A 119,800-nucleotide genomic window follows, 5' to 3' on the forward strand; every position below is an offset into this window, starting at 1 on the left:
GGGGGAAGAGAGGATAATTACGTGCGCGTTTGTTCTTCTTTAGAGGAGGAATGGGGAATCCTAAAAAAAATGGAGCTTCAGACTGGTCGCGGACTTTGAGGGATACTATGTGTGCGGGTCGGCTCGCGCGATGTTGGTGTGCTTATCTAATCGCCATGTCCTCTTTTTATTTATGACGGCATATTGTACGAAAGCGGCAGAAAAGTAATCATGGTTCAGAATAAAAAGAGGTCGTCATCAGACTCCGACCCACGCTGCCCTCCAACGCCGGCTGAACCGGCATCGAACTGCATCGCGCTGAACCATCGTAGAAATTAGCGGTCATGATTAGATGCATACATGACCGCATTGGAACAGGCAGCGTAGAGAATGGTCGCTCGTCCTTTACCTGGCTGAATCATAACGTAAGGATATGGATCATATCCAAACGGGAAGTTAAATCCTGCCATATTTTTATTCATGCAACTGGATTATCATTTATATGGGATTCAAATTCAACCAGATTGACCATCTTTCTTTATAAAAAATTGTAATGGCGGTTAACAGGTGAAGAAGAAATTAGCATTATGTCATTTGAGCAATGTGTGATTGATATGAACAAGTATGGTGGCTACTGACATTGACACTATAATTAGGGTCTTGCAAGTGAGTGTTAGGTTTCAATGCACGTTTTAGCATAATTTAGAGCATAAGGGCTGTCCTAAATCTATGCTTCTAGTTGGTTTCATAGCAGCTGTTCAAAAGCAACTTTTTATGTAAAGTAGTTAGTTAGTCATCAGAAAAATTAAAAAAAGAAAAGAAAAGAAAAGAAAAGAATCATCTTAGAGCCCTTAGTTTCTGCTCTTCCTAAAATAGAAGTATTTCTAGTGTGATGGAAGGGGAAAAGAAATCATTTTAAAATAATATAAATATTGGACGGTTATTTAATAATTCAGTTTATAAATGTTTATGAAACCATTCAGAATTTGTCTGTGATTTTGTGCATTATTCAACGATGGGTACCGGTTATTTTAGCAACTTACAAGACGCAAATGGGCACTCCTTAACAGTGCTTATCAATGATATTTTGAGATCGGAAGACGTCGCATGCGATCATTATTCATTGGCCGCATATGAGCCTCATATACTCTACTATACGAAATAATGATTATCTAGGTTCATCATGTCCATATCTACTAATGGCAAGTCTTTAATAAGTATATAATATACGGAAGAAGATTCCATGTTTCTCGACCTTGATGTAATATTGCAGGGCCAGCACGCAGCGGCATAGTACCTTTGCGAAGCACGAGGACGCCGGCCACCCTATCGCGCAAATTTCTAGGCCTCCCCTTTTTAAAAAGATATCCATCTAGGCATCCTTTCTTTGTCACTTTCTGCTTGTTCTTCCTATTAATTTTTTCTTGTTATTCATTTTTTTTCCATAATCACATGCCATCAGTGTGTTTATTAATTTTTTCGTACCCGGTTGCCAAACTCGTTGAGTCTCCTGGTAAGGGCCATGGATGAAGACAAATGTTACTTGTAACATCCAGAGGCTTAAGATAACCTGGATCCTATATTTATTAAGGGGTTTTTTTTGGTATACTAAACAATATCTTCATATTTAAGGAGTAGGAATTTATACTATTGATCATATCACCATCATTTTACTTTTCTTTTTCTTTTAGGAGGGAGATGGGTGAAGGCCCTGGCAAGTTTAACAACAAAAGTCAAAATATTATATTTGATGAACTAATTGTAACTCTTCCTTAAGTTTTTTCTAAGGGTAGTAAAAATTAACCCAACCAGAAAACCTGGCCGATCCAATCCTATTTGATTGAGTTCGGATCAAGGGATTTTTAGTCAGAGTAGGATATGGTTCAAATTTTCTGACTTGGACTTTAAATATATTGGATACATGTCAGAGATATGACTCGATTCAAGTTATAAAAGTAGAGTTCTAATTGGATCAAAATATTTAGGTTATATATTGGGTTATAAAAAACAATTTCCTAAGTGATTAATCTTTTTCTTGATACTAGTTATTTAATTCATTTTGAAAATTGACCCGTAAGAATCGGACTTGATAAGTTACATTAGGTCTGTTAAAGATCAAGTCTTACCAGATGGTGCTACCGGCGATTCAGTGGATGGTTGGCGATGGACAATCCATCGATGTTCTGGAGGATAGGTGGTTGGCGGAGCTACAGCTGTGTAGGATGCCGACGATGGTTGACTCTATGAGACTGGCTGGGCTCAGAGTCCGCGATATGATGGTTCCTGAAGGGGGTCGGTGGGACGAGGTCTTGATTCGCGAGGTTTTTGGAACATAGCTTGCGGAGAGAGTACTTGCCATGCCAATACCACAGGATGGGCAGGACAGGCTAGTTTGGGCGGCGACTGGGTCTGCCAGGGTGAGGTCGGTAGATATCCAGGTTTTGGTGAGAGGTGAGATGGCCAGACATCGTGATGCGAGCTGGATTTGGAGGTTGCGGGCTCACCCACGAGTGGCACTATTCATTTGAAAGGTGGTCTAGGACTGCCTGCCGACGAGGAGCATATTGGCTAGGAGAGGGGTCAGGATCTCTCCGCTCTGTGTGAACTGCCCTGATTCGGTGGAGACTGTCAGTCATGTTTTGTTTGAGTGCCCTCGGGCAGCCCAAATCTGGAGGAGAGCATCATTTCTCCTTTCGGAATCCAATTTTATAGTAGAAGACTTTCTTCAGCAGGTGAGAGCCACTGTGCAATCACCGAGCATTGTTGGGTGGGACATTGCTGTGGTTTACCTAGCTTATCATATTTGGTTGGACAGAAACACCAGAGTCTTTGAGGGTAGAAGAGGCCCCCTGAGGTTTGTTGTTGAGTGGGCTCTCCATCAGGTAGTGAAGGTCATTGAGTCATTTGAATTGGATTCATTGGTGATGGCTAGGGATATCTAGGACCCCCCCCCCCCCCCAGCTACTATAGCGTCCAGATTTGTTCTTGTCTCTTGGGAGCCCTTACCCTTGGCTATCTTAAGATGAATTTCAATGGAAGTATGCCTGCCAATGGAGATTGGGCAGGAGTGACTTTTGTAATCAAAGACCCCAACGCCAGGCTGATTGCTGCAGGAGGATATCTTTCTTTTGAGGCCTCGGTATTCGCGAGGGGGAGGGGGAGGGCTCACGGCTGCATGGACAGGGCTATCCCATGCGAGATACGTGCTGGAGGTGGATGAGATCATTCTGGAGAGGGATTCTGCTGTCTTGATTGATCGCCTTCAGGTGGAGAGGCGGGAGGTGGTGAAACACCCGCTTTTGTGCGACATGTGATGGATGCTATAAAATGCCGGGCTATTTAGGTCAAGCACGTCTTCGGGAGGCGAACCAAGCTGCTGATTGGATTGCCTCCTTCGTTGCTCAGCATTCAAGAGAGTTTCTATGGATCCATCAGACTTTAGTTTCTACTACTTTTACTAGTATTCTTATTAGTGATGTAGCTGACTGTGCTCATGTGAGAGCAGTTTGAGCAGTTGAACCACCAAAAAAAAAATATCAAATCTAATAAAATATATTAGATTAGGATCAAATGGATGATGCAAAATAACCAGTAGATCGGTATGGACCGAGAGGTACTGACCTAATGTTGAATCAACTTGTATGGATCAAGGTTTTGTATGCAAAAATAACCAGCGGATCCGCCCATCTCATTACACCTGTAATTTCTTCATCAGTTCAACCAACCGAAGGTGAGGAGGTTATTAATGCTCCTAGCCAGTAAGATGATTTTGAGGCCGTGTTTGATGGCAGAATAAATTTCAGGAAATAAAGAAAAGGTTATCCAGGTACTATAGAAGGGATAATAGGATTATTCTGTAGGGTACAATCTTTTTCGCATTTGATTGGAGGGATATGTACCAGAGATATAAGTATTGAGATAAGGGCCAGTAACTGAATTATATCATGTGGATAAATCTGACTCCCATTTTTTGTGTATTTAGAAAGTGAATAGAGGCGAGAAAGTAATTGGAGGAGTAATACGGTAACTGGACGAAATAAGTTTCCAACCAAGATGAACCTATCCGAGCAATATGCTAATTACCTGAGTAGGACAGATATCTCCTAAAACAGAACGGAGGCAATAAAAGACTGTTCCAGCAATCTCTACTTGGCAAAATAAGTGGAGGAAATGAGAGGATATCCTCCACTCATTCCGCTACCAAACACTGCATAGTATCCGGTAAACTATAACCAATCCCAGGTAACAATCCATCTACAAGCAAGTAGCAACCCAAGGTATTTTTTTTTATAAAAAAAACTTTGTGGAGGGGAAGAAAAGGTGGAACATGAATATTATATTCCTGGAATACCCTGTCACTGGACACGCTAGGCCGGACAGATGATTTATGATTCTTATAAAGTTTTAAGAACAAAACGGGTTGGAGGACTCGCTCAAAAACAAGCTGCTTGGACAAAAAGCAAGTTGTCGTCCAATAGAATAAAACAGGGCAGACAAGACGAAGAACGTACCTCAGCCTCAGAAGGAGGGTGTTTCTTTCGGAGCAACTTCTCATGCAATTCCGGGGTCAGTCACCAAAAAGCAATCTATTTTGAGGAACAAATGAGCTTTGCCTATCACGAACGCACCAATATATTGCACAGGAACTATTTGATCTGCAGGGTAGAGGGAGTGTTTCAAAAGCGAAGCAAAACCAAGATTTTACGGTCTCTTGCTGCGTATCCCACTTCAAATATGACCAAGCGTTAGCTAAATTGCTTCCAAGAAGTGCAGCAACACTTTCACATGTGACATACAAAAAAATACTAATAAGCAAAAAAAGAAGGTGCATGTTTCAGGGACAACAGCCTGCTTAGATCCCACATTTTTTTTAAAAAAAAATATGCCGACTATCAGTGGCTAGCGCAATCTGAACATGGACAGTGATTTCGAGCCCATGCGTGTGATGTCATGCATTATGCATACCACGCTCAGATAAGCATGGTATACAGGATGCACGCCGTTGACATGAGGACCCGGCATCACAGTGCGAACGCACTATGGAATGCGCTCAACATGAATTCCTCCTCTATAGGATTTGTGGCGTTCAATGTGGTGCTGGGCGAGAAACAGATGAAGCAAAAGAGAAAACTAAGCCCGCCAACTCCGAAGATCTTGACAAGGATCACTTGCATCATTTGAAAATAAAACATAGGAAGCTTATGCAAGAGCAAGATTTATTGTTTTGGTGCCACACTAGCACAATATCAGCACGATACAATACAAATTTTTTTCGACAAACCGAGTATTGGTACGCCACCTATAACAGATACCGGTACCAAACCGGTATGGTACAATATGCCCTGTACCGTCCGATTTGGGCCGGTACAGCAAATCCTGCGCAAGAGTATTCTGAAAGACTTGTTTCTAACCCAACTTTCTACCATAGCTTGTATTGATTTGGTGATCTGTCCAAGCCTATCAGCAAAGCAGCCATGTCAGCCGAGAAGACCTTGAAAACCACATTTGATCTATCCTGCTCCCCATCGACATATAGTGTCTCACCGAGGTCGTGTGCTAAAGAATATCCATTCGTTATCATTTTTGCATAATGATAATTTACTGTGATGCTAGAATATGATATAAAAAGAAAGTAGTGGGTAATACTATCTAGGTAACAGCATGGCTGTTGCTAAATTAAATAATGTGAGAGACCCACAAATTTCCTATAATTTGAACACTTAGATTGACCCGAAAGGCCAAAGTCGTCAGCAGCAGAACATATAGTTGTTGACTCAGTCTTTGTATGAGAGAATGAATCCTACCTCCTACTTAGCAGTGAAACATATAGTTGCAGATCCAGTACTTCTACTGCTTAGGACCAGTTTGGGTACAAAGAATTTATAACTTTAGAATAAAATTTATCATGGGATCCAGATTTTGATCCTACAGGACTCCATATAAAATCTCAGGGAGGTTGAAAATCCTGCAGATATCAAGCTTGTTAGCCCATCTCATATCTTTTAAGGTCCTGCCCAAAGCCCAACACAAATCTCAGCCTTTAGGTTGCAGGAAGGAAAAAAAAAAAGACCCATGGAGCTCTCTCTCTCTCTCTCTCTCTCTCTCTCTCTCTCTCTCTGGATTTGTGCTCCGAGGTGTTTGGTTGATAGAGCCATGCTTGAACAAGCCGTCCAATTCACGAATCTTGCAGGATTTTTAACCTAATCTTATAGGAATATCCAAACATACCCTTATTGGAAGAAAAATCCAAACATACCCTTATTGGAAGAAAAATCCTGTATTACTGATCTTATCCTATATTTGGATCAAGGAAAAATAAAATAAGGAAGGAAGGGGTGAAAGGTCGACTTGTTATGGAAGAACTCAGTAAGTTCGAATCTATAGCAGGAGATGCGGGCCTCGTCGATGACGAAGGTGGAGTCCCTGGCTAGGGCAAGGTGGCAGGGGATGTAGCAGTGACTGAAGAGGGAAATGAGGAGGGAGGCGCAACAAAGGGCAAAGCAAGTGGGATGGAGGGGGTGCTTAAGGTCGGCAAGGCAGGGGCCCTAGGAGCAAGGTCAGAAGGCATGGCAGGCGATCTGAATAGAGATGGCGGTGATGGGGAGGTTGAGGGTAGCACAGAGGCAGAGGTTGGAGCACCAATCTGGGAAGCCATAGTGGTAGAGAGGCCAAAGGAGAGGACGATGTGGAGAACTGATGAGAAGGCAAAGCCAAACTCAATCTCAATGCTGCATACTCGGCATCAAATAAGTCCAAATAGATAAGATGCCTGACGAGCAGAAATGGGAGATGAGGACCTCGGCAAGGTGAGAGAGTGGCTGTTGCAAGCGGAATCGGGGGCGGAGGGGAGTTGGCTTTGGTGTGGTGGGGAGGTGCCCGAGGTTGACAACATGGACCGGGGCAAGCCCGCCATCCACCAGTCCACGTCATCTATGGTGGCCGAAGCTATGGCTATGGGGAGCAGGGAAGGGAAGAGAAAGAGGGTCTTCTTAAATTTTGGGGCTGAGAAGTGAAACCTGATGACCATACAATTAAAAATGTCTTCTTGACCACTTTATTTTTATCCTACAAGATAAGCTTGTTCCTGCAAGTTAGCTATCTATAGGATTAGTCACCCAAACACCTATTTCTAACCTATGCTGAATTTTTATCCCTAGGATTGTTAAATCCTATAGGATTAGCCTAGATCTTGCTCTATCCAAACAAGCCTGTAGTTTCAGCAACTGATTATAAATCATACTACCAGCCTTGTGAGTAATAAACCCCTTTGAGACATTTAGCACATGGACAGCAGGACAAGATTGGTTAGAAGACATGAGGTCCCTATCCTTTTATTTTCTTTCAATTATTTATTCATTTATTAGCTATGGATTAGTTCACAAATTCTCTTTTCTCTCCTGATTTATGGGCCAGACAAAATGATCCAGGATGGCCTATGCCATCAACGGACCAAACCCAAACCTCTGGTTGAACCCGAGTTGAGATTCTCTCTCCTCTCGCTCTTTCTCTCTCTAGACATGCTCATGGATCCTAGTGTAAGCCTTGCTTTTTTTGTTGCTCGGATCCAAGTTGATCCAGTTTGAAGATCCTGAACCGCTCCGGTTTCCAGGCGGTAGATCAGCCCATTACTTCAACCCCAGCTACATCTTTTGAAATTTGGTCACTATTGATCTTCACCTGACCAGTTGAGTTCACATTGTTCAGACCGACCCAAGTAGTAATGCACTGGCACCTGACTGATCTGATTTGGGCATGAGGCTGTATCCCCAATAGTATTTTAATTTTGACTTTGCTTGGCTTTTAGGATATTGATAAAAATTAATTGTATTTTAATGATATTAAAGCAGGCAAACCTGACCTGTCTAATTGGAGTGGAATTTTGAAGTAATAAGAGGTAAATAACCTAATGCTTCAAAGGGTGTTTTCTGAATTTTTAGTAAAATAATAGTTGATTAAATTTAATTATGATATATGTTTTATACTTAGTTAAACAGGTCAGGCATGTTAACGTTATGGTAGTAATTATTGTAAAATATATTATGTATTATATTATAAAATCTGAAAATATGACTGGGCAAATTATGAAAAATTTGTTTTATATGTATGTATTCTCAACACGACTATGATCTGGCCCCGGTAATGAGGATTATTCGTTGGCCTTGTCGACTTGTAATATGAGAAACTAGTTTCGACACGGCACCACCGGTGATTAGAATAATGATATTTGGACACCGTACCACCGGTAGTTAAGAATAGTAGTGTTTGGCACTTTGTACATTCTGACCCATGCCACTGGATTATGTGGTCATAGCCTGATGTTGGATTTCTAGTATCAATTTATAAAAATAATAATAAATTTTAAAAGAGATATATGTATTATTCGAGAATTGATTTATTTTTCAGTCAATATCTTGCTTCTTAGCTAACTATCTGGCATGGGGTCAGGATATTATGTTACTTACTGAGCCAGTGTAGCTCATTATCATACTTTCTTTTTTTCAGATCCAAATGCATAATTGCTTAGAACTTGGAAAAGTGCACTAGATCTTCCAAAGATACTTTTAGTTATTGGAGTTCTAGTCGAACTATTTAGACTAGATAGAATATTTTATTTAATTTAAGTAAATAGTTAGCATATATTGACTTATGTGACCTTGGAACTATTGTAAGAATTATGTGAATAAATTCTTGATTAAATAACTTTTCAAGAATTATTATTGCTTTGATATAATCAATAGCCTTGCATGCGTATATGGTCTGCTATACAGGCATGCAGCGTCTGTTATGCTCTGGGTTCGGAGCGTGACACATACACTGGAGGAACTCAAGGAAACACTAGGGTGCAACACAGCTAATTGGTGAGATCTCAAAAGTGCGGAGCCTTTGCCCAGAAAAATCATAATATTAATAAATGTTATTGTTCCTTTTTTTTTGGATCTTGACAACTTCCATACAGAAAATTCAGATTTCAGGAATATGAATAAATTGTTATAGAACTCAGAAAAAATTATAGATTTTGAGTACAAGAATAATCAAGATCAATGTCAGCCTCTATGAAGACTAGCAAAATCTAACAAGCTTGAAGTCCAAAACGAAACATGCTATACCATTTCAGTTTGAAACTTAAGTTTTTAACACAGATATCACATTGCTGTAGAATGACATTGCAGAATTCATCGGAAGTGTAAAAAAAAGGTTCAATTGCTCTGAAACCAATAAAAGAAAATACTATATAAGTTAGGCAGCTCAAAATAAGAAAAACCATAGAATCAGCTTCTATACTAATATAAAAAGGCATTCTTATGAGCGAAGCAATGGATATCTTATGAAGGTGGGTAAGCTTGTAGTTAACTTGCACTATAGTTTTTTCTTTATATATAAAAAGAACTTGTTTAGGAACATTACCTGATATCCATAGGATGCATGCCGTGGCCAAACAAAATTATATTCTCACAGCCGAATTTGTAATCCCCTGGCAATAGGTATTCAGTTAACAGACCCACTCAAAAAAGCTCAAGAGTACGACATAAAGCTATAGCTTTGTAAAGAATCAGCATGAGTAACTCAGTGAGAAAAATGAACAGCTATACTAAATGGCATTAAGGTATCCAGACAAAGATCAAGTACAAGATGTAGATAATGATGAAATGAACCAGGATTATAGATCAAGCTAAACCAAACCTATAAAGGAGGGATCAAGCCAGTGGATCACAAAATCTCATATGACAAATAAACAATGAAAATATAAATGAGGGAAGAAAAAAGCAACATACAGATCAGCTATACTACATAGCCATAAAAGAGCTAGGGAGCCAGCACTTCAGAGGTTCTTGCCTGATGAGGGTACATTGCACGGTGCTTATGTGGCATATTATAGGCAAAAGCCATTGTGGCATATTATTGGCAAAAGTATTGATAATCAGAACATGGCAAATTCCATCACGGTGCAGATTTCCCCCAAGAACAGGACCTTGCTTCTAGGCTTTTAAATTAGTGACCAATACCAGAGCAAGTTATGACCAATAGCGCTAGGACTTAAGATCGTGTACCTTTGATACCAAAGGCAAATAAGAAACATCCAAGATAAACCAGAATGAAAGGACTGTAAATATAACAAAAGCTAATAAAATCATCAAATTTATTAGCCAAGCTAATAAAATATAGATGCAGGCTTTCGAACCTGTCATACTAAGCAATATAAGCTAACTAAATTTTTAAAATATTCATATTCCAAAACTATAAAACCATAAGCAGAAAAATACAGTTATTGTATATAGAAGCATAAACAAAACCTTATTTTTGAACTTTGCACCATAAAGAAAAGAGCTGCACTAGAAGTCAACAAAATGTAGAGAGATGTTCATATTATGGCACATTCTTGTGATGCACGAAAATAATAGTAGACAAGAATTTAAAGGGAAGAGACATAAATAACGAGGATGTGAGATAAGAAGTTCACAAGAATTGAAAGGGACAAGAAATAACAACTTAAATAGCGAAGATGTGAGATAAGAAACTTCAGATTAGACAGAAAAAAACATGAAAAAAATAGATAAAAGAATACTACAAAGAGGAAAAAAAGAAAATAAATTGAGTTGAGAAACAAAGAAAACATGGTAATAATTTAAGATTCACATAGTTTCAGAGGCAAAGAAACATAACAACAAATCCAAATCAAACAGAAAATACCAGAAACATGTAAATATTGGATACACATCAATATATAAAAAAAAAAAAAAAATCCCAAATGCAGAAAGTAAAATAAAATGATCAAACGAATAAAAGGACCCACAGCTTAATAAAAGTTCACAAGAATTGAAAGGGACAAGAAATAACAACTTAAATAGCGAAGATGTGAGATAAGAAACTTCAAATTAGACAGAAAAATAAATGAAAAAAGCAGATAAAAGAATACTACAAAGAGGAAAAAAAGAAAATAAATTGATTTAAGAAACAAAGAAAACATGGTAATAATTTAAGATTCACATAGTTTCAGAGGCAAAGAAACATAACAACAAATCCAAATCAAATAGAAAATACCAGAAAAATGTAAATATTGGATACACATCAATATATAAATAATAAAAAAATAAAAATCCCAAATGCAGAAAGCAAAATAAAATGATCAAACGAATAGAGAAAGACCAAGGCTAAATTAAGATTCACAATAAAAGATCAATTGACATGAAATAAAATAATACATACAGCTCAAATAATAGAGACCTCGGACATTGAAGTAGAGCACATAACATAGTGAATAAAAAAAAAAAGAAAACCTAATAAAAAAAACAAAAAACGAAAAATAAATTGATATAGAAATAGACAGAATTAACAAGGAAATCAAGAAGCAAGAAATATGACATCGAATCCAACTCATATAATATAGACCTCAGATATTAAAATTGCACCAACAACAAAATATTAAAAGAATACAAAAAACAGAGAAAACATAAAGAAAGAAAATAAAATGATTAAAGAAATAGAGAAAACCCAAGCACAGCTTAAGATTCGCGGCATTTAAAGGTAAGATAGATAATACCAAATCAAATTTCCACAATGACACCATTAGATATTGAGATAAAGCATAATACACCAAATACTTTGGAAAAATAAAGAAGCAGAATACCAAAACAGAAAAAAGTAAAGGGACAAAATAACACTCAATCTGGCCCTACAAAGACCTGCATATAAAATACAAAGAGACAAAATAAAGAACAAATTTTTGGCAAAATAAATTGCTAATAATGAGGGGAAAAGAACAAATTTTGACGAAATAATCACTAAAAATGGGAACAAGAAGAAAGGAGAGAGAGATGCTCGCCTTGAGGAAGAGATTATCCATGTTATAGTTTCTTGAGAGATCACCTCGATTAAAAGAGATTACCATAATGAATAGATGTAATATAGGAGGCCAGGTATTAAAAAAAGGGTGGATACAATGACCAAACAAAAGGAACTTGAAGTTGGCAAAGCAAAAAATGCTAGAATTCAAAAGTAAACCTGAGCACAATACAAAAATGCTCTTCAAAGGAGCTTCAAATCTGCAATAAGTTCAAAACTAAGACACAGCAGGAGAGTAAATGTTAAATTGGTCTAATTAAAAAAAAAAATCCACTTCAAGGGATTTATCAAAAGCTTGTACAAATATAGTACGTCTTGAACCTTTTCCAACTGTTTCGTAAGAATTCCTTTTCCTCCCTGCAATATGCACAAAAATGAAATAATTTGGCATCTGCAATGATATAAAAGGGGGGTTAACTTGAGAAGTTCCTTGATTTTAGAATTACACTGCTTTCATAGATTTGCATCAAGAGATAGTGATGGAAGATGATTCAAAATCTGAATACTTTGTGGCTATTAGTGGTTTAGTGAGGACGCTAAGTCCTTTTTCCCATGCCTTGTACTATAAGTAGGATGGAAAGAATACTTGAAGTTCGCTACCATGCTTTGAAAAGACCAGCACACCAAAAAATTATGAAATAGGCAAAGAGCAACAGAATAGTTTACATGAAAACATAGTTACCTAGGCACTCAACTCAACTAAGACTTGATCCCAAACTAGTTGGGGTTAGCTACAGGAATTCTTTTCCTCCATCCTGCTCAGTTTAGGACCATAGATTACCTAGGCAATACCAACCATTAGAATGCAGTCAAGGCAGATTATCCAATCATTTAAATTATAACATATTCCTGAATGTGCCATTTGCGCTCTCCCACATGGATTTCAGGTCAAACTCCTTAACACAGGCTTTATCTACATGTAGCTAACTAAATTAGTTGTAAGCTATGACTGCAGCACATAGCAGGATGCTGTGGAGAGAGATGAGACTTTACCTTGAGTCACAGCAGGGTATTATTGCTTCATTATACTGCAATTAAGCCACATTATTTTGAGTTCAAGGGAAGATATGTTAATAAAAATATTATAATGATGAATCATTGAAAGCCGTTAGCATCAGCTCTATCTAGAGTGACATAAAGTACAGAACTAATAAGATTTAAAATATGAACATAATTATAGTAGTCCATAAACAAATAACAAGCCAATTTTCATTCTAGGCAAAAAGCAAGATCAAACCAGATCCACAAGCATCACCAGTTAACTCTAAACTAGCATGTGCTGATAAAATGCAAATGTTACATGAGAGAGCAACCATAAATGGGAAAGGCATTCAAATCTTCTGTAATCAGGCATTGATAGTTAACAACAGATCAGATGGTCCTGAAGTGCTGGGCATTATGATTATGATGGTGATGTGCGATTTCAAAATAAATCACCATAAATACACTCTGTGTATATGATTTCACAGATAAGATGAAGTGAATCATAGTACCAAGTACATAAAAACAAATAAACTGAGCTTTGCCATGTTCTCAGATCGACATCAAAAACTTCACATCTCAAGAAATTCATCTGAAGATATTGCTTTCAATAACTGCAAAACAAGAAAAACAGGAATTCAATGCATTAATAAGATATAACATGCATAATCACTAAACTTATGATCAATCTGTTTCAACAAAGGAAAAAGGGAAAACACAACCAATCCCGGAACAGGTCATAGGAGAAGATCACCCCTACAAGAATCAATAGATATGAGGACGAGGTAACAGAGAGAGAGGATCGCATCAGCAACGTACCAAAAAGAACTCTTCAAGGTTTCACTGGAGAGAGAGGCTCCGGGATCTGAGTCCCCCACAGAACAGGAAGGATGTGATCTATGGCCCCTCTTTCCTTGTTCTTGGATTCGTTGAAGCAGACTACTGAGTGATACAGACAAATTAACTACTTCACCTTGTTTTTAGGTACAACGGATCATTGACATCCCAAGAAAATCGTTTAGTTTAACAAAACGATTGCTTCCGGCAACTACAAAACTAGGATCACATACAACGCAACAATAAGTTCTCACTTTGCTGAACCTAACATCGCTCCAGTTCAATCAAAGGAAGAAAAGACAGCCATCTCACTATCTCACAACAGATCATGGGAACAGATCCCCTATTTAAGAATCAATAATTAAATATATATTAGAGCGAGATAGCAAGAGAATCACATTAACAACGTATCGAGCAGAAGTATCTCTTCAAATTATGGCTGGCCAGGATCTAGGTTTTGAGTCCACCATGATCCCCATTTCCCTAGAATGCCCTCCTCTTTCCTTGTTCTTGGGTCGTTCGCAGAGAAACAAAGAAGAGGGGCCTCAAAATTCTTGAAGGAGATTATCGTTTCCGGAGGAGAGAGACCCTCCTCTTTCTTGTTCTTGGATCAGATCCTTGACATAGAAACAAAGAAGAGGGACCTCGAAATTTAGGGTTTCCGGACGGGAGAGATCCTCCTCTTTCCTTGTTCTTCATCCTTCGCAGAGACAAAGAAGAGGGTCCTCAAATTATCTCGAAGAGAGAGAGAACGGAGGAAGGAAAAGAAGCAGAGAGAGGAGGGAGACCGGATCGCGCACTTGAATGGCCTGACCACCGAAAGGTGGGCCCCTGGATGCATGTTTATATCGACAGCAAGGCGGTGGAGCTCTTGCGTATCGAATACGCTGGATATGAGATAGCGTAGAAAATACCGAAGATATGTAGGCGTACAACGGTATAAGAAGGCCTCAAGGCTGTGAAGACCAGATGCACCGTCGGCATGAAATCGGCAACGCAGATATACGATGCTCTTGTTTCCAAAATCATAATAGAATCTAGATTCCTAATTCCTCACTTCATTTGCTTACTACTTGGCACGTGCATAGCAAGTGCTCTTGTCGGATGAAGAACTTGCATATAATCTTAGGCTATGGCCAGTAGGGATAGCAATTTATGACTCGACCTGCGAACGATCCATTTTAAGCATATTTAGGTTTGACATAAACGGATTTAGATCATAAATCAATCAATCTAAACTTGTTTATTAAATAGGTTGTGTTCGAATTTAAACTTTTGGCCCGTTTAACCTATTTTGACACATTTAATAATTGGGTCGGATTATAACAGAACTTGTTTAACATGTTTAAAACCTGTTTAATCTATTTGAAACCTGCTTAACCTGTTTCTAATATGTTTAACCCGACCCGCTTAACCTGTTTAAATCAATTTAATCCGTTTAAAACCCATCTAACCTATTTAACCTGATTAATAAATGAATTATGTGGGTCAGGCCAGGTTACTTGTTCAATAAACAGGTCGGATTTAGATTTGAAATTTTGACTGTTTAATAAATAGGTTGGAGTTTGAGTTGATGAACTTTTTATTCGACTCACATCCAATCCGGCCCGTATCTAATCCAACCCAACTCGATTGCCATCTCTACTAGCTAATGAACCATACAATCCACTCGTAATATGTCTAGGACTCGAACAATTAAAATTATGTTACTATGTCAAAAATTTCACACGCCTCATGCACCTATTCATAGTTTTGCTACAAACCACAACATGTAAAGCCTTACATATCTGTACCCGAAAACAATCCTATAATAATGAGCTGGGTGTACGAAACAGTTTACAATTGTGAACCATGTCCTATTCTAGTGTGAGTGTATAAGGAGGGTCTGGAGGATAGCAGCAATCTCGCCAGAGGTTTGGGGTCGCTCAACGTCCTTTCTACAAGTGCTTAGACAGTGGGTCGTCACCCTGCAGTCTTAGCTGGCAGCCATTGGGGTGACTTACATTGCACATCAGATTTGGCTAGCCAGAATGCCTGAACCTTTGGCAAGAGCTGTCCTTCCCCGGAGTTTGTTATGCGGCGGGCCCAAGAACAGATATAGGAGATCTACCAGGCGGAACTATTGAATGGACCTTTGATAGCTCGAGGCACCTGAGGCTCTGCTTCTGCTCGTATAGCATCTCATACGGTGTATTTCACATAGGAGCTCTCATCTCTAAGTTTCCTCAAGGTCAATTTTGATGGTTACGTGCTGAATGGTGGTAAGAGGGGCGGTGCTGGCTTTGTGATTAGAGGCTTAGATTCTAGGGTAGTTGCGGCTGAAGGTTGCCAAATCTTCAATACCTCGGTTTCGGAGATAGAGCTGAGGGCGACATGGGTTGGGCTTAGTTATGCTCTGCGAGTCCTGAAGTCTAGCATGGTGCTGCTCGAGAGAGACCGACTATGATCATTGGATGGGTTCAGCAGATGGTTGGCCATGCAAACGAGTGTTACCTCCCGGTCCGAGACATTCGAGCTATGATCTGCGGCAGGGTGGCCTTTTAGGCTAAAAAATATCTACAAAGTGGGCAATAGAGCTACGGACTGGGTGGCCTTGTACGTGGCCAACCACTCCGAGGACACCTTTTGGGTTGGAGAGAGTGAGCTGCCTAGTGCGCTTCGAGATACGTTGTATTTTGACTTTTTTGGATGTATTCGTACTAGATCTGTATGATTCATCCATTTTCAGCAATATATATATATATATATATATATATATATATATATATATATATATATATATATATATATCGCTTTTTATGCATGCATCCCAAAAGGTAGCATTTTCTGGTGTATGGTGAAACTTAAAATTATGTCCATAGGTGGCTTTGGAAGGGTAAGCTTTGAATTTCTCCTACATGATCTCTTCAAGAGCTATCTCACTTTCAAAGTACGCAGCGTTAGGTTGAACATGGGTCTTCAACCATAAGTGTGCATTTAGCATGATTGGCATGGCATCAGTTCAAATATTTTCAAGAAACAGTTTTTTAAACTGTATCAGACATCTTCAAGGCGTTTTAAAAAAATCTCTATGTGAAAGAGCATATTGTGGACTATAGGTTAAATCTAGAACCAATCATATTCAAGTCATATTAGATCCAACCAGTGCTATAGATGTTTCCATCATAAATAACAAAATAAAGATATCATAAATGAAAGTTGAATGAGGATAAAAATATTATAGGTGTTTTTGGTTGTCCTTTTTATTAGTCATAACGTCATCAAACACTTAGATTGCTGATATTTGGCTATCCCAAATTCCCAATAATGAATCTAAGTTGTGCGTTATTATTTGCTAATTTATCCAATCTAGATTGGACCGAGCATAAGCCCTAATTAATACAAACCTGGAACTTTTTTTTTTGTTACACAATTTGTAGCTCAACCTCCATGATCATGAATTAAAGTCATGGTTGGTTTGCTTTAACGGACCCATCAAAATTAATGTTTTAGATATGACTTCGATATGCTCTGAACCATCAAAGATGGATATGCCTTGAGATTTACATACTCTTAATGAAGTCTCTAAGTTTACTTATCTCAGTTGACTTTTGTTTGCTGTAAAATCCTATTTAAAATTCAAAGAGCTTTCTTAATGTAAGTATTACGAGCAAGAGGTTCAACTAATATAGGCCTTCTATGACCATGAATTCTGCCCCTATCGAGGGGCAATCCGGTCCCTTAAAAGGTTTTGACATTGCCGTTGTTACTTCATCTGATAATAGTGAATTCAAAATCATTTTGTTTTAATTCTATATGTAAGAAAAATTTAATTGTAATTATAGAATTACTAATGGATCAGGTAATAGTATTACTTTGCTCAAAACATAAGGATAAGATCCTTTTTATAGCTGTTTTGACGTGCAAGTACGGGCTTTGAAATTTGCCTTTGCAAGACGTACTGTACAACGAAACCACCTGAGACTGACCTTAGAAGACAATCTGATTCCGGTGAGGTGGCTCGAGTCAAGACAACAACGAGGAACGCGTCCACACACGTTCCAATCTCTTTCAGGCTCTAGAGGTTTCATTTTCTATAATAAAAAAAATAATGCAGTCCCCGAAGGCCCAAATCCAACGGAACAAAACCAAGCCCCAATAATGAGTCCTCGCCATACACTGTAGCGGATCACCCAAATCCCAGATATCTACCAAGAGACAAGGGCGACCTCTCCGCACTCGTGACGAGAGAAAAAGGGCTCTAATTTCGGGCGACAAATGGAGGGGGACGCACTGCGCCTCATTCCGTCGCCCGATGTGATGACGCCATTAGTCCGTTAAAAAGCGCGCCCACGGAGAGATAAATCGGATTCCCTGCGCTCGCTTCACGGAATGACGCCACGTGCTACCAACCTGGCATCGATGCGCTTCAACGGAGGCGGCCTCCCCGCCCCACGCCTTAGAGCGAGCGAGCGAGCGAGCGAGAGAGCGCGAGAAAAAGGAGGGACGGGCAATGGCGGTCCTCTCCCAATACCAATGGCATAATCCCCAAATATCCCATATTCTTTGATACTCCCGAACTCGCTCTGCCACTCCTATTCTGTCCTCCTCCTCCTCTCCGTCGATCCCTTCTCTGGAAACCGAGAAGAGAAGCACTGGAAGAACAAGAGGAGAAGAAGAAGACGACGACGACGAAAAAGAGGGACATCCGATCCGGAATTCCCTGATACCAGATCTTTGGGTAGAGAGGTAAAAGGATCTTTTAATGGTTTCCAGTTCTATTCTGTCTACGTTTCTTGGATTGAAACCCCATCCATCAGTAGCGTGAAACAAAGAATTTGGATGCCGCCGTTACAAGATCATTGCAAATTTTTGATTTTGTTTTGTTTTTGTTTTTATGGGAACACAATCAGTATGAAAAACGATGAATTACTATTATAGGTAAGCCTGATTAAGATATCGGAAGGCGTGCCTTTTAGTCTCTGTTTCTATTCCGTCTGTCTTTCTTGTTTGAATGGGAACCCCAATCCTCCTTGGTTGAAGAAACCTGACATAATCTTGTTTATTGCCGGATCTTTGTAAAGGTCGGTGCTTTTAATGCTTTCCGGTTTGAACCCCGTCTGGGTTCATCTGGCGGTGCCCTAATAAGTAGGAAAGGCGAAATATTGGAGGATTTTGTTGGGGGCGGCGATGGGGATAGCCTCTTGGCGATCTTTCCTCTGACGGCCCCTCATGTGCAATCAGGGATTGAAGCACCGTCAGTCTGAGATCCCTTTGTCCGCCGCTGCTGCTCATTTCTCTCCGATCCCGGGCGAGATGGAATCTGCCACTGCTACCGCCGCCGTCCCCCTTGATGAGCCCCCACGCGTCAAGTTCCTCTGCAGCTTCGGTGGGAGCATCCTCCCCCGCCCGCTTGACGGGCGGCTCCGCTATGTTGGTGGTGAGACCAGGATCGTGACCGTCCCCCGAGACATCTCCTATGAGGACCTTTTGGCTCGGATGCGGGAGCTCTTCGAGGGGGTCGTGGTCATCAAGTACCAGCAGCCTGATGAGGACCTTGATGCTTTGGTCTCGGTTGTGAACGATGACGATGTGATGAATATGATGGAGGAGTACGACAAGCTCGGTGCCACCGGCGATGGGTTCACTCGGCTCCGGATCTTCCTCTTCTCGCAGCACCCTGATCAAGATGCGGCCTCTATTGTGCATTTCGATGCTGACGAGCGAGAGACGGAGAGGAGGTATGTCGATGCCCTTAACAGCCTTAGTGACACTAAATCTCCGTCGCCACCTGATATCTCCGAGCAGTTCTTTGGGCCCCCGACCATTGAAGGGGGAATTCACAATCAGCTCAGCTTACATCATCTCAAGATTCCTCACCCCTCTCACGGGCAGTGGAATGGCGAAGTGGATGGTCCATGGAGCCCTGCCTACTTCTCCCCAGGGTGCCATGCTGCCCATGACCCTAGGGAATTCCCACCTTCACCCTCGTCTGCAAGATTCCACCTTGGGCCTGGAGAATTTAATGAAAGGGTTTCGGATGAGTTTGTTAGGCAGTCACCCGGACACCAACTCCTTCAGTACGATCACCACTCTCCACACTCAATGGAGAACGTGGTGTGGCTCCCCCCAGGAGCCATCATCCAAGAAAAGGCTGGATTTCCAAGTAATTTAGGCCATTCTCACAATGTTATGGAGGGAAGTAGTATCTGTGAGCATTGCCGCATGGCTTTTCAGAGGAATCAAGGTTCTGTGTTGGATGCTCGGTATCTTGACTCTCGCTGGAAGCATGGGCAGCCTCACGTGGAGCAATCAAACGTGGGGAATGAATATGTTGGTCATTTTTCTAATTCATGTGCTGAGTGCTACCATGGCAGGGAGGCATATATGTTAAACCAAGATGTGAAACTGGACCAAGGTAGATATGTGCAAGAGCAGAATGAGCGCCACCGCCCTTTCTATAACGAGCCTCATGGTCATGACAAGGGTTATGTTTTACACCACCATCAGGTTAATCATCGACTCGAGGATCCGAGAGTGCATCTCTCAGGAACTGGTCGGGTAAGTGAGCACTATGTTGTTGATGGGAATGTCATGAATGTTCCTTTTGCACACGGAAATGTTTATAATGAACATACAGTTCCATCTAACTGCATCAACCATGATGACACCCGTTACCTTCGACCTGGCACCGAACTTGGGAATGAAGTATTTCATGTCCAACAAACAGTTGGAGGTGGTGCTCACACACATATCTCGGGCTTTGAAGATAATGCTGTTCGGTATGGGAATCATCCTTCTCCATATGGTGCAGACAGTCTTTACCAAGTGCCACAAAATTTGGCTCCCATTCAATCTTCAAGGAGAAAAGTACAACCCCCTGTGCGTCCAGGAACATCTTACGAATCACCGGGTTTGATGATGCCAAATGGTGGGATGAATTCGGGTTTCATAAGACGTACACAAGATGGGAGTCCAAGATATCCCTTTGTCGGGGTTGATGATCAAGTTCAGAGTCCTTGGTCTATGCAGAATGATACTAAATCACAGAGAATGTATGGTTTTGATGGATCTGCTGCCCCGGATTACCTTTACTACCATGGTTCTAGGATATCCCTTGCTCCTGATTCTGTTCAAGGTCAACTTGGTACTTTACATGCGGAATCACCTTCAGAAGCAATACCTATTGCACCCACATCTTCATGCCCAGTTAATGGTAAAGTAGTTGCTTCTTCTGCTTCTGACTATCACCATTCCCCTTCAATGGGCTCTGATGTAATTCTAAGAATGCAAGCTGCAGAGGAGAAAAATCAGATTGTAGAAGTGTATGAAACAAAACCTGCAGAGACAACAAAGCAAGCTGGTGCAGAGACAGTAGAAGAACCAGATGAACATATGAATCTGTCACCAAACAATAAACAAAAACTAGAATTTGATTCAAATGAACTGAAGCCTATCGAAGAGGAACACCACACTGCCAGAGTTGGCGATGCTGATGCCTCCAATGAAAATGGAAACATTTCAGAGGAAAGATTAATTTTCTTGCCTGAAATGATGGCTTCTGTAAAGAAGTTATATCTGGAGGGTGTTGTAGAAGTGGCTGCTAAAGCCCATGAAGATGCTGGTGCAAATATTACATCTATTCCTAATAATGATGATTCTTCTTCACATGAATTAGCATCTGGGGTGAGTTAGCTTTTGAACATTTTATGCATTGGTTGCACCTTGAGTGACATTGGCCTAACACTAATCCTTTTTTGATCTGCAGAATTTCAATGCGTGCTTGGAGGCAGAATCAGATGGAGATGGTGAAAATCAGAAAATTTCTAAAATCGAACCTACAACAGCTGAAGCTGAAGCTTTGGCTAGAGGATTACAGGTCTCTTTATGGTTAATATGTTGATGGATGCTAAATATGCCAGATACTTCTTTATATTTTCTGAAATCTGATTACTATGTGTGTAGACAATAAAAAATGATGATTTGGAAGAAATTAGAGAGCTTGGTTCAGGCACATATGGGGCTGTTTACCATGGAAAATGGAAAGGCTCCGATGTTGCTATTAAAAGAATAAAGGCTAGCTGCTTTGCTGGGAGGCCATCTGAGAGAGAACGTTTGGTAGTTTTGCTCCTCTCATCTTTTATATCAAGTGTTATAGCAATTTCAGTACAATTACATGTCTTATGAATGTTTCAATTCTGACCAGATGTTATGTGGCATGGATATACTATTATTATTATTATTATATGAACAACAGAAGCATCTTTCATTTTAACATATTGTTAGAAATCGTGATATAGTCTGGAGATCTTGTTGATTTCTCAGATGTACTTCTATATTCTTTCAAGAAACTTGAATTGTTCTGCTGTTTGTTATGCCAGTAAGGAGGTCAATTTTTTATTCTGTATAAAGTAAATTTTCAACAAACGCTTGCTGGTGTTCCTCTCATAAGTCATAGCAGAGCCTAAAAATACACTAGGAATCTGTAAAGGTCCTTACCGGTTCCTATTTGAGAGAAGGCTTTTACATCCCCTGTGACTTGTTGAATGGTGCTCTATCCAAAACCTGACACTATGTGTACTGTGTATGAAAAGAATTTTCTCAGATTTCTAGTGAGTGGCATTGTATGTAGCAGTTGCTTGTTGAACATAAATTAAAAGTTCTTTGTGAAATTTAAAAACATCACTATTAATGGTAACAATGAGGCAAAGAAATTATATGTTTTAACTATTTTTTGATTATGGAATTAGATTTACTTTGATTTAGATTATTTGAATAGCTAAAAGTGATGCATTTTTAATATTAGACATGTTTGAATTTTATGGACACAAATGAACTAAGAATCTTCAGATATAGGCATGCCATCATGCACAATATAGCTGAAATGCTTGCAACATCATGTTATTACCTCCAGAAAACAACTGAACATTTATGTGACTATGAAGAAAAAATTATGATTATACAAAAGAAATCGTAGCTTTCAGATTTTGGAATTGAATAAACACAACGCAGTTTGTAGTGTCATGAATTTTGTACGATGCAGATGGGTACTAATTGCTATTAGGTTGATAGATATAATTGTGCAGAGGTGTTTAGAAATACTCTTGCAGGTCCCAGAAATGGTAAATATAATACAATATGGTACATATGTGTGGGCATACATTGTTCATATACGTATGCATATGCAAATTCAAGAACATTCAGAGCGTGTGTAATCTGAAACTTCTGTTTTGTGCTGCTTCTACAGATTGCAGATTTCTGGAAGGAGGCTCTGACACTGAGTTCACTGCATCATCCCAATGTTGTTTCTTTTTACGGTGTAGTTCGTGATGGCCCCAATGGAAGTTTGGCAACTGTCACAGAGTTCATGGTAAATGGATCTCTTAAACAATTTCTGCAAAAGAAAGACAGGTATAACTTTTGGATAATCATTGCATAATAATTCAAGGTTCAAGCCTTTTAGGATGTTGTGTATGATCATGAGATTTGGGATTTTGTGTGTTGAGCAACATTCATGGTTTAATAGCTCTAATTTTCGTGTGTGTGTTTTTGAGCAGGACAATTGATCGGCGTAAAAGACTAATTATAGCCATGGACGTTGCATTTGGGATGGAATATTTGCATGGAAAGAATATAGTTCATTTTGATCTGAAGTGCGAGAACTTACTTGTAAACATGAGAGATCCACAACGACCTGTCTGTAAGGTATGATAGTCTCTTTCTTTTGTTACTCTCTAAGAAGTATTTATATGATTATAAAGTCATGCCATACCTATTGGAGCATGTTAAGGAATAAATTTAACTGAAGCTGTGTTCTTTAGATGTGATCCGATGCCTAGGTCTTGATTTTTTTTTATCTTTGCGATATCATATGCCTTATGCCATTTTATTGACTGATGGATTATCTGTAGCCATTTGTAGCCAGCATTCATTTGTATTCAGATGTGTTGGTTCTTGTATTTGTTTGTTAGCTGGATCATAAACTGTATCTAAGATTTTTTAACTCTCTTTTCAGATTGGAGATCTGGGCTTATCAAAGGTCAAGCAACATACCTTAGTGTCAGGGGGGGTTCGCGGAACTTTGCCATGGATGGCACCGGAACTGTTGAGTGGGAAAAGTCATATGGTATCTGAAAAAGTAAGATTATTTTCCCAGAGGCAACACCTCCCATTAGTGGTCCCTGCAACCTTTTTGTCATCTAGGCTTGTTAATTTCTGTTCTTTTATGCTTTTCTGAGCAATATAATTATTTCTTTGCAAAGTATGATACATGTAGTGTTTTCTTATTATATTCTTTTTTGGGGGATTCTGTAGATTGACGTTTATTCATTTGGGATTGTCATGTGGGAGCTGCTTACTGGGGAAGAGCCTTATGCAAATAAGCACTGCGCTTTCATAATTGGTATGTATGTAATGTTGATTTTTGCAATTGCATGGAGTCTTTAATTCAGAATTCTGATCAATCATTAGATTTTTATGATCTTTGTCTTTACAAAACACACTAAAACTGTTAATATACTTATGCTCATATTTATTTCTACAAGATTAGGAATATGAGCATAAGTCTCATATTTATTTCTACAAGATTAGGAATATACAAGATTAAAAATAAATATGCTTCTACATAGAAGCATAAGTATCCTTAGCTAATCAATTTTTATATTCCTACTAATCAAAACTTGTAGGAGGAATATAAAAATTGATTAGTAGTATTCCTGTGAGAGGGGAGCACATGTTGCTGAGATGTACCTATCAAGGAGTCGTCAACTATACTGTATTGGTTTCAAAGTGAATAGAGCAAGTAAATGTGTCCTAAGACTGCTTCTATTTAGCAAGTAGGGCAAGAATTAGTGGCCATTTTGAGTTGAAAGAAGTGTCAAAGGGTTCTTTAGGTTTTTTCTCAGATCAAAAGGGCCACTAATGCCTGTTCTTTATAGTTGAGGTGGGTGGGGATGATGGAGAAAATTAAGATGAGCTGTAAGTGTTGCTCGTATAGAAATCATCAAACAAGTGCAAGGTGGAGGAGCTGAAATAAGAAGACAAGAAGGTGGGTTAAAAGATCTTTGTAGAGTAAATGGAGCTGAAATAAGAAGACAAGAAGGTGGTTATGAGTTCTTTGGCACAACTCACCATAAGAAAACTATTTGAAATGGCAATTGTTGGTGATACTAGGAGATCCAAACAGGGAATTGCAATTCCTATGATGCCTCTTACTGAGGTTCACGTCTGGGGTTTCTAGCAACTCTTTTGGCTGCCATCAGTGGTCAGCCCCCTGGTTTCTGAAAATAATCTAAGTATATAATTGCAATTATGTCAAGGCTTGCACTTCGACAATGTTATCAACTCCGGCGAGGCTGATGACCTTAGTCAAACCTCAGAAGCATATGCAGAAGACGGAAAAGATTTTCCAAGCACTTTGATAGCTTAATTAAATCATTGGGAACATCAGCCGTAACACTTCCACAATGCATGCATATGGCTGCAGAGCAGCAAAGTATGGATCAATCCTCTCCCAAGGCATTTATGTTCATGAAAACCCGGAATGCTTGAAAACACTTCACTTATTACCAGTGCTTTGTCATCCCCTTGGCCTGTTTTTTATTACTTTGAGGAGAAACAATCTACGTCTTGTAAAGTCAGGGAAAGAATTTAGTCAATGGGCCTTGTGGCTATATGGGTGTGCAGTCATTTTAAGTTTGATGATGAAGACTAAGTAATACAAAAGAAATCAATTTTGTAAGTTCTGATATTTGACTTAATGGTGTTGTTTATAAATGCAATCTTTAGGGATAGTATTCACGTAGTTCTTTGGTCTTGATTGTCAATAAAAAGGTTCACATTTATAATGATTTTTTGGATGCAGTTTATGATACTGGATTATGCACAGCTACTATGGTAATTACAATTATTACTGAAATATTTATACATATTGGATGTTCAAGTTTGTGTTTAGTTGTATTTACTTTCCACTGGCCTCATGGGCTAGTGATGCATAGGCCCTATCTGAGATCCTCATAAAGCAGGTTTCCTTTAAGGTATTGATTACATAAGGATTATGTTTTCTCTGGCTTGTGAGCACAAAATTTGTCTGTTCACAAAGGCATATAGAACTTACAAAATCTGCCTCGTGCAACTCCTTATTCAAATAATAGTACACAGAGGTCAAGTTTGTTGATATTGGAATATATTGCTAAATTCCCTCCTTTGGTTATATTATCTGGATGTGAGTTGTTGCTTCATTAAGATGCTAAATTAAGTTTACCTTGGTGAATCCTGAAGCTCAATTTTTTTTTGTGTTTTATTTGTGTCTCATTAACAATGCCAGAAAGAAAAATGTTTTGATGTAAATGGTATAATAATTAACTCACTCTACATGAAATGGATTATTTTCAATATGAGAGGCTTTGTGAGCTTCAGGCATTACATGATAAAACTCATCTGAAATTTTTTAAGTACTTCCTTTTTTTTCTCAGAGGAGGACAATCTCATATGTTTATGTTATGATTTAGAATTTGATTACGTTATTTCAGTGTGTTTTAAGTGCAGTCACCTAGTTATTATTTAAGATACTTTAATCATAATTCTGTTCTAGGGGGGATTGTGAACAATACCTTGCGCCCTCAAATCCCGACATGGTGTGACCCTGAGTGGAAAACTTTGATGGAAAGTTGTTGGTCCTCTGATCCAGCAGAGAGGCCATCATTCTCTGAGATTTCACAGAAGTTGAGGAAGATGGCTGCAGCAATTAATGTGAAGTGAAAGGGTCAATACTACATGCAGAAATGCTTATTCTTCTTTTCTGACAATGTATACCCTTTTAATTGTTGAGAGAGAAAACATAGACACCTCAGTATTAAGTGCCTACTGTTCCATAAACATACAGGCTTTTGCAGGAAGATATGCTTGTTAGGCATATGTGAACATTCATGGTGTTGCCAAGCATGCTATTATTCTTCATGTAGTGCAACTATGCTTTCGTACTGTTTGTACAGTAAAATACCTTTTTAGGCAATGGACCTGGAGGCCTGTTAAAGATGTAAGTGATATCTTGGTGCTTTTGCCACAATGTCCTTGTTATTTCATGCTTTCATACAAGGGAGTTCTCTGATTGTAATATATAATTTTTTTCGACAGGACCATATCACATAGAGCTTTTGGGGACCTTTGGCATTTTTTGGGAAATGGGATATGTTATGATCTATATCCTTTGAGTTGGAACTTAGTATGCACTGATGTAAGTAAATTTTGTTGCTTCAAAATTTTCAGCCCATACAGAGATGGTGCTTTATGCTATGTTGTAATTAAGCATCGGGACACAATTTTGTTAACTGTTTGCTGGGCCAATATGTTCATATATATATATATATATAAAGAAAATGAAGAACTGAATCTATGAACATAAATAAGTCATTGCAATATAGTTTCATATGCATCTCTATCTCAGTCAGTTGCATGTCTGACAAACAAAAAAATGTTGTATATTAGTTGATTTTGAAATGATCAGCCTAGTTCGTCAATGGAGTTATGTTGACAAAATTCAGAAGTTATTACTAGTGTGTGTTTTGTCTTGTATCATTTCAACATTTTAGCTTGAGTAAACTCCTTTTCTTTTTGTATGTGGGTTGCTGGTTTTTTTTTTTTTTTTGGGGGGGGGGGGGGGTGTAAAACTGTGAATCCATGATGATAAGCAATGGAGTTCGAGCAGCAGGATCAAAAGTCTACTCATATCAGGAAATTTCAAGGGAATAAATAATTTTGGAACAGTCTCAACAGGTAGGAAGGCAAATAAGAAACTGAAAATATACGAGGGCAATGCCTCATGCTATGTCTCATTTAGCCTGGCCATGGTGCTAAATATCCAATATCATATCATGCCATTTCTTCTTCCCTGTATACAATAACTCCTGTTAGCAAATCAAATTGCATTCATCATCTTATGTTTCATCTTTAATGTTTCTGGCTGTATAAATAATATTCAAACTGAGATACAATTTCTTGTACATTTCATGCGTATTTGGTTTTGCATGTTTTAGCAACATAATGCTAAATTATTTATTATTATTACTACTATCATTATTTAATAAATCAGTTGATTGCTTCTACTTGAAGGCTTTGATTTCTATGCCTGGCCATTGTTTATGTTGACAATACTGTTCCAGAACTTAGTATGACGTGTAGACAATCTCTAAAATTTCATTAGACATGAAAAAGCAGTATTTTGGCGGAATGCAACACAAATGAATTGGTGACCAAAGGTTTGCATATGATAGCTTGAGTGTGAGCATGGGGATCATCCTGATTAGTATCTGTAGATTGGTCTGCAGTTCAGTGCTGATTGCTAAGGCTCTAGAACGCATATTATAAGACTCCTGCAATCTTGGATTACCTCATTTCGGTGTTCCCGAAAAAAGGATTGCCTCATTCAAAAATCATTGGTCAAATTCATTGTGCTAGGACTGAATTCATTTAGCTGATGTATGAGGTTCACCGTGAGGTAAGTAACTGTTTTTTGTATTTGGAACTTACATCTATAAGATGTGTATTGTTGTTCCCTCGCACCTTTCAAGATTGTTGCTAATACTCATTAGATGCCTCAGCTTTTAACTCCTTTTATTAGGCTATTCAAACGAGTTCAGTTCTTGGCCCTTTTTCCTTACAAGCTGTTTAACCAATGATTTCAGTTCTCTGACATGTTGCTTCATGAGGCTAATGCAGGAGCCATTGGGGTTGCTGAATTTTTAGTGTATTATCTTATCTAACTTTCCCTTAAATTAAGGTCATCGTGAAGGATAAGATGTTTCACTGGGTTCCATGGATATTTCATTTGGCTCCACTAAGCTTTACTTCAATATGGGGAGTTTACATTTCATGCTGGGGCAACTCTCAACAGAGTTTCCTCAAAGTGGATTTGAAGAGCAAGAGCCTGATTTTAACAGCACTAGTTTTACATGACGTGCTTGTCCAAGACATCTGACAGTTATTTGCTTTCATCTGTTAGCAATTTTGCTGATGACCAAACGTGACTTGTTTAACAACAAGTATTGAACATCACAGAATGGTCCTAAATTTGTGACTTCGTTCCTCTTTTCATAAGAGTCCACCATGAGTCGACAGATGGCCGCCGGTCATTTTTTTATTTTTCTATTTTGGCCTCCTTTTTGCTGAGTGTAGGTGTCATTCTCCTTTGATTTACTTCTATTTTGATCGAGGGGGAGGGGGGGGGGGAGAGAGAGAGAGAGAGAGAGAGAACATAGGTAGCAAGGTTCCTAGGTCATATTTCTAGCAGATTTAATGAAGTTAGTACACAGGGATATGGCTCTAGGAGTGTATGTTTAGTGTGTGTTGTCAAAAAAAAAAAAAGAAAAGAGGAAGGGCTAAAAGCATGAAGGCTCCAGCAGCATAACTCTGCCTTTTACGGAGGATATCTTAACATCATGGACTCATTGCGCTTTCTTGTAGATATTTGCTCTGTTAAAGTGTGTATCAAAGGGTTGGCTGGATTTCGTTGCTCCTTTCTTCAGTGACACCTGCAGGATATAAGTTACGCTTGATGAATTTGGGAGTCTCGTCGCACAGCCCTTTATTATGTTCAGGCCCGCTTATGAGAGAAGGCAAGGAACTAGCAGAGAATGTTGGATTTCAGAAGATGTTCTGGGTAATTTCAGAGATTTTTGCAACTTTCTGTCCTGGAAGCAAGGTTGACTGCAGGTAACCCTTATGGTTATCTCATTATCGGGATAGGTTCAGGCTGCAGCAGTACCAAAATGTTATTCTTTTACTGCTTCTGGAGATCTATAGATGATTAAAATATGGCTGTTAAAATACTACCATAAGCAAAAGCCTTGAACGTAGGGTTTCTATTCAATTGATCGAGGGTTGTTATCGGAATAGAAGGATGCAGCAGCATCAGCTTTCCTTCTCTCCTAGTTACTGCCGTTGTGAACCATTTGTTGCCCTGGCAATGTGAGAGGGTGGCCAAGCAGCAAGATGTTCCGGAATTTTATTTTTTCAGTTATTGCAGGTGGAATGCTGCTGGATGCGTTTGGATGAAGTAAGCATGTTGGAATTTGGCGGTCATGTGGGTTGGACCTTGGGTCCAACGTAGGAAAGGAGCTTTTGTATGCACCCTTAAAGGCCTAATTACTGTACTCTGGGATTATTAGCAGCATGATCAAGAAGCAGACGCCCAAAATTTTGGAGATTTGAACTCTTGAACAGCTTATTTCAGGCTCTGCCCATTACATGACTTTCATTGCTTATCCCTGTATCTCCAGAACTATTTGATATATTTCAATAGCTTCTACTTCAGATAACATCAGTTGGACACTGCTTCTAGAGATACTAGTTCTTTTTTTATAACAATACATGGATATCTTATGCACATAGCTTCCTCTGATATCTTGACGCTAGCTAGTGTATTCAATTAGATAAAATTAATGTCACTAGATAAGAGGGGCTGTAGGTTGCTTTTTGGGATGATTGTAATTGTTGCTGTTATGCTTTGCAAGGAAGCCTACATATTTCCGCCACTTTGTCAGACACCCGGAGAATACACTTGTGTTATTATGAGATATCTTTGCACCAGAATAGAAATATGGTTCTCTCTAGTTTTTTCTTTTTCTTTTTGTTTTCTTCATGCTGCCATCATTCCTCGCAGGTTTTTGATTTCAAGATTTTCTGAAATAGGTTCAAAATATATGTTCATTGGGTTGGTCAGCACCCTATCAAAATTTACATGCTCAAGGTTTCAGAGATTTTCAAAACCTACTGTTTATTTCAGGCTCAGCTTACTTGATGAGTTCTAATTATTGTTTAAGCGTGGTACATTTTTACTTGCGTGCTTAGAAGGAAACAAGTAATTGCTATTATGGTAATTCCTAGATGAAGCGAAAGTCTCCAATTTTCTTTTATCTCGTTCTTTTTGAACTACCAAACGTAACTGTTAGATTTGTTCAAATTACACGTGATTATCTTTACCAGGAAAAGGCATCATAACCTGTTATAGTAAGGAAAGCATTGAATTAATTGTCTCTTGGTTTCATGCATTAGATTCTTTGTTGCAGAGATCCTATCAGCTGGAAGCTACTGAATTTTGTAAGCTTTGTCTCTGATTTAGTCTATGGCAGAGTCGGATTATAGTCGGATTAAACTGCTCTGTTGAGTGGCGCTGGGGCATCCCTAGATTGTAGGGCTTAGGTGTGACCTTGAGATGGTAATGGTTGTGTTATGCTATGGTTGGCTAGGCTCAAGTTATCGGGCTTATTGAAGGCTAACCTTGAATTCAAGCTGTACCAATTTTTTCCTACAAAAATATCCTATTTCTGGTAGAGGTGGGCATTCACTCGAACAAAAATCATATCATATGGGGCGGGCACCAAAGATGGAAATGTGGACTTTTTTTTTTGCCACGTTTTCTTTAGTATTGATTTTAAAGAAAAAAAATTCAAAAGTCAGGAACTTCTACTATGGAGTGGTCACTCTCATGATTAAAAAAATCATAGAATGAAAGAAAAGTGTGTACAATATCCTCTTTCTTTCTCATCAAGCCTCTCCATCTGTCATTTTTCTTATTTTTTTCATCCATGAGATCTTCTTTCTTATAAGTTTCGTTCTTTCTCCTTCAAATCCCAATATCTTTTTTAGGATCTTTGCATCAAAAAGTTCATGAAATCTAAGAAATGGTATATATAATTTTTTATATTAGACAAAGATAGAAAATCATGTACTATGAATTGGTACCGATGAACAGTATTTTGAAAATTGTATATCGATTTATATAGATATGCATACTATCTTGCTAGATGACTAATTTGCTTAATGTGTATCATTTGCCATATAGTGTGTATTGATAAAAAAATATGTTTTGAAAATTGTGTATTGATTTACATGGAGGTGTGAATTAGATTAATGTTGGATGTGTGTCAAAGAAGTTTGCAGTATGTATTAGAAAGTCGATGGGAATGTCTCATCTGGTCATGTAGTGTGTATTAGTGGATATGAAATATTAGAAACTATGTATTAATTATTTTGGAGTTATGTATTGGATAGCTAGATGACTAATTTGTTAAGTATGTATTATCTGATCTTATACTATGTACTAGTGGACTCCATATGCTAAAAATTGTATATTCATTTACATAAGGGTATGTATTGGCTTGTTAGATAGCTAATTTGCTTGGCATGTATAATCGGTTGTATTGATAAAAAGTATTTTCTGAAAATGAGGAAGAAAAAGAATGTTGCATGCATTTTTTTTTTATTTTTTTTTTTAAATCAGGGCCGACGATTCTGTTAGTAGGTGGAGTCTCTAACTTTTGAGTTTCTTCTTTAAGATGTGCATTGGGAGAAATGTGGCAAAATAGGAACTTTGTTCCATATATTCTTCTCCTATATGATTTTTGTTCCATTTACTCCGTTCCTTTGGGTACTCAATCTATTTAGAGTCGTGATGGATACAGATCTTTATTCTAAAACCTACAGCAGATCCAGAAGTATCAAAATTCTTATCTAGAAGTATCAAAATCTACATACTCAAAGTTATAGAGATTTTCAAAACCTACCGTTTTATTTCAGGTACTTATTGGTTGAGCGTGGTACATTTTTACTTATGTGCTTAGCAGGAAACAAGCAATCGCTATTATGGTAATTCCTAGATGAAGGGAAGGCCTCCAATTTTTTTTTATCTCTTCCTTGTTTGAACTACCAAACAATTAGATGTTAGATTTGTTCAAATTATGTGCGATTATCTGTACCAGGAAAAGGCATCATAACCTCTTGATTTACGGTAAGGAGAGCATTGAATTAATTGTCTCAGCTGGAAGCTACTGAATTTTGTAAGCTTTGTCTCTGATTTAGCCTGTAGGGGAGTCAGATATGTTAATAGTGTGGTATTCTGCTTTGTTGAGTAGAGCTTAGGTGCGACCTTGAGGTGTTGATGATTGTATTATGCTGTGGTTGGCTAGGCTCATATTATCAGGCTTATTGGACCCTATGAAAAGATCCTATTTCTGATGGAGGTGGGCACTTACTCCATTCCATTGGGTACTCGATCCATTTAGAGTTATGATGGATACAGATATTTATTCTAAAACCTACAATAGATCCAAAGCAGATGCAGATGGCAATATTTATTTAGAATCTAACTCGGTTATATATAAATTTCGATGACTATAATGATTATGAGGATAATAGAGAAGAAAATATTACGTAATCATCAAACAAGTAATCATCAAAAAAAATTAATCATGTGAAAAATTACAAAGTACACCCTTAGGCTGCATTTGGTATAGCTGTGATTATTTTTAAAAAAGAATTAGATATAAAAATTTTGTTTTCAATTTTTTTCAGATTTGACTTTTTTTCTTTTAAGAAAAAACAGCAGGAGGAGGAGCTCGAGCAAGCTGAGATTGAGGGGGAGGAGTCGCTTGAGAGCTCTCACCAACCTCACTCTCGACAGCGGCTACAATAAGAAGATCAGGGCAGGGAGTCTAAAATTGCGAATATCGTGGATGAAATTGCTCCGCGGGAGACCCAGAAGACTGCGAGTCGCACTCATTTCTAAAACATATCATTGCCTTGAGTTTGGGCTGAATCAGGATCTCCCAAGCTTTGGTTCGCCCAAGTTTTTTTCTCTTCATGGTCTTCATCCTCTCCTCTCCTTGAACATCCCACAGGATTCAATTTCCTGCCCAAACCGGCGCTGGAATCGAACATGCGGAGAGCCATGGCCGCTCCCCCTCCCAAAACCCAATCTATCTAATATTATATAAAATAATAAAAAATATTTTTATTATTTAATTTACATTAAAAAATTATTTTATAATTTTTCTCATCCTGATTTGTTTCCATCAGCTTTGTCTAAGTCAACCTGCTCCTCGTGCCTCAAGAGGGCACAGAACGAATATAAACGCATGGTTCCCAATTGCGGAATAGATACAAATAATGATCTATTTTCCTTATACCCATCCTTTTTTTTTTTCTTTTGCTAAAGATATACCCATCCCTTCGCTATCCCTAGTTCCTGAGGGGTTCGCAATATTGCCGTACATTTGTGCTGTAATGTGTAGAATATGTTAAGAAAAATGTTATGACATCATGCTGTTTAACATTTTCTCTCTTTTTTTTTTTGAGAAGCCACGTTAGCACCGTGGTGAACCCCACATTAACGGCTATATTCCATGGTGGTGACCAGATTCGTTGGAATTGACTTGGACCGGGCTTCTTTCTTGCCCAAGTCTGCCTGAGAAAAAGTTGGACTTCATTGTGGGCCATAGGATCGAACGGTCCGAGCTTGCCGCATAGCATGGCCCCTCGTGTTAATTCGGAGGCCCAGGGGTGTCAATGGGCTGGGCTGGTAGCAGTCCGAAGGTTAAACCGCAGGCTTTTCGGGCCTCCCGGGCCCATTGACAGCCTTACTCCACTGTGGATGGCTTGGGTTCTTGAGGACTCTACCAATAAAAAAGATGGTCAGGGCAACAAGTGGTCTAAGCTGAAGGGCATCTCAACGAGCCATTTCTTCATAGTTTTAGATCTGGAGATATCGATGAGCTCTGTTCTTCATAGTGTTGGAGTAAGGTGGCCGGCACGAAGAGCCGGAGGTTGAAAGCGGTTCTTTGCGACATGGAAAGAAGGCTGGAGATGGTGTCTGAATTTGATGGATGCGAATGGTGCACTCCTTCCTCTCAAAGACATCTCAACCGATCTTTTTATCCAAACCATGTAGTCTTGCGTCTTCTGGAGCAAGACACTCTTCCTTTATTAAGGGCTAGACCTGGAGGTTTTTTCAACAGGAAGTTGTTTAGGTAACTCCACTCCATGGAGTCAGATTTGTAACGAGTGTGGAGTTTAGATTTGCATGCATCTCTTTGGAGGATTCTGAGACTTTTATTCCCTAGTTTTTGGTTTACTTGGCTGTGATCTCAATGGACAGGGGTTGTATCCTCCATGCGAAAGAAGAATTCACCTTCCTTTGCGCGAATCCATCATAGGATTGTGCAATATCCGCTTCGTGATCTCTGCAGACAGATGAATGAAGTCATTCAGAATGCTTTGAGATATTTAGGTGGGGGGGGGGGGGATCCAATGGTCAACATTGTGAAAGAACATCAATCATTCTTCCATGTGAAGAATAAAACCCGAACTCGAGCTCAATTTTTCGGTCTGTCCCTTGCATTGTGCTTTGTTTTAGCATCCAATTATAGTGCTTAAAGTGTCAATTTTGACTCGGCATTGAGTGTTATGACGGTCAATGGTCAAACAACTCAACCTTTCAGCTCAGGTTAGGCTCAGGCCCGGGTCAAATGTATCTATTGAACTTGCTATCAAGGGCCCATGCTAGCAAATTATGGGATCCGACTAGTTTAAATGAGCCGGAGCGAAAACCATTAAGATTAATTGTGCCGAATGATGGTGCCAAATTTTTGGCCTAGGTGGTCTAAGCTCCTTTTGCCCTAGAAATCGGCTGGCGACAGAGAGCAAGCATGGTCCGAGCTTGGGCCAACTAGTCCCCTCCTTAGCTAGATGATTAGTATTCATTGAGATTTTCGCCATCGAATACAGGTTACACTTTTCAGCAAAAAAAAAATACAGGTTGCACAGGTTCTCACCATAATCCTTAGTAGGAGGCCGTAGGTTGTCCTTCTCATCTTCTTTTTTCCATATCCAACCACCCTTCTCAAGGTAGATTTACTGGCTTTCTAATGCATATATATGCATTCAAATGTACATAGGCAAAAGCTCAATCATGGAAAATCAGCCCAACCCCTCCATTATTAAAACAGCCAGCCATTATGTTACGAGTGAGTGCTCATAAGCTCTATGTGGGAGAGATCAAACAAGTCATATTGTTTAAAACCGGGTTCTATATTGCGAGACTAACGTGATTGGCTTCTGATATTATAGGCAACGTGATATTGATTTCATAATGTAGCTACAATTTTGAAAGGGATTTGAGGGTACTGAAGTTGGTGATTACCAACCAACACGATCAGATTAGTTAATTTCTAAATGATGATGATCTCCTTTAATCAAACCTACATTACATATATAATTGCATGTGAAAAACGGCCGAGGATTTAAACAAAAAATAAAAGGAGAGAAATAAAGAAGAGCAACTGGATCGAAAGGGTGGGGGGAGGGGGATGAATATAATTTTAAAAAACAACGTGACATGGCATGGTAGGGACATCACAATATTTTGTGAACTTATGTGCAGATACATAAATTTGGGAGTGCATTCGCACTTGCAGTGATACACATATGGCATGCAAGCATCTCGATGAATGTGTGTGTAGATATAGTGTAGCTCGTATCCATAAGAAATTATACCCTATGCCATATGCACCATATGGCACACTAATCATGCAGTTTTCTCACCTTGGGTCTCATTTATTATGCGCTCATTTTGGTGATTGGCTTAAATAGAGATGAGTCAATTAGCATGTCCAGTCATATTGGTGCACACGGTGTAAAATATAATTTGCTCATATCCACATCCTTTATTTTGGCTAGCGTAGCCTATCACGACGGATGCAAATGTGTTGGATCTTGTATGTGCGTATAGGTAATACAAAAGTTCCTTCTCAACTTCCTATCACCTCAAATGGATCCCCAATCATAGGACATATATTATTTACGCACTTTGAAAATTTTTCTCAATTTTTCTTCATGAAAAAGATTCAAAAAGATTTATGTATTCTACGATTATCCCTACCGTTGAATTGACTTTGATGTTCGTTGCAGCTCCTGTATATAAACAAAGGAAGATCGAAAAGATCCACCAGTAGAGCCAACAAGGTCAAACGTCTGGAGTGTTATTAATTGGATCAGTTGCACCGCTCAACTGGTAGACCAATTCAACTGCAGAGCAACACGCATATGGACGGACAAAATAGAAAGGAGAACAATATATATGCATCTATGCATGTTCTTCGTAGTTGGATTGGTCCACCAGCTTAACAATGGCCCGATCCAACTAAAAATATTATACCTGCCGAGATCCTTATATCGCTCTCAGTGTGTAGTAAACTTTTATGAATTTAATTATTTTGAGCAAGTTAACCATCAATCTGCAATAGTCATGATTTTTTTTTTTTTTTTTTGGACAGGAAGGGAATGAGATCTATCCACATCATATACGCAAGTCTAAATTTTTGAAAATGTGCCGCTTACATATTAAATCCAGAATATTTGATTCCTAAATCAAAAGATATGGTCACAAGGGCAAGTCCCAGTTCCCATCTCCAATGATCATGTTACTTCTAGACCAGAATATTATTCTTGTAGATCAAACCTCACATGATCAATTGAAAATAAGATACCATCAATAAAAATAAGTACATTTTTCTGCAAATTTTTTAACAAAAAACAGGGCTTATAGAGAAGCTTCTCATCGAGGAATTTTGGCATCATTGAAGCGATGCTCTTGGAAACCTTGTTCTTGGATTTCTTTGGAGGGACATGACATGGGTTCGAGAGAGAGAGAGAGAGAGAGAGAGAGAGAGAGATGGTTGACAAATTTGTATGGTGCTTCGAGTGGAAGGAACGGACCTGAAGGTAGAACGCTGAGCTCACCATTACTGCTTTCTTCCTCTCGCCACCTTTGTCCCATCTTTGTTGAAATGGTTGGAAGGATTGGTTCTTTATGATATATAAAGGAGAGAAAATAATAGAGAATGCAGCAGAAAAGATACCATCATGTGCTAATTACAAGCATCCCTGTCAAAGAGTTTGGTTTGCTGTCTACGCTGTTTAGTTCTCTCTTCGTTAACTTCGGTATAGTTTTGTAGGCCATGACATTAACTTCAGAATAGTTTTGTCACTTCTCTTCCTCCATTTTCCCATAAAATTAACTTCAAATTCGCATCTCATTTAGCCCTTGTTTAGCCTTATGACCCCCAATTCACTTGATAACATCAATGAAAACAATTGTTATTAAATGACTAATAATTGTTTTAAGGCTATCATACACGATATGTTCACTATCAAGAAGAATAAGATATGTTTGGATCTTGATAACTCATGGAGGGGGAACTCCCAAACGGATTGCTCAATGATAGGATCTCCTGTTGCCCTAAGTAATGGTTTATATATGTAAGTTTTAAGTGCAATTTAAGGCTGAAGCCATTCAATTTAATTAGTAAATTGTCCTCTTGATATATGTGCATTATTGTGCATGGAGAATTCAATAAGCAAACATCACCTATGATGATCATCGAGAGATGGACAACAACCGGTTAACTTAATAAAATCCTGAAAATTCTTAATGCAAATCTATATAGAAAATTTATATTCAAATGTCAAATCATGATGTTAAACTTAATTTATCAAAATGTGCCTGTACTACATTTGAGATGGACATTCACCAAATGCTTCGATTAATTGTAATAGAAGAGTAAAAGGGTCGCTTGCACTTGATTAGCTAATTAAGAACATGACCACAATCAGCAACCAATCCTTAGAAATTTATGATAGAAACATTTCTTGCATCATTTTTCATCCGTACAAAACTTATGGATAAGAAACTGGTTTAACTACAACTCAGTAAGTACGCGCGGGTACAATGATGCCAATAACATTACTATGCAATGCTAAACCTTTAATTATGTAGATTCAAATACTTAGAGGTGCATCATCAATAATTCGAACACAGAATTTTATTTCGAAGTACAAGGGTGTGAGCATTAAAACAAGCCCTAGTTTACCATACAATCTTAAATCTCAAGGTTTTTTTAAAGAAAAAACCTCAAGTTAAGTTTCCAAAATACACTCCTTAATTATAGATTCCATGGCATACCTTATTGTACTTTGTATGAGAGCACAAACTTAAACATATAATGATTCAAATGCTACAATCCAATTAGGTCCCTCAAAGCTCTCATTGGTTGCCACTGCCTATTTTCTTTTCCTTCTTTTGTTTTCCCTTTTGCTCATCTCTGTCCCAAGTTCAAAAGCGGTCTTGATGCTGATGTGAGACCCCCTCCCGGGAGATTCCAGACACTAGGCAAGGACAATGAGAAAATACCAACAACCTGCTCCCTTTTCATTGCTTTTTCATATCTAAGTCTCCTTACTTTATATAATGAATTCTATCTTTGTGGGGGGCTAGGGCTCTGTATGTCGGGATGTTTCACTCTCGTAATTATTGGTTAGACCAGATGCATTGCTGAATTATAGGCCAATTCAACTACAAAGAAACACGTAGAGAGATGGACAAAAGGAAATAGAACATAATACATGTGTATTTGTATGTGTTGCTTTATGGTTGGACTAATCTATCAGCTCGGTGATGGACTTGGTCCAACCAACTAAAGATTGAGCTAAAAACTAACTGTTTCACTCTTTCTTTTAGAAAGGTGGTGGTGAGGTGTCATGGACCCCTCTTTACGTGAAGGCCCGTCAACTCCGATCTTTTTCGTCGTCGGCCCCACAATAACGTCTTTTTTCTTCCTCCACTCCTTAAAATAATGGGAGGCCCCGCACACTTGTCCAAGAGAGAGTACGGGTGCTCTCCAGGTAGACTTAGTCCCAGACTTACTTTTCTCCTTCCTCTTTCGTCTTTGTTAGAATAATAGAAGTTATGGCCCTTTGAATTGATGGATGTCTAAAGTTATCATTATAACATTGTTTTTGATCATGGCGTTTGCTTTACGTTTAAAATGGGTCCATGGTGAATTGGGGCAGTTGCTTGTTGACGTTCAATCTAATTAATTATTTTTTGAGTAAAACAAAGTTCCTACTGCATAGGGCCTCGACGTTAATCCGTACACATTTTTCAGCTACGATGGTAGCCATCCCAATGCAGCTTATTTGGTTTGCGAATATATATATATATATATATATATATATATATATATATATATATTAAAATAATTTATATTTGATTGAGTACCTATTCTTTGTAAAATATATGTTACATTTTTAATAAAAAATAATATATTAAGTGTATTTTTACTAAAAATATTTATTTTAATTTTCAGCTGGTGAAAATTAAACTTTTACATACTCTATATAATTTTTTTTATAAAATATGAAAGATTTATTTTTATAAGAAAATCACTTTTTTATCTTTTTTTAAAATATTCTAATCAAATATAAAATATTTTCTATTTTTTTATTGATCATATTTTTTTTATCAATCTCTTGGTGCGAACCAGTGGAGTCCTTTAATAGAAATTAGAGATTACAATGTAATAGGTGTTGGGAACTTCTAAAATATATTACTTTTTTTTTTTTTTGGGGGGGGTTGGGGGGGGGGGGGGGGCATTCAATTTTTTTTTTTTTTTTTTTTTGGATAGAATGTGAGTACTGGAGAACAAAGCTATTTGCATGAATTCGTTGGAGAAATATGTACTAAGTGTGAAAGCAAATTTGCAAGCTATATATAGAGTGGTTATGTTTGGCTCATATCCACTTCTCAGCCGGTAGACCAATTCAACCACGAAGCAACATATGTAATCATGGACGAAACAGAAAATAGCACGATATATACGTTTTTGTGCATGTTGCTTAGAGGTAGGCAACGGGCCGGGCCGGCCAACAGGCCGTGCCGGGCCGGCCCGGCCCAGGCCCCCCGGGCCCAAAAACTAAACGGGCCGTGCCTGGCACGGCCCGTCCAGCACGGAAGGCCAGCCCGGCCCGGCCCCAGGCCCCTCTATTGGTGGGCCGGGCCGGGCACGGCACGCCACGGGCCGTGCCAGGCACGGCCCGTAACGGGCGCAAACGGGCCGTGCCAGGCACGGCCCGCAACGTCTCCAAACGGGCCGTGCCTGGCACGGCCCGTAACGGCTCCAGACGGGCCGTGCCAGGCACGGCCCGTCTGGAGAGGGGGGAGGAAAATAGCCGTTTCCAACGGCTATTTTCGTGAAAATGACCCTTTTACCCCTCCCAACAGTCCAATAACGGCTGAATTGAGGGGTATTTTGGAAAAAAAAATTTTGGGCTTCTATAAATAGCCCATTCCTCCCTCATTCTCACCACACCAAACCTCTCATTCTCTCCTTCTCTACTGCTATTATTTCTCTCTTCTAAAGTGCTCTTCTAGCAATTTAATTTTTAGTTTGTTCAAGTGCTACACAAGAGGAGGTTCCTGTTGAGAAGAGAAGGTCGCTTCTGTTGAGAGCACAAGAGGAAGCTCGGAATCTCGGCTCTGCCTCTGCCCTCCGACCCTCTACTCAATTCCTCCTTGCGGTTAGTTTTTATTTTTTGAATTAATCATAGATATGTCATCTTTTGAGGAAAGTCAGTTTGGCATTCCTGTTTCTGAGGGAGAAGAAACTAATCCCCAACCCCCTGTTCCTAGTTCCTCTAGAACTGGTGAACCGAGTGAAGGTCAAACCTCTTCTCGTAAGAGGACTAGTACTGTATGGAATGAATTTGATAGAGTTATGGTTGAGGGAGTCTGGAAAGCTAAATGTAAAAAATGTGCCAAACTTTATAGTTGTAGTAGTAGTGGGGGAACAGGGCATTTAAAAAGACATCAAGAGAGTCATAGGATGCATGATTCTCATGCTCAAACTCAAAGTACCCTTAATATACAAGGGGGATTACTTGTAGGTAATTTTGCATATAATAATGAAAATCAAAGAAAAGCACTTGTAAAATGGATAGTTAAGGATGAATTACCTTTTAGTTTATGTGAATCTTTTAATTTTGAAGAATATGTTCAATTAAACCTACAACCTGCTTACAAAAGAACTAGTAGGCGTACATTTAGAAGAGTAGCTATGACCAATTTTTTAGCAATGAAACAAAATTTAATTGAAACACTTTCTACTTTAAATGTAAAAATTTCATTAACTTCTGATATTTGGTCAGCATCTGTAGGTAGTAATTGTTTTATTGCCATTACTGCTCATTATATTGATAATGATTGGCAATTAAATAAACGTATTCTTGCTTTTCGTGCTTTTGATTTTCCACATTCTGGACAACAAATTTCAAATATAATTTATCAAACTGCATGTTCATATAATATTAATGATAAAATTATGTCTATTACTTTTGATAATGCATCTAATAATAATTTTGCTGTTGTATTATTAAAAGACTCATTGCATCCCATATTAGATGGAAATTTACTGCATATTAGATGTGCATGTCATATCTTAAATCTTTCTGTTCAAGCTGGCATGGGCATGATTCAAGATGTGATTTCAAAAATTAGAAATGCAGTTTCTTTTATTCATGCTTCTAGATCAAGACTTCAAGAATTTAAGGAATTATGCATAAATCATGGTAAACGTTTTAAAAAATTTAAACTTGATGTAATTACTCGTTGGAACTCCACATATAGCATGATACATGATGCATACCCATATAAAAATTTATTAAGTGCATATATTAATGATCGTGGATTAGGATTTACATTGACTGAAACTGATTGGAATAAAGGAAAAATTTTGGAAGATTTTTTGCTTAGTTTTTATAATGCTACCAATGTTCTTTCTGGTATTTATTACCCTACTTCATGTTCATTTTTACAACAAGCATATATAATTAGTCAAAAATTTGCAGAACATAGATATGATGATGTTTTAATGCCTATTATTGACCTAATGGAATCTAAATGGAATGAGTATTGGGACAGGATATGTCCTATGCATAACTTAGCTGCTGTATTTGATCCTAGAGTTAAATTAAATAGCGTGCTAATTTTACTTGATGCATACTCTGAAAATATGAATCAAGATGCTGAATCTGCTAAAGATGAGGTAAAAAAACTTCTTTATGATATTTATGCTATATATGATGAAAAAATTCGTGGATCTAGAACACAAATACAAACCTCTATTTCTCCTTCTAGTAGTTCTCGTTCGTCATCTATTTTTTCATTCATTGCACAGAGAAGACACACACATGCTTCAAGTTCCTCTTCATCTTCTTCATCTTTAAGTAGTAAACTAGAATTTTATTTACGAAATGATCTTCATTCTGCATATGATGAAAATCAAATAGAGAATCTAGATGTATTATCTTGGTGGAAGAGTGTTAGAAATCAATATCCTGTTATGTCTGCAATTGCACGCGATATTTTAGCTGTGCCGATGTCCACGGTAGCATCGGAATCCGCTTTTAGTGCAGGTCGGCGTGTTCTTGACGAAAAGAGAAGTAGGATGACGGGCGAAACGGTGGAGATGCTTCTCTGCTTTAAGGATTGGCTGGATGCTGAGGCAAGACTTCAAAATAAAGGTGGACATAATACAACATCCTCTGATGATGATGATACAAACACTACTGAAGACTGAAGACTGAAGACTGAAGAGTGAATACTGATTCACTGAATCACTGATGATTAGTAAGATTTCTTAATTTTTTATAATTGTACATTTTTATTGTATTCTGGAGGTCAGACCAAGGTCCAAACCTCGGCCCTTTTTTAGTTTCTTATTGTATTCTAGAGGTCAGACCAAGGTCCAAACCTCCCTTCATGTACCATTTTGATTTAAATTAATAAACTGGTAGGGGTCTATGCCAAACCCCCCACCATTAAGGTGGCTTTATATTCATAAATCATAAATTCTTAGTGTTCAATATTTATTAATTTATTAAAAAAATTTATGAAGCATTAATTTTTATCGGGCCGAGCCGGGCCCAGGCCCGGACCGTGCCAGGCCCGCGTGCCAGCCCGGCCCAGGCCCTTATGGGCCGTGCCGTGCTGGCCCGCGGGCCGTGCCGTGCTTGGCCCGCGGGCCTAGACCGGGCCGTGCCGGCCCAGGCCCGAAGCGGGCCGTGCCAGGCACGGCCCGCTGGCCAGAACCCTCTAGCCCAGCACGGCCCTCTCAAAGGGGCCGTGCCAGGCACGGCCCGGCACTGTAGCTGGCGGGCCGTGCCAGGCACGGCCCGCTTCGTGCCGTGCCGTGCCGGGCCGTGGGCGGCCCGGCCCAGTGCCCATCTCTAATTGTTGCTTCATGGTAATTGGACTGGTCCACTAACTCAGTCATGGATCTGGTCCAACTAAAAATTACATTTATATATGGCTCTTATTTTAAGAGAGTTGTTCATCATTAGACTCTAAATTTTTCTGAAACAAAATAATATGTGACCACAAATATGGTTCTAGGTGTGCCATGATCATTAAATGATCGAGCAGTTGTCCAACATGAAAGGATGAAACTTTCCTACATGTGGGATGCATGGGCCAGTAATAGTTAATTAATTATAAATCATAACGCCTTTAATAGTTATACCAAGAAGTTCAAAAGGAGTAAAAAAGTCTTCACGTTCAGTTTTGGCGAACCGAACAAGTCATATAAGTTCTCAATTATTAAATCTGCAGCTAAATTTCTTTCCCTTATCGCTTGGAAGAAAGGCAACATCACTGAAGATATTCATGCTTTTTAGAATCTTCCAGGCAGCCAAGACTAAGCTTTCTCCCCACCATTTAAGTTCAATTCATATGTTCCCACAATGACAAGCATTTAGTGGAATTTTTTAAGTTCAAATCTTTTTCTGAGGTCTTCTTTTGCATCATTTTGTGGGGAAACCCAAGAAAAGCTAGATCTCTAGCTAAAGCATTCCATTCTCAGTCCAGTGGACTTCGAACACCATTCCATAGGCGCGTACGGCCGCAGGCTCGAAGTATGGACTTTCACTATGGAAAATTTCTGGAAGATATCGACATTAGTGTCCCTAGCTAATTTTCTTAAATGAGGGGAGACTAATTACACCTATTAAGACCAAATTATTGAAAGAAAAGAGTGATCTAAGTAGCCCAGGCCAAATGTAGTTCAAGATAATCTACTTGGTGAATGGCTTCACGAGAGAGTGGATCAAGTGTAAGCAGGGGTTGAGACAAGATGACCCCCTTTCTCTGCCACTCTTCAATTTGGCGACTAATTTCCTTGCTAGAATTTTCAAGCAAGTTAAATCTCTTGGAGTCATTGAAGGAATTGGAACCAATCAAAGCTTCAAATGTTTCAAAAACCTCCACTTTACAAATGATACCCTTCTCTTTAGTGCTGCAAAAAGAGAGTATATTGGCGGTCAAAGCTATCTTGCTTGCTTTTGTAAATGCTTTAGGCTTGAAAGTCAACTTTCATAAAAGTATACTTGTGGGGCCCAACATGGAAAAAGAGGAAGCTTCAAATCTGGCCAACTTGATGAACTCCAAAAAAAAGTCTCCCTCCCCCGTACTTAGTTCGGCTTGCCTCTCCTTGATGAAAAATTACCAAAACATTGTTGAATACCTTTGATCGAGAAAGTTAGCACTAGATTAGCATCTTGGAAAGGGAAGTTATAACTCCCGTGGGGTGGTAGGCTAACCTTAATCAATGGAGGTCTCTCATCTGTGCCTTTCTACTTTATGTCCATTTTCAAGCCTTCAAGATGGGTCATCAATGGAATTGATCAAACGAGAAAGGCCTTCTTGTGGAAGGGGAAAGAAAACGTTATTGGTTTCCATTGCCTTATGAATTGGGATACTATTTGCATATCTAAGGAGGAAGGAGGTCTTGGAATCAAGAATCTCAAGGATATGAACCTTGCTTCACTAGCGAAATGGGCTTGGAAATGTCTCTCTAGTTCTAGTGCCACCTAGTTGAATCAAAATAGACGTGTCTATTATTTCTGACGAAGGTTCAAAATGACGGTAAAAAAAGATTGGTTAATTCTCACCCATTTGGAAAGACATAAGCAAGGATCTTAGTTCCTTCTAGAACTGCACGACATTTAAGTTAGGGATTGGTAGCCGCATTCGATTCTAGAAGGATTCTTGGCTTAGGTGTGTTCCTCTTGCTCTTTATTTCAGCGGCATTTTTCTATTGCTGCTAAGGTGAATGTTTTGATGGCCTCCCAATAGAATTGGTGATCTCATAATAATCCTTACTCTTTTTTTTTTGGCTATAGTGGGTGGATTCATACCTGACGAGTATGAATGCACCCAATAAAGTCAGAAAACAAAATGGCCCGAAGTGCTTGGGATGCCTCACTGTCTCCAGCCCACAAGGTACCCTCGGAGTGGTTGGCCACATAAGCAGCCACTCAATCCACAACCCCATTGGTTTTTCACTCTTTACTCTTTAGCAATCTCTTCTCTTCAGTTGGAGCAGTTATTTGATCTTCTTTCTCCTATTAGACTGACAAGAGGAGCTGATTCTCCTATTTGGAAGCTCACAAGAAATGGTATCTTCTCTGTTAATTCTTATTACAACTCGATCAATAGCGGAGGATTGCATTGGTCCTTGTCGAAGGTAGTTTGGAAAGTGGCTGTACCCAAGAAAGTCAAAGTGTTTCTTTGGCTTGCCTTGAAGAATAAACTTCATGGGTGGCTAGTAAGTTGAGGTTGTCCACTCAATGGGTCTAGATTAGAGACAGTTTCTCACCTTTTCTTCAATGCTTTTTTGTGAATAGTATTTGGTGGACATTCAAGGCTTACCTAAATTATATTCGCGGAAGCTCATTATGGCACTCTTTTGGGATATATGGCAAGAAAACATTGCTAGAATTTTTCTCAAGAGGTGTTCTATCTATGCTACTTTGTAAAAAATCCTCCACACTTCCAGCTTTTGGGAGAACCTCGGATCAGCCAAAGTTGAGAAAGGATATCGGAAGTTCTGGTCGTCTTTGTCTTCCTTGATTCCCGAGAAAGTTTTAAACAGTAACTATTTCAGTGGGAGCCCCCCGAGTCATACGTTAGGGCTAAACCTTAGTGGGAAACCAAATTATAATATCTATTAGGTCTTGCAAGCAACCTTATAAAATTAGAAAAAGGTTTTGTAAATTAAGCCATGAGGTTAGGTCTCCAGTGCAGTTTGATTTATCATGGAGAAAGAATAAGCACCAACACACGGTAGGCATACGCTGTGTTGACTGCCAAGATTAGATTTGAAATCTATTCAACAAAGGCCATAAAGATAGGCGACCGAGAAAGCCATGCATTGAAGAAATTTATAAAGGTGGCTGAAAAGAAGTGATCAAAATAAACCCTAGAAATCGGTTCGCCAGCAGCTTTGTCCTCTCGTAAGCATCACATCACATTGGCCCGTCATTCTCTCAAGGTGCTTTTCTTTAAAGCTCGGCAACATCTTCCTCGGTTCTTCTCCAACTAGGGTCAAGATCGACCTCATCTTCTATTTGGGTAGCTGCAGAAAGAGTGAGAGAGAGGGAGGGAGGGAAAGGATAGAAATGGGGAGAGCTCCATGTTGTGACAAGGCTCATGTGAAGAAAGGACCATGGTCTCCTGAGGAGGATGCGAAGCTAAAGGCCTATATCGAGGAGCATGGGACTGGGGGAAACTGGATTGCACTGCCTCAAAAGATTGGTCAGTAACAAACCTAAAGGCTTCCTATCCGTTCCTGGTGTGCTGTTTCTTCTTCTTTATATGAAAGTTAATTCATCCCACGTGTTTCTAGAATATATACATAGAGAGAGAGAGAGAGATTGGGAGAGAACATATCCTGTTAAAATTGGCTACTGAATCCAATTACATCCTTTCTTAATCCATTACTTCCTCTACGGGACTAAGAGATTTCACCTTCTACTGTTGGATTATTATCTAGAAGCAGTGGGTTTTGGTTTGTCATGAATTCAAAGAAGAACAGGGTGAAAAGAGGGGAACTATGGGGTTATACCACCTTCTTCTCCTCTCTCTCTCCATATCCAGAAGCAGGATCCATTCTTTGTCTTGATAATCCGTGTTATTAATTTTAGATAGATAAAGAAATAGATAGATAGATGGAGAGAGAGTGAGAGAGAGAGAGAGGGGGGGGGGGGGGGGGGGGCGAGAGATTTATGGTATGCATATATTCTTCCCTCTTTTCTCGCTAGCTAATTTATGGAAGAGTGATAAATCACATACTTATCTCTACATAAAACGATGAGAATGATTAGAGGGGATAATATTATACACATATTCTTTTAACTCGTGATTATAATATTGCAGGTCTGAAGAGATGTGGGAAGAGTTGCAGGCTGAGATGGCTCAACTATCTAAGGCCAGACATCAGACATGGTGGGTTCTCAGAGGAAGAGGATCAAATCATCTGTAGCCTCTATATTAATATTGGGAGCAGGTGCATCGTGTTTCCGCTCTCTTTCCTGCCCCACTGCTATAAACTAGTAGCTTAGGTATATCATTCTCATTAATTATGGGCTAATACTAATTTCATGCATTAGGTGGTCAATAATTGCAGCCCAAATGCCGGGGAGAACAGATAATGACGTCAAGAACTATTGGAACACCAGGCTGAAGAAGAAACTCCTCGGGAAGCGAAGAGATTCATGGCAGTCTCGCCGCCTCTCCAGTAACCACGAGCCAAATGAGGAAACCAATGGGATGAGCCCTGACGCATCTTCTCAAGCTTTGAGTGCATCGGCCGCTGAAAGGATGCAACTCCACAAGCAGCTCCAAGGTCACTGCAACCCCTTCTCTTTCTATAATAAACCTGGGCTGTGGCCAAAGTTCCACCCCATGGGGGATGAGCTCTTCTTCCATATCCAACACACGGATGCCAATACTATTGCTGCCACCCCGGTGCTACAAGCCTCTAATGCCTCCATGATTGAGCCCTCTTGTCAAAATGTGTTCCTGATCAAACCCGACATCCCGAATCCCATGAATGCCAAGATACAAGAAGATCTGAACAGCTCTACCTTAGGGTTTCCTTCACCTTCGAGCTCTGGTGCTCTCAGAATGGAGAATCCCAGCTCAAACTTTAATGCAGCTGCTGTGGGACTTCAAGACGAGCTCCATGATTTGCTTTATCAGAAGAACCGGTGTTCCGGCGGGCAGGAACAGCAGCAACAGACCGAATTCGAGTGTTCCAAAGATATGAACGGCGAAAAGGTGAGCATGGATTGGTGGCCTACCGATGGTTTTGAGAAGTCATCATCAGGGTCTTGGGACTCAGCTTCCAATCCCCAGGCTGACCTGCTTCAGGAGTATGAGTTGGGGTATGATTTATAGTTCTTGTTAGAGCCGATCTCTAAGAGTCTGGTATTAGTGATTCTGCATGAAAGGTCTAATTAAGACCAATGGTGTACGTGTGTGAATAATACTGTATTGTTCTTCTCAGTATGAAGAAATTAAATCTAGTTCTGAAAATTTCTTCTCACTCCTCTCTTCTTCTTCTTCTTCTTGCTAAATCATCAGTTTCTATCTTTTCTAAATCCTTTCATTGATTTTACTATACAGAGATTTCTAAATCAACAATCTAAGTATTGCTTTCTGCTGCCTTTTTTTGTGATAAGATTCCATGCGCTGTCTCTGTGGCCATTGCAAGCTCGCATTCTCCCTTAACAAATACTATATCAAGCCACGTTTCGTTTTATGAATAAATACATGTACATACCAGCAGGTCTGTACTATTAAATTACTTTGTATTGCAGGCTTCCTTTTCTCCCCTCTTCTCATGAATATAGTGTACTTCTGTTGCAGTTCTTCTGTTTCAACCCTTTTCTTCTCTCGTGAGGTTCTGCTCCATATGGTTATGTTTAAGCTTCCTTCCCCTTGTTTGGTTCTGCAAGATACGAGTGTATTTGAACTTAATGGGTACTAAGATATGCTCCCGCACGTGCCCCCAACCATGCATTTTTTAACTTTCCTTTTACTATAGAAGTTAGAACATGCATCCAGGCTATTGAGCATGGGACGGATATATACCTTTATCTCAGCTTCTATACACTCTTGAAGTTTGTTTGCCCAGGAGGATAATAGCTCATTTGCCTTCTATATTTCATGTATGATTCAATTACATCTGATTAAAGCTATTTTAAGATCAATATTTTCCATATGAAATTTGAAGCGTTACATCATCTATATTTCACAAAAAAAAAGGTTTTCTAGTTCTCAAAAAAATTCATGTATAATTTGCATGTAATTAACTAAAATTGGTTAAAGATCTTAGACTTTTAACATAACAAACTTAGTATCATTCTAGACCATCAAGAAATTTGGTTATTAGCAGGTTACTAATTTATTCTTTCATGAGTTACTAGATCTTCTACACTTGGCATGTTGCCTAATTTGAAATGACTCATGAAAACAGCGAGGTTCTTAGATTTCTGTTTTTATATGTTGTTCCTAATTAAGAAATTAATCTTCTATTCCTTTAATTTCTGATTAAAACACTACAGGATGCATTATTCATTAATCTAAACTGAAAATGCCATATCATTTAATCATATTATTGATTGTCAAAGATTTAGCGGAAACTTCATTAATATTTTCTGGGAGATCCTTAGCGGCTAGTAAACGAAAAATAAAACGTGAAATGGTAAGAAAAATAACTGAAAGATTAAAAAGACAATATATACTCTTTAATGCTTCAAAAGTTGTTTTTCTCCTCCCATGAATCTTACTAGAATGGTTTTTTCTTACATATATACATAAACAAGTAATTAAACATACTTAATTTCTACAAATTATCTTCAAAATCCTATTAAAATTGTCCCTGGAGCTCCCACCGGGCCCAATGGCCTGCACCACCATCGCCTTGAGCTCATGCACCCTCTCCCTCATCCTCTTCCCATCAACCACCTCGAGAGCCCTCACAGTCCCTTCCTTCGTCGCCATCTCGCCTTCGAAGCCCAACCCGATCCCCCAGCACCGGCGACACGGCCCTCGCGTTCAACGTGATCTGGTCCCCGAAGAAGAGCCGGCACACCCTCGGCCAGCTCGGCTAGCTCGGCCGGCGGTAGGTCGTGATGGTGCCGAAGGCGACGGTGGCGGGGCAGTAGCGGTCGAGCCAGGAGAGGCAGCGACGGGGGTCGGGCTTGGGGACGGGAGGGGCGAGGAGGTGGATGGGGCCGAGGGGAAGAGCGTTGGGGAGCGCGACCGCGAGGCCGGCGTCGATGGGCGGGTCGAGGGCGCCGAAGCTGTTGAGGGCGACGGCGGCGGATTTGCTGGGCCATGCGGTGGAGGGGGACGTCGAGGGGGCCGGAGACGATGCCTTCGGGGAGGTCGCGGACTCGGTGGGTGGAGAGGCTGGGGATGAAGTCGAGAAGTTCGTCTTCCTCCTCCCGGCCCAGATTGGCGCCTGGGATCAGAAACATAAAGGTGAGTCCAGAAAAAGGGAAGGCCTAAATCCATCGTGGCGTAGACGGATGGAAGTAAGGCTTGAAAAACTTGATTCGTCCTCGACCTACCGTAACCAGATTTGGATTCGGGCTAAATAGATTTGAATACAGATCAACTCGTCTAACTTATTTAACATTTGGGTCAGATTTAGGTTTCAAACTTCTACCCATTAGCCCAATTTAATATTCGAATTAATAATCCATTTAACTCGTTTAACCTATCCATCTATTTTTAAAATTTTGATGCCAATCCCTCAGCATAATAAATCGATAACTCCCAATCTAGGAGGAACTATTACTGTCTCTCGGTCTACCAGCTCCTCCGTAGATCCAGGCCAATAGTTTCTTGCCGCATCATCTTGTCTGAAATTGGAACGAATTTATATTTTTGGCATGAGAAAAAAATCCACCTTGGCACAATTCTACATTGAGGTTGTTTTAAGATCAGTTCTAGACCTGTGTGGTTGGTGATCCAATGGTTGATTTGGGCTGAGGAAGGCGAATCCTGCTTTCATGCAAAAGATAAACCTTGCTGCTTTGATAATTCTTTTTTGTTAATAGGAAAACCAAAGGCATGTGCCTTTCTTTAGGGAAGGATACCATTTGTTCACATTTCTGTGCTAGCAATTGAGTTCTTGGTCATCGCGTTTAAATGTGCTTGTTGTGGCCAAATCACAATCGTTCCACTTTCGCAATCCTCGGTTTATATACAACCGTGCCTGATTATTATCCCGCCAACCATTTTTTTTTGGTAAAAAATAAGAAGAGAGGGGGAGGGGCAGAACCCCACTAGCATACCAGTTTTTACTGGATCCTCTTTCTATCAGAAAATGTTCGATGCGAGTTGCAAGTTTCTGCATGCTTTTTCCAACTTGAGAGAAACTCCATTGGGCCATCCATATGTGAGTAGGTCATCCCAGCCCCATCTCAATACTGATAGAAGAAAGCATGTTCACATGGAGCCATTTAAGCATGGGACATATGGTTCCTTAATTTAATCGATGCAGTGCATTTCGAACTCGGACAAGTTAGGTGGAGCCGGAGCCCCTTAACTTCTTGATCTTGAAACTGTCGTACAACAAACGTCTGGTGAGCTAGGGGGGGGGGGGGGGGGGTGATCCTCTCGAACTGGGTGGGCGGCACTGATGGCTAATCTCGAGAAGGGAAGTCCGAGGAAGGAGTCGTCTCAGGCAGGGAAGGACGGGAGTTCGAGGCCTGTGCTAAAGGGAGGAGGAGGGAGGGCCCCGACCTGGGCGGAGGTAACTGGAGGAACCGTGAGGCGCCAGGCTTGGACCAGTCACAAGATAACTGAGCTGGAGCTGGGCTCCATACAGGATCGTTTCCCCGACATTCTGGAGGTGGAGGAGGATTTGTTGGAGGAGTCAAGGGGCTTCTGGAAGGATGTCCCAGCGGAATGGGTCGCGAAGGAGGTTCGCCGTGCCCTGAAGCTTGACTATGATCCCGAGAGCTTCGTGATGATGGATGGTTATATGACCCTCCGCTTGGCGAGTGTGGAGCATCGGGAGGCGGCGGTGAGGTTCGGCCCATGGATGGTGGCCGGACAGCTCCATGCTATGGAACGATGGCGTCCAAGTTTCATTCCAGGCAGGGATGAGATCGGTAGTGGTGTTGCATGGTTGAGGCTGCCCAGGCTACCCCTAGAGTTTTGGCGGACGCCGATCATTTTAAAGATGGCGGCGAAGGCCGGGAAACCGCTGGAGGTGGACTCGTTCACGGACCAGAGGAAGAAGATGGGTTTTGCACGAGTGAAGATCGAACTGGACCTCCAGAGGCCCCTGAGACCTGGCATCTTCGTGAAGGGTAGGAAGGATGGAGTGGAAGCAAAGTTTTGGCAGGATTTCCTCTATGAAAATCTGCCATCCTTTTGCTTCAGGTGTGGTCGGGTTGGTCACTTGGAAGAGGAGTGTAGACGGAGCCCAGCGGCAGCGATGGAGCCAGCACCGGTGGATATTTCAGGTGATGTAACGGCGGCGGATGGGTTCAACCCGACGGAAACGCCAGGCAATGGGGAGGTTAAGGGAAAGGGGAAGGGCACAAACGGGGCGATGCCTTATGGCCCTTGGTTGGTCACACACAGAATTCGCCCCCCTCGTCCGGTGCAAGCAGGGAACCGACCGAAGAAGAGTCCTGAGTCTGGTGGAGGGTCGACTTCAGCGGCGATACCGGCGAGCTCGGAGATGAGAGCGGCGGTGAAGGGAAAAGGTGCTGCTAGTTGCTCGGAGGATCGAGACGGCTGGCAGACTCCATCAAAACTTGCCCGCCGGAAAGCATCCGGGAAATCCTATGCGGGTGCTCCCTCGGTGGTTCCGTCCGGCGGAGCGGGTCGACCCGGCGGGGCTGCTTCTTTTCAGGCTGAGTCGAGTCGCACCAACCATGTCCGGGCTCGTGATGCGGTCGAGCCATCTGGTGAGCAGGAGAGGGGGCAGCATCCGGAGCGGGTTAGCCAGAGCCCGACTCGGGATTGGGCTGGAGTCAGCTCGCATTTGGTCGATGGGGTCCAGTCTGATACACCTGGGTTGAAGGGTGCGGATCCGAGCTCATTCAAACGGGTGAGGAGCCCGACCTCTGGTCTGATGGTGTTGGATGATCTGTATCTTAACAGATCCGACGGCTTGGAACTTCCGGCAGAGGGGCAGCGGAGATTCGAAGGCAAGGGTCGCCGGCGATGTCGGAGCTCCCCCCCACCTTCTTCGCCGGAGTCTGGCCGGACACCCAGCACAGGGCTGGCAGTTGGGGGAGGACGCCAGGGTGAAGAATCTCGGCCGGGCGGGACTTCTCGGCTCGTGTCCGCGGAAGACTCATCGTCTCCGTCGGCTGGGGGAGGCTCGCCGTCGCCGGAGATGGAGGGTGTGGCGGCGCAGACTAAGGCAACGGGAGGCAAGGCTGGCAAGCTGGTGGCAGAGGAGCTATCGGCCACTGTGAAGGGGTCTGCTACTGTGGCTGAGGCGTGCCGGATGGCACAAAGGAATAGTGTGCAGGGGGATGCTAGCCATGTTCAGCTGCTGCTCCAGGTGATGGCCTCTGTGCAGAAAAGTTCAGAGAAGGTGAGTTGCGATGTAGGCTCTTCAGCTAGCAATGGGAACAGCTCCAAGGAAGAGGGCTGTGCCGTCATCTTGAGTGATTTATGAAGATCATACTATGGAACTGCAGGGGGGCAGGGAAACCTTCCTTTGCTCCGGCTTTCCGTAGATTAGTTCAGCAGCATAGTCCAGACATATGTGTCTTGCTTGAGACCCGTTTGTCCGGTAGTAGTTTACAGAAGGCTAGGAGAGCAGTGCCGAGATCTTGGGGTTTTTATGCAGTGGATTCCATTGGGCTATCGGGTGGAATAATAGTAACTTGGAGACTAAATTTTGGCAATTTGGACATCTTCAACATGTGTAATCAAGAAGTCATCATGGTGATATCTGAGGGGGGTAGACGGCCATGGATATTTGCAGCAGTTTACGCTAGCACTGACTTCAGGGTCCGGAGGACATTGTGGGAGGAGGCATCCAGGGTGGTTGATCAGGGAGCACCAGTGCTGATAGCAGGTGATTTTAATTGCATTGATGATCCACAGGAGAAAATGGGGGGGAAGAATTTCAGTTACAATAGGAAGGTGAGGGAGTTTCAAGAGTTCATTTCTGGGAATGGATTGATTGATTTGGGTTTTGTGGGGCCAAGGTATACATGGTGTAATAACCAACAGGGCTCGGCTCGGGTTTGGGAGAGACTAGACAGAGCTTTTGCTACAGCTGAATGGATTCAGAAATTTCCAGAGTTTCGGGTCAAGCATTTGCCGAGGATTGCCTCGGATCACAGCCCTATATTGGTGAGTACGGAGATCCCTATTCCACTTCGTTGTCCTTTCAGATTTGAGAAGTTTTGGTGTTGTTATCCCCGGTCTTGGGAGGTAGTGAGTGAGGCATGGGGTATGCCGGTGAGGGGTGACGCGATGTATCGAGTTTCTCGGAGGTTGGAGCTGACAAGGAGACGATTGATGAGGTGGAATAGGGATGAGGTTGGGAACATTTTCAGAAGGATAGAGGAAATCGAGGAGGCTATCACTAGACTACAATCTCAGGAGGTACTGAGGGGAGGGTTATTGGCAGGGGAGATGACAGAGCTCAGATCTCTTCTATCTTTGCATGATTCTCTTCTTCGTCAACAAGAGATATTCTGGAGGCAGAAATCAAGAGTTCAATGGATTTTAGAAGGGGATCGAAATACTAAATTCTTTCATCGATCTACACTAGTCAGGAGGCAGAGGAACAGGATCAGGGTCATCAGGGGAGAGGATGGACAGTTGACAGAGGAGCCGGACAGGATTATACGGGTGGTGGAGCAGTTCTTCAGAGCTAGGTGGACTGAGCAGACAGGGAGTGGGATTTCCACAGACCTACCCCTGCCTTCGGTGGGGGTCTCGGCGGAGGAGTCTTTGGTGTTGATTAGGCCGGTTACGGGGAGGGAGATTCAGGAGGCAGTATGGTCCCTTGCGGGGGACAAGGCACCCGGCCCGGATGGTTTTCCTCCGATATTTTTTCGTAGATATTGGATGCTAGTTGGGCAGGATGTGATTGAGGCTATCCAGCAGTTCTTCCGTACGGCGGCGATGTCATCTGATTGGCAGAGAACTTTTATTGCCTTGATCCCCAAGAGACAGGACCCTACCGAGCCGGGCCACTTTCGCCCCATCAGTTTGTGCTCCACTTTGTATAAGGCAACGGCTAAGATCTTAGCTGTGAGATTGAGAGACATACTACCCAGGCTCATTAGCCCAGAGCAGGGAGCTTTTGTCGCCGGGCGGAGCATTACTGATAATGTGCTCATTGCCCAGGAGTTTATGCATGATCTTGGTAGGGCTCCTAGATGGGGAAGTTTAATGGGGATCAAACTTGACATGGAGCGGGCATATGACAGATTGAGTTGGGACTTTGTTCAGCATTCCCTACAGAGCTTTGGTTTCCATGAGACATGGATTAGATGGGTTATGGGATGTGTGAGGGGCCCTTTCTTTGCTATATTGGTAAATGGGACCCCTTCCTACTTCTTCGAGTCCTCTGTTGGTCTTCGCCAGGGATGTCCTCTATCTCCCTTACTCTTCATTATGTGTGCTGACTCTCTCTCTAGGGCTTTGCGGAGTGCCTCGGACTCTCAGCGGCTGGAGGCATATAGACCGGTACGGGGGACCAGGCCGATATCCCATCTATTATTTGCTGATGATTGTTTACTCCTGGCCCAGGCAACCAGGCAGGCTGCTCAGGTGATTAGATCTATTGTTTCTGATTATTGTGCTGCTTCTGGACAACGAGTCAATCTTGCTAAGACAACGATACACTTTAGCCCGAAGATCAAACCACAAGTGAAGGCAGCTATTTTGGTGATTTTGGGGGTTAGGCAGCAGGACAGTGGCCTGAGATACTTGGGAGTTCCGATTACGGGTCGACGACTACGCAGAGGTGATTGTCTTTCACTAGAGACCAGCTTCAGACACAGGTTGGAGGGTTGGCAGACACATACTTTATCTATGATGGGTAGGGTTACCTTGGCACGGACAGTTTTGAGCTCCATTCCGATTTACCTCATGTCTAGCTCCATACTCCCAGTGGCGTTATTGAGATCATTTGAGAGGCTTATCAGAGACTTTATATGGGGCAGGCGGGGTGACAGGGGTGGCATTCATCTGATGGCGTGGGAGGTGGTGTGCCAGCCGATTAGGCAGGGGGGCTTGGGCGTGACTTCTTTGATTTTGAGACAGGAGGCATTGGCGATGCGGCATGCAGCCAGATTTCTATTGGAGCCCGATAGTATGTGGTCCTCCTTGATGAGGGCCAAATATGGGAGACTGTTTATTGGCACCCGTGCTGGGCGCCACTCGTCCCCTATTTGGAGGGAGATTTGTGCCAGAGGTCCGATGGTGCTGTCGGCGATCAGATGGGCGGTGGGTGATGGTCGATCCATTGATGTACTCGAGGACAGCTGGGTGACGGAGTTTCCTATTAGTCAGATGCCGACGATGGTGGATGCAGAGCGGTTGCAGGGGTTTAGGGTATGTGATCTGATTTATCCCGGAGAGGGACGATGGCACGAGGGCTTGATACGGGATGTTTTTGGAGAGCAGTTAGCGGCGAGAGTCATGGCATTACCTGTTCCATCGCGGGGGGAGCCGGATAGACTGATTTGGGAGCCGACGAGCAGATCGGGAGTCCGTGCCAGGGATCTTCTTGCTCGGATCGACACGACGCCTCACAGGCAGATGGATGTGGGTTGGATATGGAGGTTGAGGCTGCATCCTCGAGTAGCGCTCTTCCTTTGGAAGGTGGCTTGGGGCTGCCTTCCGACTAGGAGTGTTCTGGTTAGGCGCGGTCTGAGGATGACACAGTATTGTGAGGTTTGCCCGGAGACCGAGGAGACTATTCACCATGTCTTACTTCTGTGCCCTAGGGCTGTATAGATCTGGAGCATCTTATCTGGGCTCCCACTTCCGAGGTGGGAGTTAGTGGAGGATTTGTTACAGTTTCTGCGGGATTCCACCAGGAGGCCTAGTACAGTACGACAGGGGATTATGGCTGCTTATTTGGCATTTCATATATGGCTGGACAGGAATAGACGCTTGTTTGAGGGGCGAGGGTCGGCCCCGAGGTTTGTGGTGGACAGAGCTATAACACAGGCGGCGGAGGTCTTCTCGATTACTTCATTGAGTTCATCTTTACTGGCTAGGGATATCTGGGGTACCTCTCTTGCTGCTGCAGCGACTGGGTATGCTTCTCTTTCTTGGGTACCCCCACCCCCTGGTTATCTTAAGATGAATTTTGATGGTGGTATGGCCATGGATAGAGCTTCTGGAGGAGTGGGCTTTGTTATCAGGGACCAGTACGATAGGTTGATTGCAGCTGGTGGTCGGAGCACGCCAGGATTGACGGTTGTTGGGGCAGAGCTACGAGCTGCCTGGGAGGGTATCCGATACGCGAGGTGTGTGCTGGGGGCCGACAGACTATGCATTGAGGGAGACTCTGCTACTGTGATTGACTGGATACGGGGAGTGGATAGATATGGTGATGGTCATCCCTTGATTCGGGATACACGCAGACTAGTTCAGGAGTTATTAGCTGTTCGGATTGGTCATGTATATCGTGAGGTGAACCGAGCTGCAGACTGGGTCGCCTCATATGTTGCTCGTCATTCCGGAGAGGTCATCTGGACCAGCCTGGCAGCCGTTCCCCATTTGCTGCACTGTCTTTTGTCTTCTGATCTGGCAGGATGTACTCAATCTTGAATTATTGGTTATGAAATGCCGTTTTGACCAAAAAAAAAAAAAAAAAAAAAAAAACTGTCGTACGTAGAGAAGGGACGTTATGAGGGAGGTTATCTTGCCGCGAGTTTCAAGCGCTTGGATCTCCGAGAGAGGAAGCAGAGACGCGGGATACGCTCCCAATGGCGTACGAGATCCCATTCGATCGGATCCACCGGCTCCAGTCCGGTCTCCGGGCGGCGGCCGGCATCCCGTCGTACGACCCGTCCGACCCGGCGCTGCCGCCCCTCCCTTCGATCGAAGACGCGGTGGAGGCGCTCGACCCGAGCCGTCCCCCCTACCTTCGTTGCAAGCGATGCCGCGGCGGCCTCCTCCGAGGTCTTCAGTCCACGCTCTGCATCTACTGCGGCGCCGACCGGAGGAGAGAAGGCCTCTCCTACGAGATCTCCTTCAATTCCACCGTCGGCTGCCGGAAGCTTCTCGAGTCCCTCGGTCTCGATGGATCCGTGAGTTGTTTTCATTGATTTATTACCGATTTTTTTTTAACTTTTCTTTATGCAGTTTCTCGGGTTTCTCGATGGAATAACTTTTTTTTTTTTTAACTTTTCTTAATTTTGTTTTTAGGAGTAGCCGATCAAGAAGTAAGGATAAGTTATTTAGAGATGCACTTTTATATTTCGTGTAATTTAAGAGAGTACTTGTTATTCCCAAGGAGAAAATAGGGGATTGCACGTTGTACAAGGAAATAAAAGTGAAGGATGAATGCTTGGTTTCTGTGTAGGAGAAATGCTGGCATAAATAGATCTGCATGCCACCTAGAAAGATTTAGCAACATAAAGTCCTAAAGAGTTTCCAAAGGTTTCATCGCCATTTTGGATAACAGTAATTTAGAATCCCAACAATCATATTGATTCATCACAATTAGTTCTGTATGTTTTTTTTCCTTTAAGAGGAGGGTCAGTTGGCATCAAACCATATATTTTCTGGTGAATGTGATGGAGATAATTCATACAATTAAGAAAAAGAGACGATAGCACCAGAGGATAGGCTTCCATCCACCTCAAGGAGTTGATAATGTAGAAGAGGAGCAAACTGATATTTAACCTTTTGATCATGGAGACTATTTTGGTTAACTGTAAACTCAAGAAAAGAAAAGTAAGAGTTGGTGCGGTGGATACGCATGAGGGCTTTGACATCTTACAGGCACTAGGATATGCATTATTGTATTCTTCCAGAAAAGAATGGGGATATTTATTTGCATTCAACCGTGAAGTTTATTAGAGTCTTCTGGCAGACATGCTAACATAGGAAGTTATGTTTATGACTATTTTGAACTAGGAATGTAATCTATTGATTATTATTTCAAAACACAGTGGAAGATGAAAAGCTGTAAGTGTATGTTGTTATTTGAAACCCAACATCATCATAACACCTTGTTATTAGTGTTCTTGCTCCAAAATTTATAATCATGAATTTCTTTGCTGAGTATTTCTATGAGAAACTATGTTGTATTATTTTGCAGGAAGCTGTTACTTTGGACACTGAATCAAGTGATTCTAAGGGAAAGGATAAGCCAAAGGGTGGTTTGGTTCTATCTGACCTTTTGGACTTGGAACTGAAGTGGCCTTTAGATAAGGAGGAAGTTGATAATAGCAGTATAAACAAGGAGTTCTCTAACAATAAATATGCTTTGAACTTGTCAGGATTTGATCTTGATAATTCTTTTTCTGAACCTAAGATAGAGGCAGCTTCTGCTGCTCGTGGCCTACCCGATGAACAGATGATGCCAGAAAAGCAAAGCATAAAACAGAATGATGAATTTTCCGGTTCAGATAGTATGTTTGAGAACCTTTGGTCTTCAGACATGAAAGCAAGTTCTTTTAACAATAAAAGCAGTGAATTTGGTGAATCATTCACAGTTTGGGAGGTTGAGTTTCACACTGCCAGTTCTAAGACTTCTGCTGCTGACTCCAAATCAGTTGACCTGTTTCAGGATTCTTCAAATACTGAATCTATTACTACACTAAGGCCTCAGGCCACTATCTGCCAGCAGACAGATATACAGAATGATACAAGCAGCAAAGATAACACAGGAAAAGTTACAAACGATGCAGTTGAACCTTCCTCGACTAATAACTCGATTCCTGATGATTTTTTGTCTATGAATAGTGGGGAAGTAAGTAAATCTGACGAGTTGAAGAGCAATGGTGAAACTAATATTGGTGAACTGAACAGTAACTTAAATGATATACCAGACCACAGGGTTGAAAATGATCCATGGCCTGTAAGCAGCACAAAAGAATCTGAAAATACTAAAAGCATAAATGATAATGATGTCTCATTTGATGATTGGTGAAATTTCACCAGCTCATTTAAAGCATAGGGAAGTTCATCAAATTTGGGGATGCAAACTGAGCCCAGATTGTTTGAGTTACCATCAGAAACAAAGTCAATGGATCTATGGCCTCCAAGCGGCACAAAGGAGTCTGATAACACTAAAAGCTTAGATGGTAAGAACGATCTATTTGATGATTGGCAAGGTTTTACTAGCTCGAGTGAAGCATGGTTAAGTTTATCAACTTTAGGGTTGCAAGCTGGGGCCACATTGATTGAGCATCCTTCAGAAAGTCGGTGGATTTATGGTCTACAAGCATTACAAATGAGTCTGACAATACTAAAAACCTATATGGTAATGATGACTCATTTGATGGCCGGCAAGATTTTACTAGCTCGAGTGAAGCAGCGGGAAGTTCATCAAATTTAGGAGCAAACACTGGGGCCACATTGTTTGAGCATCCTTCATAAACAAATTCATTGGATCTCTGGCCTACAAGCGGCACAAAGGATTCTGACAATACTAAAAACATATATAGTAATGATGAGTTGTTTGATGGTTGGCAAGGTTTTACTAGCTCGGGTGATGCAGAGGGAAGTTTATCAAATTTAGGGGCACAAATTGTGGCAACATTTCTGGAGTATCCATTTGAAATAAAGTTAGTGGACCTATGGTCTAAAAGCAGCACAAAGGACTCTAAAAAAGCTAATGCCATAACTGGTAGTGATCAAGGGAGGCCAAACCGGACCGAACCGTCCGGTTCGGCCCGTATCAAGTCAACCCGATTTTGAACCGGGCCCTCTTTTCTTTTCTTTGTTTGCTGATAAAATGATATTGGAAAGGCCTTCTTTCCAACATCATTTTTAAGCGGCGGAGAGCTCTCCGTCTTTCCTCCTTCCCCTCACGGTAAATCACACCAATTCAGCACTTCAGAAGGAAGATCCAAGCCTAAATAAGAAACCGTTTGACGCAGAAGTGCTTCAACGATCTTGTATATATTCACTACAATTTAAGGTTGAGGCTGAAGTGCATTCAGAAGAAAGTGGAGCTAAAGTACACAAATCCAATCCATAATGCTTTCGTTGATGATGAGGATGATCCTATGATCGGATGGTTGTAGCCCAGCAGTAGAAGCTAGAGCGCTGAACAATTGAAAGGATGCGTGGAATATTACTTTCTGCCCATTGTCCTGCATCGATCCCAGCCTCGCTGGCTACGAAACTGGCTGATCGTGGAAGCAATCCTCGCTCATCAAGCTTCAGCTCCTGCTGCTGGCCCAGAAGCCATCCGATCATATGATCATTCTCATAATCAACGAAAGCACTATGGATCAGATCTGTGTATTTTAGCTCTACTTCCTCCTGAATACACTTTAGTCTTAATCGCATATTATAGTGAACATATATAAGGTTATTGAGGCGCTTCCATGTCAAACGGTTTCTTATTTAGGCTTGGATCTATCTTTTGAAGTGCTAAATCGGTATGATTTTCGCCGTAAGAAAAAGGAAGAAAGGTAGAAAGCTCTCCGCCACTTAGAAATGATGTTGGAAAGGCCTTCCCAACATCATTTTATCAGCAGGCAAAGAAAAGGGGAGAGGGCCCAGTTCACACCAAGTTCAAATGAAACCGGCTGGTTCTGAATGATTCCGGCCGATACGGACCTTTTTCGGCCTGTTCGGAACCGGGTCGGCTCGGTACGGACCAAACCGGGCGGTTCGGTCTGGTTCAGCCTTCCATGGGATGGAGTTTGGCAGCTTCTTGCATTCGGACTACTTTTTCAGAGCCCCTGGCAGTCAAGAAGGTTCCAGCGAGGGGAACGGAATGCAGTTAGATGCCTCAATTTCTAATAGGTACATGGTGAATGTTCATTCTGGTTGTTGCTTAATTTTTCTGTAACGTTAACATTGAAGAAGTTTGGAAGAAAAAAAAAATCCTAGCTTAGCTGTTCATCAATATTCATCTCATCCATGAGATGTTGAAAAAGATATAGACTGATTCGTAGTATTTTTTATTTAGAAAAGGAATATGCATTACATTGGAAGCATCTTCTAGTGGTGTACATTTTGATTATTATGTTTTCTACACATACTGTAAATATTCTGTATTTGAATGTGATAGGCAGTGTAGTGTCTAATTTCAACTTTTTTTAGGAAGTTAATATAATTACTAGTTGAAACATTAGCTAATATAGAGATGCATTGATCAATTAAACATTCTCACTGTATAATGAGGATTAAATGCTTGAGTTTTATTATTTGAGAAACATACTTATTGAAGAACAATGGCTACTGAACACCCATGGACAATGGTGGCTACAAGATACAATTTTATGGATATCAGTGTACATGCTGGTTTTTGTATTTCATGTCATTGGATCTCATTTGATGGTTTTTTGGCCTGCTTTATTTCCTGTAGCTGTCTACAAGTGGCAGGCAACATAAGCTAGTGCATTTATGTCAGGTCATGACTTTAATTGGTCGACCCGAAGAATGAATACTCCTTTCCCATTTTGCTTCATCTCCCCCATTCTCATTTTTCTGTCTTCCTTATTTTTGCCTCCTTTTAATTTAAATCATCTTTCCCCTTTTCCATTTAAATCACCTTTCTTGGAATATTTTCTTTCCTGTGCTCTTATTACTAATACTTTGAGGCTTTTTTGTTGCAGATTTTCTGGCTGGAGCACATTAACTGTTCCCATGTACTATTAGGCCCAATTTCATCAGCACTGTGCAAGGATGGAGTGTTTACATTGTTTGCTCTTAATTATATATGAATATGTCGCTGACATAATATCAGTAAAGTAAAATGTTAATGGGTATATTTAACAATATCTAGAGAGGAGCAGCTTTTAGGTTTTTGGGAATTGGGATATTTTTACAACTCCTAATCTAAGATTGATAACTCCTAGAGCCCTGATTCTTTTTATTACTTCATCTTCTTGGAGTGAAACCATTTAAAAAAAATCTTAGATGCACCCATATGGGATTTCTTTTACTTAAACATTTGAAATTGTAGTATGCCATACTATTATCCATGCAACCAAAAAAAACTGCTCCATTATCCAGGTGAAGAGCCCAAGAAGCGATAAATATTGTATAGTATTTTACAAGTTACACTAGCCTGCAATCATGACGCTTTCATATGCACATTTGAACTGTCAATTATAAGCCTAAATGTTATTATCCTTGTGATGATTAATTATTTGTTTAATAATGTACAAGCTAGTTAAGTTTTTACTTTTTTATGTAACAATAAAGTTCATTGGGAACAGAAGAAAATACTAGAGGAATGAATCTAAATTCTTTAAAAGTGGTAAGGAAAAGCAGGAGACCGACATGGAAAGGGGAAACAAAATTGTGTGCAAGTTGGTCATCCACATGGATCATGCTCCAAACAAATAAGTAGCTTATTTTCATACAAGCAAAAACCTCCAAACAACAATAACTTATGGCATTTACTTTCTACTTCTTCCCTGTCCTTTTATACTTCCCACCAAATTGTTGTCAATAAGAGTTATCAATAATATTTTATTTCCCGGTTTAACTGAATGTTGCTAATACTCTTGTTATTATTGCAGTTATCTTCCATTCTTTTTTATAGATCTGTTACATTTATCTTCATTCAGTCACAAGTAGTTTTCTTTATCATTGGAATTTCTTTGTACTTGGTATCTGAGGGTAATATCAGATTTTGGGCATATGTCATGCTGGATTATGTTTTCATCTCTGTTCTATCTTTTGCAATTATTGTTAAAGGAGAGTTTGAAATTGTCCCTTATGTATTGTTTGAGTAAACTGAGACTGCATAAATTTCTTTTTCTCATATGCACTGCTTTTGCTTGCAGGATGGGTGCAATGCATGAGACATTTGGCGTGGATTCTCATTCTACAGTGCAGGAGGCCACTGAGATTGATAAGAATTCTACTGCTGCTTTAAATCCAGAGTCTGCCGATTCAAAAGTTGAAATGCTGTTATCTCAGATGCTGTTATCCTTCATGCCTGAGAACAACCTCTCAATTCTGGAGAAGATTGAGAGGCCTGACTCAAATTCCTGAACTCAAATTCAGGTTGACAGTATTTTCACGGTCTGTTATGTAACCCAATCCTATCTTTTCGTAAGGCGTATAATAGGCAATTTTTGAATGTTTTATCAGGTAAGACTTGTGCGAAGTTTGAAAGTAAAAGGAAAGAAATTGCTACATTTCTGTCATAGCTCAAGTCAGTGTGCTTTGCCTTTTTTTGATGCTACCCAGCTGAGTAGGAGACCAGCGCCTGATAAGTGTTTGCCTTCCATCATCGAGACTTTTGATGGATGGAAAGCCTCAGCTTGACTGCCTTTGATCACGCTGTTGCTGACATTGAAGCTTCACATACGGGATCCATGTCAGGGGACATGATTGTTTGCATCTAATAACAAGATGCACCACCAGCTGGAGCGGTGCACTGTCCTGTGTGCTTAGAAGAGCAATGGCACTCGTCATCCACAGGCAGACCTGTAATCAGGTCCATCAGGATATTCATTGGAAGAGCAATGGCACTGTCCTGTCTGCTGACACGATTGTTACGTCGTAACAATTTTGGGGATTATCCAGATATTTTGCAGACTGGTGATTTATTCACCAACTGTTCGATCATTATCTATATATATGATCTGTTCATGAATTTTTTTACTAATGAATGTGCTATTGATGTTATTTGATGTTGTGGTTTATGTTTTTGTTGGATGCTCTGTTAATGTCATTATTTATTTTCTGTCCACTCTCTTCAAAATCTAATCCTTTGCAAACTTTGAATTCTGAGCTTGAATCCATGGGCAGCAAGTCAGCAACCTGGAATTTTATGAGTGGGATTGGATAGCTGTGGCACATCCAAGGGCAGCTGACAGTGTGTTGTTCTGTGGCTGTTGGTCACAGCCCAATAGTGATGCGAAATCTTCAGATACCAGGTCTTAACAGTTTCTTCACTTGGAAACCTTCCTCTCTGGATGTGAAGAGAGTCTAAACATTTACTAAGACGCTATCAAGAAAAGCTCAGGAGATACTTTGTCTGTACTCCCTAATACAGAGCTACTGTAGGAGTGTGGATGCTAGTCTTGTGGTCAAACAAAAGAGGTTCCATCCAATAAAGGGTTTGGGTTAAAGACAAATGAGCCTGTTTCACCGTATTGTTAGAAAAAAGAAGATTGCTTTGAGTTTCATAGAACCTTCTAAGTGGTTCTGCAATGGTTTGGTAAAGGTGACATGTACATCAAACCACTCTGCAAACGAGCACAGGATCATATCAAATATATTTCGACATATTTGCTTCGCGAAACGTCTGTGCTAAGATAAGTGGCTTTGGTATCATCGTTGGTACCTCTAATATTTCAAGATATTAGAGCTCTCTTATAATTCTCGTGCAAGATGAGCAGAGTCGTTTGGTCGAACGCCAAAAAAAGAGCCGTTATGAACCCCTGGCCACCATGTTTGACGCTAACTATGTACGAAGCCGACTCCTCCGACTCCGAGATAAACGTGGCGTCCATCACTGCCGAAGATCAGGAGAAAAAGCCTGCCGGTTGGCGGCGGCTTCGTATCTTTGTTATCGCGTGCGCCGAAGCCTGCACTGAACGAAGCCAACGGCACGAGATTTTTTTATTTTTTTTTCTTAGGGCAGCACGAGAATTATTTAGCGAATTGTGCCTCCGAAGACTCTCTCTCTCTCTCTCCCCCCCTCTCCTTTCTCTCTATTATTAATTATTTTACGTGAAAAGAATAATTCGCCGTTGGAGTTGGGATTTTTCTAGGGTTTGGAGCCCGAACCAGCCCTCCCTCCGATGCACTCTCCTCTCTCTCGCCTCCATTGCTCCGTCCGTTGAATTCTTGGGAGCTTGCGAACTCCGCCGGCTGCTGATGCTCGCCGCGGACTCGATGCTGGGGACTGCGAAGCCTGGCGTGGGCATCCCTGGGGGCAGCCGGATCCGGTGCCGGAGGGAAATGGCTTGCGCGAAGCAAGGTTTTCGGCCGTGGTCCGCTCAAGAACCAAGAAAAGAGGGAGGGAAGGTGGACTCCTTCCGGTGGATGAGCTGCTTCAAGGATCCAATGGGGAAGGGCAAGAAGGTGGAGGTGGAGACCGTCCGCGGGGGGGAGGACCTCTGGGATGTGGCTTCCACGGCCGAGCGGGGGAGTTTCCCGGAGCATCTAGTCATAATGGTCAATGGCTTGATTGGAAGGTACTTGATCATCTCCTCTCTCCTCCAAGCTGTGCGGCTCCCTTATTCAGTTATCGTATATTAATAGTTTCTAGTATTTGTTCTTGGTATCTTGGTCATGTTGTTATTTAATGATTTTGTGTTACAAAGAAACCCAGAGATCTTCTGTGTTGAATTTGATGACAAAACTTACTAATTGTCACTGTTTACCCCTTCTTCTACTTGATTATAGTGCTGAAGATTGGAGATTTGCTGCAGAGCAGTTCGTGAAAAAGCTTCCAAATAAAGTAATTGTCCATCGTGAGTTTTGCTCTCATCCCTAATCTTTGGGATTCTTTCAAAAAATTTGCATTCGTCCATAATTCATCTTGAAAGAATATTTCCATCATCAAGTTTTAAATTTGTCGGTATTAGATGTTACTGTGTCATGATACATCTTTTATAGGTAGTATGAATCAACAGTAAGCTGTGAATTCATGCAATACGCGGTAGGCAACTTGTGAAAAGCAGGGATACTAATCAAGAAAACAAAAAAGTAAAAAATTGATGGATTTAGGTTGGTTGCTCTATCTAAATTGGCAAAAAATAACTGCCTCATTATGAGGTAAATAGCTTTGCTGTTTGCCTTGTGCGCACAAGCACAAATTATGTGAAGAGCCTGCCTAATTTTTCTTAACATACCTGGCATTTTACTCGCAAAATTTAGGATTAGTGTGGTTGCATCTCAAGAGGTTTGAAAATTTGGTTTTGGTTTCGGCTAAGCCAAATGAGTTTTGGTTCCTTTTGGTTCAGTTCGAGGTTCAAATTTTGGCCCAAAGTATAAGAAAAAGGAAAATAGAAAAAATATACAAAAAATAAAGAAAATTGAGGAAGGTATTTTATATACCATTTCAGATTATATCGTATAGTTTGAAACCTTTGGGCATATTCTATGCAATTTTCCATGCTTTGACACCTAGAAACTCCTCAAATTTGTAACAACTATCCAAGAAAACTTTAAAATTCTAGTCAAATAGAAGAAAGTTTATAGAAATAGCACATGTTAGATTACGTACCACTTTTAAATCCTATGTTATCTATTGAGAATTCTAAACACGAGATAAATACATAATGTTGAAACATTTTTTTTTTTTAAAAAAAATTCTTATAAAAAACTTCAATGTGTTGTGATACTTAAAAAATGTAAGCAACGCTTATAAGATTTGGATCAGTTTAAATCAAAGTTTGATGTTTCGGCTGATCCATTTTGGCCGAAATGGATCGGTTTCGGCTAAGACCAGTCCGAAATTGACCGAAATTTTTTTGTTTGGCATGTTATGGCTAGTTTGGCCAATTTTAACCGAGTTTCAGCAGTTTTGGCCTAAACTGATTGAAATTGATATCACTTTCTATTTTTCAGTAATATATGTTCAATATTTTTTAATATTTTCTAGAATTTGTTAGCAAGATTCAATATCACGTATATCTAAGGATTTAATGGCTTTATTTATGTTATTTTGGCCAAACTTTATTACTATGTTGGGCAAAATACAATCATTATTTTTCTATGATTTATTTTCTACTTAAATTCTTTTCTTTCTTTTAGAATAAAATGATATTTTAAAATGAAATATTGAAATAAATGGATTTGTATTTGGAATATGATGAAAACCATAACCATTTAGCCTTTTCCTAATTATTTGGTGTTGGCTTTGTAGATCCTCATTCGCCAAGTATTTCTATATATAGCCACCTTTGATGTCATTCCAAGTTTCTCCATATCTTCCCTTACAACTTGCATTCATATCACCTTTGATCTTTCCCTCCATTTCTTATCACCTTCAACACAAAAACTAAAATACCTCTCCTTACTGGAGCCTCATAAGATCTTCATTCAATATTATTTTGTTCTTAATTTGTGCAACTCCTACTAGCCTAACGTATTCATTTCTTGTTTTATCTTTTCTAGTTTTACCATAATTTATCTTAACATTCTCATTCCTATTATACTCAACTTGTTTTCATGTATTTTTTTATTGCCAAGCCTCTGAGCTATACAATATGGTAGTTGTTATTATTGTCCTATAAAATCTGCCTTTAATTTTTTAAAATATATGCCTATCACATAATATTTCATATGCACCTTTCCATTTCATCCAACCAGCTATACTTCTATTACATATATCTTCGTCTATCTTAAATAATGAAAATGGTCACCTTTCATATCTGTTGGTCATCAATCTTAATTGGTATCATATCTTCATTTTCATTCTTACTAAATTTACATTCCATATATCTTGTTTTTTTTATAACTAATCTTTTAAGCCCTTATTCTCTAAAGTTTTCCTCCATAAGTTCAATTTAATATTTAATCCAACTCTATTCATCAATCAACACTATATTGTTTGTAAATAACATGCACCATGATGTATCTTCTTGAACATTAGTAGTAAGTTCATCCATAATTAGTTATCTTTCGTCTCTTCTCTTGATCTTCTCTTTCCCTCCCAATCTCTTTGCTCTTTCTCCCTCCCATTCTCTCCTTCTCTCTCTCTCTCTCTCTCTCTCTCTCTCTCTCTCTCTTTCATTCGCTTGTCTCCCTCCAATCTCTCTACCTCATCTTTCCCTCCCAATCTATCTCTCCTCGGAGTCCGCTCTCTCTCTTCCCCCCACCCTCTCTCTTTCCCTTTTTGTTTTGTGCTAGAGTTCAGAGGAGAAGCTCGAGCCTAGATCCAGGCCAACCCATTTGGGTTTCAAGCCAAGCTTGGAGTTGGGCTCGGGTCGGGCTAGGCCTAGGCTGCATAGAAACCGGACTCGATCTAGCCCAATTCCAACCCTAATCCTAAGTGCATGTTGTATAGGGATATATTTTCTTGTATCTTTTGAGCAATTAATAAACCTCTTATAGAGAGCTTTTGTCGTCCAGCCATTCCTTAAGCCATCGTGCATGTGTCCTTGCGTCATCAGTTCATGTCTCATTCTATATGCACCCCCTTCTATGAAGGATGTATCCCCCGAAATTTATTTTTCTAAGGATATGGGAGTGTATTTATTAATGGTACTTGGATTTGAGAAGAGAGAATGGATTAGATGGGATCACAAAGGAAAACAAAAAGTCAAAAGAGGAAATAAGTTTGCTGAACCTAGGAAAACTTAAAGGAAATCAAAAAGTCAAAAGACAAAGGCCCTTCTTTGCCTTATATTATTTGATTGTTGTAACTGGGTTTTGTAACATCTTCTTCTATTTAGTTTGGATGAGCAAAAAGAAAAAAAGATGGCCTGATATACTATTCTATGTAGTGTTTTATGAGGCTAAAATGTAAGAGGTGGCTTTTTTTCTCCTTTTCATTTATTAGCTAATTATTTTAACATAATCTTTGTCAAGCAGGCAGTGAGTGTAATACTTTAAGATTGACATTTGATGGAGTTGATTTGATGGGTGAGAGGCTAGCAGAAGAGGTAATTTAGTTTATAAAGTCGCTTGTTTTACATCTTCTCCCTCCTGTTTAATATTTTCTGGGCTTATATATTTGCTCTTCACATTTCATGAGTTTTACGTTGGAACCAACGAAATTTTGATTTCATGAAAGAAGTGTGCACATGTACCTGATGTTTTATTGTAGGTCCGATCGGTTGTTAAGCGAAGAGGCGGTGTACGGAAGATCTCATTTGTGGCTCATTCATTGGGTGGATTGGTAGCCAGATATGCTATTGGAAGGCTATATGAGCCTATTACCAAAGCGGAGCCTTTTGCTGGTGCTAAGAACCAATTCGATGAAGACAGCAGTCCGGAAGGTAGAATAGCTGGGTTGGAACCGATGAATTTTGTAACATTTGCCTCACCCCATCTAGGTTCAAGGGGACATAAACAGGTAAAATTTGATTTTTGGTTTCTCGATCCAAGTGTGTTTTTTTAAGCTGCGAAAAAACCCATGGATTTTAAAACTGTCGGAACAGGGTGGTATCATCGATACCATGCGGTTCTGATGCGAAACCAACACTGTTATGGGTGTCGGGATGGCGAAACCATATGTGCCAACCATATGGGAGCATACTGACAATACCATATTGACCTTATTGTTCTGATTGTACTGGTCACTGGTAGCTTTCATTCTTTTTGATCCCGTCGATTTTGATATGTATTGTCATTATTGATACAAATAAAAATATCGTATCATTCCTATGGAAAAGTGGTGTGTGATTTGGTATGAGTATTTGAAACCCTCAAATATACTTTGTCTTTGAATACATAATTCTGGTGATTAGTCTAGAATGCCATTGTGGATTCAAATAAACAGGGTTAGATGTGCACATACGCAACTTGCAGGCTGATTGTGGCATGAGTGGTTTCTTTGGAAGTAAGTCAAAATGGTTGAGAAATAAAAATAAAATATGATAGTAAATTCTTATAGCAAATTCATACAGATGCTATAGCTCCATTGTTCTGTCATTACATATATATTTGTTAAGTGGAAGTGTCCTAAACATACCTTGATTGCTGAAACATTTGACATATCTTGTCTGGCATCATCAATGATCTCATTTCTCTACTGATGCGCTCAGAGCACCAGAGATGGTGCATCTTGTGTACTCAAATGAAATTTCCATCCACAGGCCTTTTTCTTTTAGAGCATGGAATATGTTTTTAGTAGATCCGTGTTTGTTTTCTGAGACTGGGACTTGACTAATTTTGAAAATATTTGCATCACTTCTCTAGTTGTCTGCCATTAGGAATTGGTCTTACCTGGTAAGGAAGCCTGCAACAAACTATTAATTCTCTGAGAAGCTGAGAGAATAATGCATTAACCATAAGTCTAATCAACATAACTTATCTCATCTCTTCAGAGTTTTCAATGATCTTACTATATAAATCGAGAATGTGATAGTAACATGACTTTGAATCATTTCTGTATATATTTTAGTAGCAATTTTTTGGTCATCTAGCAACAATTGGATGAAAGAAATGAGATGTTTTAGTTGAATTACATTACTTATTTTGCTGCATAAAATAAACCCCCATCACCACTCCACAACAGAAAAAAAAAATGAGGCCTTAAATGTTTGATCGAAAGCCTCTCTCACCTAAATCTGCTTTGACCAGGATTTGGCACCAAATCCTAGAGGGTTGTTGTTAGGTTGATCGCCAGTCTTAAAATTCACTCAATCCCTCCATTGGCATTCTCATTTTTTGGGTTGTGCGCATAGCCAACTTAATATTTGATGGGAGAACGCTTGAATGATGGAGTAATTAGTGTTGCTACCATTATAAAACCATTATATTAAAATGAGTTGCTGAGGTAGTTGCCTTGAGCAGGGAAAAGTAATCGTCACTTATTTTCCCCATAACCATAACCATAACCTTTACACTAAAATGGTTATGATAATTTTTCCCTATCCACTAATTATCATACCAAAATGGTATATTGTTCTGATGTTACTTTGGCAAGTGTTGGTGTTTTTTCCTATTCTATTTGCATGATGCTTGGAGATTTTGCATTGCTGCTCTACATGAGCAGTGCCCCTTTTTCAACTTGCTAAACTCATTGTTGTCAATAATTTTCTAGCTTTTAAATCAAAGTCTTATAATCAGAATGTTCTGCCCTGTGCTGATGTCATTTTCACCAGATTCCTTTCCTTTTTTTTTGCTGAAGACCAGATTCCTCTCCTTTGTGGTCTTCCTTTTTTGGAGCAAAGGGCGTCCAAAACTGCACATTTGATAGTTGGCAGGACTGGAAAGCATCTATTTCTTACAGATAATGATGATGGAAAGCCTCCACTTCTCCTTCGAATGGTTGATGACTGCGATGATATAAAGTTTAGGTTCGATTTTTTGATTCTTTCTTTCATGCCAGTATCTGTTAAGCCTGGGCTGTTTCAGACTGATGATAAAACACACATGTACATTATTGTTCCCTTGTGCAGGTCAGCCTTGCGCTCTTTCAAGCGTTGTGTTGCCTATGCCAATGCAAATTATGACCGTATCCTGTTAGTGTTCATTTGTTATGACATTTTTATCTAATTTCATGATTTTCCTTTTGGTAACTGTCTAGTCATTACATTTTCTATCATCTGCATTTAACTGGATAAAAAGATATTGTAGGATGGAGAACATCATCGATTCGCCGTCAACATGAATTACCAGAAGTATGGATCAACGTCTTCTGATCTGCGTGGACATAAATTAGACTATTTTAGTGATAAATATTTCTTGTTCTTAATACCCTCAATGAATCTCATGATTTTCCCCCATGTGCACAGCATCATCTTCTTGTAAAGGATGAGAAGTATCCACATATTGTTTTTGTGGATAAAGAAAATACAGAGATCAAGCATAATGGAGTATTGGTGGATCTCGATGCTCAACAATATGATCTGGAAGGTATCTCTATAGAATAATCATTAGTTCGTTTCTAGTTGCCATAAGTTTATTGTTAGTTGAATTTAAATTGAAGAATATGCCGAAAAATACATAATGTTAAAATATGTTTGCTTATTTTTTTCCCCTTCTTCCTTTGTGGAGTGAAAGTGACACTGGGATCATATGTTTGGTCTCTTGACTAGGTTTAATTGATACTGTCTCGAGAGCTTTAATCTCAGTATTGCTGAGGGTTTAGATTGTTAATTCAGGATGCATGTTGCCCTGAACTAGTCCTTGAACCAAAACATGTGCATTTTCTAATAAATATTCACCCATTTTTGGCTGGTACTTGCTGGTTAGGTACCACAAGGCTTTCAAACACATTGTCAGCGAGTCCCAGTATGCATGCAAGTATATGTAGTAAAACCTGATTTCTCATTAGGCATGTCAAAATAAGACAGTGAGATGGTGGGCAGTTTTCTTGACACATTAATAACACTGGTTTTCTACTCTTTTAGAGTTTAGTATCACATGATAGTTTTTAATTTTATATTTTTGTCATTCAGCAGAACAGATTGTCATGATTTATAAATCAATGCCTACCTTTGATGAGATGGGATTTGGGAACTAATATGATCAATTATTAAAGAGGTTTCGACTAGTTATTGAGCCTTGAGCCCCTATGAAACATGGATATGGATGGAAGACACTAGTACGACTTGATATAGATATTCTGCTCCAAGAAAACTTGACATTATGATATATTTGGTTGGGTAGAACATTAAACATGCATACGATTTACATATATGTGAAAAAAAGCGTCAGCAGGTTGTCACAATGATTAGTTCATACTACCAATGACATCAACAATCACAAACTCTATTAGACCATAATTCATGCCCCATACCATAACAATAACACAATAGATTCTAAAATTAACCATCCATAATAACATCTCTAAATGGATCCAAGAAGTATCTCAGACATATCCAGGAAGCAATGATAGCCTTTTCTTAAGTTTTAACAATAAGATATTTTAAATAAGTAACTCACATGCCATAGATTTATCGGATGCACATCAGTATCCAATACGTGTCGGATATGATCATGGCATGCAATTTGAAAAAGTATTTATGTGTTCTAGCTAGGCCATGGGCTAGAGAAGAAATATAATTTGTTTTGCACAGATACAGTTTAGGGTGTTTTGATGGGTCATACGCCTCTAGCACTTATTGAAGCAATTGCATTTGATGGTTCTAACTACTTGGACAATATACTTTTGTGGACTGTTAAATGATTTTCCATTGCTTGGATGGTTAAGATCAGCTGACCAGCACAATGCTTTGATTTCCATATCTGTTATCATTAGGCCTGTTAACGAGCCGAGCTGCTCGGGTTCAGCTTGGGCTCGGCCCAGTAAAAGTTCGGCTCGAGCTCGGCTCGTTAGTCAAACGAGCCCGAGCCCAAAATGAGGCCCGTTTAAATTCGAGCCTGAGCTCGAGCTCGAGCCCGAGCAGCTCACGAGCCCAATCAGAACTCGTGACTTAACACTGCTTCGGGATCCGACGATCTTGATCACGCCACCGACGGAACCGTGGGCGGTCATATCTGGATCTCACTTGAAAACCCTCCTCTCCTACCTCTCTCCAACCATCCTCCTCCCCCCGACTTGCTGCCCACCTTCGAATCGAGAGAGGAAGAAATCCAAGGTTTTACCCATTTTGGCAAAGCGCTGGCCGCGATGACGACGACGAGGGACTCTCTCGTTCTCTCGCCTAGCTAACAAACGGACCTCCTCCGCCGACTTGTTGCCCACCTTCAAATCGAGAGATTCGTCTTCTTTCTATACATTTATACATGCCCCTTCGGTGTTCCATCCGTATGCTGGACCCTTCCTTCCGGTGATGCTGGCCTCTTGCAGCGGCAACAAGACCGTCAGGATCTGGCAGCAGGGTCCCTCTAGTTCTTGGGATTGCTTGGTTTGATTCCTCCTCTTATTTCTCTTCTTCTTTGATTTGTTTTTTTTAATAATCTATATATAATATTCTTTGATCGAGCTTTTAGTAATTAAGCTTTGAAAAAACCTCTTTATTTTGAGGAGATTGAAATGAATAAAATTTTTGTCAATGTTTTTGAGTGAGAAAACATGTTCGTTGAAATCTTTATCATGTTTGTCTTCTTTTGAGCTCGGGCTTGAACTCGTAATTGAAACGAGCTTTACGAGCTCGAGCTCAAGCCCAAGCCTTTGCTTTGCCAAGCAAGCCCGAGCTCGAGCCCAATATCGAGCTCGTTACCGAGCCCGAGCCCGAGCTTCTGTGAAACGAGCCGAGCTCAAGCTCGACTTGGATCGTTAACAGGCCTGGTTATCATTGAATTACTGTTGAAAGCCTGAGAAAATAGTTGTCTGGATGCATGAAAACCATGCCTTCTGCATGAGCTCTCTAGCATCAATGCCACCACATACAAGGGCAAAGCGAATCACTTGCATGGTACTGGCCACTGTGAACTCAAGGATTTGTGTACTCTTCCTATGAATTTAGGAAACTAGAAAGCACAATGATATTAGTCTGAATCATGTTGGGCCTTTTTAGTGTTGAACTTTATTAAATACGACAAGGAGAATGAATTTTGGGTTTGCAAATCAACAAACATAACCATATGGCAACTTACAGCCTTAATTTTGTAGAAGTCATTAGATACTGATGTACAAAGAGTTGAATAATTTTTGAAGGTTAAATATCAAACGTATTTATGATATGCATTTTTGGGAAGTTTTGCAATTGTAGATTAATTTCTTTTATATATGATCAGATTGATTAGTAGTATGTCCCGAAAAAAAATTATGCATAAAGGTACTGTTGTTTTTTTTCCCCTTCTGTTGACTATATATATGCTGAACAAATATCTTAATACATGACCTTTTATACATATTTAAAGGATATGCCTGAATGGTATCCATGAAGTATCGGTTTAGTACCCATTATTGGTATTTCCATGCCACGTTTTCGATTGGATATAGGAGCATTTCTTTTTCTAGCTTACATCTTAGCCCTGAGAAACTTTCAAAATGAATCAAGACATTGTAACATGTAGTTTTGGGAAAGAGTTGAAATCTTTTTGGGACTACTGCATGCTAGCCACATATTTATTGAGTCATATAGGAGAAGAAGCATTATAGAAGAAATAAGAAAATATCTGTGGTATCCAGCTTGTGGTGGCTTCACAACTGTGGATCAACTTTGATTCCTAATTGATCAGGTTGAAATATTATGTGCCTAGTGAAACTTTTTTTGTGCAAATAAGTCATGGGGCATTGGTATTTTTTTGTCAACAACGTGTGCTATATCCTTTAGCACATTGACCTGTATTCATGTACAAAGATGTGGCCGGTCTTGGGGCATTGTTTTAATAACCTAAGTTTCCTGGTTAGCATTACTTCATATACATCTAGCTTGTGGACTTTTAAGTCTATGAATGACACGAGCATCTTCTGCTATGTATGTCTTGACCCTAGGAGAGATTTGGAATGAATTTAGACCTTTCAAAGCTTCTTTTCTTATGCTTCATGACCAGTTCCAATGAATAATCTGTTATGTGCAGAGGAGATGATTAGGGGTCTTACACAGGTATCTTGGGAGCGTGTGGATGTAAGCTTTCAGAAAAGTAGGCAAAGATATGTTGCACATAATACCATCCAGGCAAGTGTTCGTCTTTGTAAATTTGCAAAAAATTAATCTCAACTTATTTTTATTCTACTATACATTTTTTTTTGTAATGATAGTTGCGATCTTCAGACATGACTTTTGCTTTTTAACTGGTGATCTGAGAAAGTACTTTCTTTTGCATGGCCCCCTGTACAATCAGTTATATGCGTAGCTCTCCTTAGGATATCCATAACCCCTTGTACCTTGGTGAAACTTTTTGAAGCTTCATAAGACCAGTTAATTTGCATGTTTGATGAACCGTTTTGAAGTGTTGAAACTTCCAGGGAACAACATCTTCATACTTGTGGGGCTCAATATGCTGATAATGCGAGTCAATGCACAAATCCAATAATAACACCTAAAAGGCTAAAACCTTGACACCGGACCCCTTCCTTGCAGAGCCATATGTAGCCTTCTTTATGCACAAATGTAATCTATAGTGGTTCTTTGCCACATTAAACATGTGTTACTCCTAAGCTTTCACTGGTACCTGTTTCTTTGTCCATCGCCTATTTTACCCAACAGGCAAGCTTTAATTGGTGGAATCGTGAATCCCTTTATCCCAATCTTGCCATGACCACCATGACATTGTCATGTTTGCTACCCCATCTGGCATGTATACGTTGGAGTGGTAACATGGCATTTACAGCTTTTCGCATCTATTGACTGATCTGTTTTAATAATTTATCCATTTTGTGAACATGCAGGTGAAGAGCTACTGGTTGAACTCTGATGGTGCAGATGTGGTCTTCCATATGATTGATAATTTTCTTATCTAGTCTTCTGACAAATTTTGCGGTTCTCAATTGGCAGGCCACAAACTCATTCTGGTGTGTAGAACACTGATGCAAGTACATTTATTCTAAAAATCTCGACCTTGTAGATAAATAATTGTCCTGTGTATTAGTTGCACAATTTTGATTTGGTTATAATTCTTCATTCATACACCGCCTAGGGAATCTGGTAACAAGAAACTGTAGATTTTCTTAGTAGGTGGAATTATCTTGTAATAGAATTCATCATTTTATATCTTAGGAAGAAATTTCCTACAAGTGCCTCCACCCCTGGCATCATGAATGAAAGCCATTTCATATTTTTTTATTTAATACCACCATTGTCATGTGGACACTGTATGAGGCTTTAACCTAATTAGCATGGGGCTGGCAACTAAAATGTGGTATTGAAGGTGTGTGCTCTGTATTCATTTTATATCTTACGAAGAAATTTCCTACAAGTGCCTCCAGCTCCCCTGGCATCATGAATGAAAGCCATTTCATGTTTTTTTATTTAATACCGCCATTGTCATGTGGACACTGTATGAGGCTTTAACCTAATTAGCATGGGGCTGGCAACTAAAATGTGGTATTGAAGGTGTGTGCTCTGTATTCATGTGAGAATGGCAGCCGGATTACGTAGTCTTGCATTCATGCTGTTCGCAGGTTCTCTTTTGCATCTCTTGGTTTTTGGTAATGAAAGACCTTTTGCCTGAAGGGGAACTGGGGAAACAAAATATTTGCATTTTGAAAATCCAAAAAGAAAATGTAATTATTGAAAAGATTGTTTTAGCCAAAAGAATCTGTCATGACAGGGATGAACCACATACCTTTGCACTTACAATGCTGTAGTGATCATTTACCATTTTTCTCATATGATTGTAATTCACATGCACGCACACGCATAACTTGAGTGGATCTTCACTCTAATCCGTATAGTTTGGATATAGGGTTGCATATTAATGGTCTGAGCTATTAGATGTAATCTACTACGTCTAAATTATTGATATACAAAAAATTATGTGGTTTGAAGATTTCTGATCCGTGCATTAAGTAGTGGGAGAAATAAGTATTATTTCGTGCTATTTAAATTGTTCATTTTTTGACTACTTGATGTATAGACTATGGATCTCTACTAATATGATTTTTAATATGTAAGTATCTTAAAGCTAGGATATCATATCCAATGATTCGGATTATCGATGTGAGATACTCTTCATTCAATCTCGGTCCTATTGGATCTAATGGAGATCCATTCGAGTATAATAAATCTCTCTCTCTCTCTCTCTCTCTCTCTCTCTCTCTCTGTCTCTCTCTCTGTATTTATCTATATATGTATGTTGTCTGTGTACAGGGCCGGCCCGAGCCCTAGGCGACCGAGGCGGTCGCCTAAGGCCCCGGGCTAATGGAAGGCCCCCGAGAGGCTGACCAAAAGGAAGCAAAGGCCCCATATAAAACGGGAACAGGAGCTGGTTACGAGTCTTACCCCTTGATGGAAGGGAGGTGGAGAGTTTCCTGGCCTGCAGAGGGGCAAATTGGGAAGTTGGGGACAGTAGTTTTGTTTTGGGTGGAGAGAAAGAGAGAGGAGGGATTTGGTTGGCTTCATACACGTCTGAAGCCACTCTTATCTTTCATCCCTTCTCTTTTTTGGTTTTGGTCTTGGTTTCCTTCGCTCACATTACTCCTGATCCAGCTGGGCCATCAGCAAGAAAGATAGGGGGATTGGAGATCGACTTCTTGGAGGGTAGAGAAAGAAAAGGAGCGAGCGCGGGGGGGGGGGGGGGGGGGGGGTTGAATGGCTGCTGTGCCGTGATGTTGCAGCTGCTGTGCCGTGATGTTGCAGTGGTTGCTTGGGTACTCACTTGAGGGAGAGATGGTGGGATGGGACTTTTATTAATTAGATGGAGTGAATTTCCCTTGAGGGAGAGATGGTGGGATGGGACTTTTATTAATTAGATGGAGTGAATTTCCCATAATGCCTCTACTTTCTCTTATAGAGAGGTTCCTTTCTGGATAAATTCTTTCCTTGACCATGAAGGGCCATGGGATAACCTTTTCCTTCTCTGCTCTTGCTCGACATGGTAAACAGTACTGTCAAGCATTATCTCAGTTATTTAATCAGTTTTATGGGCCCTTCTTTAAGCATAATTACTTTTCCGTGCTTCCATTCAAAAATTATATTAAGTTGAAAAAAAAATTTATCTGTCTTAGTTGCATACATGCAGTTTTGTTGAAATAATGTACTGATGGCTATCTATTTTCATATCTTTTTTTAAATATTTTATACTTATTAATTTTTTTATTATTAAAAAAATAAGGCCTCATTCACTGAATCCGTCTTAGGCCTCCAAATATATTGGGCCGCCCCTGTCTATGTATGTATGTATGTATGTACGAACAGACCTCTCCCTACCTTCAACAAGAAAGCAAGCTGAGTAAGCTCAGGTTTCTCTTTTGAGGTGTGATCTGTGAATTAATTGCCTGTTTTCAAGAATGTGATTCGTGATATACCTAAATGGATGGGCCTTGTATAAAAGGTTTCTAGAATGTCTGCAAGGTATCGGTAAGAGAATAAAATATACCATACAGATAACATGACAAAATGTTCCTCTATGGTTGTTAAATAATTCTTTTTTCATTACAAATTTTGTTGCGCAATTTGGGACAGCAGAATCTAGCATTATTTTTTATTGCCGTACACAGTTGAGAAACTCTCGTCTTAAATCTTGTTCCTCGCAGCTTTATTTTCAGCTTGGTTTTACCAACTTTTTGTTTTCCTTCTGTATGGGTAAGCCAACTTGTGAACGACCTCCATGTCCATGTTTTTATGAAAGTAGAAATGGCCTGAGTAACTCCTGGCTGTGGAGCCGTTTAGATAATTTTAACCGAGCATCATAAAATTTACTTGATAACTGAGTCCACTCTTGGCTGGCACAGAAAGCTATGATCTCCAGTGAGACAGGCTTGTAAGTGGCATTTTGTGAGAGATCTTACTGAGCTAGCTCAATCCAGTTTTACTGGAGTCATAGTTTTGCTTTATTAAACCCAAAACAGTAGTATTCACCAACTCCATTCATCACCCAAAAAAATTCTAAAAAATAGTTTACAAAATTGAAAGCTATTCCCGAACTTCCATTCATTAGAAAGTTACATTACAGTTCCTGTTAAAGTAACATATTCAACACTTCAATTACCAAAAATATACCTAACACTTCCCATAATAAGCGCATTGAAAAGTTTTTTTTTAGCGTATCAAATAAAAGCTTTTCTTGCCTTGCCATTGCCCTTTCAGCATTCTATTTCCTTATAATGCAGCTATCATCATTTAGTTGTCACAACAGTTGCCATTCATCGCACTTGTCGATGCGAGTGACAACTGTTGCCGGCTTCCGTCACATCCATTAATGAAGGTTGCCCTCGCTGGTGCTTGTTCTTTCCTCTTCTATAAAACATATCCAATTTCCATGCACAGGATGTCCCTCTCCCTCTCTGTCAAATCACTTTCTTCTTCCTTCAACGCCCCAATGTACCTCACATTAATGTCTGTCTAAGAAAAACCCAACAGCAAAATCTAGAGCCAATCTACAATTTCACAGTGAGCCATAAAAGAAAGCGGGAAAGTTTTTTTTTTTTTTTTGGTGGGGGGGGGGGGGGGGGGGGGGGGGGGGGGAGGAAAAGCCAAGCAAATGAGAACAGTAAAGAAGAAGAACAATAAACAAAAAAGAGATTGATTCCCACTTTATTTTGGTTTTGTTGATCGTTCTAACGCATGCATCTAGTCTAATCCCAATCCCTCCTCGGAGTAGAGAATACATCAAAAGCCACAGCCCATCTCCCCCTTTTCCACCACCACCATCATAAAAAAAAAGGCAAAAAAAAAAATGGCACTTCCATTTAATATGACCAAAATCAAAGAAATTTTTTTTAAAAAAAAATAAAGCTAACTTTCAATTAAAAAGAGGGGAAAAACACACCATTTTGTCTCACCCACCCATCAAAATCTTTCCTTTCTTTCATGGAATCCACTTGGGAAGGGAAGAAAGCAGGGGCAATTGATTTTTTTTTTTTATAATCCGAGCTTAAAAACGTCTTTATCACGGGTGAGATGACGAGGATGAGGAAGGAGAGTGATGGGTGATGAAAGGATGCTGGAGGAGCTGGAGGGCGGTGAGCCGCCTGGCGGGCTCCTTCTGGAGGCAGCAGGCGATGAAGCTCCGGAACTCCGGCGAGGCGGTGCGCGGCGCCTCCGGGGGGTTGGAGTAGCAGATGGCGCACATGAGGGAGGCCCAGTCCCCCTGGCGGCCGATGTTCTCGCCGAAGGGGAAGCGGCCGAGGTAGAACTCGAGGATGCTGAGGCCGAAGCTCCAGATGTCGCCGGCGTAGCCGTTGTAGATGCCATGGTTGAGGTCGGTGTTGATGCGCTCGGGGCTCATGTAGGCGACGGTCCCGACGGAGGAGTTGCAGGGGTCCATGGTCTGGGCGAGGATCCGACCGACGCCAAAGTCGGCGATCTTGACCTGGCGGGCGGAGTTGATGAGGAGGTTGGAGGGCTTGATGTCGCGGTGGACGATGCGCTGGCGGTGGAGGTAGGCCAATCCGGCGAGCACCTGGCGGGCGACGTGGGCGAGGAAGGGCTCGGAGGAGATGCGGCGGCCCTCGAGGGATCCCCCGTCCATGTACTCGAGGAGGATCTGGATCTCGCCGGCGTGGTCGTACATTCCGTGGCACCGAACGACGTACGGGTTATCGGCGGTGCGGAGGATCTCGATCTCGCGGCAGATCTGTCGGCGGACGGCGTCCTCGTGGTTGCCGTAGATGATCTTGAGGGCGTAGATCCGTCCGGTGGGGCGCTGCCGGACCATCCAGACGGTGCCTCCGCTGCCGCTGCCGATGCGTCGGAGGCGCTCCAGGTCGGAGAGGACCGGGATCTGGGAGGATGCAGTGGGAGGGGTGGCGGAGGTGGGCGGCGGGAGTGGCAGTGGCATCGCGAGGGAAGCGTCCCGCTGGGGAAGGGGGAGGGTCAGGTCGGGCCGCCGCCGGGGCCGGTTCGTGGGCCGTAAGGGCGCTGGACCGGGTCTCATGATGGCCGCTTCTCCTTCTGAGGACGCGAAAAGAAAGGAAACCATAAAAAGGAACTTCATATTATTATTTATCAACAAAACAACTAAACAAGGAGGCTTGGAATTATTGCTTGATTGATACATAATACAAGAGAGGATGCGTAGTGAACTTTATTTTGTTCTAATTGTAGCACCAAATTGAGGAGCAAGAACAGGAGGCCTATATATATATATATATATATATATATATATATATATATATATATATATATATATATATATATATATATATGTTTATATCCTTTTTGTTGATTGATGCATCTGGAATGGGCGAGGAGGAGAGAAGAGGGGAAGTTAGGATTTAAATATGGGATAGGGGAGAGAAAAGAAGAAGGGGGGGGGTAAGAATTTTACACGGGGGAGAGGAAGAGAGGAGGGCATTTCTTTACTTGTATTAGTTCATTTCATTTGCTATTTTTTATTCTCTTTTCTTCTTTCTTAATTCCTACACCCCGCCGTAGCTCTTGCGGGGGTCCCATCTGAACTTTGCGAAGGCCGGCTTCTCTCGGATCAAATTGAATCTGCGGTCGCTTTTGTTGAAATTGCCGCGCGCGTTCATTCCCTTCTTTTTCTCTCACACGAAAGTCTTTAATTCTTTCATCATCTATCTATGCTTAATCGTTGAAGATTTTTATATAGTTCTTTTCGAAGACAAGATTTACGCATGCATCATGCATTGCCCGCACGTGCGGAGGGTCTTGACCAAGAGGCAGTGAAACATGAGTGTCTACATGCATGCATGAGCCTCGCGCTTGTGCTTTTTTGGATTTAATATATTATAATTTAGAAGTGGTGCAAACATTTTGAGGAATAATGAGGTAGGCAATAACCCGAAATATCTTCTTGTAAACAAACTTGTGTGGCAATAATATTTTACATAGCTGAAGTAATAATGCTTATGAAAATCTTTTATTGGTTAGTTCATTGCCCTAAAGGTAAGGTAACTATTGCATGAAAAAAAATTGCATGCATACATACCTATCTATATGTATATATATTTTTTTTAGAATGCCATGTGCTTTGGCTCTAGCTTTGGAACTCTGCAAGTACAAGCATATTTTATTGGTAAAGTCTTTTAGTATTAAATTGGATATTTGAATTTAAATTCCAGAGTACACCAGGATTTATGGAATATAAATATTTAGAGAACTTTCCTCATTTTGTAGCCACTTTGCCCATAGTCTTCTTTCTAAAATAATGAAAGAAATTAAAAATGAGAAAATCATGTTATCTAATTTTATAATCATTTTACAATTTGTCCTCTGATCTAAAATCAATACTTTGAATTCACAATTTTCTAATCATCGACAATCATCATTTTGGATGTAGACAGCCAAGAAACTCAAAAGTCCAATTGATAGATTAGAGACTTACCGTATCAATCTCGTAACATATCTTACGCATATAAATACTAATCTTTTAAGGCTCCACCATTTCTTGGAAAGACTTCAAATCAAGAGGGATGAAAATAAGGTTTGATGTGAGAAATTATACAAAATTTCTAAAGTATGCACCATTTGTCAGCTTGTCAATTGAAATGCATCCCAATTTTAATTAAGTTTTGGCTATGACATATGATGTGATAACGTTCCTTTTTCTCTTCTTTGATGTTAATTATATACTCGACGTATGAATAGGATCGTTCTACATTTCGGAGAACCAACCAATGTCCTATTAATAAAATGCCATAGATTTCATATGTGGTCATCTTGGTCTTTTAACTACTATAACTTCTACGCAATCAATGAACACATCTTGCTAGTTGTATTCAATGTAGCAGCTTTAAGATCATTCCATCCCTATGTGTTCATTGTCTTTGGTACGTGGTCGGAGTAGCATTTACTGTGTAAATTAATTAATTCAGGACAATATACTCATTAAAGCAAAGTTAAAAGTAGATTTACGGACAGTATAAATAAAAATCGAGTTTGGAGGTCAAAATGGTCCTTCCTCGCTCCAATACGGGAGTTGGGTCCCTTTGTCCAAACCTTGTTCTAATTTAGACCTCATTCCTTGGTCATAGTAAAACGTTCATGAATCTCGTGCACGGCCATAACCATCTCGCTTTACAGAATAAATGGTTGGTACCAAGCAATTGGGCTGCGTGCATGTACCCCCTGGAAGAAAGGGAGTATTGACGGATATAAAGTTTCCTCGATCATTGGATGGTGAGCCCCTGCGATTGGGACCATCTGATAAATGACTTGGACCACCCGACTTGGAACATTATAAGATCACCAAGGCTGCATCGAAAATCTTATGCAAGTTAGGCCACAAAAACACTCATGTCGAGTCTAAGATCACCCAACTTGCATCAAAGAATTTGTCCTAGTTATACCCCAACCTCCCAACAAAAAAAAACACAAAGTCTGCAATAATGAATAAATAAATTTTTTAAAAAAATTTAAAATTAAAATCAATTATATTTATATCTAATAGTATGAAAAATTTACGTTATTCTTCTGAAATTTATTTTTATTTAATAGTTTAACTCATAACTTAATAAAATGTTAGCCAAATTATTAATTTTTAATGTATCCAATGTAACATCAGGAAAAAATTTTTAAAAATAATCAAAATAATTTTATGAGGCACAACAACCACTTAACGATATAAGAAAATGTAGATATCTTTCTTCTCATCCAGAAGTAAATTTGATTTGAGGTAAATAGATTCATTTATATTATTAATTTAATTGGGCATAAGTTTAGATTTTATAAATCACTTGATGTAAGTATAATAAGCATAATTTTACTTTAATAAATAGTATATGAGTCTAAGGTGGCCATCACATGGTATTGATGCCCACCATCATATCATATGGCCCATTGAATTTTCTGAAAAGATCGGGGATTGGACGTCCGCTTATGTGATCAATATTATAACATCACGGGACTTCCTTTTCCAAGACTTTATGTAAGGTGAAAATACAGACGTGATAGATGTCTAGGCCCGTTTGGATCGCGGAAAAGAAAAAAAAGAATAATATGGCGAACAAAAAAGTAATAAAATATTTTTTTATTGAATTAGAGTTTTTAAAAAAGAGAAACAAAAAAAATTATACTTTCATAGAAATATGTTTCACGTTTTATGAAAATATAGAAAAATTATTTTTCCGCAAGCTAAAAATCACTTCATTTTTTTTAAAAAAAATTCTTTAATATTAAAGAGACATTAAAAATCTAATTTTTATTAAAGATATAATAAAAATTATACATAACTTTTCCACAAAAGTAAATGGACAAGCAAACATAAACACTTTATAAACCTGTCACTTTTTCGTTATTAACTAAACATATTAAAAATATTTTTTCAGATATTTTTTTATAGAAATTTACTTTCTTAAAATTATATTTTAAAAAAAATTACTTTTTACGAACCAACCGAGCTTCCAAACCTAGCCTTCCCACATTATTTGGGAGTTGTCGCGAAAACAAAAAAAATATGTGAGGAGAAGGAAAATATAAAGTGAACGTAAATGTTATAGAAGGGTGCAGGACTCACAGGATTCCTCCGGGAAAAGGAAAGAGAAGGATGGGACGTGGCGGTGGAGAGCTATAAACGAGAGAATCCCGTATGAAAGGAAGAGTTGGGCAGGGCAAGACTTGCCCTTCTCTTCCCAACTTCTCTTATTCTCCCTTTTTTTAACTTTGATTGTTCGTATGCATGCATCTCCGCTAACAAGGAGAGAATCCAAAGTTTCTCCATGTTTGTTGGATCTCGAAGAATTAGTCTCTCTCTCTCTCTCTCTCTCTCTCTCTCTCTCTAAATTTGTAGCAGGAGTCGCTGGGTTAGACCAGGTTAATTTGATCTCCAAGCGGGTGTTCTTCAGGGTTTCACTGAGAAGAAGAGGAAAAAAAAATTGATAACAAGAGGCGAATGAGATGCCCTCATGGTGCATGTTTAATAACTTGTTTAATATATACATAACAGTCAAACCTGAGACGAGAGTGATAAATGCTAGAAAGTCGGCTCAAACCCACATGAAATTTGGAATTGAGTAAAATTTAACAAACCTACAAAAGCCGCCGATAATGAGTGTGAACTGAACATGCCTCCCTTCTCGGATTCAACCACGTCACAAATGAAGAAAGAAGGAAGTGGTTGACAACATGCATGCATGGGTAGATACTTTTATTATCTTTCAACAAAATGAACCATTCTTTTTCTCATGCATGCATTCTTCCCAATATATTGACTCCCCAAATTAAGCACCATGCACTCATTGCGCTTGCTTAATTCTACATTGCAGGACATGATGAATTGCTTTCCAATTTCTTCTCCAACATGTTTCTGAAAACTATAGAAACAATATTTTTTTTTTTGGTAACCATAGAAAAAGTAATTAGTGAAAACTAAATGCCAACATAGTCGTCATGATTACCATCATCCTAACGTCACCCTGATGGTTCTACTTCGTCTTCTACCATGCTTTCCCATAAGCTAGCTCCACCGGATTAGATTCCTTTCCCTCGCATTGAAGTTCTTTTGCCTCTCATAATACCTCAACCCAGGTCATGCCACGCCCATGAAAGCTACTGTTTGATACTGTTTGATTTTGCAACGACAAAACCACCGCCCAGATCTTGTGACGCAGCAAGCTATATGTCGCAAATCAGAGTTCGATTGTGACTGTTTTGTAGAGATGTTCAAGGGCACACCATGGCTGGCTTTGCAAAGATTTGGTTTGCTTGGCATGGAGAGATTGGAAGGTTTTGGATTGGTCGGCATAATAAGTTGCTGGCAACCTTTCGCTCAGGCGATAAGTATCATGAGAAATTCTTCCATTCGGTGTCCATCATATAGAAAAACATCTGGCTATATTACTTTAATACGACATATATAGAGAACCTACCAGCTATTAGATTAGCCACCAGGCCATCATTTAGTTAAATATTAAATAAATAAGTAGCGAACGATTCCTTTCCTGGTGACTAATTTTGTTCAGCAGAAGAAAAAATAAAAGGAAAAAGGAAGAAAGAGAAATAAGAATCAAGAGAAAAATTCTTTATGGGGATATTCATAAATCATGATTCGTGTACATGAGATGCAGTCTTGTATGAATACAGTGAAGCCCATATAAGAGGCTGGTTCAGAATGCAGGGATTGAGGTTAAATACTGAAGTAATTCATAGGCCAACAATCACAAATAGTAGAATCTCCGAAACCAATTTGCATGAAGAATGAGAACAAATAAGAGGCTTACTGGAGCATAAAAAGCTACAATGGAAGGAGAGTGGATCGACCTGCCAATAAGGAACTTTGAGTTGGTTCGATTGTTGCACTTAACAACCTTTAGGGACAATCTCTCAAAAGCATCCAATTGACTACAAGAATCAAAAGTATAGTTGCACATTAAAGGTACATAGATCTTTTAAATCATTGATGAAATTGCTCAGCCTGTTGAATAGCTTAACATATCTACTTACAAATCATTATTTTTTGTAAAAAAAATTTATTACTCTTTTATATTTTTTGTTCTTACAAATTTTTTTATAAATAAATTATGTAAATTCTTTCTTTTCTAATAAAAGCTGGGCGGCTTTGCCTTCCTCTTTATTAAATATATATATATAAAAACCTGCGAGAATCAAGAGTATGATTTATAGTGTTTTTCTCCTGAGGACTTTTCTAGTTGAATGCCGAAGCGAACCTGGATCTTTTAGCAAAAAGAAAAAAAGAAAAGAAAAAAGCAAACCTGGATCTGGACTAGTGTGCATCCGATGACTCCGGGTTCCATCACAAGGACGGCATGAAGTCCATCGCCGGTGGACCCCTCCTCGCTCGCGACGGTTATTAATTACGATCCCAATTTCACCCGACCCAACGGCCGGTCCGCCGACCCTAGATTACGTGGTTTTCCGATGGATGCGGGAAATGACAAGATCCGCATTTAGCACGCGTGACGTGGCAACAGAAGTTTGAAATAAGAGCGGGGGAAAAGAACACACAAAGATGAACTCCCTACATGACATTAGACATGCAAAAAGTCCACATAGCCAGCTATTCAGATAAAAAGTGCTCAAATTATTCTTTAATTATGCTGTTTGATCACACATTGTTAAAGAAATGAAATAAATTATTCGACTACTTCGATTCTCGTTCTCAATGAAAAATGAGAAATGAGAAATATATAGAGGATGTGCAAAGATTTGTTTCTAAGATAAAAAGTATTATGACCGTATTGGTTAAAACCATATAGCAAGTAATAGGTATTTTGTTCTTATCCAGTAGTTATAACCAAAGGATATATTGTTCTTGGCCGATACCATCCAGTACTTGATGAACAACTAGATGATGGTCAAAACAAATACTGATTGTATTTCGTATGCAGAAACTTTAATTACACCCACATGACTAGTTTATTCCATCGTATCATTGTGAAAAAATATGAAAACTTGGTAAATTTTTTCCTTTCGAAACAAATTAACACAAAAAAAAGAAAAAATTACCATGCATTCAGAACTAGTAGAAACTCCTATTCATATGAAATGATTTCATTCAATATAAAGAGGGAACAAAGAATCATGCCCTTTTCTTTCACGGAGTAAAAGGTGGAGAAAAGCTCCCATCTAATTAAGTGCATTAAGATGTTGAAACAGAAAAGGAATTTTAGATAGCCTAACCCCAAATGAGTAAAACCATCAGTGTATACCCCAAAGGCATTTGGTCCTCTCCAACAGCTCTAGTCATGAATCTACCATATTCAAGACCTGAAAAAAAAGGTCCATTTAGCATTTTTTTGTTTTTAAAAATTCATGAAAAAAAAAAAACAAATTAGACTGCACAACATGTACAACAAAACCCTTTTTATAAAGCATTTACAAAATCCTCAAAGCTTTTAAGTATCAAAGATTAATTGCTTTCAAAAAATGGAAATAAAAGTAGGGATTAGTGAAAGTTTTGTGCGAATACTATCTTCGTTTATTACTAGTTTATAGAGAAACAAAGATATAAAAACGACGACGACACCGAACAGGCTCCAAACATTCCATCATATGTATGAGAGCCGATATGTTTTGCATTCTTACCTACACCCCATGATGTGTGATTTTAATGGACGAAATACAAGATTGACATGAATCATGCTTTTGTTTCTGTCACATGTACCACATTAGATTGGGTAGTCCAAGGAGATACTTTGTCAATAAACAGAACAGAGATTAGACTTGCTCCATTGGAGACATATGAATCCTTAAACTGGTTTCATTCCTCATTGTCTCTCATCCCTTCATGTATGGATACGGTTTAGGTCCGCTGAAACCTGACGTACCGTTTCCCCGGTGTCTTCTCTGCTATAGGTCCATATGGGCCTTAGTTGGGTTGGGCCTAAGCCTAGGTCAATTCAAGCTTCTGTCGAGGGCTAACTCACACACTCAGGCCCAAGTTAAAAGTGGGCAACAAGGGCTTACTTCCTTTGTTACAAGACCAACCCCGAACTCAAACTTAGATAATTGATCTAATCTTCCACCATCCATTTATGGTGGGGCTGTCCCGCTACCCCGCAATCAACCTGCCTACTTGCTAAGTCTTTGGGCTGCTGCTCGATGCAGCCCATTTAACTTGTGATCGAGAGACCCTGCGATGAGCAACGGCCTTGTGGAAATTATTTGAAGCCCAAGCTTGTAAAAGTCACACGTACATTTAAAAGTCATGCCTTGCAGTTGGTGCGACTAGGGGTGCAATAAGCTGAGTTGCTCGAGCTCAACTCGGATCCAAGTTCGACTCGACTACTATTGAGCTTGAGTAGCAAGATACTCGGCTTTAAGGCTCATGAGTTTATTCGAGTTTATACATTTTTAATAATATTATATATATATATACACACACACGCACACATAATATTACGATTAGGCCCAGGCTCGAACTCAAACTCGAGTATAGATTAGTTGGCATTCGAGTCAAGTGGATCTCAAGTATTGCCTTTTTCTTCATCTAGTTTAGCTCGAGCTTGGGATGGTAAGGCTTGATCTATCTCGAGTCGAGTTTCGGATCCAAGTATTTTGAATTGAGTCGAACTCGTGTCTCTAACTACTCGGCTCTGCTCGGCCCGATTACACCCTCAGATGTTAAACTTGAGCCTAGCCTCCAGTGTGTCTCCATGTTTCACCGTTACCAATATCAAATAAATAGATATTCATATATTTATCCCTCAGCCATGACATTCTACATTACATTATTTAGCTATTAGGCGCTTGCTTAGATAGCATTGCCTCCTTGCTACTCGAGCCGGCAAGGGGCAGGGATTCAATTTCAGACGGGGTTTTCCCTCAAAGAATAGGATGAGTATAGAGTAGAAAGAAAGGATTAGCTTCTCGTAATCAGAAGGAAAGAAAGAAAAAAAGTTTAATAGGGTTCTAAGTTATACGAAAATGGAATCATCAACTAAGTTTCGAAGGAAGGATCGAAGATACTGGGTTCAGTGCAATGATTTCAACATTATGATAGAGATCATCAACTAGTTCTTCCACAAACAAATTAATGACTTCATATTCCACTTAGGAGTTCGGGTTGTCTCTTTTGCATGATGGAATGATTGATCTTCTTTCGCCATGTTGACCGCTGGATTACTTCTTGCATAGATCTCAAAGCACTTCCAACTCTTTCATTCATTCATCTATACAGATCTCAAAGTAGCCACCCAATGATGGATCGGTGCGAGGGAGGGAGAATTCTTCTTTCACGCGAAAGATTCAACCCGTCCTTCTGCACCGCAAGGTCCACAACTTGTAGTGCGGGAAAAGTTAGCATTCCATTTCTCGAGTCCTCGAAAGTGATGTATCGAGCAAGAACACATGCCCCTCTAATGCCAGTTTCTTTCACCATCCTGTGGTTCTGAAAGTAAATAGTAAGTAATTCATGATGGATGGCATCACATAGAATAAAAGCTCGCTTGTGGACAGGGTAGTCGACTTTCCGAGGTCACGTTATTTCAAGGACAGATAAGATTCTACGGGGCGAGTTCAAGCCTTCAAAGATGAACTTTTTGGAAGAGGGGACCAAGAACATGAGTTAGAAGAATATTATTTACAAGGTTAAAAACATAGTGGTACCAATTAAGAGTAATCCAAACTAGACAAGTAATCCCTATCTAGTCGCTTGATTACAGGCACATTCATGCTTCTGAACAAGCCTGTCTAGTCGCTTTATTGTTTAGAAATTTTGCTCATGAGTAGGCCAAGCTCAAAGAATTTTGGTGCTAATTGAGTACTCTCTGCATGCCATGGCCAGGTCTGCACTTCCATGGATAAGGTTTGAAAGCTTATTAATGAATTGCAGCCACCACCTTAAGCCATGAGACCATTAAAATTTATGATATACATATGCAAAAACTCATCCATCCTGTACCATATTTTTCAGGGTTATTTTGTTTGCATCATGTTGGTTTAACATTCATGCCTGCTAGCTCAGCTGGTAGAGTACGAGGTTTTTAACCACAAACCCCTCCCCCTCTCTCTCCCTCTCTCTCTCTCTCTCTCTCTCTCTCTCTCTCTCTCTCTCTCTTCAAGGGGCTCGTTCATTCTATCCACACATACGGGTGTGCTGAGAACGCCAAACGAAGGGCCTATCATCTCGTCTCCTATTCTCTTTTGGCACCTCTTGTGTGCGCGAAGGGCCCTGCCCCATTTGTCTCTCTCTCTCCCCCTTGCGTTTGCTTGTCTGGCGTCCAACTCCCCATGCTGTCGGCCACCTTTCCGGCCCCTTTCTCTTTCACCACCCACTCCCCAAATCCAGACCCCAACCCCAGGACTCATCCCTCAAGCTTAGCTCAAGACCTTGCTTTGCATCTAATTCCATGGCTCCAACAGCCACTAATAGTCGTCCTCACCGACGTTCTAATCGTTCGAGTCTCATTTGGACGCTCGACGTGGTAGTGAGAATGAGCACGTCAGCCATGGGCCATCCAAACTAAACCAGCCTGCATTACTTTTGAAGACCACTACCCCTTGTTCTCTGCAAAGTTTGAGGTGCAACCATGAGTGCCGATGCCTTTTCCAAGGACGTCATATATAGGTCTCATCGGAAAACTTGACGCGGATAATTGCAGCTGACTGAGGTCTATGTTGATTGCTTTCATTGGAGAGACCAACCCTGCCTCTGAATAATGGAGGGAGGAGCCTCATGTCGATGTGATGCGAGTCGCATCCATGATGTCCGCGTCTGCTCGTGGTCGGGTACTGGGTGTAATGGATGGCCCGCCATTTCCACGGAGGGGTGGCCCTTGCTTTTGCTTGTCTCTTGATGCATCGCTCAAAGCCGATTTATGTACCTTCCCCAAAAAAACAGCTGGCCAGAAGCATCCTCATCACATTATAGATTTAAAAAATGCTGCAGCATTTTTGACCTACATGAGTCACAAGCCGAGCCTGATATGATATTATTTATAACAACTCAGAACTTTATTCAAAAAAACTAATTAAAAGATATTATTTAAATTCGGTAATTCTATATAAATACTTAAAATCTATTCGGTGAATAACTGGTATGAGACTGGACACACATATGCACCGCATAAGTCCTCACAATTCTATACGAATATTTTCGATCTTAGCCCGATCATTAATTAGATTAAGCCCTAATTGTTATCTTGATAAATCTACCTAGATAAGCTATCTTTAACATGTGACTTAAATGCAATGTAAAAATTATTGGGCAACAACTCACAGGATGTCATGTTATATATAAGTACACAATCAAACTCAAAAAGAAAAGTAATTCGCATGATAAGCCAACTAGTAGGATTCATTTGATTGCTACTACAATATAAAGATGTTTATATAATTCATGGCCAATTTGAATAGATAAATTGCTCAAAAACACATTCTTTTGAGGATCCGATTAACAAGATCGCTTGTAGCCAAAAACACAATATCTTAGTGAAAAATTTTACTGATCTAGTACAGATTATACAGGCTCTAGGGTGGCATGAAAGAGGATGATCTATCAAAGTTTGACCCAAAAGTAGCATGGATATATGCTGATGTCATTGTGAATCATACTTGGGTGCTCTTAAGATAACTCTTGCTATTAGTTATGGCAGATAGTTACAAGCATTAGGTGACTCGTAGAAGAATAGTGAACACCAGTTCTCAAATGAATTGCAGGCACAATACATATGTTCCAAATATATGCTTCCATGTGTCCCTCATGCAGATGTGATGGAGCATTGTGGAAGGCTGAAAATGACTGTTGTGCACCACCACCCATACAGTACCATAATAGTGTACAAGACATTCTTGGCTACAATATAATGCTCTTTTGATTATACTTTGGAACAACTCAGTCTAATCTTCACCTTGCCCTTTCAATTAACAAAAGATGACAATAAGAATAAGACTAATGCTTAACATGTATGTATCCACGTCACCGTCATGAAATCTTGAGTTGACCTTTTCAAATGATCCATCCAATTGTGCTTGAACATTACAAGTGGCCCTAAAATCATTGCATGCGTTTGCTTCTTCCTTGTGCTTAATCTTATGTGCCTACTAGTAATTTGTTTTATAAAGTTCATGGAGCTTTCACTAGCTTTAAACGCTTCTTATATTTGCTGATCTTCTTCTTCTTCTTCTCCTCCTCCTTTATTATTATTTTTTATAGTTCATTCTCTGGTACTTCATCTGTCTACATAGCTAAATATGTCAATAAATACGATGGCGTACACCATTTAGTGGTGATATACATACATACATGTACACACATGCATAGACACATAGGTGTAGAAATATACACACCATATTTGTATGTTGTATACATATTGATATGCATATTTTTGATAAATATCTAATGCTAGTACTCAAAATTTCTCGACCGTATGGTGTTAATATTTTGGACTGCGGACCATGGCATATGCAGGGTATAAATATTTTCTACAATGCAATTTTTAGAGACGACATGTAATATGCATGTTCTTAGCCTGGTATTGAAATCTTAGCTTGAAATAATATCATCAGAGAATATAATGCCTGATTTAAATGTTGAACCAAAGTTTGCTGGACACAGTTGCACCTTTTTTTGTTTTCTGATTGAGAGGAATAGAAGAAGTCCCACTCATTTATTAAAACTTATAAAAAGTAGAGTACAGAGAGAGAAGAAAGAAAAAAAGAAGAGAAACCAGAGGTATCGAAGGTGAACCAAGAAAGAAGAAATAGCAATACAGGGTCAGAGCAATCAGCAGTTAGCATGGGGAAGAATAAAAAGGAAGAAAAGAGCAATTGTACTAGCTTGTGCTCTTTCAATAGTTTGTATGCCTTCCTGGATTTCTTCATAACCCCAGATTTGCAGAGCAAGGTCCAACCTCTCGAGACAAAAAAAACCCCCAGCATTCTTGAGAACCAAATTTAAGGAGGCTTTCCACACAAATATGCGAGAGTTTCGTTCTTTCCAAAGGTTCCAACGGCTTGCCAGCACCAGCAGATCCGAGGCAGGCTTCAGGGCTCGTTTAATTGTTCTTTCCAAAGGTTCCAAGCAGCAGGGTGCTCCTTGACATCTAGGAAAGGTTTCAGAGAAGACTAAATGCCCTTAGAAAATGGGCACTGAAGAAAGAAGGGTGAAGCAGTTTCGCTTTCTTGAAGCACCTCGCCGAATGAAAACACGTACTTTTTCTGGCGCTATCCACTTCCAAGGAGAAGGGAATGGGAGAAGAAAGGACAAAGTTGACCTCCCTAATTCATAGAATAGAAGGTTGTGACACAGTAGGAGTCGCCGGAGCTAAGCTTCCTACCAGGTGAATCAGGATTAGGAAAAGGTTGGGTCAGGTGAAGTTGGCCTTCCAATGCCTGGAATTCAACATGCTCCATGGATGATAGAGGTCGATGGAGATGCAGGGCTCATGTGTTGCATGTTCTGTTCTACTCCACTGAGAGAGAAGGGATAGATTCGTTCTAAGAGCCAATGCAAACAAAGCTGGAAGCAAGAAGGATAGAGGTATGGTACGTATTCAAGTATCCTCCCAAAACCGGATGCAATTGCCATCACTTAAGAGAGAGAGAGAAAGAAATACCACATCAAAAAGGATCCAAAACAGAGCAAATGTCCTTGCAAACAGAGACATTTGCCCTGTTTGCAAGGATTATTACGCCGTTACGGAGCCACACCTCGCCGCGTCGCCCAGTCCCACGTGGCCGTTTTTTAATTTTTAATTTTTTATTTTTTTATACCTACATTCATCAAGCACTAACTTCGGCGTATCTTTACAGAAATGAACGGGTATGATTGACCGCGTCACCATGCAGCGTAGGGAATAATTTCTTCCGTTGTGCTATCGATTAAAGCATGCCACGCACGCCCTTCCATATTCCTCGGCAAGCCCACCACCCTCAAAAAGCTGCACCTCCGCCACCGTTCTTCTCCTTTAGTTTTCTTGCCTAATAAAATTTGAATAAATTCGCGACAAACTTCCTTCCATTCAACTCTTCAAAAAAATTTACACTTCCCGCAAATAAAAGTTCCATCAGAAAAAAGGAAAAGGAGCAAAAAAACAAAACAAAGGAGGGGGAGAGAGGCAAGGATCACTGCTCTGGTTCTGGGGTCTGGTCGTCGCTCGGTCTTTCGTTCTGAGTCTCGTTGTGAGTCTTGTTTTGGGTCTCCATAGAATCCCCAGTTCTCTTCTTCTCCTCCTCCTTGGTCTTATCGTTGCCATTATTATTATCGCCGAAAGAAGAAGCCCGACTCGACATGGGCGTCGCGAGGAACGTCGGCTTATCTTCGCCGGCCATGATGACTACGATCTTCTCCTCGTAGAAGGTGGCGGCAGGAGCGGCGGTGGCGGCCGCGGCCTTGCCGTCGGGCCCGCCGTCGCTTCCGTTGCCGCCGCCGGCGCTCCCGCTGTCGAGGTAGCCGGAGAGCTTCCAATAGGAGCAGGCGAGTATAAGGAGGGCGAAGGCGATGAGGCCCAACATCGCCGCCAGCCCCCCGAAGAGGTACGGCACCGGCGAGTGCCACGCCGAGTGCCCCACTCCGCTGCTCCCCGGTGCCGCCGCCGGCGTCGCGTTGAACCCAGCTCCAGGCCTCATCTTTTTTCCCGTAAATTAGAAAATATAAAGAAGAAGAAGAAGAAGAAGAAGAAGAGATGATACAACTTACAGGGGGTTTAAGGGCCTCAGAGGTGGTGGAAAGTAGAGGAGTGGGAGGGGGTATTTATAAAGGTGGGAAACTTAGGAAAGGAGTGGGTTGGATAGCTGTGTAAATAAATTAACAAATCACTTGCGTTTTTTTTTTTTTTTTTTTTGCCCTTTTAGATTGTTCAATTATTTGTCCTTAGGATGCTTTTATGATTTTTGGCTTTGTGAATAACATATTTACTAGTGTGAGGAGCTGTCACTGGATGATTGGATGATTGTGTGTGTGCTTATCCACATATAATCTGTTCATAGGGCTACATATCTTACATGTTCGCAAGGAAAAGTGAGGTATGGTGAGAAGCGCACTAGGCTGCCCCACGGTGTGTTGAGGGAGGTGGAGAGGTGAAGGTGACAGCGCGCAATGCTCGGGGAATAGGAATAGGTGAAGGTGGTGGGCCTCTCCCTTCTGCCCTTTTTTTTCCATTCATTTGCCGCTTGGTGCGAGATGAATTGGCGATGTGGGTAACAATTGCACAAGATGACAACATCACTACTTGATTGCTATTTAGTGACGTGAAAGGGCACTGGAGATTATAATATTACTTTCATGGCATGCTCTAATATATTCCATGTGAAGATCCCCTACTAACCCAAGTAATGTTGTCATGCACTTCAAAGTGTTTTTGAATTTAATTACTCCCACTTTATTAACTTGGCAGTGCTATGTCAGCTGCTTTATTATCACATGAGGGAGTGCGTGTAGACGAACGTTAGTAGGAGCTGATGAAAACCATTCAGAAAACAAACCTTAACCCCCCACCCCACACCAACCCAAAAAAAAAATAAATGTTGTATGGTGCAGCTAACATTTAAACCACATCAATCGCCAACCATTAATTCGACACCATCATCATCTGAGAACTATGATCATGCATGTATCTAACTCTCACAATTCATACCCCAAATAAAATCACCTTCCGCATTTGCAGCTTCTTCTGGCAGTGTTGTTTCTAGAAAATTAATTTTGAAGTCGTACTTGCTTCTCTCTTATACTATGCAAACAAGATGACCGACTTCTTTTAGCAGATAGTTGTACATTCGGCACAGCATGTATTGAAGAAGCTAGAGGGGGAAATTCTAATCGTTCAACTTAGCATGAGCCATAGATTGCTCTCAGAAAAATAAATAAGGAATTGCATGTAATTTTAACTTCCAGAGTTTAGCTGTCTCAATCTTGCTGGAGTTTACAATGTATGGAGTTTTAAAAATATGTGACGCTGAAGGATCGGCTATGAGCTTACGTGTGTGTGACACTGATGGGGGTGCGCGGGATCACATCGTTCGAAATTGTCGACTATTAGATACGCCAAGATTTGTTTTGCGTCAGAAAGATCCTCTAGGGATCCGATATCTTGGGCAAATTTGGCACGCCGGCGAGGGCTGAAACGCTGCATAAGCCCCAAAGTAGGGGTTTGAGGTGTTTTTGTTTTCAGGGACTGCCTTTAATGATACCGGATAAGATAAGAAATGCAATGACGAACGAACCATCTGTACAGTGACTACCATGATATTTGATCCCCATCATTATCAAAACATAATAGAGGTGTCTTGAGACCATTATAATGTTTTTCTTCAAATCCGTGGTTTAAGTATTTATATGATGATGTAGTCTACAATTAGAAGAGGCTGCAGCAAGAGGATACCACGTAAGGTGTACCTAGTAGTAATTATTTGTACTAAAATTGAATTTGATGCACACATAATTTTCACCTAAATTAAAGCAAAGAACTTACAAATTATCAGACTGGTTTAGCAATATATGAGATGTTACTTTGAAACAATGGACCCAATTAATTGATATGCTACACTTTAACTATACCTCAGCATCATGAGATTCAAGTATATTAGGTTTCTTTCAACTATCATCAATGAAGCAACTCAGAATCTCATCCAAAAAGACTGCCCAGAAAATATTATTTAAATTTTTTAGCTCTATATAAGTATCCAAAATTTACTCAATACATAGCCGATGTAGAACTAAACACATACTCACACGGATCTCCATATACTCTTCCGTTTAAGTTTTGACGTTTTTATCGAGTTAACGATCTAAATTTATTCAAATTTAATCACAAATACCACGATCGGCCTATGGTCAATTCTAATGAACTTGTGTTGCAATGTCTCGTAGTCCATATAAACCATGAACTAGATTCATTCTGATATCATTTATAATAATTTAGAATTTTATCCAAAAAAACTAATCAAAAAATATTATTAATTTTTTTTATATAAGTATTTAAGATTTATTCAGCGCATAGTTAATATAGAATTAAACATAAATTCGTATGAATCCTCATAATTATTTAAACTAGAAGTTATTCTAAAGGCTGCTATGTTCGGCTTGCATGAAAAGTTTTCTCCATGTCTATTGGTAATGTCACACAAGTTAAACCAGGGAAGCAATAAGTCTATATAACTAAACTTAACTAGTGCTGGTGTCAATGATGAAATTTATTATATATATTTTTTAAAGAGTAATATGGTGGAAACCATCGAGGCCTCAACTTGAGCCTCTTTCGAGGATGAGCTTTTAGGATAAGAACATCAACCAGCTCACCAAACAATTATTGATAAAATTAATTTATCATGCACACACGTTAACATGTCAGCCCTTGTATCATACTAGATGGAGGCAGTCAAGTTGCAGCTTTCTTTATGAGAATTGCGTCTTGTCATAGAATAAATTGTACAATCCGGACCAATACTGTTTCTTGGAGACAAGGGATTTGGTAGTGATATCCAAAATATTTACGTGTTAGCCGTGCGGCCTTTTCATTATAATTAAGATTTTCATGTTGCCGAGAACCACGTCATCGTTTATGTATGCTTGTATTATTCTCTTGCGAGGTTGGATCCTCTGCGGCGAGCTTTTGCATCAGAATATCCTGTAGCACTATGAATATATAGCTACCATATTATCTATTTTGAAGATAGCCAGCCTATCATCAGTTACAAAAATTCGATGACTTGATTCAGAAAAAAATAATTTTTTTTGACCCATTACATTTGAATCTATAAAAAAAAAATAAAAATAGAGCTTAAGTCCTCTTTTTTTCATTAATAATGATCCATACCTTTTAAATTGAAACACATTGTCTCTATTTATAATATTAATTAAACCCTTAACATTTACAATTGAGATTAGATTTTTTTTCCTAGTTCTAATAGAATTAGATATTCAAAAATAAATATAATTAAAAAAATAATTTAAAAAATAAAATTTGATGAGAGATATATTTTGATTTCTATATTAACTTTGTCTTCTATCTCTCTACTTAATTCTTCACAGGTTGAAGGATAAAGTTTGATCAAAATTTTTTATGAAAAAAAAATTAATTTTATTGGTTCATCTTGGAGACGATGGAATTCGATGGAATTTTGATCCAATTTAATCTCTAAAAAGATTGGGCTAAAGTTCTAAACCTTGAAAAACTATTTTTTTTAAAAAAAAATAGTCTCCCTCTGGGACCACCACTATTGGCGTCACAAGATTCGGAACCCCGTCGCAGCTGCTGGCCCCCAAGCCAGCACTTCGCTTGGAGGTGGGCCCGAGCCATGTCAGTATCCACCGTACACTCTTGTCGCAATTCAATTCATGCAATGTACAAAACAAAATCATGACAGCACAGGGATAATATTATTTATTTAAATGTGCTTTACTTGATTAGAGAGCGATTCGTTAATTAAGATTACTTGGATATTAGAGAACCTAATCTAAATGGAAAATGCATCATATTTAGCTTTGATTGCTTCATCAAATTGTAGGCAGTTATTTTAATTTACATGACACGGTCAAAAATTTACGATCTATCAAGGCTACATCGAACTAAAGCGTCGATCATCCATGCTTGAGTATAATACTCTCAATACAGTCAATAACTTGATTCACATCAAAAAAATCATGAACGTTATGTAAACGTGGAAGTTGGCGCTCTAAACTACTGTTTTCCGTATCCATATCATCATTGTGGGATTCCTCTAAGGCAATGGCGTATCATTGAGTAATTAATATCATTAGTGGGATTTCCACCACGTCCAGTACTTGATTTCGTGACAGAATAATATCAGCTGCCAAAGACGCAAGTCTCTTGATAATTCTTTAATCTCTGGATGGCCCCATGGTTCAGAATCCTGCCGAATTCTTGTCTATAGTTTGATGCATGGCCACGCTATTCCAATGCTGTATTAGGTACCAAGCCAATGGAAGAAGGATGCTGGAATCCGGCATCGCATCGTTGGGGTGGCAGGACGCATCACGCCGAGGGTGGGGACGCTGTTCCCTCGGCGGGTGGGCGTATGCCCGTCGCGCCAATCAGGGCCCAGGCGTGCCCGCCCGGCCGTCGCCATCCTTTGCTGCAACTTGTGCCCATAGGCCAAGGACTTGGATAAGGGCTCGTATGTACATGAGTACATGGGGGTGCTCTTGGAGTGGTGGCCACAAGCACAAGAGGGGCTGGGTGCATGCTGGCCTCATGAGCTCTGTCCACCAACTTGAGGATGTTATGTGGCATCAAGCAATGCTGTTCTCCACTGAAGCTACTAGTGGGTGAAAGCTTGTTCTTATTCGAGCTATGCTTGTGTTGGAGGATTTCATAGTCCGCTTGGTTAGATTGAGATGGGGTTGTGAAGTAGGGTTGGTGCGGACACCAGTGCCAGACCGCCTGTCACTCGGGTCTATAGCCGTCGCAGAGAGATAGTTCAGCTAGTGTTGGATTGTTTTTGTGTTATTTTATTTTATGCTGATTGAACTTATTTGCATATTGTCATTTTAAGATCTTTATGGAATTGTTTTTTTTATAGGGATCTTTTTATTATTTCTTGATCCTATATATATGGGTCTATGCACTTGTTTAGGGTTATAGAAATAGTGAATGAAAATAGTCTCTTTTTTCTGAAACCCTAGTGCGAAACTATGACCAGAGCCAGATGAGAAGCTTGGTTCTTCTTTTTTCTCCTCCTCCTTCTCTCTCCTCTCTGCAGTTGTTCAACGGGCTACCTTCTTTAAGTTTGTTACGAAGTCCTGCTAGACATGCAATTTGTAAATCAGTTTAACATGCAGCCAGGCATATTTAAATGTGAGACATATTAATGAGACTGCAGCTGCTCATCACCCTTTTCATGAGCATAATGGCTCTTGACATACATAGGGTATATAATCCTTTGGTTATAAAAAGCGGTGGAATCAAGAAAGAAAATTTTGTAAATTTAATATTGTTTTTGTATCTTCGTGGATTATTTGGTACAAAATTTAATACTAGGATAAAAAATGTCCTTGATCCTTCCACACTGGCTAATGACTAGCCCATAACATCGGTCTGGGTTGCACAGGTTTCCAATGAAATTTACACAAGGTTATGAATTGCTAATTTTATGAGATAGTACAATAAAAATCTTGCATTGATCTTGTGGAAGTCTGTATTCGCTCTAATAAATTGTAGTATTAGTTCTTTATACTAGATATTTATTATAGATCAATTTTAATTATAATGTGTTTTTGAACTCTGCCTAAAACAAATCTATATAAATCTTCTTTCATATTAAAAAGCTCCTGCAAATTTTCAACATGCTAATGTAGCAAGGCTTAAAAAAAAAAAATTCAAACTAGAAGGGCTAGGAGCAGCCCTTCCATGCTAACTCATAGTATTGATTCAGGTTGCACAAATTTCGAACAAAATTTTGAACAGCTGATTTTAGAATATGGTTAAGATAATGAAGACTTACATGAATCCTTTACAAGCTTTATAGTCTATTTGTTTACCATGGTACTAGTTTCATATTGGATGTGTTTTGAACCATCCTTTACAAGTTGCTCAGAACTTATGTAGAAATATTAAAAATTTGTCGAATTTTTTACATTCTAATATGACTAGTCCAAAACATCCAATCTAGAAACTAGAAAAAAACTTGGTCAAATTTTTAAAAATCTGCAATAAAATTAAAATAATGCTGAAAATAAAAAAGCGGATTTTTTTTGAAAAATCCTCATTACGAAAAACTTTCATAATTATGTGTAGCCAGCACTTCAAATTTATCATCCCGAGTCGCATAAAGTATTGAAATACAATTGTGAAAGCATCTTCGTTAACGAGTCCTTTCACACCGTGATTCTGAAGGAGAGTTGTTAATTATTCTCTTTAGCTTTTGTAATAAAAAAAGCAGAACGCGTTTTGGTTTTTCCTTTACTTTAATAAATAGAGTCGTGGGTTTAGCACTTCCCACTATGTTCTCTGAGTACTAGGGAATAAGTTCACATTTCGCAGAACATCTCTAGACTTCCATATGATGTAAACTCAAGACATGGAATCTGGCGGAAAAAAACATGCCATTACTTTAATGAAAGTGATTTCGACCTAAGCAAACATGCCATTACGGAAGGAAAAACATGTCAGATTTGTTACATTCTTTCTTCGCATGTGCGGTGTCACAAACGCAGGCATTGATTTTACTTTGGATCGATCTCCATCACTTTATACATATTCAATTGCTCTCGTTTTACTTCTACAATCAGTCCATGACCATCTACTAATAATATAACAAGAGTATGGATTCTCTACAGTGCACGAGTCGCGTCACAGAGCACTACACATTCATCGATAGTCATTGTCAAAAGATAGACAACTATCAAACAATACAGTCATCTTCTGATGGTGGCCATCGAAAGTTGCACAGTACTCTGACACCTGACCAACTCGAGCCTAAGGAAAAATGTGAGGGTTGTGCCAACTAATAAGCCGAATCATGAGCAAAGCGAGCCACCCATGGCCAACTATCAGCATGTAGCCATTTCTTGATACTCCTGAATCCGACTGCAGGCCAGAATTCCAGCATCCTGTACTAAGCTTGGATGCTTCTACTTCACCATGCTTCCCACAATGAGGGAAAATGCTGCCTTGACTTGATCCGAAAGTGTTTTGGAACTTGGAGCATCAGAGCTGCTGCAACTGTGCAGGTCCTTCCAGAAAGTGGCTCTAGCTGAATTCCTACAGACCACTAAAGAATACACCTGTAGCAAGACTTTAGAGGAGGTTAAAAAGTAAGGCATATATTGGCTTGAAAAGCATATGGATAAACATGAACCTTCCTCAATTCAAAACTAAAGTTGCCAGATGCTTTGCACCCAACGCGGTTCAAAGCATTTCGACACCCTACGAGCAATGTCCATTTGAAGCCAAGAGCGAGCAACTTCTGGTACCAGACGAGTTGGTGCAATATATATATGTATATATATTCCAGCAGCGAACATGGCATCATTCTTCCATCACTAGTTTCAGCCTCCAGATGGTCGCTTGATATTTCAAGATCATGGAGATCCCATACCCGAAGCCTCCTATTGAAGTGCTGAGGCATAAAAGGGGCAGTAGATATGATTTCTCACATGATCAATATATAAAAGGAACATGGTTATCTAATCAGTATTTGGAACCAGCATCCAGAATTCTTTCTCTCAACTAGTCTGCTTCTGTGTTAGAGCTAATACCACAAACTCAACTACGTGTCTTGTTACAGTTGCCAGAATCATATACAATCTCGTCCACTATAGCATGCACGATTTTGGATATCATAACCGCCACATATTGCATGCACAATTTTGGTATATCAGCTTGGAGCAATCTCCAAAAATCATAAGATTCGATTATCATATTCAAATTTAGTATTTATACCAAATTATGAGATTTTGCTATCATATTATGCTATATTTGGTTTCTAGTATCTTTTTTATTAGAATGAAATTTTGTTGTCATATTTTATTATATATGAAGCTCAATTTATATATAAAGCATACCAGTGTCATGAACAGAACAAGCAATTCAAATCTTAAATAGGGTTATACCGCTAAAAGAAGCAGCAGATTAAATTGGATCACTTTAGCCGAAAAGAAGATTCATATATGACCTACTTGTCACCAGTAAGCATGTCTTTAACTTCCATTACTCCAACTGGCAGAGTTGCCTTAAGTTTGAAATTGAATGAATTCAATCACGTCCGATAGGAGTGAAACCTATACGAAGGATTCATCACCTCTGTCCTTTCCAGCAGGCATTCCAGACTTCTTCTTCCATTTGTCCTACGAAACTTGATTAGATTCCAGGACGTTGGAGAAGGCAAACGACAATGTTTTTTCGAAGTTATTGCAGCTCAACGATCCGCGTGAAATAGAAAACAAATAATGACGCTTTTAAAGCATGAAAATTTAACTTAGAATCTAATCAGATATGTATTCTATTCGAGTAGCCAAACAAGCCCGTAATCACAGTAAAACTATTATGGAATCACTGCATGGTTGTTTTTTAAAAAATACTAAAAATTCCAAAATTTTATATATTTATGACGAGTAATTTTCTGGGACCTTCAAGTCAAGAGTTTTATATAAAACTGGCAAGAGGGAGAGAAAAGTTGACAGAGGATTATTTGTGGATGTGCAAGTGAATTATTTAATCATTTACCACCTCTTCCATTTCTAGTTTTCTAAAGATCAGATAACAATGTGGCCCGGGGTTGGCATTCAAGTTGGACAAATCAGGTATCGATTGGGCCCAATTCAAGTTGGGCAAGAAGAAGCTCAACCTAAACTGTGCCCAGATTTGGCCAACCCAGAAAGCTCCACGGTGCGGCAGACGGATATCTGGGCTCTTCGGTGGACCGTTTTCGCGAATACCGACGCAACCCAACAATTTCTTCCAAGATGTTCATTTCCCTCTGGGCTATTCTTATCCAACGGCCCATATTACGTCATGAACCCATATTTTGGGACCATTGGATTTTGTTAGCGAGTGGACCATGTCTACAACCGTCTGGCCTGATTAGCGACCTTAGAAACGGATCCGTTTTGGGTAATCCAAACCCGACATGATGACAACCTACCTAATGCTAAACCTAAGATTGGATGAACTTAGTCATTTCAGGGTTTGATTAATGGGCCCGACTTTCTTTTTTTTCTCTCTCTTTTTTTTTTTTTTGGCTAAAGCGGATGGTTCAAACGTCTCCCACTCTGACTTTGTAGCTACCAGAGGAGCTCCAAACTCTAAAATTCAGACAAGCACACTCTAGAACGACTAAACACTCTAGAACGACTAAACTCTCTTTATGAGGTGCTCTCCAAATAGATAGTTGGTCAGGGTGGATCCGACTTAGTTGGCCTGGCGAGCCTAAGGATTTAGCAGTTCATCTCGATTCTTGAGAAATCCTTTTTAACCGGTTCAATTTATCGAACGAAATCCGAACCGGAATTGTAGCTCAGTCGATTGATAGGATAGGCCGGCTCCACGGCACGGAGATGTCGTTACTTGAATTGTTCCGCGGAGTAGCAGACCAATGTCTCGTGGCTATTACCCTGGCCGTTATTTAGGGGTAGTTCTATATACACCCCCCCTATTGCTCAGGACACCCCCCAAAAACCAAAAAAAAAATACCCAAACTAACCTTTAGTGTAATTACCATATTGCCCTTGAAATTTTCTCATACACCCCCCCTTCCTCCTCCTCCGTTTCGTTTTGAAAAGAAAAAAAAAAAACCCCCTCAAACCCCCCTTAAATCCCTCGATCCATTTACATCGTTTAGGCGATCTTTGAAGGAGATTTAAGCCCCATTCGAAGCATGGACAAACAACTAGTGATTTGGGACGAAGAATCAGCCGCAAAGGTACGTGTTCCACCTTGTTTCGAATTTTTTTTTTTTCACGGTTCGTGCTTCGTTCGGCACTGGATCGCCGAACAAAAGGCTTCTGTTCGGCTGCACAGTGCCGAACAGAAGCCTTCTGTTCGGCTGCACAGTGCCGAACAGAAGCCTTCTGTTCGGCAACCCTCAACCGAGCAGAAGCCTTCTGTTCGGCTGCACAGTGCCGAACAGAAGGCTTCTGTTCGGCACTGTGCAGCCGAACAGAAGGCTTCTGCTCGGTTGAGGGTTGCCGAACAGAAGGCTTCTATTCGGCACTGTTCAGCCGAACAGAAGCCTTCTGGTGCCAAATCGCGTGCCGTGCTGAATTTTGTGCCGAACAGATCCTCTGATTCATTAATTCTTGGTGATAAATTATTTTATATGTAGGGCTATGCTACAACCGAATCGAGTATAATTGGATCAGAATTTGTACTGGATTACACAAGCGAATTTACAACTTACGAGGTATTATAATGTATTATGCAATTTTGTAATAGTTTAGCGAGCTATTTTTATAACTGTGTACTTACATAAATTGTTTAATGTATAGATCTTCAAGAGTAGAGAGGACTTGTGTAATTGGTGTCGTGAAGCTGGGAGGCGAAATGGTTTTGTTGTTGTAATCAAATCATCCGATGCAGGTACCATTTCTAAGAAACCCAGAATTACGTTAGGTTGTGAGAGGGGTGGGACGTACCGAACCAAAAAAGAAAAGCGAATAAAGACTGCCTGTGGGACAAAGAAGTGTGGATGCCCTTTTGCATTAAGAGGAAAGAAATTGGATACTGCGGATGATTGGATATTACTGGTCGTATGTGGAGTGCACAATCATCCCGCTGCAGAGAATCTGGAGGGGCACTCATATGCAGGGAGATTATCTGAGCAGGAGACGGAATTGTTAGTGGATATGTCGAAGAGTTTGGTTCGTCCAAAGGACATATTATCCACATTGAAGGAAAGAGATGCCCTCAATGTTACGACTATCAAGACTATCTACAATGTACGTCAACGGTTTAAGGTTGCAGAGAAAGCCGGGAGGTCTGAAATGCAACATCTATTAGGTAAATTATCAGAGGCTAAATATATTGAGTGGCATAGGAATTGTACTAATACGGATGTTGTGCATGACTTATTTTGGGCACACCCTGGCAGCATTGATTTGTTCCGTGCATTTCCCCGTGTGTTGATAATGGATTGCACGTACAAGACGAATAGGTATCGTCTTCCGCTCTTAGAGATTGTGGGGGTGACATCTACTGACATGACATTTTCAGTTGCTTTTGTATACTTAAATTCTGAGGGGGAAGAAAGCTATACTTGGGCATTAGAGAGATTGCGCAGTGTCATAGCTGATGATGTTTTGCCTGAGTTGATTGTTACAGATAGAGACTTGGCTTTGATGAATGCAATTCATAGAGTATTTCCTACTGCTAGACATTTATTATGTAGATGGCATATTAGTAGGAATGTTTTGGCCAAGTGCAAAAAAATTTTCGAATTGAAGGAGAAATGGGATAAATTTATTATGAGTTGGAATGTACTAGTGCTGTCCTCCACGGAAGACGAGTATAATGATCGCTGGAGTGCACTGCAGAGAGAGTTCGGTACCTATCCAGATGCACTACAGTATGCGTCAGATACTTGGCTGAGCAAATACAAGGAAAGATTTGTTGCGGCGTGGACGGATACATGCAGGCACTACGGAAATGTGACGACAAATAGGTATCACAAATAAAGACTCATTTAATTTTAATTTGCCTCAATTCTTATATCTAACTTTCATTTGTTTACTAGGGTCGAGAGTGCACATGCAAAGCTCAAAAAGCAGCTTGGATCAAGCCAAGGAAGTTTCGAGTCATCTTGGACTAGAATACATGGATTGATTGAGTTGCAGCACAGCTCCGTTAAAGCCTCATTGGAGAAGAGTTTATTGGTAGTGCAGCACAACTTCAAGCCAGCTGAATTCAAAGAGTTGCGAGGTTTCATATCTATAAGTGCGTTAAATCATGTCCTCGCCCAATCGAAACGAGCCAATTCAGTTGGGTTTGATGATTCAAATTGTGGGTGCGCTATTCGACGCACACATGGTATACCATGTGCTCACCAGATTGCGCGGTACAGGGTGGAAGGTCGGCCCATTCCTCTCGACTGCATAGATCCTCATTGGAGGAAACTTGATATTCTGCCTACCCCCCCCGTGCAGCCAATTTAGTTGAGTTGTGATGCAGAGTTAGATTTGATTGCGCTACGATTCAAGAAGTTAGATGGGGCTTCTCAATTGCAGATGATCAAGAAGTTACGAGAGATTGCAAGTCCAGATAGTACACCTCTTTTAGAGCCTGCAAAACGGAAGACTGGTTCACGTGGGCGCGCTTCAATGAAGGTTGATACGTCTACTCGACGTGACCCGTCTGCATTTGAGTTGGTTCTATCTGGACAGGATAGTTATTCACCTGGTGTTGAGAAAGTTACCATCTACAATCCATCTACTCAGATTCAAAAGAGGCGGCCCAAGCAAAAGGTAAGTACCAAATATTTATTTCCTTACAATAGGTATCACAACGTCTACGGGACGGTCCGTGCCGTGCCGGTATGTGATGTGCCGATACGGAACATGTCGAGACGTGCCGTGCCGAGATGTGCCGATACGGGACATGTCGGGACGTGCCGAGATGTGCCGATACGGGATGTGCCGTGTCGAGATGTGCCGATACGGGACATGTCGGTACGTGCCGTGCCAAGATGTGCCGATACGGGACATGTCGGGACGTGCCGTGCCGTGCCGGTACGGGAAGTGCTGAGACGGATAACTATTTAGATATTTCTGCCATTGTTACATATTTTCTATCATTTGATATTATTTGCAGGTTTTTCGTACTAGAGCCCAGTCACATACGCCCATTATCTATATTGATGCTATTCCTTCTGCCTTGAGACCATACATCCAGCATATCAAGGATGTAAAAGCTGATGGGAATTGCGGATTTAGGGTAATAGCTGACTTACTGGGATTTGGAGAAGATGACTGGGTGCGTGTTAGGAAGGATTTATTGCAAGAGTTGCAATGTCATTCAGACCACTATCGCACATTATATGGTGTGGAAGGGACGATTGCTGAGATCACTCATGCATTATCATATTATGATGATTGTCCACCATATGACAGATGGATGACTATGCCGGACATGGGTCATCTTATAGCATCCTGCTATAATGTTGTCCTATACCATCTCTCGTTGCAACAATGTCTGACCTTCCTACCTCTCCGTTCTGTGCCAGTACCTCTTCTATCCCGCAAAGATATCGCTATCGGATTCGTAAATGGAAATCATTTTGTTGAGGTACTACGTTCACAACACTTGCGAATATTTAATTTTGCTTATTTATAATTTTGTAGCTATTAATATTTTCTTATTTCTAATTTTGAAGGTGTTCTTGTTGCCGGGACATCCCGTTCCGCCAGTAGCGACCAACTGGCGAAAATATCATCTTCCTTGTGCTACCGGATGGGAAAATTCATATGAAGCACGGATTCAACAGTTCAAAGAGAGCATCTCACCTAATGTTATAACTAGCGAGACAGTAGAGTTAGATTGATTCTTTATATATGTACAATTTTTGAAAGTTGTAAATTTTTTTGGGCTCTTAGAGTCATGTACTGTGAAACTCCATCATCAATATAAATCAAAAAATATCTGTCTTCGCATTTTTCGGGTATTGGGGGTGCTGAGGTGGCTCTCCATCAGCTGGGAATACATATGAAGACTGTTGTTTCCGTTGAGATTTCAGATGTAAACAGAAACATACTTAAGAGCTGGTGGGAGCAATCCTAGCACACAGGGGAACTAATAGACCTTTCTGATGTACAAGAACTTAACGGTGACAAGCTTGAGCAGATGATTAACACATTTGGTGGGTTTGATCTGGTTATTGGTGGAAGTCCATGTAATAATCTTTCAGGTAGCAACCGCTATAGTCGTGATGGGCTGGAGGGTAAACATTCATCTCTTGTTTATGATTATTTTCGCATCTTAGACCTTGTGAAGTGTATCATGGGGAAGAACTTCTGATTGCACCATCTCACTTTCTTGTTTTTGGGTCAGTGAATCTAGTTGTATGTTACATCAGGGTACGTTACAGCAGGCATCATCATTTCTGAAGGAAAAGTTGAGCAGGCATTATCATTTCTTTTGTTGGAAAAGAGGGCTCTGTGATGTTCTTGGTCAGGTGAGCGAAGCGCAAATAGGCTGCGCGCTTTATTTGGGGGAGTGAGAAATTAAGGGGGTGGTAGAGCATCTTTTAAATGTTTGCCTTTGATGATTGAGGCGGATTTTCTGATAAGCAACAGTTATGTTAGCTATGTATTTAAAATGTTGAAAGATCATGAGGATGTTCTCTGTGAAACTCCATCATCAATATAAATCAAAAAATATCTGTCTTCGCATTGTTAGATTGATTGTTATGTGCACTGTTATATTTGTGTAAAATAGAACGGGCCAGGCTTTACAAAGATTACACGTAAATGTACCAAAAATATATATTTTTCATTAATATCAAAGGCTTTACAAAGATTACAAAGGCTCCATCATCAATCCCTATGACGCCATCGTCGACGCGTGTACTGCTGTACGTTCGAATGAGAGGGTGCTGGATCCGAATGAGAGGGTGCTGTACTCGGGCCAGGCTCATCACCCAGAAGTACCTGATGCATCTGAGAAATAGCATCAAATAGGTGCCCGGCCCCTAGTGACGTAGCCTCTGAGGGACCCATCCGTACAATGTCGGTACTGATACCGAGTGCAGCTGCATTACGCCGCCGGTGCATGTCAGCATCATCATGACCTCCCCTAGCTCCAGAATGAGTACTCGAGCGCAGATGAGGAGGCTGAACTGCAACGTGCGTGATACGAAGATACCACTCCATGTATCCCGGTACGCTGTCTGATGGCCGGGTAACTGGGTGGCTCCTGCTCGCCTGGCTCAGCACGTGGTCCTCCCACCGCTCCCAAAGCTGATCCATATAGGAGTAATGTATCCGGTACGAGCCTGCTGTGGAACCTCTGTTGGCTCGCGTAGGGGCTAGTGGCGCTCGAGGGATGGTCTGAATACGACCAAACTGTCTAAGAACCCTTTCTGGATGATAGGGTTCTACGATATCAAGGCACTTGATGGAGCCACTAAAAAATGCGATATCAATATATGGGCGATCTCCCCGAAGCCGATGATGGGGATCCCAAATAACCTGCAAAACAAAAGGTCCATTTCAGTTTTATACTATATCGCATATTAAAAGTACTGACAAACACAAGCAAATGGTAATATGATACGTACCTCATCGATGCTCAAAAGGTCCAATGACTCACGTAGAACCACTAAATGGTCCATCGTGGTACGGGATGGAGTACCGGGCATCCAGCGGTGCACGCGGGGACTGGCATCAGTATACTCGAGCGACGGGTGAGGACTGAGTGCTGGAAAATGCTCATAAATCCATGTCTGCAGAAGCGTCATATAACCACTGATCTGTCTCACTGATGACCTCGACGCAATCCCCAACTGCCGATACAAATATGCTAAGGCAGCTGTACCCCAGGCATATGTGCTCACCCTATCCAGATCCCGCAGTAAACACAGATACGCTATAGGCACCCTGGTCCCACTCTTATCAGCAAAGAGTGTGCAGCCTAACAAAAATAACAAATAGGCTCGTGCTGCACACTCTATCCTCTGCTGGCTGTCTCTATCAGATACAGAGTGAAACTGAGTCCTCAGCCACTCCATCCTCACAGACTGACCGCGCGATGACAGTACCTCCTGACGCGCGTCTCCAGCTGACACCCCCAACAACTCCACAAGTAGCTCCTCAGCATCCCGATCACTCATCCTCTCAGGAGAAACTGCTACTGAGGCACCTGCGACAGGAATCCCTAAAATGGCGGATACATCATCCAACGTGATAGTGATCTCGCCAAATGGTATATGGAAGGTGTTCGTCTCGGGCTGCCATCTCTCTACGAAGCCCGAAATCAGAATCTTATCGATGAATCGATAAGAGCACTGTACTAACTCTACGAGGCCCGACTGCCTCAATAGTGCTCTGAACCTGGTATTTGGTTGGTTTAAAGACCACCACTTCCATTCACCAACCTTGGCAGTATGGTTCATGCACTTTAGTGGAGCTCGTTCCTGTAATATAAATGTATAATTACTACTACTTTATAAAACATCAATAAACAAAATATAATGCTATAACAAATAAACAATACCTGTTGCCTCCAGATGGAAGCTGCTATATGCGTCCTGAAACTGATCAGGACGGACTCATCCTCTGGACCTCCTGGACATGGTCCAACGGACTCATCGTCTTCGCCCCTAGCGGGCATATCATCATGCTCTGACTCAGGAGAGTCCGATGGCATATGAGCAGGCTCGGGAGAAGCAATCCTAGCACGACGTCTCCTAGCTGACGCCGTAGGTCTAACTCTGGCGGGACGGGGATCCATGTCTGAAAATATAGAAATTCAATGTTAGGCTATATCAAAGAAAATAATTCAATTGCATACATAAATGTTCGGCACAAAATTCAGCACGGCACGCGATTTGGCACGAGAAGCCTTCTGTTCGGCTGCACAGTGCCGAACAGAAGGATTCTGTTCGGCTGCACAGAGCCGAACAGAAGGATTCTGTTCGGCTGCACAGAGCCGGACAGAACCCTTCTGTTCGGCACTGTGCAGCCGAACAGAAGGCTTCTGTTCGGCACTGTGCAGCCGAACAGAAGGCTTCTGTTCGGTTGAGGGCTGTTCGGCACTGTTCAGCCGAACAGAAGGGTTCTGTTCGGCGATCCAGTGCCGAACGGAGCACTGGAGGCGGGGGGGGGGGGGGAGCTACCTCGAGGTGGTTGTGGAGGCGCCGGCGAGGTGCTCGTTGCTCGGAAGATGGCCGGGGAGGTGGTTCCGGGAGAAGCCGGCGAGGTGGTCGGAGATCGGGAGAATGCCGGCGACGAGAGGGAGAAGGGGGAACGGGGGGGTTTTGGGCGTTGGCGAGGTGCAATGCACCGACCGGCGACGAGAGGGAGAAGGGGGAGACGGAGGGGGTTTGGCCGCCGGCGAGGTGCTTGAGGCGAGGTTTTTTGGGCGGAAGGGAGAAGCCGGCGGGTGTTTTGGAGAGGAAGAGCGGGATGGGGGGGGGGTTTGGGGGGTGTAGAGAGCAATTTAGGTGAGGGGGTGGGGAGGGTGGGGGGTAATTTAGGAATTTTTAATTTTTTAGGGGTGTCCTTAGCAAATGGGGGGGGTGTAGAGAGTATTTAATTTTTTTTTAATTTTTGGGGGGTGTCCTGAGCAATAGGGGGGGTGTATATAGAACCACCCGTTATTTAGGGGCGAACAAACAAAGAAGCCTTCTCCCCACATTGGGGAAGCGAGAGCGATCGAAGCCCGCGCTGCAAAATTCGAAAGAAAGGAAAGAAACAAGAAATAGGGTTTCAGGCTCCCATCGCCATGGCCGGTGCCGGAGCCAAATCTCTACTACCAGAAGTGGACACCACCGTCGCCGCCGCCGCCGTTGCGTGCTCCATTCCCGGCCTCGAACCCCGCCGACGCGGCCACCGAAGCGGTATCGCTCTCTCTCTTTCCTTCATCAAACCCCCCCGATGGACTGGAGTTCGCCTTGGATTTTCTTCTCTCCCTCTTGCTGAAGGTCGGCACGATCCACGTGAGTGGGTTCCCGAGTGACCTGAAGGGGAGAGAGCTCCATCTCCTCCCGAGGTGGATGCCGAGCTCCACGGTCTCTCTTTTCCAGCCACAAGCACAGGCGGGATTCGCACTCTTCTCGACCCGCCAGCACGCCGTGGTCGCCTAATTCTTTCTCAATGTAATTTTCCTCTCTTTTCGTTCTTTCTCCCCCATGACAATCGTTTTGATTGCTTCTGGTCTGGTTCTTGGTCTTTGAATCGAGTTGAATGTGATATTTCTTTGTGCATTTCAGGGCTTGGAGCTTGATGGGCCACGGGATCATATATTGCGCGAGGCGATGACAAAGAACAATCTTTGCATCATGGTAGGATTTCGTCGTTTGGTACCCCATTTAATTTGCTTTTGGTGCAAAGATTTTTGTCTGATTCCTTTCTTTTCTTTTTTTAATAAATATTGTCAAGATTCTTTTCTTTCTTCCCGATTGCAAGAATAGTGTGGCAATTGATGGAGATCTCTATATTTTTCCCTCTTCTTTCTTCCAGAATATCAGATTATGGCTACCACTGTTGGTCAAGATATGGTCTGATTAATTTGTCATGGAAAAATGTTTGATATTCATGGGATCCCTTTTTTTAATGATATTATAAAATTGATCATGTTATCCATTATTGCGCAGGTGGTGGTTGGAGACCAACTATATCTTAATAGCTACATGACTGTTGTGCATCTCCTGTTCACGTATGGGGTATCCACAAGGATTATAACTTGACATCCAAGCACTCCCTTAATTTTGTTCATGCAATTAGAGACTACAAGTTCTCATCCTCTTTGTCAAACTATAGTTTAGCAGTATATTTTCCCAAATAACACTATCCAACCCCACCTCAAAGAACTTGGTAATATTATTAGAATACAAGGGTTTCAAATTTTTTCCGGTCTCAAATTTTGCCAAGCATCTTTTGGCTTCCTTTGGGCAGATTATGGATTTTTTTAAAATGGAATGGAGCGAAGAGGTTGTATATGCATATAACGCTTGGAGCCAAATATTTTTGGACTATGCTAGTTGACACTGACTGGTTTGTTTTAAAACTGGCAATGGATTGTCTGGTATCTCCCCATGAACTGATATTTTTCTGGTTCATGTGGAAAACAAGCTTGCAACAACTTGTATTAGTTGAACTTGTTAATGAAGTAGTGTCCCAAGCAATTTGACATAGTATAGACTAATATAGAATACTTCAAATTTAATTTGAATTGTTAAAATGCTATAGAACTTATTCAAGTGCTCGTATTTGTTTAGAATAGGACCAAGTGGGCCCTTGAGAATAGCTTCATGCACTATCTCTCTTCCTTTAAGGGCCTGTTTGAATGATTGGACTGAAACTCCTTTGGGATTTGTAGGTTGGGCCAGGCAAAATCATAAAAATTACAGGCTGGGTTAGGCCTATATTTATAAATACTTAGGAGTGGCTTTGGAGTGGGCAAGCTTTTCTCCTTATGGGATTCAGGGCGGTCCATTCTAAAGCTACTCCTGTATATTTATGAATATAGACCTAGCCCAGCCTGTAATCTTATAATTTTGCTGGTTGTACTGGCCCAACCCATGAATCTAATAGAATTTTTAGCCCAATCATTCAAATAGGCCCTAAGTGAAATATGGCAGAAGAAAGCAAAATCCATAGACTGATTCCCTGTAAAATTCATAGGTATTTGAACCCGAGTATCTAGGAAAAAGCAGAATATTAAATCAAGAACAGGTCTCCTTTTGAAGAACATGTTCTACTAGGAAAGGCCTATATCCTAAAATTAATTCATCAAGTTGACGATAAAATCCATGTCCTGTTTGTTCTTCTAATTGATTGCTTCTAAACTTGGTCCAGTCTTTTCCTGAAAAAGGATTGAGTTGAATCGAATAAAATAAAAAATGAGTACCATACCATGTATTTGCATATATCTCTCATATGTACAGACCTTACTTATTTACTTAATGTCCTTTAGATATTTAAAATGCATCTTTTGAGCACCATTCAGACATAGCGGGCTATTTGTTTTGACATAGGTTTGTCAACAATAACTTCTGCTCTTGCAGCCATGACTGATCTGATCATACTTCACACCAGAATTGATAACTTTCACTTATGTCTCACTTTCTGTACATTTCTACATGATGAGTTAACTGATGCATACAATTCTCTAATTTATAAGTGCCATGACCAATTCTGGCTCCTTTAACCATGCTTGATGAGCTATGCAACATGATTTGATCACGTACCTCTGCCCAGGTACTGATCTGCTTTGTGGTTTTCTGCATTCAATTTCTTGTGTTTTACTTGAAACACCATTTTTACATTAGAAGTTGTCCAGGGTTCCAATGGTACAAGATACTCTAAATCCAAGCATTATGAACGGTTCTGATTTCATCTGTTCTCACTAAATTACATTTTGATGTGGCTTTGTCTTTAGGTACATGCCTTCATCTGCTTCTTATTTCCTTCCTAGGGGCTTTATGGCAACACAAGCACCTGGCCTACTGATGTTGACATACCAGGATGTAGCACTTCTGTGCCTGGTCAGGTAGCAGCCATGTTTTGCTTATTTGACTATAATTTCTATTTCCCCAGTCCCCAAACTGGGAAACAGAAGTCCTTTTGCTAATATGCTCTCACACACAATTTTTGTCTTAGTATAGGTGCTTTTCTCTAAATACTTGTAATTTCTTGCAGCCTCTCTGGTATTCTAAGTCTTCATTCTCTTGTAGTGCATTCTGCTTTATATAGAGTATGGACCTTCTTATGCAAAGGAACTTACTCATTGCTAAGACTTTATTGATAATAACTAGCTCAAATTGTACAGAATGATGCTCATTGTTGCTTAATTATTTTGTGCTGTTAGTTCCTTTTCATGTCAATATCTTCAACCACAATTTTTTTCAGCGCAATTAACTTCAAATTCTAAATAACTTAAGGGTCATAAGATCCTAGACCCCTGCCAATTCTGATGAGCTAGGGAACATGTTTTCTTCCCCCTGGTAATAGTTTTTTTTTTTTTTTGGTGCTTGTCTAGGCTAATACTCAATGATGCATTGTAGGGCTAGATTTGAAAGAAGGCAGTAAGGGATGATGTTATCACAACCTCTTTCCATGAATAATATAGGTCTGTCATGGACAAAATAATTTAGAAACAAAGGTGTCTAAAATGTTTGAACTTTTTGTTATTATGAAGCTTATGAAATGCGAATTCTTAAAGCATGTCAAACTCAAGGCGTTGCATGGAAGCATAGAACAATAAATTGGAATATCAGTGAGTCAGTGAATGGAAGGTTCATTTAGTGCACCCAACTTCTTATGTCATAAAAGTGCAAGGGCATGAGCTATTTACCTCATGGAAAGCATGGCTTTACGTGAAAAACCACTCATATCCCATCTAAGCCAGATGCCCTGTCAGACTAGTTTCATCTTTAGCATCCTACTGCAAATAACCTCCTTACATAAACATCCACTGAAGTTTACACTGGTGTAGCAGAGCCGCAGAGGTCACTGCAGAACCTATTCTGTCCAATTGTTAGTTGTATTTATTTTGTGGTTGTAATGCATGTTGGGTCCATGTGAATTCAGTTTTTGGCGTTGTCTTTGTCATGAAATATTATGTTGGTAGAGGTTTGCACAGATTGATTTCAAATATAGGGCCCTTGAATTGAAATGTTTGTTTAATTGAAAGGGTCTAGTGTGGCTTGTAAATAGTGCAGTGGACTGGGTCGTCTCCTATGTGGCACATCATGCAGGAGAGTTTTTTTTTGGTGGATCAGAAATCGGCTCCTGCTTCTCTTCGCTATGTATCTTTCTGATATTGTAGGGTGCGCTCACACATGACTAGTGTGAGTAACCGCTGTAGAAAAAAAAAAGAGAGAAGATTCCATTCAGTTTGTTTAGAATGTTTCCTCAATTTAAAAAATCTTTCGGCACTGCCCTCCAGTCTTTCTGACATTATTTAAATATTAAGTTGGAGCAAGTTTCCATCCTTGCTTCCATCCAGAATCTGTTGATAAAGATCAACTGCTTGGTTTGCTTGTCGTGTTTTGTTCCATTGTTTCTAGTGAGCACAATCCATGTTTGAAAGATCCATCCCAACTAATCTGCCATTTGAGTTCTCTTTTAGTGCCAGGCCATGATGCAGACTTCCATTTTCCTGGTCAACTTGTAGTTAGCTCGTGCTTGAATTCTAGTTCTTTTGTATGTTCTATTGACCTCTGAAACATCGCATCCTGGAGTAGCTAGCTTCTCTTGGTTTTCAACTTTTCATGGTTTTGCTGTCGAGCAGAAATTGATAGAGTAATGGGTATGATAATCTAAATCAGTTTTTTAATTATCAGATATTAGGTTTGATTAGCTTTACCTAGTTGGTGGACTCGGAGGTGGTGGTGGTAGTTGGAGGTTTCAGTATTCTTGGTGATGGTGACCTCTGCAAAAATTGAACTTAAACAGAACATGTTGACTAGTGAGGACAACCTGGTCTGTTTCCTTTCCTTGTTCTCGGGTGAAGTTGTTATCCTTCGATGTGGAATTGGATATTTATGGGTTGCGTTCGTGGTTGTTTTTTTTTTTTTTAAGGAACATAGATTTGCTTCTTGCCATTTTCTTATCTATATGTTTTTATATAATTTTTTAAAAGAACTTTGAGTTGCAGGCAGGGCAGCTGCAATCACAAGCACAAGTGCTTGCAACGCAAACCATGTCGTTCCCTAAGGCGGCATCACCATGATGGGAGCAATGGGATGTTGTTCCTTCGCCCATGTAACTTTAAGCCATGGAAAATTCATCTCTGCTGGTGAGAGCTTGATGCAGCAGAAAAAAAAAAAAAAAAAAAAAAAAAAAAAAAAAAAAAAAAAAAAGAAAAAAAGAAGAGGGATAACACTTCAAAAATTAACATACAAATAGAAGCAAACTAGATCGAAGAATCTTTTATTTAATAAAAAAATTAAATTTTTTTAATATATTAAAAGAATGCCCTGTACAATATATTAGATCTGGATATTCAGAACCCATCTCTAATTTTTGGTATTAAATTCAATGTAGAATTATGTTTGAATAAGATTTTATAATAAGAAAATATACTAGAATTTTTTCATATAAATATATAAGCTTAACTAAGGCTTGGTATAATCATTGTACCCGCTATCAATCAAGGCTTTTAAGGATGCACGATCGGGGCATATGATGCCTCTTAGAAAATATCAGTCCCAAATTATTGCGGTTGGGGGGGGGGGGGGGGGGGGGGGGGGGGGCCACGAGTGCTGACTATTTTTGACGTTGGGAGGCCCATTGTCTTGATCATTTGCCGCCAACATTATGGTAGCAATTAAGAAATAAGGAGGAGTCCAATTCAAATCTTTCTTTAACGGTCAATAGGGGTGCGAGTTCCACGAGTTCCGACTATTTCTGACATTGGGAGGTGCCGCCTAACATTATGGTGCGTCGGATGACGTGGCATTGGGAGGCCCATTCATTGTCTCTATCATTGCCTGCCAAACATTATGGTGCGTTGGCGCCTTCATTTATTATTTTTTTCCTTCCACTTCAAGCTGGTCCCCTCATGCAGCCTATGCGTTGGCAGCAATGCAGTGGGTCGGGGTCGAATGCATCGTGGAAATTATTGGGGTGTGATCATGGAAGAAGTTATTCTGACAAATATTGTGATGTCAACCTTGCATGACTTGTGATGTACGTATCAACAGTTGTATTGAAATCAAGAAATTATTCTTTAGGTCCTGTTTGGTATGATTTTCTTTTCCTTTTTTTAATAAACAGAAGCACGGCAATTAAAGCAGGAAACAAGTTTGGTAAGCATGTTTCTTTTTTTTCTTTCAAAATAAAAAATGTTCATTATTTCTGGAAAAGGTTGAAATGAGAAATTATCCTTCGCTCCGGCCCTATGGTAAAACTCATCTCTTCGACCACTCTCTCTCTCTCTCTCTACTTTTCTTCCATGCA

General features: G+C 40.3%; 8 protein-coding genes and 2 long non-coding RNA genes across 21 annotated transcripts in view; 6 read left to right on the forward strand and 4 right to left on the reverse strand.

Annotated features, from left to right (window-relative positions):
• LOC103720426 (calmodulin-binding protein 60 B-like) overlaps window positions 1-152 on the reverse strand; it is an 11,917-nt gene extending 11,765 nt beyond the window's left edge. The window contains exon 1 of one of the 2 annotated variants that reach the window (XM_008810115.4): window positions 22-152. The gene's annotated coding sequence lies outside the window, so the exon portion shown is untranslated. The remainder of the gene's footprint in view (window positions 1-21) is intronic. The other variant, XM_026809740.2, reaches the window with a different exon arrangement.
• Window positions 153-4,268: 4,116 nt separating this feature from the next.
• LOC108511759 lies at window positions 4,269-14,438 on the reverse strand. Of its 3 annotated transcripts, none has more exons than XR_005512415.1 (4): window positions 13,621-14,438; window positions 12,503-13,415; window positions 9,385-9,451; window positions 4,269-4,634 (listed from the first exon to the last, which is right to left on the reverse strand). It is a non-coding gene; the product is annotated as an uncharacterized LOC108511759 (long non-coding RNA). The 3 variants fall into 3 exon arrangements; XR_005512414.1 differs by having other exon boundaries at window positions 4,269-9,185; XR_003388142.2 differs by having other exon boundaries at window positions 4,269-9,451.
• A 3,584-nt stretch (window positions 14,439-18,022) lies between these two features.
• On the forward strand, window positions 18,023-30,509 carry LOC103720427. Of its 4 annotated transcripts, none has more exons than XM_039127882.1 (10): window positions 18,023-21,303; window positions 21,386-21,496; window positions 21,583-21,735; window positions 22,865-23,028; window positions 23,175-23,322; window positions 23,633-23,755; window positions 23,932-24,019; window positions 26,210-26,653; window positions 26,752-26,851; window positions 30,304-30,509. In XM_039127882.1, the coding sequence occupies exons 1-8, from the start codon at window positions 18,850-18,852 to the stop codon at window positions 26,374-26,376; spliced, it is 3,408 nt and encodes a 1,135-aa protein (XP_038983810.1). In that variant the 5' UTR covers window positions 18,023-18,849; the 3' UTR covers window positions 26,377-26,653; window positions 26,752-26,851; window positions 30,304-30,509. The 4 variants fall into 4 exon arrangements, with proteins under 4 accessions (XP_038983810.1, XP_026665543.2, XP_008808339.2 ...); XM_026809742.2 differs by lacking the exon at window positions 30,304-30,509 and adding an exon at window positions 29,639-29,998; XM_008810117.4 differs by lacking the exon at window positions 30,304-30,509 and having other exon boundaries at window positions 18,023-18,366; window positions 18,702-21,303; window positions 26,752-27,060.
• Window positions 30,510-46,582: 16,073 nt separating this feature from the next.
• LOC103720428 (transcription factor MYB36-like) lies at window positions 46,583-48,665 on the forward strand. Of its 2 annotated transcripts, none has more exons than XM_008810119.4 (3): window positions 46,583-46,873; window positions 47,495-47,624; window positions 47,728-48,665. In XM_008810119.4, exons 1-3 carry the CDS (start codon window positions 46,738-46,740, stop codon window positions 48,515-48,517), a joined length of 1,056 nt encoding a protein of 351 aa, XP_008808341.2. In that variant the 5' UTR covers window positions 46,583-46,737; the 3' UTR covers window positions 48,518-48,665. The 2 variants fall into 2 exon arrangements, with proteins under 2 accessions (XP_008808341.2, XP_038983811.1); XM_039127883.1 differs by having other exon boundaries at window positions 46,751-46,873; window positions 47,495-47,563.
• An 8,531-nt stretch (window positions 48,666-57,196) lies between these two features.
• Window positions 57,197-57,907, forward strand: LOC120111389. The gene is made up of 2 exons (XM_039128432.1): window positions 57,197-57,390; window positions 57,469-57,907. The coding sequence occupies exons 1-2, from the start codon at window positions 57,197-57,199 to the stop codon at window positions 57,905-57,907; spliced, it is 633 nt and encodes a 210-aa protein (XP_038984360.1).
• Window positions 57,908-57,971: 64 nt separating this feature from the next.
• LOC108511760 lies at window positions 57,972-64,588 on the forward strand. 4 transcript variants are annotated; one of them, XR_005512416.1, is made up of 4 exons: window positions 57,972-58,389; window positions 59,406-62,068; window positions 64,063-64,285; window positions 64,373-64,588. XR_005512416.1 is itself a non-coding variant. In XM_017846002.3 (2 exons), the coding sequence occupies exons 1-2, from the start codon at window positions 58,066-58,068 to the stop codon at window positions 60,237-60,239; spliced, it is 1,158 nt and encodes a 385-aa protein (XP_017701491.2). In that variant the 5' UTR covers window positions 57,972-58,065; the 3' UTR covers window positions 60,240-63,282. The 4 variants fall into 4 exon arrangements, 1 of the variants encoding a protein (XP_017701491.2); XR_005512417.1 differs by having other exon boundaries at window positions 64,063-64,372; window positions 64,472-64,587; XR_005512418.1 differs by having other exon boundaries at window positions 64,472-64,587.
• Window positions 64,589-65,513: 925 nt separating this feature from the next.
• Window positions 65,514-77,555, forward strand: LOC103720443 (putative lipase ROG1). Of its 2 annotated transcripts, none has more exons than XM_039127885.1 (10): window positions 65,514-66,429; window positions 66,641-66,708; window positions 69,776-69,846; window positions 70,011-70,259; window positions 72,044-72,207; window positions 72,310-72,365; window positions 72,479-72,531; window positions 72,646-72,766; window positions 76,372-76,443; window positions 77,157-77,510. In XM_039127885.1, exons 1-9 carry the CDS (start codon window positions 66,110-66,112, stop codon window positions 76,410-76,412), a joined length of 1,143 nt encoding a protein of 380 aa, XP_038983813.1. In that variant the 5' UTR covers window positions 65,514-66,109; the 3' UTR covers window positions 76,413-76,443; window positions 77,157-77,510. The 2 variants fall into 2 exon arrangements, with proteins under 2 accessions (XP_038983813.1, XP_038983812.1); XM_039127884.1 differs by having other exon boundaries at window positions 65,516-66,429; window positions 76,346-76,443; window positions 77,157-77,555.
• Window positions 77,556-80,878: 3,323 nt separating this feature from the next.
• LOC103720430 (mitogen-activated protein kinase kinase 5-like) lies at window positions 80,879-82,521 on the reverse strand. The gene has a single exon (XM_008810122.4). It carries the CDS (start codon window positions 82,424-82,426, stop codon window positions 81,317-81,319), a length of 1,110 nt encoding a protein of 369 aa, XP_008808344.2. The 5' UTR covers window positions 82,427-82,521; the 3' UTR covers window positions 80,879-81,316.
• A 13,203-nt stretch (window positions 82,522-95,724) lies between these two features.
• Window positions 95,725-96,464, reverse strand: LOC103720431 (protein GLUTAMINE DUMPER 2-like). The gene has a single exon (XM_008810123.3). The coding sequence runs from the start codon at window positions 96,355-96,357 to the stop codon at window positions 95,854-95,856; it is 504 nt and encodes a 167-aa protein (XP_008808345.2). The 5' UTR covers window positions 96,358-96,464; the 3' UTR covers window positions 95,725-95,853.
• Window positions 96,465-113,524: 17,060 nt separating this feature from the next.
• LOC113463603 lies at window positions 113,525-116,702 on the forward strand. Its single transcript, XR_003388145.2, has 3 exons — window positions 113,525-113,991; window positions 114,106-114,177; window positions 116,277-116,702. It is a non-coding gene; the product is annotated as an uncharacterized LOC113463603 (long non-coding RNA).
• The last annotated feature ends 3,098 nt before the right edge of the window (window positions 116,703-119,800 follow it).

Source organism: Phoenix dactylifera, chromosome 7 (assembly GCF_009389715.1).
Source record: "Phoenix dactylifera cultivar Barhee BC4 chromosome 7, palm_55x_up_171113_PBpolish2nd_filt_p, whole genome shotgun sequence".
Taxonomy (NCBI): domain Eukaryota; kingdom Viridiplantae; phylum Streptophyta; class Magnoliopsida; order Arecales; family Arecaceae; genus Phoenix; species Phoenix dactylifera.

What these genes read in the sequence shown, in the direction of transcription:
- LOC103720443 (XM_039127884.1), top strand. Translation starts at nt 66,110, where the DNA reads ATGCTCGCCGCGGACTCGATGCTGGGGACTGCGAAGCCTGGCGTGGGC. An exon ending in GTGAGAGGCTAGCAGAAGAG is followed by an intron (nt 69,847 to 70,010) that starts GTAATTTAGTTT and finishes GTTTTATTGTAG; the next exon opens with GTCCGATCGGTTGTTAAGCG. An exon ending in TTGCACATAATACCATCCAG is followed by an intron (nt 76,444 to 77,156) that starts GCAAGTGTTCGT and finishes GTGAACATGCAG; the next exon opens with GTGAAGAGCTACTGGTTGAA.
- LOC103720431 (XM_008810123.3), bottom strand. Translation starts at nt 96,357, where the DNA reads ATGAGGCCTGGAGCTGGGTTCAACGCGACGCCGGCGGCGGCACCGGGG.
- LOC103720427 (XM_039127882.1), top strand. Translation starts at nt 18,850, where the DNA reads ATGTGCAATCAGGGATTGAAGCACCGTCAGTCTGAGATCCCTTTGTCC. An exon ending in CACAACGACCTGTCTGTAAG is followed by an intron (nt 23,323 to 23,632) that starts GTATGATAGTCT and finishes CTCTCTTTTCAG; the next exon opens with ATTGGAGATCTGGGCTTATC. An exon ending in GCACTGCGCTTTCATAATTG is followed by an intron (nt 24,020 to 26,209) that starts GTATGTATGTAA and finishes ATTCTGTTCTAG; the next exon opens with GGGGGATTGTGAACAATACC.
- LOC103720430 (XM_008810122.4), bottom strand. Translation starts at nt 82,426, where the DNA reads ATGTATCAATCAAGCAATAATTCCAAGCCTCCTTGTTTAGTTGTTTTG.
- LOC108511760 (XM_017846002.3), top strand. Translation starts at nt 58,066, where the DNA reads ATGGCGTACGAGATCCCATTCGATCGGATCCACCGGCTCCAGTCCGGT. An exon ending in CCCTCGGTCTCGATGGATCC is followed by an intron (nt 58,390 to 59,405) that starts GTGAGTTGTTTT and finishes ATTATTTTGCAG; the next exon opens with GAAGCTGTTACTTTGGACAC.
- LOC120111389 (XM_039128432.1), top strand. Translation starts at nt 57,197, where the DNA reads ATGGCTGCTTATTTGGCATTTCATATATGGCTGGACAGGAATAGACGC. An exon ending in CTTGCTGCTGCAGCGACTGG is followed by an intron (nt 57,391 to 57,468) that starts GTATGCTTCTCT and finishes GGCCATGGATAG; the next exon opens with AGCTTCTGGAGGAGTGGGCT.
- LOC103720428 (XM_008810119.4), top strand. Translation starts at nt 46,738, where the DNA reads ATGGGGAGAGCTCCATGTTGTGACAAGGCTCATGTGAAGAAAGGACCA. An exon ending in TGCACTGCCTCAAAAGATTG is followed by an intron (nt 46,874 to 47,494) that starts GTCAGTAACAAA and finishes ATAATATTGCAG; the next exon opens with GTCTGAAGAGATGTGGGAAG. An exon ending in TATATTAATATTGGGAGCAG is followed by an intron (nt 47,625 to 47,727) that starts GTGCATCGTGTT and finishes TTCATGCATTAG; the next exon opens with GTGGTCAATAATTGCAGCCC.